This window comes from Diadema antillarum, unplaced genomic scaffold (genome assembly GCF_040938485.1).
Source record: "Diadema antillarum isolate AM-2024a unplaced genomic scaffold, OU_Dant_1.0 scf00000132, whole genome shotgun sequence".
Lineage (NCBI taxonomy): Eukaryota > Metazoa > Echinodermata > Echinoidea > Diadematoida > Diadematidae > Diadema > Diadema antillarum.
The window spans coordinates 667,316-811,494 of NW_027271021.1; the positions used below are offsets into that span (position 1 = coordinate 667,316).

Sequence of the window (144,179 nt, forward strand, 5' to 3'; positions counted from 1 at the left end):
AAGATATTTCCTATACATAAATGGAATTAAAAATGTTCATTTTTTCCCATATAACAACTACAATGAGAATTCTAGAAAAACCACATTGGATGTTAGGAGCTACAAAGCTTTCATCAGTCTCACACTTTACCTTTTTGATAGCAAATTGAGTTATGTGAGTCATATGAAAAGAAACCCCTTCCTTCCCACTCCGTCCATTGTATGTCTTCTTCTATTTCGAAGAAAAAAAATGGGTGTCTTGTAGACAAAAAATTTGCATTTTTTCCGTTTCAGAAAGTCAATATTTTTATATCTGCTCCTCACAAATGCTAACACAGATGCTAAAAGTCGTGTTCATTACAGAATTATTCATTCATCTCGCGCGTATGACAGCGAGGAGAGAAATGAAATTCGTGTGTACATTTTTTTTTTACACAAACACATCAAACACAAAACTACAGTAAGTAAACTATGTACATGAACATTAAATGCGTAATAGTAAACTAGACAGACAACACTAAAAAATACAATTTTGTTTCCATTTCAAAATTCAACACAGTATCCATGGTGGATAACTTCTCTGTAAGAGCATTCTCAGCTATCTGTGGAAGTTTGCAAATTGCATGCTCCTTTTCTTAAGCACTTGTTGGTTTGTTCATAAACAGAGCAATCCTTTTCTTTGCCATGTCTTCCACATCCTCGTCCTGTTTTTTTTTTTAAGTTGATGAAAAATCGCAGTATCAGAACAGAACGTAGTAAAACGGACTTTCGACTTTAATAGCTGTATCTGATAATGTTACACAAAATTGTTTGCAGGAAAAATAAATGAAATTGAACTCTTGTTAACGAATGCAAATGATTCTTAATCAGGTTGTAGGGACAACCTATGGCATGCTGCGATAGAGCATTTCCTGACAGTACTCATCAAAACAAGTAAACACTAACAAATACAGACAGAGGCATATTCAAATAACATGTAGTCGACACCAACAAGTGTACTGCATTATAATCTTTATACAGTGCCTCATGAAACAACAGAAATACCATACAAACAGCTTCCTTTAGAGACCATGGTAGCAAGTCTTGTATTACTGTTACTTGGTGTAGAAGAAGAACGGAAAGTCAGTCATTGACCCTTGATGATACTGGTGCACGTCACGAGACCGACATCAAAAATACAGCCCACGAGTCATACAGCTCCTGAGTTTGACACAAAGATAACAAGGCCCATGAGACCGACACATTAAGACCCGTGTTGTATCTGTCGAACTCGTGTGCTGCTGTGACGTTGTTACCTCGTGTCGAGGTCATGGGTTGTATGACTCATGGAGCTTATATTTCGATGTCAAACTCGTGGGCTGTATGAAATTCTGGTTTTCACTCTCGCAGGATGACCCCGATAATACTACACGTACATAAAGCAAGTTCTCCATAGGTTTATCAGGTCCAGAGAACGGGTTCACCCACGAGTCGTACGGTCCACGAGACCGACATCAAAAATAGGTCCCTGAGTCATACAGCTTACGAGTTATAAGGCTCACGAGTCATACAGCCAATGAGTTCGACACCACGCAGAAAAGGCTCACGAGACCGACACTACGCAAAGAAAGCCCATGAGACCGACACTACGCTTAAAAGGTTCACGAGACCGACAGTACGCAAAAGAGGCTCACGAGACCGACATTAGGCAAAGAAAGCCCACGAGACCAACACCAGGCAAAGAAGGCTCAAGAGACCGACACGAGGAAAGAAAGCCCACGAGACTGACACAACACAAAGAAAGCTCACGAGACCGACAGGATGAACAGCGCCATCTACATGTCAATTACAAGTATGTACCTTGTGCAGGGTGTTCCATGAAAGGGAAAATTACATACTGGCGGGTGCAATTTCGTCACGCTATCGAGCGAGAGATTGCAACTGATATTGAAGGGCACCATCTACATATCAACGACATCAAGTATGTATTTATACACGTACGGCTTATAGGGGCAGTTCTGTCACGCTACGGGGAGCGACATTGCTACCGATTTTTTAAAATAAAATTGTACTCTTCATGGACCCCCCCTAAAAAAATTGAATAAATAAAAGAGGACAAGAACGATGTATTGTTTGATTTTAGATTTTTGATAACGCCACTGTGCTATTTAACAGGGTTTCTAAATTTCTAGCTAGAAGATGGACAGGATGTAAATTTTCCCCTTTTCTTTCTCGCTCCACTAGTTAAGTAGGCCTTATCAGATATCCTACCCACCTGCTCAGACGTATTAGAGTTCAATTTTTATTTTTTTCTCTGTAACTATAATGTATGACATTCAACAGAAGATATATCGCAGCGATTCACCTCGATTTGCAGCTTATGTTTGTAAAATTATTCTCCTGAAAACAGTGTATTTTTCATGAAATAGAATATCTGCTTTTATGGATGCATCTTCTTATTCCGAATCCTTAAGCTACCTTGATAGACGATTACGTTATTTTCTGTGAATTTATATTAAATCAACACCTTCGCAGATGACGCCCCCTTCAGATCAGGTACAGAAGGTGTGCACTGCAACATTGACTATTTTGTGCAATATTTCCTTGTAAACTTCGTTTCACAGCTGGATATTTTTCTAGTTGGATGATCTGAATGTCCACATCATTTGATTTTTTAAAGTAAATGTACAATGTATAAGTGTCTTGCGGAAAGGGAAACGAGGGTTTTTGGCATTTTTAAGTTAATGTGGAAAGATCTGATGCACTCTTTTACTGAATTCTGTTTATTTTTTCACAAACACTCACACACGTAAACACAATTAAAGATCTTGAACATTTCAGGAGGTGAGGGAGGGCAACTGACGGGTAACACCCTAGCAACTCTCCTTTTCCATCTCTCACATTTTATCTTCTTTATGCCATTATCTGGACATTCTATACAATTAATTGGTCTATAAGTGGCACTGTTCATCCTGTCGGTCTCGTGGGCCTTCTTTGCTATCGACGGTCTCGTGAGCCTTTTAAGCGTAGTGTCGGTCTCGTGAGCCTTTTAAGCATGAGTGTCGAACTCATGGGCTGTATAACTCGTGGGCTTATCTTACTTGATGTCGAACTCGTGGGCTTTATTTACTTAGTGTCGAACTCGTGGGCTGTATAACTAGTGGGCTGTATGACTCGTGGGCTGTATGACTTGTGGGCTGTATAACTCGTGGGCTGTATGACTCGTGGGTGTCGGTCTCGTGACGTGCACCCCCAGAGAACGCCCTCATGGGAGAACCAACATCACACCGAGACTCATCGTTACTTTCTTCTGCTAATTTCCATGAAGATTTCCCCTCCCTCGGGGTTTAGGACAATCATGTCTGTTGGCTTCACATCGTCCATAGTCTGGGTCGACTTGAACGAAAACCGCCGCAGAAGGTTGACCAAGGTAACCTTTGTTTCCATCATTGCATACCGCTGTCCTGTAGGTAAACACATAAATGATTCTGACGTCATGTGTTGCATTATGTACGAAGAGAGTGAAACAGGCTGACAGGGGTCTTGAATTCGTAGAAACAAGTATTTCTGTTTCATATCTTATAATGTAAATAAATCACGTGATGTGGCGTACCTTTAATCCACCAAGGATGAGATCATCAATGTCTAATACGGATATGCATGGCTTTCAATATCAAATAAAACAAGTTTTGAATTACAGTAGAATGTTGTCTGTGTATTTCAAGAGCAACGTTCAACGTGCAACTGGTGGGATACAATGGTTACTATCAAAGCTGATGATACGACACGGATTCTTCACTATATACGCAACATCCAAAACACGCATTCACTGAGCTGATCTGTGAAAATGAATGCTGTCAACCCTCTCCTACACACACACACTCACAAACAAAATAAAAGATCGAACAAAAACATGTTCACTTTAACGGCTGTGTTGTTCACCTTTAGTTGTGTTAGATATTGCTCTGATAACAATTATGTGAATTATTCAAGTGTACAGTATTTGCTATATTTAAGTAATTATACATAATAAATCTCAGTCCAGTTTCACAGAGCAAATTCACAAGGCCTTAACGTTAATGGTGAATTTAAGGTTATTGAATATCAAAATTGTTTTAATCTTTCTCATTAAAAAATCTCATCCTTCACAACATTTCTAAATCAAATATTCATGAAAAAGAAGTAATCACGATTAGCATAGAGGAACTGCATCATAAGTGAAATGATGTGGTTACCAATACAATTTCGTGGTCCAGCCGCAAACGGAATGTAGGCGTACGGGTGTCGCTTGCTACTGTTTTCCGGAAGAAACCGGTCTGGGTCAAATATTTCCGGGTCTGGAAACTGTTCCGGGTCGCGGTGTAAGGCGTAAATTGCGAATGAGATTGACGTTCCCTTCGGTACGACCTTGCCATCTTGAAGTTTGAGTATGATTAAGATTAGCACACGTTTAAAAAGTTAGATGATTTAAAAATGTACAAGCAAAACGTTCAAATTTGTAAATTGCGAATGAGGACATTCCCCTCGTACGACCTTGCCATCTGGAAGCGTGAGTAGAATTAAAGTTAGATTGAATATGCACAACCACAATGTTCCAATTTTAGACATAAAAACACCAGTATAATGAAGGGAAATGCATCGTATTCCAACAACAGTCCCCTTTCTGTTACTATTCGTCTTCTTTTCTCCCATTGCGATGGAGCTTCCCTTCAGTTCTGATGTATTGTCATACCGTATCTGCAAACGTCTTTCGCTTTACGTTTCTACATTGTATTCTATTGGAGAGTATACACCCAGTCTTTCTCGCACAGGTGAAATCTTGCGAGGAACGGAACTTCTCTAACGTGTCAAATATTTTTGACACAAACAATCTTCGGCGCAGGCCGTTACCGGCGCGACAGGCAGTGCTGCATGGTTCTAGTCCTTGTAGCATGTAGCGGTACTGCGTATTTCTTCGAATGAATGGATTCGTCCTTTGAGTTGTTTTTATTGCAATTGAATGACAATTAATTACCCTATACGGGTTAAATACGCAGCGATTACCCAGTGATTTTATTCTTATAGCAATGATTTAAAAAATGGACGTAGACGTACTCGGGCTAGATTCATTCATATTCACATTGATCCTCGCGACGTGGTCCTTTGTTGAATTGCTACTGATTGATTACTGTTTTTAAATACAAAAGCCGTGATAAAAATCTTCAGCTGCCATAAAAAAAAAAGAATCCTCGACGTAAGAATACTTAATTTGAATAAATCTAACGTGCAGTACCCGCTTCTATAAGGGCTCATCACTGGCTATTGGGCGGAAGCTAGGGAGTCTAATAGATATGACGCCTGTCTAGCAATCAGAAGGTTGCGAATTCGAGTCCCACAGAGTATGTCTGCCCATGAATACCATGGCTTTTACTGAAAACAACAATAACAATAACACTGACTAATCGATGTGTATTGGCGTCGATGAAAGCTATGTATCAATCAGTTGCGATACAAAAATCCAAGCATTATATGCATAACACTATAATAGCCAGAGTCACTTTCACTCACCAAGGACGATGTCACTGTCGAGAGTCCTGCTCATGCCAGGTACAGGCGGTAGGACTCGAAGGGATTCCTTCACTACGCAGGTCAAATACGAGAGCTTGGCCAAGTCATCTGTCGTTACGTGACGGTCTGAGTCCCCTATGGAAGTTAGATTTGATGTTCTTGTTGTTGTTGTTTTTTTTTTGTCAAGACACACATTTACACACACAGACACAGAAGACGGATGAATTACCATAATATCATAACGGCTGAAGCCCACAGGGACTATCGTACGCTTAATCTTTTTGATACGGTGTACAAATTTGATATGCCCTATATTGTTTGAAATCAAAACAACAACAACAACAACAAAAGAATAGTTAGGGTGGAACAAAATGGATCAATTTCATTTGAACATCTTCAGGGATGCCTTTGACACTTAACAGGCCATATCCCCATTTCTTTGCGAGGGGCGAGATACAATATTTTGTATGCGCGATTTATGGTTATGTCCTAGTGAAAGAGTCCCTTCATTTTTAACCCTGTCAAAGGAATGGAAGGTTTGCCCATGGACAATTTGCGACGACATGACACACTATACTTCCTTCCTGTTTAAAACTGCAGCTCAAACCTGCAGAAAGTTGTTCCTTCCATCTATCATATAAGTCTTTTAATCTTCCACAAAGTTGCAGCCTACCTAGGACTTCGGAAATTTCCTCCAGAAGACGTGCCTGAATACCTGGATGTAGACCTATGAGGTAAAGGCTCCAGGAGACAGCCGCTGCAGTTGTGTCATGACCCTGTGTCAGGTAGGTATAGGAGAGACTGTCAACATTTTTCAAAAATATAATGATCTTTAGCTACTATGTACAATGCTGTAGCTAGCCTGGGACTTTTTGATCAGAGGCGAGCTGGAGTAGCCTATGGACATCTGCAACCATGATTATCTTTGATATGTAGACGTATGCAGTATGTACACAGTCATTCAGGTAATACTCTAAAGACTTAATTGATTATTATCACCTATATTGTTATCTAACTGACCCCGTGATGATGTCTGGCAAAACTTACAAGATTTATTGAATACAGCAATGTTAATCAGATAATATACCCATCGTCTATGCAACGCATTGCTTTCTCGGCATTTCAGTCATCAATGCCTTAAATAATTTATATCCATTCTAGCCTTGTTCTACGCAAGGTCGATCAAGTGTAATTCCTAACTGAAATCTTTGGCATACAGAAGCCTATAACAAGAGAGTGAAAAACGATCTTTTTATTTGTTAATATTCGTTACAAAACCGTAATTCCAGTTAGAGAGGTCATAAAATGGCATTGTCCTACTGAATGACAAAAATCTGGGGGACGAAAGCAAAAAAGGATCCTGATCCCGCATGACTGCTGATTGCCACTTTGGTGCCCGAGTGTCGTTGAACTAATGTCTACTGGAAGGATCATATCCCTCCTCATTTACTTTCTTTCTTTCTTCCTACTTGATGACACCTCTAGAGACAAAATGTGGAACAACAGGTAAGAATGAGAAGGCTTCCATCGTTAGCATACCGCGAACATAACATCATCCACTTCCTCCTGTACGTCTGCCAGAGTGAAGCTAGGGTCCTCTCTGTGCATCTGGATGAGGAGATCCAGGAATGCGATTTGTTTGCGTTGTTCCGCAACTGCGCCCACATTCTGAGTACTGACATCAGGAGACTCCGATGATTGAAGCAGCTTTTGTTGAATCATCTACCAAAACAATGTAAACAACCTATGTAGCAGACATTCTGCATTCGATCATAACATGTCAATGGACTTTGCTGAATAAAAAGCCAAACCTACAACGTCATTGAAACTCAGTATATCATAACGTTTTATTCTTATAGGACTACTCGGTCAACTTTAAACTCTTTCTAATCAAGTTCGTAGTGTGGTCAGTCAAATAAATCGATACTAATTGCACTATGCCTACATCAATCAGTCAAAATAACACAAACGCCCAGCAATTTCCTTTTAGAGTTTGCAATTTCGTTTTTGCTCTTCAAAGAATACTTATAATAGGAAATGGTTTCGTTTTAGAGCGAGCATTTTTCTGTTTTTTCCAGCAATCCCAATTCACGTTGGTGACTATATGTGTTTCCCCTGTGGGGGATTAAATTGGGAGCCCATTTTTACATTTTCGTTTTCTTCAAAACGCATGATGAACATTGGCAGGTATGGACACTCTGTGGCTAGAATGTACAAATAGACACCATTTTCCCTCCCCGTAGCCCCTCCAAATTTAGATTTTTCTTCATTAATAATCTGCAATAATGAGTTAATGATTATGTACAGATATTCTAGATATCCCTGCATGGACCAACTCGGTATTTTGTCCTTTTTCCTTTTCTTTGAAATGTTTTGTATGTTTCATTTTTTTTTTTCATTTCATTCTTGTATGTTTCTTGAATGTTTCTTATCATCTGCCAAATGAGCAGAAGAGCACCGTGGCTAAATATTGACATAGATTATCATTTCCAAAGCCCTCCCCATTTAGACTTTCTATACTTAGTACTAACTCGCACGTTCTTAATTCGATTGAGAGTCTGCAGGTAACGAATTTGAATTATTTCTAATTGCTATTGATGAATACCATTGCTCATTCGAAGACGAACGTGAATTATATTTTTTGGTTTAAACCGAAGCTGCATTTGGGGGAAACAGATTGAAGAAATTAAAAAAAGAAATAACCAGGACATCCTTTCCTTATTATCTGTCAATAAACAATTATTACTGCGTGTAGAAGGATTGAAAGACCGTATTGTTAAGGGTTGCGACGAAATTGACTTTGGTACATGACTTGTAGTTCAAATTCATTTTTTTTGTCTTTCAACTTCTATTTATTTCTGCAAGTTTTTTTTTTTCCAAGAATGCACTTTACAAAGGAAAATACTAAAATTACACATTTTTTTAGTATGTTTCTCTAAGGAAAAACAATACATCATTAGAACAAAAAATACAGTACATTGTTGAATCTTCTATTTCATGACATAAAAAGCATATAGGAAAACGTTTCAGGACATCTGCCCAATAAGGCTAAGAGCACTTTTCCCACGATTTAAATCTTATTTCTGCATTTTTTCCCTAAAGACTACAATGTACAAAGGTAGAGTTGGGTAAAGCAAGATTTTCTGTCAAAAGGTGGACAGTATAAAGCTCATCCTTTGAATATGTTTGAATGTTTACCGATTGTGTAACGCCATGGAGAATTCTTAGATATTTTCTTTGCCTTTCACCAGCCTCTGTCCGATAGAAGAAGGCATCCACCCACATGAGAGGCGATCTGAACCTCATGAATGCTATCGCAATCATGCTGTACGTATATGTCAACAGAAAAAAAAATCAGCGAACAAAATAAACGAAGAAGGGAAATGTTATAAACATTCTTGACACTGATCATCTCTTCGACACAGTAAAGAATAGAATTAATTCTTCCAGTGGGTTGTATTAAAACACACACATACACACACAACTACGCTGGAAATAGAAAAACGCTTTAGATTAGCTTTCAGAACAACATCACATTATCTCACTGCTTCGTAAATGACTGCATTTCTTATACACATTAAACTCATGCAGCACATGTAACAACATGCATGTAATTTATATTGCTCCAAATACACTCTGTGTGGTGATCATGGCGCATACATACTATTATTACCCCGGTCAATTGATACATTTTGATTTCCAACCAGCACTCTCCACTCCCTTAGCCAGGAGCATTCCAGCCTGTCGCCATCTTACAAAATACGCAAGTTTTCACAGAAAATAATAAACAATTTTCTTCTTGCCCTGAAAGCGAAAATGAATTGATGACAAAGTGCAGTGACTTTGCCTCTGCCGGGTTAAATAAAAAGAAACAAAACAGAAAAAAACTGACGTTGATGAAAGCTTTAAATCATCTAAAACCGAAAATGTCTTAAACATTGCATTCCATTCAATATTAAAAAGGACTTAGTATCAATTCATTCAGCTTGATTTTTCAGATTTATAAATTGTTTCTTTCAAATTGACAATCTGTCATGATTCAACAATCATTCTTATCTAAATAAATTGGTCAAGAGCAATAGATATTCCGATTCAGAATACTCAAGGAAGATAGAGGAGTCTGGTTCAAATTCTTTACTCAGAATAAACCATTCCTTCCAATCACTATATGATTAGTTAGTGTTTCATTTTACCCTTTGAGGGCGCGCACAAACTCGCTGTCTGTTTCACCCTGAGCGTTCATGTGTTTCCCCATGGCCGTGCCTGTATGGTGAAGAAGGGTTATATGTATATGTATATATATATATATATATATATATATATGTATCATATATGTATATATATATATATGTATGTATATATATATATATATATATATATACATCATATCATATTTACAAATTACCACAAATTACAATCTAACAAGCTGCAATTGTTGTAAGTTATCTAAGACCAACTTTAATGTTATAATGATAGAGCCTCACAATCGACCAGCTCAATTTTTACAAGACATATTACAAACATGACTTTACTGCCGAACTCTGTGAATGCGGTTTGTGTAGTTGCCTTACAATGTGGAGAGTTACTGAAGGCATAAGACGTGACGATGGCTTTCGACCTTGTTTGAATTTTAGGTTAATGATGATGGGGCAATTACTATTAATGAAGATTATGATATCCGACAAGTATTCACAGGTCGATAATGATCACGCTAGATAATATTAGTGCACGTCAACAAGCCAGGCACGTGGGCACGGCTGTGTAACGTATGAGCCAAAATATAATGTCAGGCGGTGAACACACAAACTACATTGTGGCACATGCAGGAATAGACAGATGAAATTTACTAGCTTAGTGTCTAGCTCATTGGCTGTATAATTCGTGAGCTGTAAACCTCTTAAAGGGGAATCCAGTCCAAACATAAGTTAGTTGAATAAGAAAGAGTAAAATATTACGAGTTCAACGGTAAAATTTTGATCGAAATCGGATGAAAAATAAGAAAGTTATGACATTTTGAAGTTTCGCTATCTTTTTAGGAAACACTGTTCTTGAACAGTCAATATGAATACGCAAATGGCAAAGTGCGTATGTCATCCCCTCCCAACTTGCCATATGGTTTGTGCATAAAATTATGAAATTTCTAGTTTTTCATTCGAACGCAATTATGCCCGAGGCTCAAATCCTGATATATCTAACTGATTACTATTCTCAAGTTCTTCAACCAGGAATAATATCATGTTTCAGACTTCAATGACAGAAACATTGAGTTGTCGTCATTTTTGTACACGGTCAATGGAAAATTGTGAGGTTATGACATGGTCAGCTCACTCATTTGCTTATTCATATCCATTGTACAATAACAATTTTTTGCAGACACTAACAAAACTTCAAAATTTCATAACTTCCTTATTTATTCATCCGATTTCAATCTAATTTTACCGTTGAACTCGTAAGATTTTACTTTTTTTTTATCAGACTAACTTAGTTTTGGACTGGATTTCCCCTTTAAACAGTGTGAATCGTGAGCAGTATGAATTGTGGACTATAAAAGTCATGGATGTTGAGCTTGTGCCATGCACCTAAAAGTAATGGGTAAAGTACCATATCTTGGGGGGTTTTTTTTGTTTTTTTTTTACTGATGCCACATCATAGAAGGAATAACTTTTCATTGAGGATAGTTGAAATCAATGTGCCTACATGTCTAAGTCGCTTTTCGCGGTATATGGCTGTCTACCTTTTGAAGCCAACAGGAATGAATTACCGCATATGACGTCAAGGGCACAGAGGGTTGCGAGTGGGAAGATATTGACAGGATCGCGTCTGTTTGCAAAGGCATCCAACTTCTCAGCCAAGATGTTGCTCTGCTCGTTGAAAACACCCATGAAGTTTTGGAGGATGGAGAAGTGGAAGGTTGGTGTCAGCATCCTTCGACGCTGGAACCACTTTTTACCTGTACTGTGAATGAAAATCACCGACAAAGGAACAACAAGAGACCCATGAGTCTCCTGATCACCTGAGCACATGGCACATTCTTGCGGATTCTCTTGTGACCATTGTAAACTTGGGGGCGGGGCAGCTTTGAAAGCTTATATTGGGGACTTGATGTCCATTTGCATATTCCATCACACTGGTAAAGAATACCTGCCAAGTACACTGTATTTTGAAAATTTGACAATGCGGTTTAAAAAAAAAGGGGGTGCATTTTGCTCCCATATGCACAGATGCTTATCCCTCTTGCGATAATCACTGCCAAATTTGGTAAAAAAATCAGACCATGCTTGTGCAAAATGATGAAAAAGATTTTCCTACCTTTGGCCTCCCCCGCTTATCCCCCAGATCTACCACAAACAAAGTCGAAATTATACGACAGACACTAATCTAAATTACACAAAGCACTTCCTTAGCTTATCATTTACTGTATATTTGAGAGACGAAGATTTGTAAGACCAGGGAGGTTCCCACCTCCCTGGTAAGATTCCTCAACTTGGGGGTTGTGTCTGTCTCATCCCCCTCGACCATTGTGCTCCAGGCCTCCACCCCACCCCCCCCCCCCCTCCATGGGGAATGGTGTGGCCTCTTGAACAAAATGAGAGCTTATCTCAATGGGGATGCTTCCTGCTAAGGTTGGTAAAAATCCATCATAGGGACTTTTAAGACGAAAATGAAAAAACAATTTAGGCCCCCAATTGGACGACGCACGCCGGACAATGATTGATCGCAATAGTATACAAATGATGCACAGGATAGAGTGTGTTAGTGTAGGCGTGGTGCACTCGAGGGTATTTACAATTGTGAAACATGCACTACATTGTAAATACCCGAGAGTGAGCTACGCCTCCACTAACGCCACGAAATAATCCTGTGCATCATTTGTTTTATAAAATGGGTCGAAAATTCGAAAACTAACATCATTTTTCAGCGTTTTTCACGTACCTTTGTGGGTCAAGACGTCCGAAGATGTTCGTCCCAAACATTTACGCACGTCGCACTCGCGGAAGTCCCGCACATACAGTATAAGTATAATGGGGGGTTGGGTTTCCGGACATGGTTCCCGCATGAAAACTTACTTATTTTACATAGAATATGCACCCTTTACCTTAAAGACTTGATATAGACTCCTCATATAGGCCTACTAGACAACATACTCTGAAAACGGCGTGAGAATTAACCTGCTAAATCGTTGGATTTGCTCTTCAAAGTGACTCCATGTACGCGTCCGGTCCCATAACGCTTGGTCTACTGTACCAGTGTACAAAGTGTACGTATAGTAGAATATACGTACGTACGCCACACATGTTATGCATGCACAAGGGAAGACAGGCCGGCCGGCCGGCAGCCCGAACTAGAAGTTGTTTACAGGATTGACAGCGCGTATGCATGCAATTCATCAAAGGAGCCGCCGCGCGCACAGACGATCGGCAATCTACCATAGGATTACAGGCAGTGCAATTGTACTGAAGTAAAGGAAGGAGGTGTGTCTCATTTCAGCGCTTCCTATTGGCTACATTCTTGAACCCATTTTATAACTCACTTTAGTCTTTGGCCCAGGTCAGTTGAAAATAATATGGTATATAATGATACGATAATCGACGAAAGAAATACACGCCCTCCGTGCAACTTCTGAAAAAGTGAAGGACACTGAAATACAATATCGTTGGATAAATGACAGCGTTTTACACTTGTGTTTCTTAACCCCGGACTTTCTCTGACCCACGACTATCGTTAGTCCCGTACCAATTTTTCAGCTTTTTACACTGGTCAATTAGTCCCGTACTATCTCTTGTCCGGGGCTAAGGAGAAAACTGACCTTTTCACACTCGTATTTCTTAGTCCCGGACTTTCCAAACCACATGAATATTCATGATTACGCTGTGTACTGTACACGTACACGCACGCACCGGCAGCACTTGATTACCTCGTTTCTGATTGGTCAGTGAGGGTCGGACTTCGTCTCCGTCGCTTAGCCCAGGATTATTTTTTCGTTCTGTTTACACTCACTTGCTTGGCACCGCAATTGCGGTGCTAACCCTGCTATTTTGCAGGGCCAGATAGTACCGGACTATCGGTGGGGCTAGCCCACTTTGGCAAAAACGAGTGTAAACAGAAAGTGGGCTAAGGATAGTCCCGTAACAACGGTGGGGCTAAGCCCCCCCCCCCCCCATAGCCCCACCGTTGGTACGGGACTAAGCAAAAATTTGCAAGCGTAAAAAGCCCTTTTACGTCACACTATCTATAGGCCAATGTCAGCGAGCAATAACCGGGAGAGGGTCGATAAGAGTTGTCTGTCACCACGAGACTCAAGTCAGTGGTTATGAGCGTTCCCAAATGTCTCGTCTAATCAAATTGTATATCACTGAGAATAAGGCCGAGGTTGCAATTAACATAGATACAGCAAGTCTGAATGAAATAAAACGAATGTAGAGCATTGATGTTCCCGATGTTGCAGATATATTTGCTAACATTATATTTTCAGTGGTTTGGTCTTGCAATTCTTATACACGTTTTCCTCGGCTTGCATGGTCTATCAACGAGAATTAGTGATTGTAAGTTGAAGCCCACGCACAAATTGTGAAGAGGGAGATTATTGGCAAATAAAGCTCGATACTTTACCATTCAGTCCCGCAAAATATGCGTAAATTTTATTACAGCATCTTCAATTCAATTCAGTTAAATTCAATTAAATTTATTTCACACTTCTCGTATATCAATAATATTACATCAAAATATAACAGCACAAGTTCTTTTACCTTGTCAACAATCACAAAAAATACATACATAATAACAGTAATCATAATGATAACTAGTCAAAAATCGAAATGAGGTTGTACAAAGAGAGGTATGTTGGGACCTGACAGATAGATCTGATGCTTTCAATATTTTGTATTTTTAAGAATAAGTTGTTCGTAAGTGACAAATATCCGACATGGTTGATATTTCTAATGGCACGTTTTTGAATACGGAACAGTACATTAAGAAGATTTCTACTTGCATTCCCCCATAAAACAATACCACAATTAAGATACAGAATAATCAAAGTAGAATAAAGATTATGCAAAGTTTGACTTTCTAAAATACTCTTAAGTTTATTAAGAACACCCGTGTTTCCAGAGAGAATATTACTTACATAACTAACGTGGGATTTCCAAGATAAGTCACTATCAATAAAGAGCCCTATTTTTTTTTTTTTCACAATTCACTTGGTGTAATTCAATTCCATTAAACTTGATATGAAGGGGAAGCGTTTTAAGACTGTTGCTAAAAAGCATACAGTGAGTTTTATCTATACGAAGTGATAGTTTGTTGGCAGAAGTAGTATATACATAGTAGCCTGTGAATGGGTGTGACTATAGCAATAGTGAATTGTGGAGCAGTGGAGCTCCAAGATGACCTAGATATGAATATTAATGAGATTAATTTATGAATATGTACGGTTATGCAATTATGTAAATATGAATGAATTATGTTTGAACGTGTGGAGCTGTGGATTCATCCGATGATTCATTGTGTAATCATTTCGTCGTTTCATCATTTCATTACTTCATCATGTTCATCGTTTCATCGTAATAAATTGTTAAAGAGATTTAAGTCAGTTCACGCGTTTTACACGATGAAATGATCAAACGATGAAGTGATCGAACGATGAAATGGTCAAACTATGACATGATGAAAAGAGGAATATTAAAGTCCTAATTCATTGTCACCTTTTGTCATTTATTCACACCATGTTGAGATTACGTCATGCAAATTCATATAAGATTTCCATGATACACTAGAAACGCGCACAGCTCTATCACACCATAAACTCCTCATAAACCCTCAAGTTCATGCGATGTCAACTCATGAATATTCATGCAATCATGCAACATCTTGGAACTCCACTGCTTCACGACTCACGACTTCACGACTCCGCTGCTCAGCGGGTACGTGATCATAGGCCTATCCACAATTCGCTCTTGATGATGCTTAATCCTACATACGTTACTGTCATACGCATTTACATAGTTATCTAGTCATATCATCCTTTCGTATCATCGTGCAAAATCATACGACTCCACAGCATACACTCCACACCAGCCATACAATCGGTTGCAAAAGTCGAGTCACTCTCCACAGCTCCACACGCTCTAGCTTAATTCACATATTTACATGAATACATACACATATTCATGAAGCTTATCAATATTCATAAGTTAGTCATCTTGGAGCTCCACTACTCCACAATTCACTACTAATGATGCTTAATCCTTACCGTCATACGCATTTGCATAATCATATTCGTATCAACCTTTCATATCATCGTGCAAAAAAGAAGAAATAACAATGATACACGACTCCACAACATACACTCCACACCAGCCATACAATCGGTTGCAAAAGAGACACTCTCCACAGCTCCACACGCTCAAACATAATTATTATATATTTACATTATTGCATAATCATACATTTTCATAAATTAAGCTCATTAATATTCATATGCTAGGTCATCTTGGAGCTCCACTGCTCCACAATTCACTATTGCTATTGTCACACCCATTCACAGGCTATCATATCTCACACTCATATAATTCATGCATATTTACATAAATACATATTCATGCATATTCATGAATTCAGCTCATTAATGTTCATGAGCTGTGGAACTCCGCCGATCCACAGCTCCACTGCTCCACGAGGTGCGAACGGGTACATATAATACTGTATACTGGCATATATCCGCGACTGCACAGATTTGAGTTCCTTATTCATTGTGTCAATGAGAGTATAAGGATATTTGTGTGTAAAAATCAGATTGGAGTCATCAGCAAAACATATAAAAGAAAGAAATGGCGAGGAACTAGGAAGATCGTTGATATACACAATAAATAGTAGTGGGCCTAATAAGGAACCCAGTGGAACACTAGACGAAATTAACTTCAACTGAGAATCACGGCTATCTATAGTCACAAATTGTTTTCCGTTTCATAAATAATCTCGGAACCAGTCCAAAGCCCTCCCATGTAACTTGTAAATCAAAATATCATCCATGGTCAATTGTGTCGAATGCCTTCGAATAATCAAGAAAAACTCCATTAGTGCGGGAGACATCATCGATGGCGTGAGCAACTTTATTGATAAAAGTGAGTAAGGCATGGGTCGTGCTGTGATTTTTCCTACAACCAAATTGGGAGTTACAAAAAAAACTTCACACATAAGACATTTGTGGGTGCGCGTATATACCAGCCTTTCAAGAATTTTTGAGAATGAAGTCAGCAGAGATATAGGGCAATGATTAGTCACATATTCTTTTTGTCCTCTTTTAAAAATGGGTACTACTTTGGCAATTTTCATTCTTTGAGGAACTATGGCAGTAGATAATGATGAATCAAAAATGCGTGTTAATGGTGAAACTACTTCATTAATGGTATTCTTAAGGAGAAAAAATTATAATTCCATCGCATCCTGACCTTTTCTTTGTATTCAAAGTTTGCACAATATCTTTAATTTCTTCATCACTGGTTCGAAAAAAAGAGGCTGTTGATTCTGATCTTTTAAAAAGTAATGAAAATCAGTGCTTGAATGCGGGATACTGCTGGCAAGATTTGGTCCATGCTTACAAAATATTCCTTGAATACTAAACCTTCTGCCATATCAGACTGATCATCAATGTGCTTATCATTCTTAATAATATGCCTATTAAAGGGGTTCGCTGTTACTTTTGGTGTTCAGCGCGTCATTTACCACCTTCCACGTAATCTTGATGTCATATTTATGCTTAATAAACTGCTTTGAAAAATACATTCGTTTGGCTAAACGTATTAATGTTGTGAGAGTGTTGCGACAACGCACATACCGAGACCGAGTTCGACTATAGGATCTCTCCTATATTTATAGAATAGAATATTTTTACGATTAATAGACCTGAGGAGAGACTTTGAGATCCAGGGATTTTTAGCAACCTTTTTGCGGTTTGAGCAAAAAAAAAAAAAAAAAATGGCTTGACGGGTATTATGAAATTTTATGTGGATGATAATATTTGTGAAAAATGTTCAAAAGTTAAGTTTGCATCGCTTTGATTATCAACATTCGACCAATTGACCGAGCTCAATCTCTCCCAAGTCTTCTAAGATTAGTTTCGGACATTTCTCGAAAACCAGAATTGGGTAAATAAGAGGGGATTATTACCTGTGTTAAACTTGGGCATAAGAGCGAAAATCGGAAAGTGATCGGATACGTCAGACACATACACCAAACGTGATATTCAATATTGGAAAAATTTTGTCAATTAAAGTCGCTGTGATATCAGAAATTCGAGTGGGCTTCTTTATAAGAGGTGAAAAACACTCGGATAACATTACGTTGAGAAAGTCTTGGTATGTGAGGTTGTTATGATAATCTAAAAGGTTAAAGTTCAAGTCACCCACAATAAAAACATCTCTTATTCTCAAAATATTTACCAGCTTAGAATATGGATAATGATTCAATAAATTCAATGGGGTTTGAATTCGGAGGCCTATATATTTCATCTATATCAATACTTTTTTCTATTTGGTACCTTGATTTCAATGAAAATACTCTCAGTAATTTCTGACATTAAATTAAATTCATCTAAGAGATTATAATTCAGATTCTGAGTGACGTGAAGCGCAACTACATCGCTTTTTACCTGCTCTTTTGTTAGTTAATAGTGTGAAACCATTAATGGTAAATAGAGAACTTCAGAAGGTAATGTTTCCTTTAACCAGGTCTCACTGATTCCGATGACTTGAGTGCCAAACTTGATTTGATTCACGAACATATTGAATTAATCAAAATTTTTGTTTGAACTCCTAATTTAAAGTGTGAAACAAAAATTGGTTTCAATTCAAATGAGACGATGAAATCACGTCGTATTTTTAATGGTATTCTGTGGGTGGCATTTGAGGACTGGCGTCATTTACGTCAGAATCAAGTATCAGTTCGTGAGTTTGTGAGCTCAAATAAGAAATGATGTCGGGGTTTAATCACCTTCATCGCTATAAAGTGGTATGTACGAGTACATCCTCTTTGTCTGGTGCGTAGGTAGATGTAACTGTAATTTCATTATTCATATTATTCACACTATTTGACTTAGCCATGGTGTAAAACTCTCCTAACAGTGGGTATTACAAAAGCTTGTTGACACAAAACTCTGCTCTGGAACTCGTTTGCTGCTTGCTGTCTAAAGAGAAGGAAACTTTCGTCTGGTTGACTTATATATGCTTGGATAGCTGGCAAAGGAATGTCTGTCCACAAAGGATGAGCAAACACTATGCGCAGACCAAACTTTGAGTACGAGCATAAATTTTGTCTTGAGCTAAGAATTTCACGGAACGTTATACAGATAAGAACATCTGCGTTTGTAAGTACAAGCAGCAAGAAAAATGCACCAAGAGCAGGCAGAGATACTGGAATGATTATTTTTCCTTTGGAAATAATGAGACACATATGAGTGACTAGGTACGTACAGTCATTGACATAAAAACATGTCGGTTGAATTGTTACAACCAGAAAATACTTGAGATGTGTCAACAACATGTGTTCACTGGATGTGGAATAATGACAGGGGATTTGCATCTGGCTACAGGAATATCTGCATAGCAGAAAGGGAAGATCGAGTCAAGTTCATCTGGTCGCAAGTATGAATTGTGTAGATACAGTAAATGCTATTATAGGCGTTTAAAAGTACACGCTTGGCACAGATATGAGAGAAATGAAGAAGCTTTATGGAGCTTAGTTTTGACATTTCAACAAAAGTGCACCTTCTATGCAGAAGGAATAAGTGACGATGAGCACAATGTACATGAATCAAAACTTACGATATCAGACAAATTATACTCAACTGTCTCAGCCTTTGAGAACAGAAGCAATAATGTTATTAACATGAGAACGGAATTTTGCATTTCTTTAACCGATTTCAATCGAGACAATTTGTGACCACCCGCTCCCCAATACATGTAGACAGAATGGCTAGCGGAGGTGACTATATTTTTTCCTCTTGCCAACCCTTTTCACGATCATAAACAACAAAAAAAGAAAAAAATATCAATTTGGTATAACAAAACCCCGTAGATCATACCTGAGCAACAGTCCGAGACCGAGCCATGGCTGGAGAAAGGAGTAGGCGAATGATCTCTTCATGTTCCCACCGCACTTCAGTACGGCCTGTTGGAGCGAAACAAATTAAAGGGGCATTCCAGACGATTTTCATAATTTCACATCATGTAGTACATAAATCGACAGCTCCATGTATAGATTTGTGGAATTTAGTGTGGTCCTTGAGCAGAGACACAATACTCTGAAAAATCTTAAACAAATTACACTGAACAGTGTTGATGACATAAATATCTAGGAGCCTCACATATTTCAGAAATGTAGCAGTGTAATTCCATTACAATACTACTTGCTTAACAAGTTCACCTGTGTAGAATGTATGCATGCCATATTCTTTTGTTCTGCTTCCTTGAGCCCCAACTCATGCATTCTTATGGTGAGGCTACCATGTCATCATCCTTGTTCATTGCAATTTGTTGTATTTTGTTACATTCAAATACAAACTCAGAAAATATTTACTTTTTACTTTCTACTTATAATCATAGATAATTTAAATTGTTTTGATTCATGCTTGAGCCTTCACCTGTCCTGATGTCGCAGCACTTGGCGTGTTCTGTGTGCAGACTTCTCTTCTTTCTTCTCTCCTCTTCCTCTCCTGTCTTTTGTTCTTCGTAGACTTGTATTGTTACCGTCTTCTCTCCTCTCGGTACTGTCTCGCGTCTTACAGTGTATATACGTGTGGGTAATCGAATGTGTGTACGAACGTGTTGTCCTTGTCATATTTTCCCGGTACACGTAGTTCAGTGAGCAGTGTCCGGGCACTAGCATTGGTATTCTATATTTTTTTCCCAACCGGTGTATCTCAAAATAATTACATGTATATTATTATAGAATAGTATATAATTTACTCATTATTTAGCTAGCGATCCACGTCCGACAAGCTTTGCTTTTTAGTGGATCACTATTTTCCATAATCGAATTTATTTTCCGCTCGCCCACGAAGAATTTATACAGTGTTTTTTCCTAAATATTGTACATGTTATATGTTGTTCTATAATTTGTCTCGTATATATATATTACATGAATCTTTTGCAAACGTTTGAACCTTATTTCAACACATGTATACTTTGTACTATGTTTTTTTTTTTTATTTTCGATGATTGGAAATAAACTATGATTGAATTGAATTGAATTGAAATTTTGAAAACACTCTTATTCCTCAGCCCAATCACTATAAATTCTGAATCTCTGTACTCGGTCTAATAACTGATTTATAATTGTTTAACTGTAATAGTCTGAAAATCGTCCGGAGGTCTCCTTTAACTGTAGGGCCTACTGTCAGGATTTATTAGCATGATTGTTCAAGATCTTCCCCAGGCAGCTCATAGGCATAAAGAGATATGCAAAGGCAAGCAAGAACGAGAGGAAAATAAGTGATGAACTTTGGTTCCTGCTGGCAGATATTTTCACAGCAATAGTATTTCTGACACCGATGATATCATTAATGATGAATGTAGTCAAGACATATTGGGCATTTTTGTACTGAAGGTAACACTATTATTGTTTCATGCTTCCATATTAGCAGCTTATACTGTAAATCTATGTCGACATTAATGTACACATACTAGAAATAATATGTGACCCAATACGACAGAAGAGTCCAGAGTCGAAAGCAAGTAAGCCGAAAACCTAATGTTTGAAATCACATTGTCAAAATGACACCCATTAAATGATTTACTGTTTTAGGCATGATTTTGTAGTTAGATTTTTCCCTAGATGTACTGTCTAACGAAATTATGAAAGAATATGCACCAACGAGTGAAACTCCTATGTTTTCCGTGGCATAATTTCTTGGGTTTCGTAAAGTTCGAAACGAGTCCGAAGCTTGAGCGTCCTAAAAATAGACTCTGCCCATAAGGACATTATCATTAGTTTGCGCTTATCGAAGTTACTGGTTTGCGCTTACCAAAGCGGGGAGAAGCTTGCACATTGCCCCGATACTAGATTCTCCGTGATACTCGCTAGGGTTATTTGATGATCTCTTTCGTTGAAAAAAATAAGTCATGTTTTCCCAAATGCTGTGTGTGTTTGTTTGTTTGTGTGTGTGTGGGGGGGGGGGGGGGGAGGGAGGTTAACAACAAAGATCAAATAACGGCAACATCCCAACACATACTGATATCTGCCAGCTCATCGTCAATGCCATTCTCCTCTCAGCCCTCTCATTCTTTATGATATCGAAGAGATAGATATGTCTCCCCAAAATAAGACACTCTTTTTTTATGCTCTCCCACCTCCACTACACTTCTGAAATCGACATTCCACACCACAGTCTCATGACCAGAAGCCATTTTGGAAACATGAATCAAGACATTGGTTAAACATAACTTGTATCGTTGCACAAGCAGCATTCCATTTACTACCTATACAGTGACTGTATAAGGTAATTGTAGCACATGTAGCATTCCATAATCTGCCTAATTATGGCGAAAGTGACATTCTAGACACCACTTGATCAACATGTAATCACCATGTGTTTGTGATGATACTGCATGTACACTGATTGAGTAATGTGCTGCAGATGGTAATGGACTGCACAATAGAATGAAAACAAATAAACCACAACCTGCGAAATAAGTCAATGAATAAGGCTGGTTGATGATATTAATAAGGGAGTTGACGGTTAGTGCATGTCTCATTTGACCCCTTCACCACAGACTTTGAAATAACATGGACATGTGTTGTGATCAAGAATTCCTTCTTGAAGCATGCCATCTTGTATTAAATCATGTTGAGAAAGTGCATGGAGAGATTATGCTAAACAGTGTTGATGAATGACTTACACGTGTACATTCCAATTTAGTCTGAAACACATACATTGTACTGACATAATTCAGATTTTCATAGATGAGCGCTCGAGACTTCTTTACATTTTAAATTCAGTGGCAATTACACAGACATTCTCATTGGACCTTTGTTCTGAATATGCGCAAATCTTAACCGTGAACTCCCTTATAGAGAGTTCTTTAGACACATCCAAAAGTTGTATTCACCTGTGACAGTTTCGACGACGGGCTGTCATCTTTCTCAAACAATGGCTACTGGGTAACTGATGATCATCCTCACTATAAGGGCCACACTTATAGTGTGATCCTTACTGTCATCAAATACAGACTAGACAAGGATACAACTCTCCGTGAAATAACAAATCTCACTCCTGAGGACATCATCGACCTACTATGATTGGTTCTCACGTCAATCTACTTCTCCTCTCGGGGACCCATAGTTCCAAAAATGTATGGAACACTTTAGAACAAAGAGCACTAGCTACGGCTCCCTCTGAATGCATACCACGCGTATCGGTATGGAGACGTTACGTTGATGACATTCTAGATAGAGATTGTAAACAAAGACTCGGTGTCTCTCATCACAGATCACCTGAATCAAGTAGACCCAGCAGACAGCATAAAGTTCACTTTTGAACTTGAAAAAGAAGGATCAATCCCCTTTCCAGAAGCACAAATCACCAGAAAGCGAGATGGACACATAAAGTTCACGGTGTATCTCAATTTCAAATCCCACCACCCCCTTCATCAAAAGTAAGGCGTGGTTTACACTATCATCCACCGCTGCAAAACAGTAGTATCTGACCCCAAAGACAAGGAAGAAGAGGGTACCACAATCTCTCCTGCTTTGTCACAATGTGGCTATCCCCAATGAACGTTAAAACGAAGGATAAAAAACTCCCAGAACAACTTCCAAACAACAAAAGAAAGACGAAACCACCCCTGTATCCTGCAGTCCAGTAGTCCTGCACCAAAGGCTTATCAGAAGCAATTAGTAGGATTTTCAAGAAACGTGGTATCTCTACAACAATGAAACCATGCAACAAGCTTAGACATACTGGTTCACCCAAAGGAGAAAATCAAAGAAATGGACAAAGCACAAAGAGTGAACATGGGTATTATAGTCCCTTGTCATTCTCTCCAAGAACAATTAATGTCAAATGTATCAGGGAAACCAGTCGAAAATTGAGTACCCGAATAGACGAACACAAAAAGGATTGCCAAAAGTTGGATGGACAATCATATACAAGATCGCAGAGGGCATCAGCAAGCCAAACATACAAGAAGTCTGCCATAACTGACCATGCTGGGAGGAAAAATCACGTCATCAACTGGGAGAGGTCGCGGTTAGTAGCGAGAGAGAGCCAGACCCTGAACAGACGAATCAGAGACGCCATCTGGATCAAGAGAACCCCCTACAACATGAACCGGGATTGGGGGGGGGGGGGGGGGGCATACCAGCTGTCTGACATTTACGATGGTGGTATCACTCGGATGTCACACCTGGGGGATTGCTGATTGGCGCCAGATCATCAGTGGCCAATTAGCCATCGCTTGAGAAAGATTGCATTTGGATGTCAATGAATGGAACATCAAGGAATCGTGTTATCATGGTGAAATGGCATTTGCTCCTTCGGCAATTGCACCGGTCTTATTTTCTCCAAGGACATAGCGTTAGGGTTGTGAGAGGGTGCGAGGTTTAGTTTGATGTGAGGATTAGAATTAGGGTTAGGGCCATGTTCATGGGTAGAATTTATGTTTGGCATGGTAAAAGCCTTGGCAGAGGAGGGATGAGATCTCAGCAGTCATGCTTTAATAGGTTCTTGATAGTCATTGTTAGTGCCATGGACGATATTCATGTTACAAAAAACATTTCCTACTTTTGATCCTTAAGAGTTCTAAAACTATACATCAAAAAACATTGTCATTGATACGAGTAATTGCTGAATAGTGTACAATCTAGTTGGAGGTGATTTGAATATGAGAGCATGAATCAGTTTCGTTAATTATATGATTAATTTTAAAGTTAACTTCTGGATTTTGATCAAAATTGATCCCTCAGTACAAAATTGAACTTTACACAAGAACCAATGAAGTGCGTGTGATTGTTTGCTTACAGTGACCCTGAACAATAGACATGAATACCACGAATACCAAGTACCTTTTCAGAGTTCTGCTGTCTAGGCTTCTGGTTTCTTGCTCCAAGGCACATGAATGCCTTGTCTCAATTGCGCTAATAGGATTTACTCTTTCTTTTGATGGTTGCAAAAAATAACTTAAAAGAAATACCTCTTTTGCTTCAATTGCTTTGCTATTTTTTCAATGCTAAAAGTCTCTTTTCGGTGTTGTCTGTAATAATATGACATTAAGAGGTCTTCTGTCTTTGCTGGCCCATGTTCGAACATCGGAGTATGGAAATAAGAAAAAAAATACTATCAGTACAGCGACAGCTTGAAGCAGAAGCAACAACAACGAAGTACGAGAAAGTCTGAACTAGACGTCAGCTGGCGTGCTTACCTCAACGTGTTTGGCACTGTAGATGGTTATGTGAGGCTTTGGTCCATTCCACCATCTAACTATTCCGCCTGTCCTTGCTCGATACTCCTCATAAACTGCTTGTCTGTACACGAAAAATTCTAGAAACCAAAAAAAAAAAGCATCACTCCCGAAGATCACTCCCGAAATCTGATTTTCACAAACATTTCTTTGTCTGTGTACCAAAACTTATGGTTATTAAAATCTTACTTCAGCAAATACACATGAAGTAGGGCTACCCAGTCCACAGTCCACAGTCCACTTCCACCCCCCCCCCCCCCGCTAGGTCGCTTTGCTCCCTCGAACATTTTCTCAGCGTTTTCCACCCACTCCTGAAAACGGAACGACTTGATTTGAAGCCACCAAAATGTTGATGGCGGCTTATGCCTGAGATATAAAGCTGATGGCTAAAAATCGCACCTTTAAAAATCGCCAACCGAATTAGAGGAAGACCTTTCAGTAACATACTGGATTGTATTCCGTCAAAATATTTGAGTGAAGCTAGCACCTCTGTGTCTACGAGAAACATGACAATTTGGCACAGATGAATTTAGTTTCTCAAATACCAGATTGTTACGTTGCCGAACAAAGAGCAGTGACTTAATTTTCTAACTTTATGATGTGAAATGCAGAAATAAAATAAAAGAAGCATAATCACACATAGTATGTAATGAATTATGGTAATGGAATTTTTCAGTATCGAGTAATGAAAGGAATCGCTCACATTGTACTGCAATTTTTTACAGCATATAACATGTTGCAACATTGACATTGTGTTTTCGTGCTTGATATTACTGACCTCTCAAATCCTTACTGAACTTGTGCAAATTGCCAACAATCGGAAGTGCCGGAGGCCCCTGAAATTTGCTGATAAGGATGAATACGCGAATGAGCTTCAACATGTGGTAACACATGGTTGAGGCCGCAACGAAGATGACCGCTGCGACTCCTACTCCGAAATTAACATCCATCGTTACACTTGAACCAAAAGACAGAATAACATGGATAAAAAAGTGTTGTAGCTGACGATGTCAATGGAATTGTGAGGACTGAAGACATATTGTAAGAGTATATGACTGGAAGAGGTTGCAATTGAAGTAGCATCGATAGTCCTGATTTGAAAAAAACAGAACTGAACTTGGAAGGAAGTGGAGTAAGTAGAAACAAACGGATAACGAGAAATTATAGTACATGTATTACATTAATCATTACCAAAGTTATGATTACCAGTTCGCTGGTAGCAGTAATTGTGGTAGTCATAGCGGATATATTATTAGTAGTTAGATATTCAGATTGATAGTGACTGAAACAAATTCTAGAGAACTGCAGATCTTGTATAACATATTTGGCTGTAGCAGATCGTCAGATGAATTTTGAAACTAGAACACTATGAAATCAATCATGCTAGTTTCAGCTAGTTCAGAAGCAGGGGCACACAAATCCTTGTACTGCTGGAGTGTGTTATACCCCTCTCCTAATAATTCTCGAAAAAGAGGTTTGGTACAAAACAACAACAACCACAGCAACAACAACAACAACAACAACAACAACAACAACAACTACTACTACTACTACTACTACTACTACTACAGCAACAGGGATTTGGGGAATCGCTTTTAGACTGCAAATGTAATTCTACAATTGGAAATGATTAACAAAATGCTCGAGGTGTAATGTTTTACTTCACGAGGAATACAGTGATAGGGACCTAATGCCTATTAAAGCTGTGTCGACTTAAGTAGTAAGAGAACAATGATGCACTCACCTTAATACAATAATGAAAAAGGATGAAACTCTGCTGTGAGATCTGCGTGACTGCCGTTACACTAGCATGAACACGTTCCTGTACTGGAGAATACGACAGAAATTACTGTGTTCATGATTTATATAATCTTCTACCTATAAAGAGGTTGCCGTATTTACTGCTACGTGAATTGTTTGGCGTTAACGGCGCATCAGCTATAATTGACCAATCAAAACACTCGAACATCAGTCATGTGACATGGGAAGAGAGGGAACGCAGATATTTTGTGGTATTTGATGCTAGATCTAAAAAAAAGCTTTAGGTCTGGTGTTTATTATGTGAGCTCTACCGTAACAATTCCCTATTCTTCTTTATTTTGCATCGAATCGAAAAGGTGCAGGTTTGGTGAATTTCTTTATGCATGCTTATGTGCATGACCTCATACGCAATCATATTAGTTCAGAAAAAAAAAATATCCAGGGCGCTACTTTGTTCGTTCCGTGGTATTTGTTTGTTTGCTATTATTTCTGCATTCAATCAGATGCAATTTGAATGCAAACTTTAAAAAGTACAAAGACAAAGAATAACAAGTGCAGTGAAATAAATCGATAACAGTACATAAATAGATACACGTAGGTGAGTGCATTGAGCAATGTAGATACACAGAAACATAAATAAGATATACAGTATTTTTCAGTAAACAACAGAGATCATTGAATGCAGGAGACCACCATCATAAGCGATTAAGCTTGAAATGGATGGAGGCCTCATAAAATGACTATCCAACGACATAACTCTCTTGGAGGAAGGTGATCAGGTGAGTGCAGTGCAGTTGCAGGTGAGAGCGCAAGATGCAGTTGAAGGAAGAAAATAGAGATTAACAATAAGATGACAATCTATACTATAAATATTTGGATGGAGGCCTCATAAAGATGACAATCCGGACCCGAATGTCTTATAGATTTATGTGTCACTAATAATTTGGGATTCAAAAGGTGGAAATTTCTACATATACGAGTAGGGTACGAATGGACAGAAGTATTGAACCTAAACATGTTATCAAACGATGATGGAAGTTGATCATGTATATATTTAAACATAATTACTCGTACTTGAATAATATTCAAATTAAAAAACCTTCAATGTTTTAAGCTCATGAAATAAAGAATCAGTATGAGCCAGAAAATGTGATCCTGTACAAATACGTATAACTTTCTTTTGTAATTTGAATATAGAATTCATTTTGGTAGAGTCCGCAAGTACCCCATACAACATTGCAATAACTTATAAGAAGAGTTCGGTTTCAAAAGGTACTACATCCATAATTTCAAGTTCTGAGAAAAACGTGATTTTTTAATTATCATATTTAGGAAGCTCGGACTGGAATGATATTTCCCCCTATTATACTGATAGATTATACAACACTAAAACCACTCTCTAAGAAAATCCAGGTCCTTTCATTTATTTTTCATGAATTAAACATTTTTATATTTTTGTGGATATAGTACCTTTTGCAAACGAAAGTGGATATAGTACCTTTTGAAACCGAAATTTCGCATGCCATAGATATATTCAGTGTGATGTTATGACATGTTTCGCGGATTTATATTTCTTCAGCAATGGTGTTGATGGGGATGAGATACAAGGTCAAGGGGGCCTAGGTAACTGACAATGCCCGGCCCTATTTAGCATCAAGAATAACAAACCAATGTGCATCGCTAATGCCCCACTTCTCCCTTGCCGACTAATATTTTGAATGAACAAAGCATGGGGGATCCATTATGCGTGAACGGTTATAGATGGGGAGGGGTCTCAATATCTTACCAGATGATTTCTCTCTTCCCTTTTCTCCTTTTGTTTTTCTCTCACCAGCTTTATTTCATGATTTCTTATCTTTTTCCTCTATGTATTACATTTTTTGCTATTTTTCTCTCTGTGAATTCTCCCTTCACGTGTCTCAAGAATAATGTATTCATTATCTTTTCTTCATTTTTTTCAATGTAACTTCTGAGGGAAAAGGTGGAAAAGCAGCATCTGAATGTTCTGTATTTTCATTCTTGTATGTTCTTTATGAAGTAAGAGAAATCTGATAATCTAATAGCTGATGAAAATGAAGACCGTCGATGAGTAATATGACCACCTGTACTAAACGCACATTTGGTATTACCTTTGTGACATTGTATATTAGTAAAAGGTGTCATTTACAAGAATGAATATAAATATAGTGTTCAAAGTTGTATGTCACTATGTACACATTTTGTACTTTTAAGACCTGGTACTTGACATCATGCACGTATAGAATAGCACAGCATACCCACAGGTAAAGCACTGTTGATAGGGATGTCAGAATTTCATGCCATTGTATACATAACAAAGTAACTTTGCTTTCAGACTAGTTGTCAAAAACTTATTTCTAATAGCTGTGAAGCTATTTATGTAAGAAATAGACCATACCTACACAGTGTCTGTACTTTATTCTGGGGACAATGGCTCAAACTCAACACCCTAGCAGTAACGCACGGTACCGGTAACTAACAGTAAATGCAATACATGGGGACTACATGAGAGTCGCGTAATTTCTCCAGTTTCCCCGCCGTTTCTCCTTAACTCTTGTCGACTGCTTTTAATTCACCTGGGATGGTTTGTTTTATCAATCAATTCTTCTTCAATTTCCTACATTGCTAGATCGAAATGTGATGAGATTTTCAAGATATTGGTCAGATTTGCGTGGTGATTTTAACAGAAAGCCAGAAAGCCAAAAGCCAACTTCTATTGTTTACAGATTAAAGTCAGTAGACAATGGAAGAGGGTCAAGCCAATGCTGCTCTCTGATTGGTCAATTTCTCGATGATGTCATTGGAGTGGATGTAGTACCTTTTGCAACCCAACTGAAATGGATGTAGTACCTTTTGCAACCGAATTGATTTTTAAATGTAATTTTTAAACACTTTCTGGTTGGAAATTCAGCTTTTTGTTAGTATAGATGTAAAGAGGTCCTAAAAATGAGTACATCAAGACCAAAAAGTGGATTTTGATGGAAAATGGATGTAGTACTTTTGCAACTGAGCTCTTCATATATGGGAGAATTAAGGAATTATATAATAGAAATAAAGTTGAACGAGGAAGAAAGAACGTCAGCTTGGAAATTATCCCTATATTTCTAGAAATACACGTTGTAACATAATGTAAATGCTCATTCCAAGTCAAACTTTCATCTATATATACTCCTAGAAATTTTGAATTCGTTTTCTTTTCTAATGGGATATCATCAATGTTAATATGTATCAACGTATCTTCATTATGAGAATGAAGTTTGAAATAAATGAAGTGAGTCTTTTTTATATTCAAAGAAAGTTTCTTAGACTTAAACCAATTTGATACTTTACTAATGTCAATATTTAAAGTACCATTAAAAATCTTAAGATCTTTATGAGAATAAGATATATTCGTATCATCAGCAAATAGAACAAAAGAGAGAAGAGAGGATGTATTTATGATATCATTAACATAAAAAAGGAATAATAGTGGGCCCAGAATTGAGCCTTGAGGAACACCACATTTAATTAAAAGGGGGTCAGATTCACAACCGTTAAAAGTAACATATTGTCTTCTATTAGTTAGATAATCTTTAAGCCATAAAAGTGCTTGTCCTCGAATACCATAATGACTAAGTTTGGTGAGTAAAATAGAATGATCAAGAGTATCGAATGCATCACTCAAATCACAAAATATACCTGCAACATGTTCTTTGTTTGCAAAAGCACTCGTAATTTTATCATAAATTCGTATTAGTGCTAAATCAGTTGAATAATTTTTTTCTGAAACCATATTGATTGGGAATAAGTAAATCATACTTATTGATAAATTTAAGAAGTCTATTATAAACAATTTTTTGTCTAAAATTTTGGATATACTAGGCAACAAAGAAATAAGACGATAATTACTAATTTCATGAGGATCATCTTTTTTATGAACAGGATTAACTTAAAGATTAAACTTAAAGATTTAGTGATACTAATGATTTCACTGGGACTTGTTGGATTAAAATAAATAGACTCTTGATTTTGGTCAAAAAGATAATGTGTAAAATGAGCAGAAGTATTGCTAATTTTAGTAGCAAGTTCCGGACCGATGTTAACGAAAAATGAGTTAAATGAATTAGCATACATATTGGGATCATTTATTTTAATGCCGTTTAGTGTGATATCATCCGTTGGCGGAGAATCAGGCTTTTTACCTAGGACCTCTTTAATAATTTTCCATGTTGCATTAATATTCGAAGAAACCTTTTTCATTCTATCAGGAAAATATAATCTGCGGGATAAACGAATCAATTTTGTCAATTCATTTCGATAAACTTTATACATATTCAAATTAAATTCAGTTGGGTTACGAATATGTAACTTATACAAAAAATTACGAGTGTTTGTGGATTTCAAAATACCTTTTGTAATCCAAGGATTTCTTGGTTTACTTCGGTTACTTTTTATTCTACATAAAGGAATATTATTTTCATAATAATACAATTTATCATTAAAACATTTATATGCAAAATTAACATTGTTAATACTATAAATATCTGTCCATTCCTCTAAAAATAAATTCTGTTTCAATAATTCCACATTACGTTTTGACTCTTTATAATACCATATTTTATCACGTAATTCATTACGACCCAATTTACATTCACAAATTGAAAATATTGGTAAATGATCAGAAACTTCAGAACATATTGTATTATTATACACATTCGAAAATATATTATTAATCTGAGTTGATGAGTGTGAATTTATCCTGGTGGGTTTATTGATAATCGACATAAAACCATATGAATACATTAAATGCAGGAAATTAAGGGAATTATTGTTATCTGATGTATCGGATGTTATCGGATGTATCGGATGATACTATACATACAATGTATACGCTTGAAAGAAGATATGTTTTTGTGTGTTTGTATGGATATCAAAAATATATATATATATATATAATTTATATTCACAGTTAAGGCAATCTAAGTGTACATGCATGTGCACATGTTTGTATGCACTTATGATGCAAGCAATGTAAAGCCCCTTTTTACACTTTCATGCATCGGAACACGGATCATCACGAATCGTCGTTCCGGGATCATTCGCGCTGTTTCTGGCATGACCATGTTGACTCCGTGAACACTGGTGAAGTCATCCCGCATGATCCTTGGCGTACCGACATGTCCGTGGAAAATGTTAAAGGGAACCAACCCAAAGAGCAATGTGGATTGAGTGAAAGCAGCAACATTAGTACAACACATCAGTGAAAGTTTGAGGAAAATCGGACGATCGATCCAAAAGTTATGATTTTTTTTTTTTAAGTTTTGGTGCTGGAACCGCTGGAGGAGGAGACTACTAGAGAATATGACGTATGTATGGACAACGATATAAAGAATATATAAAGAAAATTCCACAAAAATTCACTTTTCTAGCATTATGAAAGAGCACTTGACTAACCGCTTTCAGAAAGCAGGGAAATATATTGCCACCTTTAACATAATAATATTATGTCAGTATCAAGTTGATGGAATGTGTAATTTTCATGAAAATTGAATTTTTGTGGAATTTTCTGTATACTTTCTTTAATAACGGTTGTCCACACATAACTTGGCTCTGAATATATTTTGGAGATGGCGGTGAAAACAACGTAAATATCCGTGTAAAGACCGTGAAGGGACCCAGTTAAATTCGTGCTCTTCCTTGATGTCTTTTTTACCTCCTTATGATATGTCTCCTTTGTTATCCGCGTTGCTACCTTGTCCGCCCGTGTAGACGTCGTACTTGTCAGTGTAGACACCCTGTTGAGATTGTATCCACACCGGCATTGAGAAGAAAATCGTGATGTTGCACGCTGGAACACCTCGAATTTCGATCCATGATGATCCGTAAAGCGATCCGTGAAAGTGTAAAATGGAATTTAGAGACTCACCAGCTTCTTCTTCTTCTTTTTCTTCTTCTCTTTGCATGTACTTTTTATAGAATGTGTGTGAGTGTTTGTGTTTGTATGTGTGCATCTGTTTACGTTTGTAATTGTGAGGTCAGAGTGATATCTGCATTCATCTTCCTTCAAGCCTAACACCATCGCAGCTCTTTGCCTTTCTAAAGTCTTTTCATTTCATTTCATGTCATGTCATTCATTTCATTTCGAACAGAAATGGGCTTGTACAAATTTACGTATACATTGCACACTAAATCAGTGTAACATTGTAATAAGGGAACGCATCACTGTGAGCTGAAATAATATTTCAGTTCACAGTGCGTTCTTTATTACAATGTTACACTGATTTTTTTTAAAATTTCCTTGATCTTCTTTACATCACATAATATCATATTATGATACTATGTGATGTAAAGCCCCTGTTCCACTATGCCGTTCTCGCTACGATTTGACAATTTTCTCAGATCGGGAAGGATCGAGTAAAACCTGAGCCGATCTGGACACAGTACGATGTTAGAACGCTCTAAGCACGCTGCAGTTACGACATACACGTGCTTGCTACGCTCTTACTACGATGATCGGGAATGAGGCATTACGATCTCTGCCGCTGCAGCTACGCTTTAGAACGATGTAGCTACGCTGTCAGTGCGATGTTGCCGATGTTATCCGATTGATGCACGCTGTATCTACGCTCTGAACGATCTATACGATCTTATCACGCTGTCACCCGGTTCAGAGAGCTAAAAAGTGCCCGATGTGCCCCGATGTACCCCGATTTGAATGTCGATCTGCAGTCAGTCAACTTATTAGCATGCAGAACCGAAGAAATATACTATGGACCTCGAAAAGGCTCCTCAACTCCCGGTCCTTTTGCAGCAATGCATTGTTATAAACAAAGACGTGCTGACTTTTCGAAGGCATTTTCTTTATGTCCTTGCTTTTATAGTCCGTCTTCCTCCAGTTGTAGATGATTTCATATTCTTCAAAATTCTGCTAAGTCCTCTTCCTCCTCTTTAAGCATCACGTGCAGTCTCTCTTTGGGTAGCTGCTTTGCTGCTTTCTTCTCTTCTTTTTCTTCATCTCTTCTCCTTCTTCGAAAATTTGAGCTCCTTCTTCTTCATATTCTGCCCTGACAGGTGCAGCGACAATGCCATCCTCCTCCTCAACAGTTCTGCCTCTCGATCTCCTTGATCTTCTTCTGGCAGACATTTTTGTGTAAGTTTTCTTAACGTTCATGTGCCAATGTTACTACACTCAGAAAAAACCTTGTTACGCTCTCCCCGCTGCGTTTACGCTGTCACTACGCTCTCCCCGATTGCCGTACGATTAAAAATAGGTCAATTTTGATAGGGGAGATCGGGAAGAAATTTTGAACAGGTTCAAAATTTCTTCCCGATCTGAAAAAAATGCCCGCTCCAACCCCGACCTCCACACGCTGCTGCTACGATGCTTCCGATCCCCGTACGCTTTTGCCGCTCTCTCCCGATCTGCTAGATTGGGACAGATCGGGGTCCAGATCGTGATAGTGGAACGGGGCTTAAAAGGAGATCAAGGAAATGTTAACCACCTTTACAACCCGAGTAAACTGAAATTTGATTCTGAGGTGAATGAAATTGCTCAAATATGATGTAATTGTCACCAAACACATAAAGACCTTCTTGGATTTGGAAATTTGTCTGACCCACAATTCTGACCACCTAGACACGGTAGAGAAGGCCATTTTTCACCAGCTTCTTGACCCCATGGACTATACAAGAACGTACATTAAGTGAGATCTATGACAGATAGCAGAACCTGCTCATTTACGGAGTCCCAGTAAAATGAAAGCGTTCTTGCATGACACCAAAAAGATTCAAGAGATGGAACTACAACTCTCTACATTTGATTTGAACCCAAATTCAAGCCTCCATTCGAAAATATTTGAAGTATGTGCCAAATTCGATCTGCCTCGTGGAAGACAATTGATTCATGTCTCATTGCATAATGACCAGCCATTCTCTTTTACTTATAAAAGATGAGAGATGTATAATGTTGAAGACACGGGACTGGGCGAATAGAAATCCTGGTAGAAATCGAGCAAAGATAAACGGAAAAGAATGCTCCACTTGGCTATGACACATTGATTGTTCAATGAGAAATCAATTAGAAGTTTATATGAGAAGGTGTTTTCCCCCCTTAGGGAATTAAGTACAAAAGTGATAAAATCCGTTCTTTTTTCTTCAGAAGGGTACAGTTTCTAACACTTTCAAGTAAACATATATACAGCTCTGATTTTACACTTTTGCACATACTTCTGGACGGGATTGCTTTTTGTTTTGTTTTATAATAAGGAATAATGACAGTTAATTTGAGGATATCAGCGAGCAAAGTATTGCTGTCCATTCATAGAAATGTAACGGTTGTTTGAATAGAATCCAGTTGGAACGCCAGCTCTTGAACCTCCCTGATGAAACCGTCAATAAAGCTATACAGTACCGAATGACAACGTTCATTGCCTATTATTATATAATTCCCTGTTCAAATAGAACGAAGATATTCCTGGTAATTTTCTAACAGTCTAAAGAGAAAGAAATATGAAATGGAGTCATTTGATATAGCAACGTGATCCTTTGAGATTGCATTTGATGATTACTGTTTACACTCTTTCAATAAAAGCAAGCAATTAAAGCGAATTTTTGTCTACGTTTTTCAGTTTTTGGGAATATCCCGATACCGTATATGACCCGTCTGCTTAACAAATCATAAAGGGCCTTCAAATGTTCTCTCACTCATTCACGTTGAAAGGCTATTACCTCTCTCTCGCCCACTACATTTCCCTTTCTGATCTACCGCTCTCCTCTCTCTTTCTCTTTCTTTCTGTCATCCTTTCACTCTCCGTCCTTTTTTATTCTCGTTCCCCCTCATTGTTTAATGATAATTATTTAGCAAGTGACCAGGATTCACTCCTAAAGCAATTTCACTCTTTCTATTCCCCCCCCCCCTTCGCCCTTGTTGTTTTTCTCATGCAATGTTTTCAGATCTCTCTGCATCGATCGTGATGCCAGTTTACTCTCCCTTTCTAGAAATCAGGCCCGTAGCCAGGATTTTTCAAGGGGGGGGGGGGGGGGGTGCGGTCACTAAAAAAACGGACCTTCGGTACCAATACCAATGATGACACACACACACACACACAATTTATATATATATATATATATATATATATATATATTCTTTGGACGACCGAACTATAAAAGTTATGTAAGAATTTGCGCGCGAAGCGCGCCGCAAATTGTGAATTTTGACTGTTTTAATGACGTTTTAAAGTCTCGAGGAAATTTGTATTTTTGTCTGTTGCATGCAATCGCGTTACGGTATTTCATCTAGGAAATAGTAAAAACTCATTTTGCCAGGAAGTTGCAAAGTTTAATTGTGTTCGAGACTCTACGCGCGTAGCGCGCCGCAAAATTGAGAATAGTGATTTTCCTGGTGTTGTTTTAACTTTTATTTTTTCTATTGTATACCCGCGCTAGCAGGCCTGAAGCCTGGTATGCGAGTTTGTCAAAGACGAAAATGAATAAGAAAAATTTTAAAACAAAATGAATTGTAAATGTGAACCATTTATATTTTGCCTCCTTGTGGCAGGACAACTGCATTTCCGAACTTTCAAATAATCATTTTAGATTTAATAATATTAAAGGTAGTAGATCCGATTCGCAAACATCTCCAATATCAGTCAAATGTTATATTAACCATCATGCTAAGAAGGTTTTCTTTGTGAAATTTGGAGGTCAGTGAAATTCAAAAATTAAACATCCGTTAGCCATTGGAAGAAGTTGAGTGCAAATTCAGACCTCAGGCTTAATGCTCAGATGTTTTCGTATTTGATTTGATCTGTCTTACTGTGCACACTAAGATACATACTGGAATGGTTATTTCTTATTTATTAAATTATAGTAGCATATTTGGTTACTAGCTGTCTGTAGGCATTTTCGAATTTGGGCTGCAAAGAGATCCACTACCTTTAAGTTAGAAGAGAGATAAGTAAATAATGATAAAATAAACAAACAAAAAAGAATGAGTTTCTTTTGTAATACTATCTGACAAACTTTTTACTTTACCATTTTACTTCATAGCTCAGCACTTTCCATTCTCTCTCATACCCTCTTACCCATTACATTTAAATGAAATACAACTAAAATGAGTTTGCGTGCCTGCATAATACTCTTTGGAAATTATAAGTGAAAATGTTCTTAGGTTTTTGCTCACTTTAAAATGAGAACCAATAGAACTGTCACAACATGAGAAAATGTATAAGTAATAATCAACAGTACATTTCCGAATTTGGCCTGCAAAGAAATCCGCTACCTGTAAGTTAGAAAAGAGATTAGTAAATAATGATAAAATAAACAACAAAAAAGAATGAGTTTCTACCGCCGTATCCAGAACAGAGCCTGAAACGGTGCAGGCTCAAGAAATCGTTTGTACTATAATACGTCTTGAAGTACTGTGTGATACCGTTGACTCAGACTTCTACAAAGCTGTAAGTGAGAATTGTAATCCAATCCGACTCATTACCTGAGATCAAATTTATGAAAATATATCAATAAAGAATGTAAATTAAATAACGATGCGTCACAATGCAGTCTAACGCTCTCACAATGCTATCATACATAGGGTTTTTCACTGACTGTTTTTACTCCGGAGCTCTTGCAATATTCAGGCTTTTGTAATACTATCTGACAAACTTTTTACTTTACCATTTTACTTGATAGCTCAGCACTTTTAATTCTCTCTCATACCCTCTTACCCATTACATGTAAATGAAATACAACTAAAATGAGTTTGCGTGCCTGCATAATACTCTTTGGAAATTATAAGTGAGAATGTTCTTAGGTTTTTGCTCACTTTAAAATGAGAACCAATAGAACTGTCACAACATGAGAAAATGTATAAGTAATAATCAACAGTACATTTCCGAATTTGGCCTGCAAAGAAATCCGCTACCTGTAAGTTAGAAAAGAGATTAGTAAATAATGATAAAATAAACAACAAAAAAGAATGAGTTTCTATAACCGCCGTATCCAGAACAGAGCCTGAAACGGTGCAGGCTCAAGAAATCGTTTGTATATACTAATACGTCTTGAAGTACTGTGTGATACTGTTGACTCAGACTTCTACAAAGCTGTGAGAATTTTAACCCAATCCGGCTCAATACCTGTGTTTTTATGAAAAATATGAATAAAGAATGTAAATTAAATAACGACGCGTCACAATGCAGTCTAACGCTCTCACATTAATACGCATGATGATCCTTGAAATTGGCAATATTTAGCTCTGAAAGAAGTGGTAATACACTCTGCAGGATTGTCAGATTAGACTAATCTGTTATAATGTGGACGAAAGACGATTCAAAAGGCATGATATCCAGCGAAAATTGTGAATAACTTGAACTCTCCCGCCTTCGTTTCACAGCACAAACACAATTGTTTGTTTACGCACACTCGTCCGTTGTCCGTAAGCATTAGGGGAATTGTGTACAATGGACAGCACAAAAGCTCGCACGCTTTAGCAAAGTCACAAGCAGTTTTGTAAAACATTCTTTGATTTGACAAGAAAAGTGCCCTAATTTCTCTCTGACCAATCAAAGCAAGTTATACATCACTGAAGAGCCCAAACATTCTACTTCATTTTGAAGTGCGAGGGTAAACAATTCCACTAAGCTTCCGTGGTACAGCCTGTGATTTATATGGGCATGTCCGAAAATTATGGCTTATTTTGGGTACTCCGCCATAGACAAACTCAAGATTTGGTGATTTGAAGCAGAATTTCAGGGGAAAAGTGCCCTAATTTCCCCAAACCTATTTTTGGGGAAATACACGGAGTAGAAAGAGGGTACATTCTAGTTTCATTTGGAGGGCGAGGGTTTTGAATTCATAGCCATGTTTTTTGTGCAGAGCTATTTTTGTCCCAAAGGAGGGGGATATGACGCGTCTTTTCACGTGTTATAAGCACCGGTGCTCTCGCTCCGGAGCAAATGCGCGCAAGTTTTCCATATGCGTACTCGGGCGGCCAGTGGAAAAAAAAAACACAGGTCACACGCGCCAAGGGCCATGCATGGCATGCAGTGCCAATATAATAATAGCTCGCACAAATTGATACATAACATTTGTGTTTGTGTGCATGGGGACGATCCGATGGTTCATAAAACAAAAGGGTTTCGTACAATTATTTTTAACATTGTTAAACGTACTCTTCCACATTTACGTAGCATATAATGTGTCTTTATATTTATTTGGACTGTTATCTTGAGAATTGCTAAAAACCGTTATTATGAAAAAGTGGACCTTTCAGAATTTTGTGGGGGGGGGGGGGGTGCGTACGCACCCGACGCACCCCCCCCCCCCCCCCCCTCCCCTGGCTACGGGCCTGGAAATCACATAAAGTGTGAATGATATCTGTACATTTTTGGCAGTAATCAAATTTCTGCTTGTACATTAGTGCTGCTATCTTTATATTCATCAATGTCTTATTATTTATATCTCAGGGTTTTCAGTGTGTAATTATAACTCATTGTGAAGTAAGCAGCAACTCAGCCTGTTGGCTGCAATGTTTTTATTGTATATATACTTTCTTTATTGATAAATCACTTCAGTTCAATTCCAGTTCATTACAATATTCTCATTTTCCATTTGAAATTGCATTGCACTCGCAACATTTAAGTTTCTCCATTTTTCTGTTTGCTTCTGGTAACAAATTGCAGTCACAGCAGGTGATAGGAGTCGGGTAGAAATTTATCATACCAATGTTTTCATATGATATCATCGCTCATAGCTTCTCTCGCCTATAGATAAGCAAACCAGAAGCCATTATTATTTTGCATTTTGTATCTAACTGTTATTTGTTAATCCAAAATGTGGCCAGTTGATTCCTCCAATGAGTAGCTAGAATGTCGGAGTTGTGAAGAGCTGACGTTTACTCAATAAGGTGGTCGTTTGCCACGCGAGTGGAACAGGTAATTATCTGAAATGCGTTTTTTTTTTCTTCAAAACGCTCACTCAACGCAGCAGAAGCTGGTATTTGTTTTTCCATCATCAGTATTCAGCGTGAGGAACATAAATCAATGCTGTTACTAACAGCTCATGTCCCGAACGCATGGCTTTTCATTATTGTACTATACAAGTTTCATCATTCTTATAACTGCTCATACCTAGAAATATCTTACTATATCATAACCGATTATTACCTCAACTCTTTTCCTGAAGTTGAAGATTATTCCGAACAAATATACACAGCGTTTGTAATCTGTGATTTGCAAGGTCGATGGTATAGTTTTGGGTAACTATGAAAAATGGAAAAAATATCCGATTTTGTTTTACAGATGGAGTTTTATAGGATGTGATTTAGAGTAAATCTAGTATAAGCAACAGACTGCATCATTCCAACATCTAATCTCTGCTGACTTTAAACACTTCCTCTGACTTGATTTCAACTGTACCATTAACATCACTGAATTTTACAGAACAATTTTAGAATTGTGGGAAAATACCCGTTAAGATTTTAGTAAATAAATCTAAAAAAAACCCACATAAAAACATAAAAAACAAAAGAAGGAGGCAATCATGAGGTTTTTTTCAAAAAGAGAGCATGCAATCGGCCGATGGGTATTCATGGACCTACCGAAAGCAGCAGACACAGTAATTGATCACGACATATCAATGAATTCATTAAGATTGTATAGCATAAGAGGACAAGCATTATCTAGCTTGCTTTATAGACTGTCTGCACAACCACCGATGTCTTTGTATCCAATCATACAGCTTTAAATACAAAAATTAGACATTTAGTGTGGTGTCATACAACATGTTAGGCATGTAAGGTCTATTGCTGTTTAAATGGAATGATTTTTCTACACTTTTAATTTTTTTTTTTGCTAGTAACATACAAGTGTTTTTATTCGCATCTAAAACTTAGAAATTCTTCCACCTCGATTAAATTCTGAGTTAATTAAAGTTGTCATGTAGTGTTAATGCAACGAAGTATCACCTGATTTTAACAAAACACGTTATACTCATAATGATGACAGTCAACACCAGCAATTTTGTAATACATTCATTCATGGATATTTTTTGCGTGCTATAATGTAATAGTGAAAAAAATGCACATAAGTTCTCAGACTTACCATTCATTGCAATCTAAACTCAAATGAACATGTTGTTTGAATATTCATCGATCCGTATCCACAACACCAGAAATATACGGTAAACAATTGAAATGTTTTTTTCTTACTAAATACTTCTAAATAATTGTCATTAGTTGGGTTTTATCTCACATTTTCTATATTTCATTTTTAAAGTAAATTGTAGGATAACGAGATAAACTATGAATTACTTCAAAGTGAGCGATTTGTATAATAGCTAACGCCAATTATCTGTCCCATGGAGAATCTAATTTAGTCATTTACGTACATGAGGAATACAAGACATTCATACTTTACAAGTAGGAATATTATGAATCTTATTTAGTTATCTACGTACACGAGGTATACAAGACATTTATACTTCACACGTAGGAATATCATGAATCTTATTTAGTCATCTGCGTACATGAGGTATACAAGACATTCATACTTTACAAGTAGGAATATTATGAACCTTATTTAGTCATCTACGTACATGGGAGATATACTAGGTGTTTCAAAAAACATTTCCCACTTTTGATTCTTAATAATTCATAAACTATATATCAAATAACACTGTCAGTGATATGAGTAATAGCTGAATTGTGTACAATATGGTTGAAGGTGGTTTGAATATGAAAACATAAATCAGTTTCATGAAATCCATGATTAATTTCACAGTTAGGTTCCAGATTTTGCTCTATTTTCAACCCTCTGTACAAAATTTCACTTTGCGCAGGGGTCAATGGGTGTGTATGGGAGTGTGTGGTTAACACCCTGACAATGGTCCTAAACAATGGTTAGGCTTTGAATGCTTCATTATTTATTCATGAGAAATTCCACTGTCATAACTAGTCTTTATTCAGCCTCTGGCAGTATCTGTGTAAAGTCAAACGCCTGCCGATACTGTCGTTGGGTCTCGACAGTGCTCTCCCTACTTCTGAAAAACGAAATTACAATGAATACCTTCTGTTCTATCGTAAACATGGTGACAGGAAGCAAAGAAAATCAATTAGAGTATGCACTTCTGTAAATGGAGCCTTAAATAAATCTACTGTGAAACATATCGCCCCAATGATAAATGCTGCTGAACTCTTTACCAAAAATGATTTCTTTTTGTCAAAAAGTGAAAAATTTGTCAGACTATTTAATTAGTAGACAGTTGTATTAAAATGAGGAACTTTAGATCATTTATGCTTATTTATATCCCAAATTTAGTGATATGTGAAGCAAAAATTGAAAATGATTGCCAGCTGGAACGGAATGTGGTGTTTGCAAGCACATGGAAACGTGTGCTTCCTTTTTCCATGTGCATGCAGTTTACCCTTTACCGTGCATGAACCCAGACTAGCAGTGCCCAGGGCAATCTACATGAATTATTGATTAAGCATTCATGTGCCTGGGAGCACGAGACTGACGCCTAGTCAACAGGTGGTTCAGGCATGTCTATTGTTCAGGGCCATTGTCAGCACACACTCACATACACATCATTGGTTCCTGTGCAAAGTTCATTTTTGTACAGAGGGTTAAAATTTGACCAAAATCTGAAACCTTACTTCAAAATCAATCTTAGATTTAATGAAACTGATTTATGCTTTCACATTCAAATTACCTTCAACCAAATTGTACACTATTCAGCTATTATTTATATAAATGACAGTTTTATCGGATGAATAGTTTTTGAGTTATCAATGATCAAAAGTGGGAAATGTTTTTTGAAACACCTAGTACAAGACATTTATACTTTACAAGTAGAAATACTATGTTCAGGTATAAGTGAAATTAATTAATCATTAGCTATCATGCTATACTTTTCTTGATTCAAAGATCAGTCAGACATCGAAGCCTGACGTTTGAACGTCTTGCAAGTGTATCAGTAGACATAATGGGCAAATTGAAGACATTATACTTACAGCAAATATTTTGTGGAAAAGGTAAAATAATCATGATAATTATGTCAGTTTGTATTATTGTCCTGATGGAATAGCCGAGTAGAAGAAATTCAGTGTGACTTAATCACATAGAACTACTTATCAAATACTGATATTTTGATCCGACAGTTATACTGTTCAAATAAAATTACCGTATTAACTACTATTTCTGTAAGGTGTTCTCACCATGCTTCAATGATATTTTTACTGAAAATGAAGAACCGAATTCTTCTAACATTTCTTTACCATCATGTACAAAAGTATAAGCGCACAAAGACGATTAGGATTCCGCACAGGAGCGTCTTGCATCATTCAGCTTACAACCAGCTGTCAACCGATTGGAAAAGTCGGCACTGTCCTAGCACTGTCTCACGACATCTTCCACCGCCGCATTCCCCTCAAGACTCGCCTTTCCGACTATTTCCCGTAAAATCACCAGCTTTCGACACGACGTCATTTACAAAATTAATTACATTAACTTAAATCGACTTTGATAAGCATTTCTGATGATCAATGGAAAGCAGCGACGCCATGCTGGATTCTATTTTCCTTTTTGATAAGTTCCTCTTTTACGCTGTAATTATCCAAATTGCCCACAGCAACGTAGGCAACATAGTACATTGTACCATTATTCAACGGAAAGTAACACCGTAGAGGCACCGTTAAAGGAGAATCAGCTACAACACCATGAGTGTATGCTGTGTAAAACATATTCTCCATTCTTGTCTCCTATGAATACAATATCTTAGCTACTTAGCTATTTTCGCAGTTCATGAGGATTTCTTATTTTGGCAATAATATATAATGATAATGATAACATATGCACCACTTGATACGGGGGTTTCTAAGCTCATTTAATACAGAACTGAAAGCTTGAATTAAGACACAGAGTGCTACGAATGTCGATGCAGCAAACAAATCAAATTATTGTATGACCTTATGTCTCATCTTGATTGTTTCAGCGTGTGTGAATTTGATTCTGTTTGTCAGTAGGCCTATATGTAACAGCTGATGAAGTGAATAGTAGATGTGTTTTGCAGTTTGATTCGCGGCAAGCCGAAATTCTTCAACGTTCTGAGATATGAAGATGAAATATTCAGCAGCTATCATGCCTTCTGTCCCTGTACTTATCAATGATATTTGTTGTCAATTATTACTTGATCAGTTTTTATTGGCATAGTTACCAAAGGAATGTTATATTCGAATGAAAATGCATGTTGAGAGACCCTGAGGAATCACTGAGCATTTATCACATCCCGAGGTAAAACATTTCACTCCTACACCGATGTTTTTCAACATCAAGAGCTATGCGACGCATCAAATTTATCAGACAAATTTACATGATTCATGTGCAATATAAATTTTGTTCTCAAATCGCGTTTAGAGGGTTTTTAGCATTGAGACTTTAATCAACAAATTGCGCTTTCCTAGTAAAGAACAGTGCATGTGTCAGGAAGAGGTCGATATTAGTTGTTATGGGTGCTGGTAGATGTAAACTCTTTGGTAGAAGCAACCTTGTGTGTCTACTTCCTCCTACTGACTTTGAGGAGGATCTTGCCGGTCACTGGTCTGGTGATGAGCTCTCCAACTGGTTTGGTCTCTTCGATGGTCTCAGTCGACTGGAAGGAGAACCTTCTGAGAAGGTTGGCGAGGGTAACCCTGGCTTCCAGCATAGCGAACTTCTGACCTGTTTAATGGTCAAACCAAACTGAACTTTGTTATCTTGTACCCTTTCATCCTTGCCTCTTCCTTCGCCTATATATGCATTTAAGAATTAAAGATATCTTTCTTTTTTTATTCATTCTTTCATCCAATCATTCAGCTAGTCAGTCGATTTTTGCCATTCTTTTGCCTGCTAATACAGCTTAAATACAAATTAATCTATATTTGTGCAGTATACTAATAAAACCGGAATCCAGCAGTTCAATGAGAACTATCCCTTACATGATGAAATTACATTTCTAATGTCGATAAGTAAAACAGCAGTGGTAAAAAAGTTTGTCTCCCGATTCAACGTTCTGACCAGAATTTATTTAATGGAGGTTCCACAATACCCCCTGAATGCTTTATTTTCAGTAAACAATTGCAGAATGTATTACACGGGAAGTTCTACTAGTATGGACTGAAGAATTTGATGAATATGGAGAATCAAGGACACAAGCAAAGTTTAAATAGACTGGACAATTTGATTTTTTTAAAATCGATGGATGAGATGAGTACATAAGTTTGTGACGTTACAACCTACAATCATATAAAGATTATTTCACAAAATGTAATATTGCAACTGATTGACAAATTGTCCTGCATCGATGCAGGGCGATTCATCAATCAGTTGCAATGAAAACATCTCGACGGAAGAATTTCATGAATTTGAATAAATGTGATATTGTTAATGAAAAGTAGATATTCCCCAAACTTGCAAATGACACATACATTCCTTTCGTAATATTTTTCCTTCATACCTAATATAGGTATTAAGTAAAATGTTCTGTCATTATGCTAGATACATGCGAGTTAATACATGGTGATTTTCTTTATATTATCTTTTTCACGTCGCTCTGCTGTGGAGATTTTCTCACCCAGAGTTGGTGGCACCAAAATACCCCCCCCCCCCCCAAAAAAAAAAAAAAATGTGGACGAATTATACAATTTTTCTCAAAGATTAATGTGTTCTACCAATATTGATGCATTAACTCAATCCACCATATCAATACTCCGACAAACTTCCCCTTTTGTACTCCTTCCTCCAGACCCCTCTCACGATAGATTGAGAAAGAGAGAGAGAGAGAGAGAGAGAGATAGAGAGAGAGAGAGAGAGAGAGCGAGAAAGAGGGAGGAATGGACACATTTTTGGATCCTGCTGAAGATATTAATATCTAAAGTAGACCCACCAATGCAATTTCTTCCTCCGGCCGAGAACGGAACATAAGCGTACGGGTGTCGCTTGGCACTGTTTTCCGGAAGGAAACGATCTGGGTCAAATCTCTCCGGATCTGGGAATTGTTCCGGGTCACGATGAAGGGCGTAGATTTGTAAAGCGATGTCTGTTTCCTTCGGGACAAGCTTTCCATCTGAATGAAAGCAATTTTACGTAAACGCTGCATGTTCTCAACAATATAGTTCATTACATGATAATACTTCTGATGACAATGATAGCAATGAAAAGAAGAGATTTGAATTTCATTTACCAAACTAACTTAGCAATATTTCATAGGGGTACTGGCGATGCCCCTTAGAATTTTGTCTGAGTACCCAAAGGACACGAAAAATTCCTCACACAGCATAAAGAAAAAAAGGTAATACGTTAATGTTATGTAACAGCTGGTTTTGTGTTGTGCAGTTCATATGAAAAAAAAAACACCATAAAGATGCCAGATCCTAAATGTGTCGTTTACAACTGAGTATCATACGATTGTATTTTGAAATACAAATAACGACGGAAAATGAAAATGAATTCATATCAATTGTTTGCAGGGTAATTGAATAACAAAATGTTCTTTAAGAATTGTTGTCTCCCCCCCCCCCCAAAAAAAAAAAAGTACGGGATTTTGTTTTATGGATTTTCATAATAATAAAATGATGACAAAATGTGACAAGGGCAATAAAAACTAAAGTTAATGCAATAAACAAAAGCATACCGAGCATCATGTCACAGTCGAGTTTCCTCGCGATCGCTGGAACAGAAGGAAGGAGGCGCAGACTCTCCTTCATGACTGAGGACAGATACGACATCTTGCCCAAATCCTCAGAGGTAACATAGCGGTCGGTGTCCCCTGGTGTCCAAGACAGGGTTGGGGAGGATGGAGTAGGAAACGTGAGGGGTGAGGGAAGAAGCATAGAGGCACATGACAGGACCTATTCTGGTCGGAAAATCTTGTTATGTCATAAGCACGTCGACAACAAGTTGTTGCTTATAATACTATCGTCTGCAATAGTATGTAAGCAAGTAACCCCTGCCCAATACACATATTTTGGAGATTTCTGAGCAACATACAGAGCTCATGTGACAACCTGATGAAATTGAGAATTGAAATCACACTCATTTTCTTTTGCAATTAATGCAACAGTATCGGCATTTGACGATCAAATTTATATGAAATGAAAATCTCGTTATTGACATGTCACAAATTATTTGAAATGGAAACTGTGAAACTAAAATGTGAATAATATTGATGTATAGCCCGGCCATTTAAACAACCTCAACTCTGTTTTCATTTCCAGTAAACAAACACGGAAAATCATATACAATGTATTAACAGAACATATTTGTAACCCTGTAGTATTTTGTAAAATTATATTACTGTATTATTTGAACGATGTTTACGTATTTTTCAATGCAAGCCATCGTCTTTCAACTTTGCTACGATGTGCAGGCAATGGACTTGCTTTTACAAGGAGCTGTTGAGAGAAGGAGACTAACTCCAGAGTTAGGCTCGTTCGCAAAGATTTATCTCTGATTATTGAACCAGAGTCAAGCGCAAATGGCGATCAAAATCTAACATGCAAGTCTCTTCCTGTAACTGAAAGGACCATACAGAATGTGCCAAATTGCATTTTTTGTATCGATAATGAATGAACATATGTTTAATCGCAATTCGAAATTCTAGCGACGGTGTCCAAACGTGACAGATTTCTTAAGTAAGTGCAGTGCATCCAAAAGACATGATAAGAGATGAACGCAAGAGCAAGGTGATGATTAAGAGGAGTCAAATCAACCTTTAGCAGACATTATACCGTACCTAGCACTGTGTCGATCTCTTCATGAAGGCGGGCTTGCACTCCGGGATGGAGTCCAATGAGAAGCAAAGCCCAGCTCATGGCTGTAGCAGTTGTATCATGCCCCTGGATTGGATGCGAGTAGTGTTATTTATGAAGAACAGATCACCAAATCATAAAGTTTATCGTAGCCGCCATTTATTATGAATGCGTTAATTATTATGTTAGAGATAAGAGAATAGTTGGGGACTTAATGACACATGACGTGCACGCCAAGAAGTTTTTTCCGAAGCTCCTTTATTACGCAATGCGCACGCGCGCATATGTCATGTCAATGCGTGGCAAGTGATCTGTTCTTCATACATATCCAACTATTCTCTTATTTTGCACCCAAGTATTAACGCGTACATAACAAGCAGAATAGTACAAACTAACTCTAGGGAACATGGAAGTATTGGAAGAAAATTTATCGGAGGGAAAAATGTACGCGTTGGGAGCTAGTCATACATTATCTAACACCGCCTTTTATAGGAAACACTCATACTCGATAGTGCTGAATCAGTTTTTAGAAGTGCTTTCAGCAATTAATAAGTGGTATGAATAAAATGCTCATCTTCATTTTGGATCATCGTAGAATCATATCGCACACTTAAATTAATCACTTACCTTTACCTTTTGTTACATTCAAGCAATTTCTGTACTCATTTACTTTGTTCAATTTACTTTGTGTTACATTTGTGTGAGAGAAAGAAATGTAGAAATAAAAGCCAACAATTGTGACCCTGCACCACAAAACAAACAAAAAGTCGCCAGACATGAATTTTGAGTTCAGACCATATTCTGAAAGAAAAGACTTTAAGCTTAAAATGATGTATAACTCAAATCAAATGGACTCTCCTAACCTATCTACATATTGGAAAGAAAGCACAAACTCAGGAAAAGTGTGAACTGAGAAAAGAGGCTCTGAAGTACAGTATCTATTCAAGCGCTTAATCTTTACCGAACCGTGGTGGCTGTGCCATGAATGGGACAAAAAACAGGAAGTAAACCACCCGAGTAACAACAATGAAGGGATTATTAGATTAAACTGAAATTAAGAATGCCTTATTAACACATTCTGTTCATAATCAATGCCAACTTTCAAAGCAGAGGCCCTATCCTTTCAAAAGTTATTAGAGTTGAAGGTGAAGAGTGTGTACAAAGTTTTCAGAAATGAAAAAGGGACTCTAAAGACACACGTAATCACACTATTCTACCATAAATGTTCGAGATAAACTGCTAAAAAACCACAATTTCCCGCCCGTTTTATGACCCCAAATTTTAGCATAATGTCAAAGAAGACTTGCTCTTTCAGAAACTGTGAAAATGTCAAGAGCGGCTAGGTTGACCCATTTCACTTATTTTCAGTCCTCACGCAAAATCAGTGTGTGCGACTTTTTGTTCGTTTTGTGATGCACGGTCACAATTAGTCATCCATTTATCGATCAATCAATCAAGGGATCACCGAATCAACTAATAGAGTTTGATTAAAATTACTTTACAAAGAAGACAGATGGTCAGAAAAAACATGAAATCAGTGGTTAATATGGATTATCAGATTTTCTGAAATCTTAATCTTAATCTTTTTTTACAAAGGAAACAGATGGTCAGAAAAATATGAAATCATAATTTGTTTATATGGATTATCAGATTCCCTGAAATATTAAGCTGGTCTGAAAAACCTTGAATGATCGAGCTTAAAAATATAACAGAAATTGACGTGCAAATGATTGATTAAACGATATGTCTTTTGAATTGTTTGAAATTCACAGTTTGTGAGAGCTAATTCAATTATTTTCTTCTAAGGTATTTTTTCCGCCTTTTTAATTACCTCGAACATGAAGGTATCCACTTCCTCCTGGATGTCCTGCAGGGTAAAGTTAGGGTCATCCCTGTGCATCTGGATGAGAAGGTCCAGGAAAGCTAGTTGTTTCTTTTTGCCTGCAACAGCGCCCTCGTCACCATTACGGATGTCACTAGGTTTTGCCGCTTGATTTAGTCTCTGTTGAATCACCTGAAATACGGAGCAAACAGGCCTAGAGTTTCCAGAGCCATGTCCTTAAAATATAAAAATGGTCTGTGTTCAATAGTGGTTGGGGAAGCATTACTTTTTGATTATATTACTCTCTGAAACGTCATGAAATAAAGCAACAATCAAGAACACACACACACACACACACACACACACACACACAAAAGACAATGAATATTGTCTCTGCCACCTTAAAACCTAGTCAAGTAGGCCCTATGCCAGTCCGCAGTTAAGAATGGTTCGCATGTATGGCCTCGAAATTTAGATCGCTGGAAAAAACAACAACAAACAAACAATGTTAAGAGTGTTCTGCGACGGTCTCGTAAAAAAATAAAAAGTTCATGCATTGTCCATGACATTGCATATTACAGCTTACTGACCCTTATTAACAGCTATCTGGATATCTCATAGGCCTATCTCTTTGAAGTCACAGCTGAGGGCGCTCGAACGCACCCACAGACAGTGCCGTAAATCTTTGTGATACGGCACTGCCCACAGACTGTGCGCGTTAAGATAGCTGCGCGACGGCTTCACTTGTTTGTAGAGCGTGATTGGGCCAATGAGATAGCGATGTGTCTCATGACGTCGTTTTTTATTTCTCCAATGAACTTGGTCTCTTCATGGGAAGATCTTAAAGGGGCATTCCAGAAGATTGTTTAATAACTTCACATAAATGAACAGGTTTGTGGAATTTAATGTGGTCCTTGAGCAGAGAATACAATGCTATAAAAATCCCAAAACAAATTACACTGAACAATGATGATGACATAGGAGCTTCACATATTTCAGAAATGTAGCAATGTAATTTCATTATAATACCTAATGCTTAACAAGTTCACCTGTGTAGAATTCATGCATTCTTTTTTTCTTTTGTTTTGCTTCCGTGAGCCCCTACTCATGCATTTTCATGGTGAAGCTGCCATGCCATCCTCCTTGTGTTCACTCCGATTTATTACAAATTTTGAAAACATTCTTATTCCTCATCCCAATCACTCTAAATTCTGAAACCCTGTATTCAGTCTGTCAGTTGTTTATAATGTATGTAAAAGTGGTTTAGTCTGAAAAATCATCCGGAGTTCTTCTTTAACTACAAACTGGTTTATTTCCCATGCATTGCTCTTAATTCTTCTAGAGTCACTACACAAGTCCTGTCCAGTGCAGAGCGCAGGATCTGGCTTTGGTGTTGAAAGTCTCCAGATCATTGACAGTGCATGGCTCTGGTAGGAGAGGGCAGACCAAAAGATGTTGCATTGTCTGATCCTGCCCGCAGTCGCAAGCAGTTTCTCCATCCCTATTGTAGCCCCATTTCTGCATGAGGACTTTGCATCGTCCTGTTCCTGTCCGTAGGCGATTCAGGCATGACCAGGTGGGCCATGCCTCACTTGAACCCGGAGGGAGTGATTCACTTGGTTCATAGGAGAGCTGATGCGTCACAGACTGCAGGTGGTTGGACCATAGGGTAATCCTTCGACCGTGGACGGTGCCATCAAGGGATTCGGTTGAATGGAGAAAACTGCGTCTGGATTTGAGTCTCTTTTTAGCAGGTTCACGATTGTAGAGTGGGTGGCGAGGGTTAACTTCTTGCTTGGTTTTCTCCATCTGTGCTGAGACCTCTCGCCTGATGTGTGGTGGGGCAATACCACACAGTAAGTAAAGGTCATCTACTCTTGTTGGTCGCAGACATCCAGAGATGGCTCTGCAAGCTGCATTCAGGACTGGGTCGATCTTTGCTGCATGGGATGACCTACACCAGACAGGGGCTGCATACTCGGCAGTGGAGAAGCATAGAGCAAGAGCTGTGGTGCGGATAGTTTTGGCATCTGTTCCCCATCTTGTATTAGCAAGCTTCTTCAATATGCTGTTCCTTGCTCCAGCTTTCGCCTTTGTCTTGGCAATGTGCTCCTTGTAAGTAAGGGAACGATCCAGTGTGACACCTAGATAGATCGGCTTATTGGTGTGTTTAAGCCATTTTCCATACCATCTGACCCTCAGTTGTCGGTTAGCATCTCTGTTCTTAAGGTGGAAGACGCTAAGTTGAGTCTTCTCCGGGTTTGCACGTAGGTGATTTGCGGCATAGTAAGGAGTTAGACCTGCCAGAGCATCACTGAGTGCTTTTTCCACCTCTTCAAAGGATTGCTTCTGTGAGGCAATGCAGAGATCATCAGCATACAGGTAGCTCCTTGTATTTGGATGAATTGGTTGGTCATTCGTGTAGATGTTGAAAAGAAGCGGGGCAAGGACGCTTCCTTGCGGGAGACCGTTTTTCTGTCTCCGCCATCTGCTGCGGGTACCATTCAGATTCACATAGAACCGCCGGTTTGAAAGCAGGTTCTGGATCAATTGTGTCAGCTTGACATCCTTGGTCATCTCGAAGACTTTCCTTGTAAGAATCCTATGGTTCACTGTATCGTAGGCCGCAGAGAGGTCAACAAAAGCTGCTCCAGTTATCAGCCCTTCCTCAAACCCATCTTCGATGTACTGTGTGAGATTCGACAGTTGGCCAGTACAGGACTTTCCTGGCCTGAAGCCTGCCTGCTCGGGAATGAGGAGCTCATCTACAAAGGGGGCGATACGGTTGAGTAAGAGCCTTTCAAAGAGCTTGTACGTGTGGCAGAGCAGGGAGATAGGTCTGTAACTCTTTGAGCTGGCTGGGTCTTTGCCTGGTTTGAGTAAGGCGACTACTCTGGATTTCCTCCATAGCTCTGGCAAGGTGTTGTCACTCAGACATTTGTTCAGCATGTCAAGCAGCCACTGGAGTGCAACAGGTCCAAGATGTTTGATCTGCTCACAGAGGATATCATCTAATCCAGCTGCCTTATTACTCTTCATTGCTTTGGTAGCACCACAATGCGCGACTCTAAACGTTGGTCAGCCAATAGTGGCACATTGCATTGTAAAGACGTCGTAGAAACCCTTAATTAAAAAAAAAAAGTTATATCCAAAGGATTTTGCAGACCCCAAAAAGTAATTTTTGAGCTGCTATTCAGATGATCTTACCGATCTGGTTGTTCCGTGGAGTATTTCCAAGTACTTCTTCTGGCGTGCTCCAGTTTTCGTCAGTCGGAAGATTGGGTCATACCACAACAACGGGGATTTGAATCTCATTAAGATTATCTCTGACATTCTTAAGGAGCAACACACACATAAACAAACCCCAAAACGTTGCGGAAAGATAGAGGAAAAAAGAGAAGAAAAATTGTTAGGGGAAATGGAGAAAAGAATCAATGAAATAAATAATTTGCACCACTGTATTTTTTTTTACAGTGTAAGCTTTAGATCAGTACACTGTACTGAAAATAAATTTCCCCCTTGAAAGAAAAAGCAGTCATAATAATATGAGTCATTATGTTCGCAAATATAAGTATAGGCAGGTAAATTGTTTACTTTGCACAGAGTACCCCGAAAACAAAAGAGAACACAATGGAATGCATGGACCTTCTGGAGCAAAAATTGTCAGTGAGTTTTCTGTATTAAAGAACTGTTATGACCATCCTTATATTGTTAGTATCGTTTTTGTCAGCATTGGGTGAATTTACATTGTCTACATCATTTGTAGTCATTTTTGCTTTAAAAAAATCATAAATCAGACCGCACAGAGGCAACACTACATCGCTGCATCGTATTCAGTCAATCTCTTTGAACAATAATCTTATAGTGAATTGATTATTAGGTTCAATTCGATGTGAATAATTCAATGATAGTGACAGAATGATACTGGCATTTATAATTGTAATCAAATGAGTAGTGGGGATTTGTTTAAGTTCCAGAGGAGTGGAGAATGTGATTCCGTTTCAAATGAAAACTGAAGTAAATGATATGTCCTTCGGGCTCAAAACGCAATCAACAGGATAACAAGATACATTACATACTCAAGACAATGAAATTTTGATTAATTTGATTACCCTTGAACGGCACGGACGTATTCGTTGTTACTGTTTCCCTGTGCGTTAATGTGTTTCCCCATGGCCGTGTCTGCAATCATATGGACATTAAACATGAGCAAGATGAACACATTCTTGGTAGAGATTACTGGGTAATCTTACCGCAATGATTAAAATTCGTCTAAGCTCCTTTGCGCAGATATTTTATATGGGCTTCCTTGCGGAGACATCAATATGAGCTGCCTCGTAGCGACATTATAATTTATGGTAACATCTAATATTCATGTTTGATATTTGTAAGATTTATCATGATTTGACTTATGTCATTATTATCTGGGGCAAATTATTTGTTTTACAGAGCCCCATTTTTCTCTCTAGTTAAGGAGCTACCTCATGAACAGGAGCTACCTCATGAACAGGAAACAATATGTCTCTCTAAATGGTTGTAATTCACAAATGTTAAATATTAAATGTGGGGTGCCACAGGGAAGTTTATTAGGTCCATTGTTGTTTAATGTTTACATAAATGATTTTTGTAGATCATCAGATGTTCTTTCTTTTATTCTCTTTGCAGATGACTCAAATCTATTTTTTTCACGCAATAATCTTCTTACCCTTGTTAATACAATGAATTCAGAATCAGAAAATGTTGCCCAGTGGATAAAAGCAAATAAGTTATCTCTTAATCTTCAAAAAACAAAATATATGCTTTTTAGTAATTCTACTGAGGCATTACCTGTTGACATTGTTTTAGATGGTACTCCACTCGAAAATGTTTCCCATGTAAAATTTCTTGGAATAACAGTTGACAATAAGCTTTCATGGAAATTTCATATTGTCAGTATATGTAAAATTATTTCACGTAATATTGGTAAAATCAATAAGCTTGAGTTTTGTTTTCCTTTGTCGTCCCTGCTTGTACTATATTCATCCTTATATTGCCATATTTAAATTACGGTATTATCGCGTGGGGAAATACATATAAAACATTTTTAAATAAATTACTTTTATTGCAAAAGAAATCACTCCGTATCATATGTCATACTGCATTTTTGTTCCATACTGACCCACTATTTTATGAGTATAGAATATTGAAAATTAATGATTTGTATTTGTTTAAGTGAGGACAATTTATGCATAATTATAACAAAAATAATCTTCCAAATATATTCGAAACAATGTTTCAAAGAAATCAATCCGTTCACAATTATCCAACAAGGCGATCAAATGACTTCCATTTGCCATTTCTGAGAACTTTGTTGACTCAAAACACATTCATCTACGATGGGCCAAAGTATTGGAATTCACTTCACAACAATATTACAACAGCTCAATCTCTGAACTCCTTCAAGAATAAATTTAAATCATTTTTATTGAAATCTTACAACATCCAACCGAGTTAGTTTCCCTTTATCATCTCAGTCAAGTCATCATTCTTTTTTACATAAGTCCTCCTTATAATTATGTTCCTGTCTGTGTTCTGAATATAACGATGTGTCTATTCTCTCTTTCTCCTGCATTCTTACCAACATAATTAAGTATAAAAAAATGTTTTGCATTATATTTAATCCAGCTTGTATTTCATCACTTATTTTACATTATGGAATCTATATTGCTTGCGTCCACAATGGCACGTGCTGTAGTTCCCCCTTTTTTTCATTTTTTCCTTTTTTTTTTTCTCTCTTTTTTTTTCTCTTTTTTCCCCTTTTCTCTCTTTTTCTCTTCCCAATCATCCTGATGGCAGTTGACATCAGTTCGTTTTATTTTGTTTTATATTACTGTCTTGTGTATTTTCTGAGGGCCCCATATCGTACAAGCTCTGCTTCTTAGTGGGACCCTCCACTTCCATCCTCATCCTTAGTTGACTTGTATTATACGCTTTATGTATATATTAACAAAACTGTAATTGCATTTTTTTTTCATCTACTTCTCATTTTCATATGTACCTTGTCAGATTACATTCTGCAAGTATTACAAATATCCTGTACATATGCAATGTATATAATTTCTTTGTTTATTTGATGGAAGTGAAAATAAAGTTGAATCTTGAATCTTGAATCTTGAATCTTGAATCTTGAATCTTGAATCTCTCTTCTCCTCTTTAAAACACAACAACAACAACTACGGGCTCTTAATTTTAGGTGCCATTTCGAGCCTATCACAAAGTAGCGGCAACGATACCTACATACCAACACACGTTTTTACACTGAAAGAGCTAAACCGTTTTGAAATAATTTGCTTTAAAAAAAATCTAGTGACAGTCTTTTGACATTGATGGGCTTTGATCCCCACTTTAGGAATAGTTCGCAGTATAACATTATATTGTGCAATCCACCAAGAATTGATTTCATTTGTTAATTGTTTGTCAATGAAACTTTGTTTCTGAAAATGTATTATGTAACTGTCTTATATATGCCCTTCACGGGGATATCACACATATTTATATACTGTATATACGAACATACCCAACATGTGTGTTTGTGTGAGTGTATGCAAACATATATGTTGATACAAAAGTCACGTAAATTAGATTGAAATGTTCCGCAATATAAACACGGACTTTATTAGTGTATGGTTCCAAAGCGAATGGTGTCGTATTTCATTTCGACAGCATGCCCTTTCAGATCGTGCTACTTTCCTTAATTCTCCACAAAGCTGCACTGTAAAATTTGCAGATGTGATGAAATACAATTGACCTCTTTCTTCTGCTGTCAGAACTTACCACATATAACGTCGAGGGCGCTATAAGCTATTAGCGGGAAGATGTTGACAGGGTCACTTTTGTCTGCAAACGCGTCCAGCTTCTCGGCCAAGATGTTGCTCTGCTCGTTGAAAACATCCATGAAGTTTTGAAGGATGGAAAAGTGAAAAGCTGGTGTTAACATCTTACGGCGGTGGAACCACTTCTTTCCGGAACTGAGTGGGTATTTCATCATGAAAAGCAAACAAACAAACACAAAATGTTTAGATATCTGTGTTGCCTATCCTAGTTTCAAGTCATACACATCCACTTCGGAAATATGATCCAAACTTGTTGTTTTGATCTAGAAAATCCTAGTGTCATGTTTTAATGAACTAAACTGGAGTTCACATGAGTCTGTTCTACATCAGACTAAGAGACGAATACATCCAAGTCAGCAGCAATCTTCTCTACCAAAATTAAAAGTTTAACTTCGGTGTTTTTGTTTTCACATTCCATAAGTGTGCTTAAATTGTCTGCCGTCGTACCTGAGAAGTAATCCGAGACCGAGCCATGGTTTCATGAAATCGTAGCCGAATCCCTTGTCCATGTGACGGCTGTTGTTCAAGATTGCCTGTTTGGAAATGAGAATCGTTAAAAATTGCTTTTATTTATTAGCGCTAAACCACTGATATAAACTTTAATGAATTAATTTGATGAACACAACAATTGCCTGATGAACCATTCATTCACCAGGCATTCATTCTAACTTTTCTTTTGGCGCTTGTCCAAGACTTTTTGGAAAAAAGACAATGTGATAGCAAAACAAAATAGACAACAGAATGACAGCTAGCGCATTTTACACCAGAGATATCCATTTGCATTTTGTGTAGTAAACATATTTATACAGTGCTTGGTATGGGCAATACCTCATGCCAGATTATTTTCGTTTTGAGTATTGACCCTCGAGAGAACGTATACACACTCGCTAGGCTATTCTACCAGTATCTATCTATAGATATAAAATAGGGTATATTATATATATATATATATATATATATATGTATATATATATATTTATATATATATATATATATATTATATATATATATATATATTTATCTATTTATATTATGGCTACATTACACAGAATGTATATATGTTACCAATAATAAAAGAGAAACGCGAAAGCTGGAAGGTCATTTTATCATTATGTTAATTTACTGAAATCTTGTTGGGAATCCTCGTGTTTAACGACAAATAGATATCTAGGAATCAGTTTTGGGCACGGTGTACCAAGTCTTTTTTCACAAGATGTTCACAGAAAACCCATAGCATCTTTTAACTTTTATATAGATTATATATATATATATATATATATATATATGATAAGATTATGGCATTTTGGTCAGGGATCATGAAGTCTTTTATAATCATAGGCGACCTGTCTCTCCAATGTGTATATATATTCTGATTTTGGTTGTAAGAGGGAAACATGAAACCTTTTAAACTTACTTCCACGTGTTTTGCTGCGTATATGCTAAGAGATGGCTTGAGGCCGAGCCAAAATCTGACGATTCCTCCCGTTTTCTGGCGATATTCATTGAACACTGTGTTATTGTGCACGAAGAACTCTTTCGGAGGAAAAGAAAAGTCTTCGTGATGCACACTGAACAATGCTGAATAAACACACCTTTTCATTACAACGCATGTTTCATATACATGTATCTGGTACGTTTGAGGGTGAAATGGCACCAACTTCACAAGAGAATGAAACGAAAATGTATTTGTGGATGAAGTGAATGCAGAATAATCATTACAGCAGAAACATATAGCATAGATACTTTTATAGAACATCAGACAGTCCGTTGAAAAGTTATTAGTTTCTGTACGGCAATTGCTGAGTGAGAAATTTACAAAATGTCATGACGTCACGAATGGACACCGACATTAAGATGTAAACCAGAAAATTCATCGTTATACTTTCATTTTTGGCCTAATGACATTGCACTTGACTTACTTCTTTCAGAAAGTAGAGAGCAGGGAAAATAATATGAACCCTCAACGTACGTCAGTAACAAATCACTGGAATATGTCTCTTTTATAAAAGACGACATTTTATTGCATTCCCTTGAAGATTTTAGTAGTATATCGTTTTCCAAACGTGCCGTCATAATCAGTGTAATCTTCCAACTCAGCGATGGCTACACCAAACTTTAAAAATGAATCACTTTTGAACGGATTGTTTGATAGTGGTCACATTTTCACTAAAGTGTTGTAATATTGTTGCATTTACTCAATCCATCTATTATGGAGTTATGTTTCATTCCCCTTTGAGAAAAACACTGGGCTACAGGATATACTTAGTGACATTACTGCAGTGATGATCACGACAGTATCATCCACTGGAAATATGCTTACAAGAATGAAACGAAACTTTGCTAGAATAGATTAGGCGCTTGAGGGTTGGGGTTTCCTGTGTTTTTTCCCAACATGGTCTCCAGTATTTCATTATTGCAATTAATAAAGATATGTTTCAGTTTATGAGTTTTGCTTTGTTAATTTTCAGGAACACAGGAATACTTAGTAACGCTGAAAGAATAAAAAAGAGGAAAATTGATTTTGTTCCTGTACATACAGCGATGCCAATTCGATCCCGACTAGTCATACATACCTCTTGAATCTGTGCTGAACTGGTGAGTGTTGCCGATTATTGGCAGAGCTGGAGGTCCTTGAAATTTGCTGATCAGTAGGTAAATGCGAATGAACTTGGCCATATAGTAAACTATAATTGTCGTCACAACGAAAATAGCAGCAAGAATCCCTATGCCTAGTCCAGCTGCCATGGTTAGTAGTTTCGTAGCCTTTCGCGTCCCTCAAGTGTTTTGCTCTGAAAACAAATGGAAAACACACCAAAGTTTGAGAAGCAATGATAGCTCTCACGAAAGTGGTCATAGAAACAGAATAGTTAAGACTTTTTTGTGTTAATAGTTTGTGTTTTTGTTGTAGTAACAGTACTCATGGTAATAGGCATGAGATAATTTGTCTTGTTGGATTAGTGGCAGAAGAAGCGTCTCTTCATCACGTGTTCATGTAGCGGGGAATGATAATCCCGTTATGTCTTCCTTGTCTCTTTTTAGTTTCTTGGATGCGGCACGAGCTCTTAACTGTTACATTAAGCTAACAAAACTGGGGTTTCAACATGTTTTAATAAATTTTATATTAATCAAAAGAAATATTCATGCTAGTAGTTTGATCTATTCTCTGAATTCTTCAGATATTTTCATTTGGTAAAGTTAAAAAGACATCCATCTATTATATTGACAACTGATTTCTACAAACAGCCTGAACCAAATTGAAGGTTTTATGGAGTTTTTGTGTAAGTTGATTATATTCTCTAAATCATGCCTATGTATGAGCAGCTACATGCACGAAGTTCTATTTGAACGCCTTTCATATAAAATGCGTCATATATCCTTCAAATATACTGTACCCTCCTTTTCTGATTTTTTTTTAATAGAGGGAAATCAGCAAAGTCTCACAAGTATATCCCACAACCCTCAAGTACAGCACTAACCAGAGATTGCTCCCCCCCCCCCCCCACCCATGTATTGTATGTCATATTTTGCAGAGCCCCGGGTTGGAGCTAATTCATTACATTGCATTAGCGCCAATAGGGCACGAAATGTCAATATTGATTCAAAAGCCTTGTGATATTATTGTGCAAATTTATCGAAAAACGCACATCTACTTTGAACTTTATTCGCATATAACACCAGGCCACGGAAGCTTTTAATCTATACAAAATAGTCGAGACGTCTACGAGAGATGTAAAGCACATATCCCTCGGATAGGACATAAAATGGAGGTCCCATGTGTGAGAGAGTCACAACTCATGCACGTAAAAGATATCACTTCATTTATTCATCACAAAGAGCAGGGTGCTTAACCCGGTGAAGTGGTCCCACCTTACGCCGAGGTGGATCCCATGGAAGACCAGATCAATTGGCTATACCTTAATGGTTTACTTTTGCTGGACTGTATATGTGAGATTATTGTGTGTCAGTTTGTCTTTAAATTGATGCATTGCCATAAATGTGGTTAGTGTTGAGGAGTTGTCGGCATGCAGTATCATCAAGAAATATGATTGGATTGTCGTGTTGTTTGGATGCACTGCTGATTAGATCTTGCAATTTAAAATTCATTGAGATGAAAAAAAGAATACATGAACAGATAACAATGTAGAACCTTTAAACAATCTTCTGCTTATGCATTGTATATAATTGTCCTGTTTATTTGATGGAAATGAAAATAAATTTTGACACTGAACCTTGAACCTCCAAAAATCATAATTACACTAGGACCTATATGTAAGCCTTCATTGGTTGTGTATGCCCTTTTTCCTTTCTTAAAAAAGTCTACTCCGTTTTCCTCGTGAAATGGATTGCACAAAGTAGGCACCTGATCGCCTGAAAATGAAATTGAATGCTCCAAACAAGCTCATCGGGACTATCACATGACTATCGCGTGATTTTCAATGCACGAGTAGGATATGCAATGCTCGCATTTTGAAATTGAACACACAAGCGTGAATTTGATTTGACGGAAATAAAACAGAACTCCCATGAATTGAATTGATCGCTCGGATGCTGAATTTAAACGCCGAAATATTTTCGCATGCGTGCGCTGTGTGTATTTGAATTTTTACATTTATGAATTGGAATGACAAAAATACGAAATTGACCGGCAAATCCTATATTAGGCCCTACATGTATTCAGACATACTGCGCTGCAATAATGCCATTTCATTGTAGTAATGCAAGGGTTTTTGTGTGTTTGTTTGTTTGTTTGTGGTTTTTTGTTTGTTTGTGGTTTTTTTCTTTTTTGGATAAATGCCGTGTAGACAGAAGACTGCATATGAGATGAAATGATAAGAATATGGGAATCTTATGAAATTGAGATTCTATGCATAATGTTTATAAAATCATCAAAATGCAGGGACAAAGCTCGATACGTATATGCTGTTGTTGCGGGGACTCTTGTTATTGTGAGATCAGTCGCGGTTATTCCTCTTATACTACATGGTTAAATACCGGCATGATTATAATGTATGTGTGCAGCTAATGTATACTTACCAATAAACAGCTCGGTATAAGAAGTCACAAGACGAAGTATTGTCATGAGTCGCTCACGGATCTAACAGTGGTTCTCATCCAGTCAAACAATCTCTACTTCAGGAAAACTAGTAATATCTGTCTCTCAGTATATACCATATACCCGCCGCTATTCTTCCGATAAGTCGCCAATGCAAACTTTTTTCTTTCACTGGATGTAACCAGCACAATACTTTTGTCGTTTCTCGTATCAGAGAAAAATCATATGAATGAAAATAAAGTCTATTTTCGCAGATGGATATGAGCAACAAATAAAAGAAGAAAACTGGTACTTTATTCTTAGAATCCTGGCAGCCTCTCGAGGCGGAGCATATCACCCTCGATGGACATTGTACCTCTGAGCTCTTTTTCGTCTTCGCAGGCATTAGGAAAAAAATATCTTACACATTAATCATATACTTATAACTTATAAAGGCTGGCATTTTTATTGTGGATTAAAGTCCACCAATGACTGAGCATTTTTCAAGTGCAAATATACTATAAATGTAAGTTTTGGTTTTTTTTCCCCTAAAGTAACCCACTTCGTCTTTACGTTTTTTTTTAATCTTAAGAAATGCCAATTCTCTGTAAGCATATCGAAGACTTTTAAGGGAAAGTTTTTTTCTTTAATACTTAAAAGTTTTTGGTCGTTATACTATTCAGTGACTAGTTATATACTGGACAGTTATAATTATGATATACTAGTGATCATTCTTGCAAACGCCAGGAAACTGATATGTGAACAGTAGCTGATATCGGATAGATAGAATTACAATATGCCAGTTAAAAAGTGTATTGAAATTTAAAGATTATTTCCCGCTATCGAAGGACCTAGCAAAAGTTGGTGAGAGATCGAGGCCCCTCCCCCCTAAAAAAAAATCCTTGGACAAATTAATGCAACTTTCACGTGACCAGTGACGTTCACCATATTACCGGCAGCCCTGTTTGTCCAAGTCGTGCAGCTGCACTATGGGGGTTTTGGCCATTTCTGTTCTTATTGTATTCAGATTTTTCAATAGGTCTTGCAAAGATTTTTTCACGGTCTCTCATGGTACCTGTGACGGATTGTAGGGGGAAGGAGACTCCCGAGGCACGGAGTGCTAAAAGGCGCGCAATACGATTCGACCTGAGGCCTACTTATAGGCCTACCAAAGTCAGTATACCTGCACTCCATGTCAGTGTGCCACGTTCTGATGCGGTCCCTCACGTTTTTCACCTTCTGATCGAGGTCTGACAAGGGTTGTATGGTCTTGAAAGCCTTTCTAGCATAAAACGTGTGCACTTAACACTTTTGGCACGCGTTGTTTCCATGCAAGCATAAGATGTCTTCCAAGCATGAATAACACCACTTTGTATATTCTTATTTGCTTCGTGTGTCAGGGCTTTTCTGAAGCATAGCTTTCCCTATAGTCCATGGGCCAAGACCCGAAAAATGGGTTGTTGGTACCACCTGAGGTGGCAAAACCTTTTTGGTGTCAGTTTGTTTGTCGGGCATAGATATGATTGTCAAGCTATGATAGCATTTACAAATGAGTAGCTTAGTCATAATAAATGATTTTTTTTAACCAATTTGGTCTCGTTTTTATATCCCTATACTTCTGAATCGAAACTAACCGCTATACAAAGAAGAGCAGTCTTCCGTATGTCCACAGGTGTTCTGTTGTAAACGCGGTACGCTTAGTCTTTATTCAAGGCAGCGAAGGGGATATCCAAAGGGTTATGATGTCCACAGCTGTCACGCGGTGCGCTTAGTCTTTATCTAGACCAATGTACCGTTATCATATCTAAAGTACCTCATAAAAGGGATTATCTATACTGTTTTTATACTACCCTCTCAACAAATGCATCAGTTTTAAACAAAAATCACTTTGTTCATTTACAATATTATTCATTATAATGTTTTGTAGTGTACCGGTAAATTGTTTTTGCATTATCTTGTATTGTTGGATGGAAATAAAGCGACATTGGCGTGGTATTGGCGTTTTTACCGTAACGTTTTTGCCGGAAAATGATAAATAATTGAAAAATACGGTAAAATTCACGAGGAATTGCTTTTGTTGTTGTTTTTGTTGTTTTTAGATAGAAGGATATACACTGTATCATAAGCTTTGAATGTTCCCTTCGCCGTCTAGAATAAAGACTAAGCGCTGTGGACATCATAACCTTTGGATATTCCCTTCGCTGCCTTGAATAAAGACTAAGCGCACCGCGTTTACAACAGAACACCTGTGAACATACCATAGAACTGCATTTTACAGCTCTATGGAACATATAGAAGACAGTGCTCTTCTTTGTATAGCGGTTAGTTTCGATTCAGAAGTATAGGGATATAACACCGAGACCAAATTGGTTAAAAAAACATTTATTATGACTAAGCTACTCATTTGGAAATGCGATCATAGCTTGATAAGCATATCTATGCCCGACAAACAAAATGACACCAAAAAGGTTTTGCCACCTCAGGTGGTACCAATATCTGGCCTGGCCCATGGACTATTTCCCCTTAAAGCTTGGTATCTTTCTTCGCAATGATCTCCCGCTATAAACTGTCGTATGATTTGGGGAAACGCGGGGAAAATACGTATTGATAAAATTCAGAAATTATCAAAATAGAGCACTAAGAGTTGCTATGAATGTTAAATAGAGATTTTCAAGTGAAGCATTTATTTGATTTGCTACAGAAAAAAAATAAAGTTAAAGATAAAGAAAGAAAGAAGTGATAAACAGTTATTGTATGTAATGTATAGAATTGTAAATAAGACCATGCCACAAATTCTATGCAATTTATTTCCATTCAAGCACTGTACGCCTACTTATCTACTGAGAAAAGGAATACTGAAACTAGACGTATCTCACCCGAGAACTAATTTCAAGAAACGTAGTATAGCATATCGAGCAATGTGTCGAGGTGTCAAATTATGGAATAATTCATCAAGTGATGTAAAGCAAACTGTATCCCTTTTGATATCTAAAAATAAGGTAGAAAAGCTATATAGCAATTCTTTGCGTTGAATGAATTGTAACATTGTGCATCAATCATTTTCGTTTTTTCTGTACGTATCTTAATTCCCATTTTCTTTATGTAATACGCATGCTTTTGTATGTTTTGCTTTTGCTTGTTTGCTTGTTTTGGTTTTTTGTTTCGTTTCCTATGCCATGTATAAAATGTTGTATTTTGTAATTGTGTGGTTTCTAAATTACACGGACTCAGAGAAGAACAGCTATTTGCTGAAGTGAGTGGCCCGTATTAAAATAAAATAAACTCAAACGCACACGCCAATCTCGAGCTGTACCAAATCGCTAAATTTCAGGTCTAAAAATACAAAATCCGACTCCCACCCACACCCTCCTCCTCCGCTCCGCTCCCTTGCACATATTTTTCCAAGTTTCACCCCCTCCCCCAAGTGAAAACAAATGGACACCCCTAAATTGCTATGTGCACATAACCGATGCCAATGATTACCAAAGTTCTGTGGAATGAGTCGCCACTTTCTTTCTTTTTTTGCAAGCGAAATGCCTGGTTTGTATCCCCCATATTATAAACAATTAACTATTAATCATCGTAATATCAATATTAATATCATATTTGGCGGTCTTGTGTGTTTTTCATACGTCAAGGGAAATATCTTGTTAATAAATATGGCCCACCAATAATCAATGATGCCAAACATCAATATCATGATACTTTGAGGTCATTTACCTCTCAAGGTCATCGAGGTCAAAGATAGAATCCTGTCTTCGGAATATACGAAGACAATTTCACTATTCAAATTCATGGAATTTTTCCATCGAGATGTTTTCATTGCAGCTGATTGACAAAGTTGCCCTACATCGACGTAAATAAGGACTGAATTGCACTATTTTAGTAGTTGCCATGTTATTCTATCATGGCTACTACTAAAACACTGATCAATTCAGTGCTTATTTACGTCGATGTAGGGCAATCTGTCAATCAGTTAATATTTCATTATTGTAAAACAGATATGCCTGTTATGTATACATCTTCACCATGTTTATCATTAAAGAATGACATCACAGATCAATATTATGATAATTTAAGGTCATTTTACCTCTAAAGGTCACCAGAGGTCAAAGGTAGAACCTGCCTGTGCTCTCTGGAATATGAAGACAATTTCATTATAAAAAAGATATGCTTGTTTTGTACAACTTAACCATGTTCATCATTAACTTATGACATCGCAGATCAATATTATTTGGTCATTGACCTCTTAGGGTCATCAGAGGTCAAAGGTAGAAACATGTCAATGCACTCAGTAAGACCGCAGCACCTATGCTAATGAGCCGATCCGGCAAGATTTATTCAGCGTTTCGTTGACGATCTTTGCGTTCCGAAGGTGTCTCGTGAGTGCGAGATTTTGCGAGAGTTTGACAGGGCTGTGGTTTTCACAGTGCAGCGACTTGTACATACATGTACATTCACCATGGCTACCAGTCACAATAAGTTGTTCCCCAGACTTTGATCTTTATTTTGTTACCAAATTTGCGTATAATATCTGTTCTGATCATGACGTTATAATCAGTTGAATTTAGGTAAATTTCACCTGCTTTTCGGGGAAGATTTTGCTATCTACAGTTCGTTTTTGGTCCCTAGCTGACCCGATGAAGAAACTGTTGTTTCTGATTTTGGCTTTTTCGTAGAGAAGAAACTTAGATGCTCATCATATATTGGAGCCAAGGAGACGCAAGCATGTTTTATACTAGTTTTTCCGTTATGAAGTGTCTATAAAATTCACTCCTAAACCGGAAGAATGTTCCACACAAAGTGTACAGTGGCGCGAAAGGGTGTAATTTCGGCGACTGGCGCGCGCTGGACCAAACTTCTAGTCTGTAGTTCACGCGTACCACGTGTAGAAAATCGTGTATTGTTACGGCTGCTAGTCTGTGAATTGTCTGTGCTGTGGAGGCTAGACTGTGCTCGTCAGCGTAAAACACAATCACACGTTACCGTAATATATCGTTTTAACAATGTTACTACAAATTGTAGTAATAATGATTGTGAAGATAAAGCCTACTAGTAATTAGAACTACGTTTTACTAGCAAAACGGCGATCAGACGGTGTGATTGACATAACATTTTGATATATTTAGGCCAGCTTAGCGCAGGCCAGGTACAATTTCTGCATTACGGCATTCAAGTCAAAACTAACTACTCTACTACTTTTTTTTTCTTTACAGCTGTAATGGCAATTATGTCAAATTTTAAGCCATGCACAACAGTAGTAGTGCAGTGATGCCATGACAATATCAAATGCATGATTATGGTCCTTGAAAATCAAACCGATCATCCAATACTGGGATAGAAAAATACGTATGTTTTTGTATGCTACATATGAATATGTTTATATTTGTATCTGCATTTTGATTTTTGCTGTTTGTTCGACCCCATGTGTGTGCTGAACCCCCTAGATTGGAGTAAACATGGTATAACAAAAAAAAATATAAATGTAGCTGTGCTAGTCAAGGACAAGGGTTGGATTCCATGTTGGCCAAGTACATCAGTATGTTGTAATTGTGTTGTACAATGTAGGCCCTACTTGTATACACCATTTACTCCAAATGACATTTGCTCTCCCACAAGCAGCTCAGAGTAAAATGAGAGTTATGGGCAGATTATTTCAATCTGTATATGGAAAAAAAGAGAGAGAAAATAAAGATCTGAAACTTAGTATCAAGAAGAGCATTGAAAGACAATGTCTGAATGCTATTTGTTATTCCACAATCAACATACACAATGTATATCCCTGTCGCTGATTTTTTTTTTCCTCTCTCTGTTTCTTCTCTTTTCCGGCATGCTTACAACATACCATCTGTCTCTGGATGTGAGGGCATTCTTGAACAGAAAGGAGACTACCTGGTTAGGCACCACAGAGTCAATAATCATCCGTCACATTGTGGTTCCCTAGTACAAAAGTTTGCAGCTTTAGCAGCACTTTGTTTCATTAATTTGTTTGTGGATTTTATTTTTGTGGATAATTTGTTCTTTGACATGTTCGAAGAGATAATGCTCCAAGAAACTTTTATGCGATAGACAGAAGACCATCATTTGCTTTGGTATTACTGTGTAATTTTTTGTTCGTGCAAATTTTATGCTTCTTCAACATTGTGTCATTGATTATTCAAGCATTTTTTTGTAATATTTCCAACAACGCAACGTGTGGATGAAATGTAATAAATGTATAAACCATAGATCCCTGATTTTCATTTTTTTTTTAATAATCTCTAGGTGTTCATTCAATATCAAGAGCGGAGAATGAACGAGCAGCTGTTGTGCACATGTGATCTGATTTTTTTCCTTTGATCTGATGTGATTCTAATATGTCATTGTTCAAAAGAAATAGAGGTGAAGTTTTGTGTATCAGTGTGTATGTCTATGTTTGTATGTAGGCCTATGTATGTATATGATTATTTATCTGTGCAAAGTGAACACAGTGAAATTGTCTGGCTGGACAAAGATGTGCATGCATGGTGAATTGATGTGGCGTGTTTATGGCCTTTTGCGTAAGGGGGGGGGGGGGAGGGCGGCTTGCAACACTGCTTCTTCTTTGGTGTAATTTCGGTTTATTCTATATATACAAAATCACACAGATCCAATACCTTAATACATGTGCGTAAATAACTTCATGAAACATTGAAAACATACGGACAGTAAGGAAAGAAAAAGAATACTGAATGTGTCCATGTAATTTGGATTTGCAGAAGTTTGTTTGATAGTGATCATTATGGCAATGGGTATTGTAAGTAATGTACAGGGCCGGCGCAGCCGTGGGGGCCGTGGGGGCTCGGGCCCCCACACTTTTTGTGCACCGTACAAAGGAATACATAAGGTGTCATCACTTTGGGCCCCCACACTTTTTTCAACCCGGAAGTACGTAAGCACTAAAATAGAAATAGACAGAGATCTTGAAGTATGGCGGCGGTAAGGTTATGTGTTTTTCCTGAAGACCTGTTTTTGTACAACACCTGGAAATGGGAGGGGAGAGATGAGCTGAGGACATTTTTTTTTTTTTTTTTTGCTTGTTAGCTCATGAAACCCGGAAGTGGGCCTCCACACTTTTGAAAACACTGCGCCGGCCCTGATGTAGTACAGCAATAGCATGTTTGTCGTTTCTGAATTTCACATTTTTACATGTTAGACCAGTAGGGCCTATGAGTTACAACTTGTAGTACCTCATTGTGTTTTTACGATCAGTACGCCGCATTTAAAACGGCAACGCGCCATCCCGCAAGATTTTAGCGCAGCAGAAAGCATCTTGCGTGCAAAATACATGTCTATCACGTGTAGAACGGAGATAAGCGCTTGGTGATGTGTGAAGCTGTGAGAGCTGCCAATTTGGGGGCATCCCACGAGACCGACACCCACGAGTCATACGGTCCACGAGACCGACATCAATAATAGGTCCATGAGTCATACAGCCCACGAGTTATACGGCTCAGGAGTCATGAGTCATGAGTTCGACACTACGCACAAAAGGCTCATGAGACCGATACTAAGCAAACATAGCCCACGAGACCGACACTAAGCAATAAAGGCTCATGAGACCGACACTAAGCAAAGAAAGCCCACGAGACCGACAGTAGGCCAAAAAAGGCCCACGAGACCGACACTAAGCTAAAAAGGCTCACGAGACCGACACTAAACAAAGAAAGCTCACGAGACCGACAGTAGGCAAAGAAGGCCCACGAGACCGACAGGATAAACAGCGCCATCTACATGTCAATCACCTGTACAAGGTGTTCCATGAACGGAAAAATAACATACTGGCGGTTGTAATTTGTAAATCTTAATGAACGACATCAAACATGTATTTCTACATACTTCTGGTGGGGGGGGGGGGGGGCAAGTGTGGGAGCGGCATTGTTATCAGGTAGAAAAATAGAATTGTATTCTTCATGCCCCCCCCCCAAAAAAAATAGAAGAATTAGTATTCTTCATCCCCCCCCAAAAAAAAAAAAAACACCCCACAAATGAATTAAAAAGAGGGCAAGAACGATGTACGGATTAATTTTAAAGTTTTGATAATGCCATCGTGCTATTTTAATAGGCTTTCCCAGTTTTTAGCTAGAAGATGGACAGGATATAATTTTTACCTCTTCTCTTTCCTTATTCACTCTTATTCACTAGTTACTTATTCTATTTTAGATTTTCTACCCTCCTGCATGTAAGTTTTGCAGTAAGATCTATTTGTAATTTTCTCTGTAACTGTAATGTAATGGTACTGATTAAAACGTTTTATATCGCAGGGATTCATTTCAATTTGTGGCTTGTGTTATTCTCCTCCAAACAGTACATGTTTCGTGAAATACAATAGCTGTTTTCATGGATGCATCTAATTTTTACCGAATCCCTTACACTTTCTTAATAGACGATTACGTTATTTTTATTTCTAAGTAATACTAATTCAACACCCTCGCAGGTTTACTGTGGAAAGATCTGTTACACACTTTTACTGTACTTTGTTCATTTTTTTCACAAACAAACACCCATGCAAACACAATTAAAGATCCTGATCATTTCAGGGGGGGGGGGGGGAGGGGGGCAACTGATGGGGTTACACCCTGACGGAGACGGCAACTCTTCTTTTCCATCTCTCATATCTTCCTATGCTAAGTATCAGGACACCCTATACAATTTATTCTTCTATAGGTGGCGCTGTTCATCCTGTCGGTCTCGTGGGCCTTCTTTGCTTAGTGTCGGTCTCGTGAACCTCTTTTGCGTAATGTCGGTCTCGTGAGCCTTGTATGCGTAGCGTCGGTCTCGTGGACCTTTTAAGTGTAGTGTCGGTCTCGTGGGCTTTGTTTGCTTACTGTCGTTCTCGTGAGCCTTTTGTGCGTAGTGTCGGTCTCGTGAGCCGTATAACTCCTGGGCTTATTTTACTTGATGTCGAACTCGTGGGCTTTATTTACTCAGTGTTGAACTCGTGGGCTGTATAACTGGTGGGCTGTATGACTTGTGAGCTGTATGACTCGTGGGCTGTATGACTTGTGAGCTGTATAACTTGTGGGCTGTATGACTCGTGGGTGTCGGTCTCGTGACGTGCACCCGCCAATTTTGCTCTGGTGTCTTCAGGTCTTGACGAAGCAAACAATATCATTATGCTGTTCAATTGTTTATTAGCTGACACAAAATAAACACAGATTTGAATAAAACGTTTTTTTTTTTAAGGTAATCATGAGATATATACTCTCTAATGCTCCACGCGTTGCCCGAAAATTCGGCTAATTTCAGGCTCTCGTCCCACGCAAGTCCGAAGCACAGAACTACACGCGTGCATGTATTAAGTATACAGCCAGTGCCCTATGCACCCACCACGTGGCATGTGAACCGTCGGCGTAATGACGTAGTGCAAGCGCTGAATGCAAGCGCTGTCCAATGAGAGAGCTTACTATTGAGATTGCACGATTTCAAGCTGACCAGCACTGGCATCGATGTATATTTTACTGGTTCCTGATCCGATCAAGCAACAAATTGTCAAGCTAAACTACCAAATAATGCATTTTCATGGAGACGCAAGGTGAATTCGGTATTCTTTTGACGTCGTGAACGTGTACTACAAGAATGGAGGTTTTTCATCATTTTCTAAGCTCAAATTATGCTATGATATTCTTCATTTACAATAATTTGAGTAAAATGTGACGATAGCTTACATAGTTTCCTTCAATTTGATACCGAATTTTTGAATATAAGGTGTATTTTTGTTGCCGTATACCCAAGGACAAAACCCCCTTCCGCAGCTCATTACGCATGCAAGCTTCGAACGGGCTTGCATACGACTTGAATAAATACGAGCGAATTATCGGGTGCTGCGGACTGACTGCCCTGTGGAATCGGAAGATTTGAAGTACAAATGCATATTTAGTGCACAGTAACCATATCTATCATTCACAAATGCCTCCAGACATCAATATTCTGATATCCAAAGTTCATTGACCTCTGGAGTTCATCAGATGTCAAATCAGACTCACCTCCCGATCTTTCTGGTACGTACAAACACTAATGAACGTTTCATGCTTTAGTCAAAATTTGCTCAATTCTCAAAATTCTGAGGGCTTAAAGAAGAAATTCATAGGAAATAATATCATATGAATTGACTGTTTTCCATCATTTAATGTTATTTTGATTAATTTCTGACATAAATCATGCAATAAAGTTGTCTCTGCTTTGAATATAAGAATCTTTATTTTTACTAAATTTGAGCACTGGAAAGAGTTCGATACCGCTACGAAAAGTGCCAAATCTGAGACGTCACCAAATGTGTATGCAACCCAGTGGGATTTGCGTATCTGTAGGCAAACTGTGTGCACTTTTCAGGAAATTGGTGTGTAATTTGTTGTCAATCTAGAATAAATCGTCCGCCAAAACTATATATTTACGTCGTGAAATTGTTTGTGTTCATTGGAATCATTTTTCACACCCATAAATTTACGGAAAAACAAATTCTTAAAAGCACAAAACCTATCGTCAGCTCATGATTCACGATCGCCGTGATCAGCTGTTCCTTCGTACAGCCACAATGTGCTGTTATTATTGACACAACAAATCTGTCATTGTGGGGGAATTGCGTATAGCTGAGGTAATCTTTCATACTCATGAAGGATGATAAATAAGTCAAAGAGCTGTAATTGATTGGAAATCATTTTTACACCCATAAATTTACGGAAATACGACGTTTGAAAAGCACAAAACCTACCGTAATCAGCTCAAGATTCGCGATCGCCGTGATCAAGTGTACGCACAACAGTACCAGCAGAATCGGCAGTGAAGAGGTATTCCTTGATGCCGTGATTTCAGCTTGATTCTTCTTCGAAATGGCATGATGAAGGTTTATTAGATAAATGTGACCTTCTTTTTCTCTTGTGTGTTGGTTTAAATTCTAATTTCTATCTCAACTTTCTATAAAAAAAACTAGTCTAACAAAGCGGGAAACTGCAACATTTCCGTGCTGAACAACAGTCACAATACACGTGTTGCATGCAAGCATGCACCGCTGCTGCAGCGATCCCCATAGTATAACACGTATTGACCGATTCTGTGACGCGCTATGTGTATTTTTGGCATGGGCGCAGCCATAGTGGGTGTCTCAGCCGACCCCCCCCCCCCCCCTTCCCACTCCCCACCCCTTTCCCTACACTAGCACGCGCGCAGAATGAAAAACTGCTTTAGCCAATGGGCGTCTCGTACTGAGTGTGCGAATGGTTGCTTAGTGCGCGAACCTCTGTTACAAGTGCGCGATAAACATGTTGCCCGGGGTGGGGGAGAGCAGGGAGGGGGGGGGGGGGGGTCGGCTGAGACACCCACTTTGGCTGCGCCCAGTGCCATGAAATGTCTGCTGCCCTCAACGAACCCGAATCGGTCAATAGGTTGCACGTATTTCGATCAAGTGTCTTGGTAACAAGACTGTTTACGCGTCTGGGAGACGATTTGCATAAACTTACGCATGTTTCAGACGAATTTATGAATAAAAGTGAGTAGCATGACATCATGCCATGACCATTATGGAATAAGCAGAGTTAGAGCTTTCTGTAGGTACCAAATGTGTCAGGGTTCAATGCAGAATATCTAAGACACGATCGCCAAAAGAACAGTCATTTTCACCGTAAGCGAAGGCGATTTGGTCTTTAGACGTAAGATTTAGGCCAACTTTTGAGATTGACATCCCACTTTTCTCTTCAAAATTCCACATTTTGTAGGTTGTATTTCGAAATGTAGTTGATATCAATCAGAAACTAGAAAATTTCCCCTATAACGTGATACCAAAATGTCAATTTGGTCTCTGAGGTCATTTTTTGACCTTTTTTTTTCCGGGCTGTAGCACGAAATCACCCGAAGTTTCGGGTTTTGCCAGAGCAGGTCTCATATAGCCGTACGGCAAATCAGCTCATACACATTTGGTGACGTCGCTCAAATCCGATGTTTCTTGTAGCGAACGGAGCCACGTGGTCATGGAAATTGGGTGTTTTTTCAATCTCAAAAACAGTTTGGGGGTAAAGTTACATCGTCTAAAAGATATCCAATTTTGTTAACTAGCTTCTTAGCTTTCCGTAGATATCAAACTTGTCATATTTCTAGATTCTCTATAAATTTCTGCTTTAACCTCTCTACTATATAGTATGAATCATATCTGAATATTTTTGGTAGTAATTGTATCCCCCGAACAGAGTTCAGAGGATACTATGGATTTGGCCTCGTTGCGCCGCGTCCACCGCAGAGATTTTATTATTTTTTTCTTTGTGAGCGCTCTACTGGCTGCAGTTCTACTTCGATATCTTCAAATTTGGCATGAAGGTGTATTATGGTAAAACGAAGACGCCTATTGTTTTTGGTGATGGCGCCCTCGCTTGTTCCGTCTTTACACATGAAAAGGTAAATTTAAAAGGGTCTGCTTGTGTGTGCGACGCTGGCCTTGTTTCTTGAACTATTTTTTTTTCTTCAAAGTTGGTATGTATATGTATCAAAGAGTCACATCTATACACCTAAACCCATTGATAATGCTGCCCTCGCTGTTCTACCTTTTACAGGATCAAAGGTCACCCTGATCATATTAAAATTTGCAAAAGTGCTTATTTATGCAACAACTTGATTGTTACGAAATGAATTTTATTCAGACTTGCTAAGGAGGTGTATGGGTGGTCATTCCACATGAAGGACACAACAGGTTGTGGTGACGGCGCCCTCAGTGTTCCGACTTGGATGCCAATGCACATTTCTTGTGTGTGCTCTATCAGCCGCATTTCTCATCAGATTTTCTTCAAATTTGGCAGAATGGTGCATTATGGTGAAATGAAGATGCCTATATTGTTTTTGGTGGTGGCGCCCTCGCTTGTTCCGTCCTTATACATGAAAAGGTAAATTTAACAGGACTGCTTGTGTGTGCGACACTGGCCCTGTTTCTTGACTGATTCTTTTTTTTTTCAAGTTTGGTATGTAAATGTATCATAGTCAAATCTATACACGTACACCTATTGATAATGCTGCCCTCACTATTTCACCTTTTAAAGGGTCAAAGGTCACCCTGATCATAATTTGCAGCAATGCATGTTTATTTAGGCAATATTAAAAGTTGATTGTTACTGGATTTTACTCATACTTGCTAGAGAGGTGTATTGGTGGTGATTCTACATGAAGGACACAGCAGTTTGTGGTGACGGCGCCCTCAGTGTTCCAACTTGATGGCCATGTCACATTTCTTGCATATGCTCAATAAGCCACATTTCTTGACGGATTTTATTCAAACTTGCTATGAAAGTTTATGGGGAGTTATTCTAGGTAACAAAAGTTTTCATTGCCAGCGCTCTCATTGTTCAAACTTTATGATTTATTGTATTCTGCGACAGTTGCCATATTATACAACATTCTGGCATAAAAAAAGTAATGCAGATGGGGTATGGGAGATGGGTTCGGGGGATACATATGCTCGATTGCGGGTGCTCTAGTTAAATTTCTGCTTGTACATGCTGTTTATGCTAATATTCATCAACGTATTTATATCCCAGGGTTTTCAGTGTGTAATTTCAACTCATCGTGGTGAAAGCAGCTATTCAGCCTGTTGGCAGCTATGTTTTTAGTGTGTGTGGTTTTTTTTATTGATAAATCACCTTAATTCAATCACAGTTCATTACAATATTCTCATTTTCCATTTGAAATTGCATTGAACTCGCAACATGTATTCAAATTTCCCTTTTTCTGTTTGCTTCTGGTAGCAATCCATGAAAATATTTTCATATGCTAGCATTGCTCATGGCTTCTCTCGCCTATAGATAAGCAAACTAGAAGCCATTATTATTTTGCATGTTGTATGTAAATGTTATTTGTTGATCCAAAATATGGCCAGTTGATTCCTCCTATGAGTAGCAAGAATGACGGGGTTTTGCATTTGTGAAGAGCTGAGGTTTACTCAATAAGATGGTCGGTTGCCACGCGAGTGGAACAGGTAACTGTCTGAAATCTTTTTTTTTTATTCAAAACGCTCACTCCACGCAGCAGAAGCTGGTATTTGTTTTTCCATTACAAGTTTTCAGTGTGAGTAACATAAACCAGTGTTGTTATTTACTACATGGGAAGTCACAGCTCCTGTCCCGAACGCCTGGCTTTTCATTATTTATACTTTACAAGGTTCATCATTATCTGCACGCCTTAAGTAGAAAGTTAAATAAATTCTCATCACTGCCCTTACCTAGAAATGGTCGATTATTACCTCAACTCTTTTCCAGAATATGATACTGTATTCCGAACAAATATACACAGCGCTTGTTATCTGTGATTTCCAAAGGACATGGTATAGTTTGGGGTAGCCTTTGGAAATGAAAAGATATCCGATATTGTTTTACAGTTGGAGCTGAATGGGATCTGATTTAGAGTAACATTGGTATAGGCAACAGACTGCATGATTTCAACATCTAATCTCTGCAGACTTTAAACAATTCCTCTTACTTGATTTCAACTTTACCAAGATCACTGAATTTTACAAAACAATTTTAGAATTGTGGGAAATACCCGTACAGATTTAGTAGATTGACTTAAAACAAAACAAAACAAAGCACGTAATGGAGTGATTCTTCTACACTTTTTTTTTGTGTGTGCTAGTAATACACAAGTATTTTCATTCGTATCTAAACTTCCACCTCGATTAAATTCTGAGTTAGTTAAAGTAGCCGAGTAGTTTGCAACAAATCATCACTTAAAATATAGTGTATTAACAAAACACGTTATATTCATGTTAGGACAGTAAACACCAGGAATTTTGTAATATACCCATTCACTGCAATCTAAACTCAAACGAACATGTTATTTTGAATATGCAGCTATCCGTATTCAGGACACCAGATTTATATGGTATACAACTGGAATATTTTTCTTAATTAATACTTCTTACTAATTTTCATTAGTTGGGTTTTATCTCACATTTTTATATTGCAATTTTGTTGGGGTAAATTGCAGCTTAACAAAGATAAAATCTTTCAATTACTTCTAAATGAGTGATTCGTATAATAACTAACGCCAATTATCTATCCCATACACATAGAATCTAATCTAGTCATCTACGTACATGAAGTATACAAAACATACATACTTGACAAATAGGAATATTATGAATCTCATTTTAGTCATCTACGTACATGGTGTACACAGGACATTTATACATTACAAAAAGGAATAGTATGGGTCTTATTCAGTCATCTACGTACATGAGGTATGCAAAACATCTACACTTTGTAAGTAGGAATATTATGAATCTTATTTAGTTATCTCGTACCTGAGGTATACAAGACATTTGTACTTTTAAAATAGGAATACTATGTTCAGGTATAAATCAAACCAATGAATCACTAGCTAATGCTATACTTACCTTAATTCTAAGATCAATAAAGCATCGAGGCCTGACGTTTGAAAGTCTTGCAAGTGTTCACCTAATGGGCAAATGCAAGACATTACACTTAAGTTTATAGCAAATATTCTTTGGAAGAGTTGAAATAATTATGATAATCATATCAGTTTCTGTTATTTTCCTGATGCAATAGCCAAGTAGAAGAAATTTAATGTAGCTTAATCATATAGAACTACTTACCAAATACTGATATTTTTATCCTACAGTTATACTGTTTTAATAAAATTACAGTAAACTACTATTTCTGAAAGGAGTTCTCACCATGCTTCAATGATATTTCTGCTGAAATCGAAGAACCGAATTCTTCAAACATTTTTATACAATCATGTACAAAGAAATGCGTACAATGACGACAAGGATTCCACACAGGAGCGTCTTGCATCATTCAGGTTACAACCAGCTGTCAACCGGTTGGAAAAGTCGGCACTGTCCTAACACTGTCTCACGACATCTTCCTCGCCGTATTTGCCTCAAGACTCTAAATACTTCCCGTTAAATCACAGCTTTCGACACTACGTGATATACAAACATTAAATTTGATCAGCTTGTTATTAATGTACAATTGAAAGCACCGACGCAATGCTCTTTTACGCTGTATTTATCCAAATTGCCCACAGCAACGTAGGTAACACAGTACATTGTACCAAATTCAATGGAAAGTAACACCATAGAGGCACCGTTAAAGGAGAATCAGCTACAACACCATGAGTGTATGCTGTGTGAAACATATTCTCCATTCTTGTCTCCAATTAATTCAATATCTTAGCTACTTCGCTATTTACTTCGCTTTTTTTGAATGTCATGAATGTATAGTTACCAAATGAATGTTATATTGGAATGAAAATGAATATTGAGAGATACTGAGAAATCACTGAGCATTTATCACATCCCGAGGTAAAACATTTCACTCCTACACCAATGTTTTTCCACATCAAGAGCTATGCGAAGCATCGAATTTATCAGACAAATATACATGATTCATGTGCAGTATAAATTTTATTCTCAAATTGCGTCTAAAAGGTTTTTAGCATTGAGACTTTAATCAACAAATTTCCTGCTAAAGAACAGTGCATGTGTCAGGAAGAGGTCGATATTAATTGTTATGGGTGCTGGTAGAGGCAACTCCTTATGGTAGAGGCAACCTTGTGTGTCTACTTCCTCCTGCTGACTTTGAGGAGGATCTTGCCGGTCGCTGGTTTGGTGATGACCTCTCCAACTGGTTTGGTCTCTTCAATGGTCTGAGTCGACTGGACGGAGAACCTTCTGAGAAGGTTGGCGAGGGTAACCCTGGCTTCCAGCATAGCGAACTTCTGACCTGTTCAATGGTCAAACCAAAATAAATTTGTTATCTTGTACCCTTTCATCCTTGCCTCTTCCTTCGCCTGTATATGCATTTAAGAATTAAACATATTTTTATTTTTTATTCATTCTTTCATCCAATCATTCAGCTAGTCAGTCGATTTTTGCCATTCTTTTGCCTGCTAATACAGCTTACATACAAATTAATCTATATTTGTGCAGTATACTAATAAAACCGGAATCTAGTAGTTCAATAAGAACTATCCCTTACGTGATGAAATTACATTTCTAAAGTCGAAAAGTAAAACAGCAGTGGTAAAAAAAATGTGTCCTGATCCAACGTTCTGATCAGAATTCATTTAATGGAGGTTCCACAATATCCCCTGAATGTTTTATCTTCAGTAAACAATTGCAAAATGTATTGCACGGGAAGTTCTACTCATATGGACTGAAGAATTTGATGTATTATGGAGAATCAAGGACACAAGCAAAGTTTAAATAGACTGGACAATTTGATTTAAAAAAAATCGATGGATGAGATGAGTGCATAAGTTTGTGACGTTACAACTTACAATCATATAAAGAATATTTCAAAAAATGTAATATTGCTACTGATTGACAAATTGCCCTGCATCGATGCAGGGCAATTTGTCAATCAGTTGCAATGAATACATCTGGACGGAAGAATTTCATGAATTTGAATAAATGTAATATTGTTAATGAAAAGTATATATTCCCCAAACTTGCAAATGACACATACATTCCGTTCGTAATATTTGTCCCTCATACCTAATATAGGTATTAAGTAAAATGTTCTGTCATTATGCTAGATACATGCGAGTTAATACATGGTGATTTTCTTTATATTTTCTTTTTCGCGTCGCTCTGCTGTTGAGATTTTCTCACCCAAAGATGGTGGCACCAAAATACCCCCCCCCCACCCCGCCCCCCCCCCCCCCCAAAAAAAAAAAAAAAATGGACGAATGATCCAATTTTCCTCAAAGATTAATGATGTGTTCTACCAATATTGATGCATTAACTAAATCCACCATATTAATACTCCGACAAACTTCTCCTTTTGTACTCCTTCCTCCAGACCCCTCTCAAGATAGATGGAGAGAGAGAGAGAGAGAGAGAGAGATAGAGAGAGCGAGAAAGAGGGAGGAATGGACACATTTTTGGATCCTGCTGAAGATATTAATATCTGAAGTAGACCCATCAATGCAATTTCTTCCTCCGGCCGAGAACGGAACATAAGCGTACGGGTGTCGCTTGACACTGTTTTCCGGAAGGAAACGATCTGGGTCAAATCTCTCCGGATCTGGGAATTGTTCCGGGTCACGATGAAGGGCGTAGATTTGTAACGCGATGTCTGTTTCCTTCGGGACAAGCTTTCCATCTGAATGAAGGCAATTTTACGTAAACGCTGCATGTTCTCAACTATATAGTTCATTACATGATAATACTTGTGATGATAATGATAGCAATGATAAGAAGATATTTTAATTTCATTTACCAAACTAACTTAGAATATTTCATAGGGCTATTGGCGATGCCCCTTACAATTTTGTCCGAGTATCCAAAAGGCACGAAAAATTCCTCACACAGCATAAAGAAAAAAGGCCATACATTAATGTTATGTAACAGCTGGTTTTGTGTTTTGCAGTTCATATTAAAAAAACAACAACATATGTTACGATGCTAGATCTTAAATGTGTCGTTGACAACTGAGTATCATACGATTGTATCTTGAAATACAAATAACGACGGAAAAATGAAAAAGAATTCATATCAATTGGTTGCAGGGTAATTGAATAACAATATGTTCTTTAAGAATTTTTGTCTCCCTCCCCCCCCAAAAAAACAAACAAACAAACAAACAAACAAACAAAACAAAACAGAATTTTGTTTGATGGATTTTCATAATAATAAAATGATAACAAAATGTGATAAGGGCAATAAAAACTAAAGTTAATGCATTTAAAAAAAAAGCATACCGAGCATCATGTCACAGTCGAGTTTCCTCGTGATCGCTGGAACAGAAGGAAGGAGGCGCAGACTCTCCTTCATGACTAAGGACAGATACGACATGTTGCCCAAATCCTCAGAAGTAACATAGCGGTTGGTGTCCCCTGGTGTCCAACCAAGACAGAGTTGGGGAGAAAGGAGTAGGAAACGTGAGGGGTGAGGGAAGAAGCATAGAGGCACATGATAGGATCTATTCTGGTCGGAAAATTTTGTTATGTCATAAGCACGTCGTCAACTCAAAGTTGTTGCTTATATACTATTGTTTGCAATAGTATGCAACCGATTAAACCCTACCCAATGATCATTGTCGCACGAAGAGAGCGCACTGCAGACTACGCATATATATTTTGGAGATAACAAAAGTCCATATCAATGTGTAAATGCTGTGATCTGAGCAACATACAGAGCTCATGTGACAACCTTCATAAATTGAAATTGCAATCACACTCATTTTTTTTTGCAATTAATGGAACAGTATCGGCATTTGACGATCAAATTTATATGAAATGAAAATCTCGTAATTGACATGTCAGAAATTATTTGAAATGGAGACTCTGAAACTAAAATGTGAATGATATTGATGTATAGCCCGGTCATTTAAACAACCTCAACTCTGTTTTCATTTCCATTAAATAAACACGGAAAATCATATACAATGTATTAACAGAACATACAGTGTATTTGTAACCCTGTAGTATTTTGTAAAATTATATTACTGTATTATTTGAACGATGTTTACGTATTTTTCAATACAAGCCATCGTCTTTCAACTTTGCTGCGATGTGCAGGCAATTGACTTGCTTTTGCAGGGAGCTGTTGAGTGAAGGAGACTAACTTCAGAGTTAGGCTAGTCTGCAATGAATTACAGTATCTCTGAATATTGATCCAGAGTCAAGCGCAAATCGTGATCAAATACAAGTCTCTTCCTGTAATGGAAAGGACGATACAGAATTTGCCGCGGTGGTGTTTTCGTTCGATATTGAATGAAAATAATATGTTTAATCGCAATTCGAATTTCTAGCGACGGTGTCCAAACGTATATAAAAGATTTCTAAAATAAGTATAGTGCATCCAAAATACATGATAAAAGTTGAACGCAAGAGCAAGGTGATGATTAAGAGGAGTCAAATCAACCTTCAGCAGACATGATACCGTACCTAGCACTCTGTCAATCTCTTCATGAAGGCGGGCTTGTACTCCGGGATGGAGTGCAATGAGAAGCAGAGCCCAGCACATGGCCGTAGCAGTTGTATCATGCCCCTGGATTGGATGCGAGTAGTGTTATTTATGAAGAACAGATCACCAAATCATTAAGCTTATCCTAATCGTCAGATTAAATTATGTACGCGTTAATACTTAAGTACGAAATTGGAGACTTAAAGGGGCATTCCAGATGATTTTCATAATTTCATTGCATGTAGTACATAAATCGACAGCTCCATGTATAGATTTGTGGAATTTATTGTGGTCTTTGAGCAGAGAAATCAACAATCTGAAAATCTTAAAGGAATTACACTGACCATGTGTTGATGACATAGGAGCCTCACGTATTTCAGAAATGTAGCAGTGCAATTCCATTACAATACTACTTGATTGACAAATTCACCTGTGTAGAATGTATGCATACCTTCTTCTTTTGTTCTGTTTCCTTGAGCCCCAACTCATGCATTCTTAAGGTGAGGCTGCCATGTCATCATACTTGTTCATTGCAATTTGTTATAAATCTTTAATACGTTCTTATTTCTTATCCCAGTCGCTACAAATTCTGAAACTCTGTACTCAGTATAAGTAATTTATCGATGTTCAAATGTAAAAATCTGAAAATCATCCGGAGGTCTCCTTTTAGACACATATGCACGCCCAGAAGTACCTTTCCGAATCTCCTTCATTACGCAATGCGCACGCGCATATGTGCATGTCGTGTCAATGCGTGGCACGTGATCTGTTCTTCGTACATGTCCAACTACTGTATTCTCTTATTTTGCACCTAAGTATTAACGCGTACATAACAAGTAGAATAGTGCTAACTTACTCCAGCAACTGTCTAGGGAACATCGAAGTACGTGTATTAGAAGAAAAATTCTCGGAGCCGGGGGAAAATGTACTTGTTGGGAACTAGTCATACATTATCTGACACCGCGTTGAAACAAATATTAGTATTTGATAGTGCTGAATCAGTTTTGGGAAGTGCTTTCAGCGATTAATAAGGGGTATACATAAAATCGTCATCTTCAGTTTGGATCATCGTGGAATTAATGTCGCACACTAAAATTAATTACTTACCTTTAGCTTTTGTTAAATTCCAGCAATTTTGTACTTAGTTACTTTGTTCAATTGACTTTGTGTTACATATATTTGTGTATGAGAAAGAAATGCAGAAATAAAGACAATCAATTAGTCATCCTTTTATTAATCAATTAATCAATCAGTCAATCAATCAATCAATCAATTAATCAATCAATCAATCAATCAACCAATTAACCAATAAACCAGTAGAGTTTTGGTACAAATCGTTGATAACACCCGCAGTTACGTAGCCTAACAGAATTACTCAGTTTGATTTTTTACTACAAAGGAGACAGATAGTCAGAAAAATATGAAATCCTACAGTGTTTTATGTTTTATGATAGATTAGCAGATTCACTGAAATCTCAAGCTGGTCTTAAAAACCTTGAATGATAGAGCTTAAGAAATTAACAGAATTCAACCTACTAATAATCAATTTAACAATATGTCAATTACATTGTTTTAAACGCACAGGTTCTTGAGAGGTAATGCAGTTATATTCTTCTAAAGGTTTTTTTTTTTCGCCTTTACAATTACCGCGAACATGAAGGTATCCACTTCCTCCTGGATGTCCTGCAGGGTAAAGTTAGGGTCTTCCCTGTGCATCTGGATGAGAAGGTCCAGGAATGTCAATCGCTTCTTTTTGCCTGCAACAGCACCCTCGTCACCATAACGAATGTCACTCGGTTTTGCCGATTGAGTAAGCCTCTGCTGAATCACCTTAAATATAGAACAAAGAGGCCATAGAGTTTCCAGAGCCATGTCCTTAGAATAAAAATGGTCTGTGTTCAATAGTGGTTGGGGAAGCAACTGATTATATTACTCTCTGCAACGTCATGAAATGAAGTAACAGTCAAGAACACACACACACACACACACACACACACACACACACAAGACAATGTAGTGAAGTATGCCAGTTCGCAGTTAGGAATGGTTTGCATGTCTGGCCTCTAAATTTAGACCGCTGAAAAAAGCAAGTGTTAAGAATGTTCTGCGATGGTCACAAAAGAAAAAAGGTTTATGCGTTGTCCATGACATTGCCTATCACAGCTTTCTGACCTCTATAGTCAAGGCGCTAATTCCTGTTAGGGGCTTAATTAAGGAGTTTGTTCAACCCACCCCGCAGAAAAGGTTTGACCACACAGGGTGATAGATGGGACCTCCATGAACACCCCTAGGTTGTATGTGATTCCAAATAGTGGTATCAATACAATTTTACTGGCCACTTTTCATCACTATTTGTTGGAACAAACGTTAAAAAGTCTGCATACGCCAAGACTACTACACGCACCATGGGGCACTCTTGCAGGAAGCTCTATGGGATGCACAGGCCAGTGGGCGCGGCGCGTGTAGTAGTCTTGACGCAGACTTTTTTTTCGACCAAAAAAAAGGTTTGTGCCTGCAAACTAACGGAGCTGTCACACCTTTCTGGGTAAGGGTGGGATTTCACGGAGCACGCGAACGATTTGGGTGGGATTTCACGGAGCACGCGAACGATTTGCGAAGGACGCGAATGACAAAATCCAACATTCGGAAAAGTTTCTCTCCGAATGTGTTCCGACAATGAAGCCGAAAACTATTCTTGCGCAGTTTGTGCGAAGTTTCCACGACGTATGTGCGAATGTCGTGTGTATATCATTGCTAAAGTACAGCATATTACGTACACGAAGAAAACGCGACGGAGATGCGAACAACGAAAAGTTTTCAATAATCATGAGAGAAAATGTGCCCAAGGAGAGGTGGAAGCTGTCTTGAGTTAGTTCAAATGAAATTTTACATGCTTTAGATTAATTCTAAGTGTATTCTGCGATTTTTTTGTTTGTATATCAAACATTTCTTTCTCTTTGCTAGTCTTTAATTTCTTTTGTTACTATACAGTTGTTAATAATTGTTTGATGTTTAGATGTATGCTACGATTTGTATTTGTAGAAAACGTATAGATCATACATCCCCCAAACGTGCGCTAAACGTTCGCGAGAATGTCTCAAAAGGTACGCGAACAGTTTGCGATTACGTCGTAAAATGATCGGAAAAACTTCGCAGATTTCGCGTAACATACGTGAGACATTCTCCAAAGTTTCGGAGTCTGTTTGGGGTTTCACGAACATTTTGCGAACATCGCGCGTGTCTTGCGAAGATCTTGCGCATATGACGAGGCTTTAAAGACACTTTCGAGAACAATTCACGAGCAAATCACTACCAAATGTGCGGAAAAGGTTCGCAAAAAATTTCAAACTTTTTTGAAATTCTCGCCGAAGTAAAAACGACATTCGCGAACAATTGACGACGCTTCCGAACCCTCACGTTCGTTTGGCGATCTTTCGTAGACTAAAATACGAATGCTAGATTTTGCCATTCGCGTCCTTCGCAAATCGTTCGCGTGCTCCGTGAAATCCCACCCTAAAGGCCGTGTCACACCAGCCTTGCGTGCGACTTGCAAAGAACAATTTTGACTACCCGCAGGTCCCCGTAGATGATCCACACATGACAGTACCTAAGCATGTATCTCAAAAGTAATCGCCCGGAGGTGCGTACGCATATTTTTTTTTTTTACCCGCAACCGTGTTTCGGCCCTGTCACACCTTTCCGGGCAAGCTACTCGGGCCTGTTACGTGTAGGGATTTTCTAGCATACCGGACATTCCTGAGGGCGGAAAATGATTTGTGCGAGTCAGCGCATGTGTCTTACTTGCTGGACGCGTTATACTTGCGAGTATACTGTGTGACCTTTATACCAGTCGCGTGGGGGCTGACAACTCAGTGAAGGAATTCCTCTAATGGAATGGCTGCGTGGGAACTGCCTGGGAAGTACCGCCGCTAAGGGTCTCCTACTGGCGTTCTGCGTGGACCTCTACGGGCATTATCGCGACTCACCCGGAAAAAGTTTTGGTCATGCTCAAAACTTGGCTGCGGTTAAATCGGACTTGCGTGAGCACCTCCGGGCAACTACGCGCTAGATACTGTCAGGTGCGGATGAACTGCGGAGAGCTCCGGGGAGTAAATTTGTTTCCCCGCAAGTCAAGCCGCAGAAGTTCCCCCGTACGGTATGACAAGGCATGAATGAAAATTGCAAACATTCTTGTTCGCCCGCTGAAATCTTCTACGTGCTGGAAACTACCTGCTCGCCACAAGCCCGCGTAGCTTGCCCGGACTGGTGTGACACGGCCTTTAGCTACGCCGGCTTGTAGGGATTTTTCAGCAAGCAGGAGAATTTTCTGCGGGCGGACAAGGGTGTTGGCGAGTTCCGTGCTTGCGTCTTACCTACTAGACGCGTGCTACTTACCTGTTATTTGAGTGTATTCCCTGTGACCTGCGTCAAAGCTGCGAAACCGACCCGTTTTCAGTTACGAGCGACATACAGGGACTGCGAAGTACCTGCGTGGGAGTCGCCAGCGAGGTCTGCCACTAAGGACCTCTTACTTGTGTTCTGCGTGTCCCTCTTCGGGCGAACCCCCGCGACTCACCCGGAACAAGTTTTGAGCATGCTCAATTAGGTCTTGTCAAACCGTGCCTGGGAAGCCTTGCGGGTTGACTTGCGGAAAAAAAAATAGCAACCCGGAGCTCCTGGCAGTTGGCCCGCACCTGGCAGTACTTATCTGGTATCTCGCCCGTAGTTGCCCGGAGGTGCGGACGCTGATCCGATACATTTACCCGCAGCCAAGTTTTGAGCATTACCAAAACATTTTCCGAGTTGCGGAGATTGCCTGCAGAGGTCCACGCAGAACACCAGTAGGAGGCCCGTACTGTAGCTGCCGCAAGGCGCAAGCAGTTGATCCGCTTGAAGTACGTAAGTTGCCCGTGAATCTATGCAAATCGAATTCCTTTAGGATTCCTTTACCAAGTTGTCAGCCCTAATTCACCACCCATGCGCCTGACACGCAGGTCACATGGAATGCACTTAAGACGAACGTAAGTAGCACGGGTCCAGCATGTAGGACACACGTGAAATTCGCCCAAAGCCTTGTCCGCCCGCAAAAATTGTCCTGCGTGCAGGAAATCCCACACGTAACAAGCCCGCGTAGCTTGCCCGGAAAGGTGACAGGGCCTAAACTTGACTGCGGGTAAATGGGACTTTCGTGCGCAACTCCGGGTAACTACGGGCGAGATTCATACTAGGTACTGTCATGTGCGGTTTATCTGCGGGACCTTTCCTCTGCGCTTTTCCAAGGTTGTTTCGAATAACCATCGCTCTGTAAATACTCAAAAGAGCTAACAGAATACCATTGGCGTAGTTGCTCTCTATATTCACATATATTTTTAAGGGAAATTTGTGTCCATACATTGCTAAAAACTACATTTACGTGTACTTTGAAGTAAAATTTGTGCTGAAAGTACGACGAATGCAACTTTTTCATGCATTTTACTAGTCGAAAATATTATTTTCCTTTCAATGGCCGTTTACTCAAAATGTGTTTTTATATGCCTTTGTTTACACATTTCGCTGTAACTTGAGAATGCTTCAATATTTTCTTCCCATTTGCGGTACACTTATGCAGAAGGACATGCTTATCGAGCTTTCTGAAATTATGGGCTTTAGTTTTTAAGTTATTGACAGCTGAATCCTGATTGGATAATACTGGTTGCCATGGCAACAGGAGAACTTTTTTTGACAATAATCAATACAAATGTTTGCTTTTTTTCATTGCATCTATCCAAAAATATGAACAAAAATACAAAAGTTTGCAGCAGTAGGAATTTTGGGGTTACCAATCACTTTTAGGCATCTGGTTACCATGGTAATCATGCGCAATATTACCTTACAATGTATCCCATTGTATTGCTGACATCTCTAGCAACATGTATGGTTTAATGGAGTTTTGATGAATTCTTCATGAAGTAAATGCAAAAACTGTGATTATTTTGTCATTTTAAAGCGACAAGCGTCACTGGCCCTAGTCTAGTTTCTAGCCGTTTTTATTTCGTCTTTATTTCTCTGTTGCAGCTTGTGTATGTGCAGAAGCCCTCTGGCCTATACCCAGTAAATGCGACGCCCCAAAAAAACAAAAAACAAAACAAAACAAAACAGTTCGGGCGTCTCAATCACTGGGTGCGCCCTCTTACTCAGCTTGCTGCAACTCGGAAAAAATTAAGACGAATTAAAAACGTCTAGAAACTACTAGTATACTACAGCGACCCCAGCTTGGCATGAAAAGTTAGGTTGCAGGCAAAAACCCTTGTTTGTCGAAGAAAAGTCTGCGTGCACTAAGACTACTACACGCACCACTGGCACTGGCGCCTGTAGCAGTGCTAGTGGTGCGTGTAGTAGTCATGGCGTGCGCAGACTCTTTTTTCGAACAATAATGTCTTGTCGCAACTAAAGTTGCCTGTAAAATTATATTGATACCACGATTTGGAGTCACATACTACCTAGGGGTGTTCCAGATGGTCCAACCGACCACCCCATGCAGTCAAACCTTTTCTGCGGGGTGGGTTGAACGAAGTCATTTTTTCTGGGTCCCTACGCCTTGACTACTATCAGCTATCTGGATATCTCATAGGCCTATCTCTTTGAAGCCACAGCTGAGGGCGCTCTAACGCACCCATATGACTGTGCGTGGTAAGATGGCTGTGCGGCGGCTTCACTTGTATGTAGAGCATGATTGGGCCAATGAGATAACGCAGTGTCTCATTATGCCATTTTTTATTTCTCCAAAGAACTTGGTCTCTGCATGGGCAGATTTTAAAGGGGCATTCCAGACGATTTTCATAATTTCACATCATGGAATACATAAATCAACAGATCCATGTATAGGTTTGTGGAATTTAATGTGGTCCTTGATGAGCAGAGAAACTATTACTATAAAATCCCAAAACAAATTACACTCAACAATGATGACGACAGAGGAGCCTCACATATTCAGAAATGTAGCAATGTAATTCCGTTGTAATACAACATGCTCAACAAGTTAACCTATGTAGAATTTATGCATTTTTTCTTCTTTTGTTTTGTTTCCCTGAGCCCCTACTTGTGGCTACTCAAGCATTTTCATAGTGAAGCTGCCATGCCATCATCCTTGTCCGCCCTGTTGTGATTTATTATAAATTTTGAAAACATTCTTATTCCTCACCCCAATCACTATAAACTCTGAAACCCTGTATTCAGTATAACGAATTTATAGTTGTTCATATGTAAAAGTCTGAAAATCATTAGGAGTTTTACGTCAACTTCAAATTGGTTAATTTCGAAGGCATTGCTGAAAATGCGCCACTCCTTGATAGTCAATTAATGTTGACACATTGCAGTGTACTTACTTTGCAGAAGCCCTGATATAATTAGTGTTATTTCCCATAGATTTTGCAGACCAAGAGAGTCATTTCTGAGCAGCTATTCAGATGGTCTTACCGATCTGGTTGTTCCGTGGAGTATTTCCAAGTACTTCTTGTGGCGTGCTCCTGTTTTTGTCAGTCGGAAGATTGGGTCATACCACAACAACGGGGATTTGAGTCTCATTAAGATTATCTCTGACATTCTTAAGGAACAACACACACACATACACAAACCCCGAAACGTTGCGGAAAGATAGAGGAGAAAAGAGAAGAAAACAGTTGTTAGGGGAAATGGAGATAAAGAATCAATGAAATAATTTGCATTACTGTATTTTTAACAGTGTAAGCTTTAGATGAGTACACTGTACTGAAAATAAATTTCCCCCTTCAAAGAAAAAGCAATCATATGAATCATCATGTTTGCAAATGTAAGTATAAGCAGGTAAATTGTTTACTTTGCACAGAGTACCCCGAAAACATATGAGAATGAGGATGATCGCAGGGCCCGACTCAACAGAAAAAGACAACAGAGGAAAAACCCAACACCCAACATCAACCAACCGACTTTCCCGTGCAACCGCTGCAACCGTGCCTGCCTGTCCCGCATCGGACTCATCAGTCACTTTCGAGCCTGCAGCAGACGTGGACTTCCTTAAATCTTCGTTCGCGAAGCAAAGCCATACATACATACAATGAGACGCATGGACCTTCTCGAGCAAAAATTGTCAGTGAATTTTCCTTAGTAAAGAACTGTTATGACCATCCTTATATCGTTAATATCATTTTTGTCATCATTAGGTGAATTTACGTTGTCTAAATCATTGACAGCCATTTTTTGCTGAAAAACATAAATCAGACCGCATAGAGGCTACACTACATTACTGCATCGTATTCAGTCAATCTCCTTGAACAATAATCACATAGTAAAGTGATTCTTAGGTTCAGTTTGATGTGAATAAAATGACGGTGACGGAATGATATTGCATATATGATTGTAATCAAATGAGTAGTGAGAATTCGTTAATCTCCAGAAAAGTGGAGAATGTGATTCCGTTTCCAGTGAAAACTAAAGTAAATTATATGTCCTTAAGGCTCAAAACGCAATCAATAGGATAAAAAGATACATTACATACTAAAGACAATGAAATTTTGATTAATTTGATTATTTCAGTTCAGAACAAGTGATTACCCTTGAACGGCACGGACGTATTCGTTGTCACTGTCTCCTTGTGCATTAATGTGTTTCCCCATGGCCGTGTCTGTACTCAAATGGACATTAAACATGAACAAGATTCAGCATGTTATTCTTTGTAGAAGCTACGGGCTAACATAACCGTAATAATTAAAATTCGTATACATTCCTTTGTAGAGAAATTTGGTATGAGCTCCATTGCAGAGACTTCCAATATGAGCTCCCTCGTAGTGACATTATGGTATATCTAATATTCATGTTTGATATCTTTAAAATCTATTATGATTTGATTTATGTCAGTATGATCTGGGGCAAATTATTTGTTTTACAAGGTCCCATTTTCTCTCTCTCTTCTTTTCTTTAAAACACAACAACAAAAACAACAACTATGGTCTCTTAATTCTGAGGTCCCATTTCGAGCTTATCACTAGGTAGCGGCAGCGATTATCTGTATACTAACACACGTTTTTACACGGAAAGAGCTAAACCGTTTTGAAATAATTTGCCTTAAAAAATCTAATGGCAAATTTTGTTGACGTTAATTGCCTTTGATCCCCACTTTAGAAATAGTTCGCAGTATAACATTGTATTGTGCAATCCATCAAGAATTAATTTGTATTTGTTAATTATTTATCGACGAAACTTTGTTTCTGAAATCAGATTATGTAATTGTGCTATATAATCATACCCTTCACGGGGATATCATAAATAAATGTGTATACTTTATATACGAACATACCCAATATGTGTGTTTGTGTGAGTGTATGCAAACATATGTTGATACAAAATGCATGTATATTACATTTGTTAACTCTTTGAGTGCTACATTCATTTCCTGTCCTTATAGGTTTGTGTGTGGAATTTGCGCACATTTGACTCACTGGCACAGAAAGGGTTAATTTGTTATGAAATGTAAATATGAACTTCATAGTGTATGGTTCCAAAGCGAATGGTATCCTATTTCATTTGGACAGCACACCGTTTCAGATCGTGTTTCTTTTCATCAATTCTCCACAAAGTTACACCTTGTAAAATATGCAGATGTGATGAAATACAATCAATGGACCACTTCCTCCTGCTGTCAGAGCTTACCATATATAACGTCGAGAGCGCTGTAAGTTATTAGCGGGAAGATGTTGACAGGGCCACTTTTGTCTACAAACGCGTCCAGCTTCTCGGCCAAGATGTTGCTCTGCTCGTTGTATACGTCCATGAAGTTTTGAAGGATGGAAAAGTGAAAAGCTGGTGTCAACATCTTACGGCGGTGGAACCACTTCTTTCCGGAACTGAGTGAAGTTATTTTCATCATGAAAAAGCAAGCAAACAAACAAACAAACAAACACGAAATGTTGAAATATCTGTGTTGCCTATCTCTGTTTCAAGTCATACACATCCACTGCGGAAATATAGTCCAAACTTGTTGTTTTGACCTAGAAAATCCTAGTGTCGTGTTTTAATGACCTGTCGTAGAACTAAACTGAAGTTCACCTGACTCTGTTCTACATCAGACTAAGAGACTAATACATACAGGTCAGTAGCAATCTTCTCTACCCAAATTATAAGTTTAACTTCTTTGTTTTCGTTTTCACTTTCCGTAAGTACGCTTAAATTGTCTGCCGTCGTACCTGAGAGCTAATCCGAGACCGAGCCATGGTTTCATGAAATCGTAGACGAATCCCTTGTCCATGTGACGGCTGTTGTTTAAGATCGCCTGTTTGGAAATGAGAATCGTTAAAGATTACTTGTATTTATTAGCGCTAAACCACTGATGTCAACTTGAATGAATTGATTTGATGCACATAACAATTGCCTCATGAACCATTCATTCACTAGGCATGCATTTTAGCTTTCTTATTGGCGCTTGTCCAAGACTTTTGGGGAAAAGACAACATGATAGCAAAACAAAATAGACAAACAGAATGACAGCTTGCGCATTTTACACCAGAGAAATCCATTTGCATTTTACGTAATAAATATCTTTATGTAGTGCCTGGTATGGGCAATTCCTCATGCCAGATTATTTTCGTTTTGAGTACAATGTATTGATCCTCGAGAGAATGTGTAAACACTCGCTAGGCTATAGGACCAGAATATATCTATAAATATATGATAGGGTATACTATATATTAGTCGGGGGCCTAATAAGGGCATATTATAGGGTGTTTGGTTCAAATTCTTCCAATGGCACCAAATTTGGCCTACATGTCACTTATAGCATACTTTTTTGATTTTTGATAGGTGCCAAGACTGGCGCCTCCTGGGACGGCCATATTGGTTAAATGTTAAAGGTTATGTGTTGTATCAGTGTACGCTGGCAGCGAGTAATATCACCTGCATGATCCGGTGAAAACTCTGCCAGCAAGTGATGATTCAGTGTTGCCTCCTGCTGAAATTGGTCTATAGATCTATACCCTTGATCTCTTTTAAGACAGGGCAACATCTGATTCTTCAGTGAAGCACGCGATGGAGCTTACATTGCAGGGATCGGCACACAGATCTCCATGACTTAACTGGATAGACGTCCTGAGGTCAGACCAGCGTTCTTATAGGTGCACAGCCACTGTATGCGATCATCAGAGTCTTCCAATGGCAATATTGTCACGGGGTCTCTCTCCGGAACATAGTCGTATGGTCGTATGTGGTATAGTTATTAGGAGATTGTGAGTGTGATGTATTGGGTCGGAGAAGTGTGAGAAGACATGTATTGTTCCTTTGAGATTCTGTGATAGATGAGGCTGGTAGCGGGCCTCACGGACTGTAGAATGGATGTTGAAGCATGACAGACTGCACTAAGACTCATAATTCCGGTTCACAATGACTTTATCAAGGCGACATGACACTCGCCTGCTCCACATGACGTTCGGTACATGAATAGCATATAGCAACTCTCCAAGACGAATACATGTTTACAGTGCAAGAACTTCTCACAAAACTGGCCTAATCCGCTCCGCTTGCTCTCTACATCCTAACTCTCTAACCCTCAATCTCTAAATCTCCAATCTGAATCCAATCTCAGAAGACAGAACTCCATCTCCAATCTTAGTAATCTCAATCTGCCTAACAAAGAGAAACCCTGCTCTATTTATAGTGGACATGACAGTGACCGTCAGTGTGGCTAGCTGTCAATCACGTTTACAAAGCAGACGGTCAAATTAGACACACCAGACCCAGCGTAAACAAGAAACAAAGAACAAGAAGGGAGAAGAGGAGAGAGAGACACTAGACGGGGAACAAAGAACAACATAGGAGAGGGGAAGAGAGGAGGACCGGATTACAAACAAAGAACAACATAGGAGAGGGGAAGAGAGAGGGACTGGACGAGAACAAAGAACAACATAAGCGAGGGAGAGAGGGAGACGAAACGACAGACAAAGAACAACATAAGAGACAATAGACGAGCTAATTAAGACGAAGAGAAGAGAAGAGACAGAGAAGACGCTAAGCTGGCAGTTTACCTCGCTTAGACCAGGCGTCCACTAGGGCGCGGACAAGACGCGGACAAGACCCGGAATGCAAATTTGGTATTCCGCACTCCTTCGGGAACCTGTCCGCACGTTCCTGAACGTGTCCGCTCACTGTCCTAAACATGTCCGGGCGTTTCCGCACCTTCGGGAGAGAAAAAAATTTCCGCGTCCAAATTTTGATCGAGACCAAAATTTGGACGCGGAAATGAACTTCCTGACACCTTCGGCGACTTGTCCTGACGATGTCCTGAGGATGTCCCGCTTGTCCGGAACCCTTCCGCTCCTTCCGCACATGCTCCGGAAAGAATCTCGCGGTGTGGGGAAGCTTCCCGAATGAAAGCGGAAGACACCAGGAATGTTTTAGGACAGCGCGGAGCCGATGCGGATCTATATATGCAAGTGTCCGGAACCGATGCGGAAATTTTGTGATCCAGACACGAAAATGTCGACACTTTCCGCGAGCGTCATGCCAATGAAACGCAAAATGAGCAAGAAGGGAGGCGAGGCCCCCATGCAAATATCCCCATCACAGGCACACCTTTCGTCTAGTGATGAAGAACAGGTAAATCTAAGGAATTTCCGGTCCCAGAAGGCAAAGAATAAGGTAGTAGAGACTGTGCCAAACGTGAAGTGAAATCAGCCCCCTAACTTCCTAGTAAGTTTGTTTTGATTTGATCTTTTCAGAAATTATTTCTCATCTGAGTGACTTTCCTGGTTCCTATTACTTACTATAGTACATTTTCCTTTATGTTGTTTTCGTATTTTATTTGCAAACAAACTAGGTTGTCCCATGTGACAGCCCAGCTGAAAAATCACAAAAGTAAGTGGAAGTACACTCAGAAAAAAAAAGCATAGAATTTTTGGCTAAATGTTAATGTATTATAATAAACATGAACAAGTTGTTATTCATACGTAAATGCTTTCTAATGATACAACATATTAGAACAAAAGACAAATTCATCACACTAAAAAGCATGAATTCAATTGCAAAGATATACCTGTGGTCTCATTACAATGTAATATCTTTGAAGCCCAAAATAACAATGAAAGCTAAAGATGATGGAGGAAAATGAAGAATTTTCTGTCACTTCAAAATTCAAGTGAAATGAGAGAAAAAGCAATAAATCATGAACTCGAACAAGTGTTAAATTTCTGTCTTTCTTTTGTTTTGTTTTTTGTTTTTTGCTGAGTGTATATATTAAAGTACACATTAAGCATCACAAATCATTTCAGAAATATTCTTTACCTGAATGATTTTCGTAGTTGTTATTACCTAATAATTTTTTCTTCTCTTTTTGTTTTAGTTGCAAATAAACTCGATTGTCCAATTTGACAGCCCAGCTGAACCCCCCCCCCCAAAAAAAAAAGTAAATTAAAGTAGGTTAAAAATATTTCCCCATTTTTACACTTCATTGACAATAGGCTGGTAAGCTCTAAGCATGAAAAAAAAATTCTCGGACTTGAAAATGTTCAAAAGTGATCAAAGCAAGAGAGGGTTAGAGATGCACAAGGGTAAAAATGAGAGAAAGAAAAACAAATTTAATGATTAGGATCATTTTGGCATGCTCTACAGAAGTATCAGACAAAACATGTATATACTTCACGATGGATAAAGCACAGGTCTAAAAAAAGGGAATAAAGAATATATATGTATATATATATATATATATATATATATATAAGTAACAAAACTGCAACAAAGTTCATGCTGTATTCACCAACGATTTATTTCTTGTGAAGAAATAAATCGTTGGTGAATACAGCATGAACTTTGTTGCAGTTTTGTTACTTATCTTTTTATCTTGCCCACACGTGGACTACCTTATCAACATGATTATATATAAATATATATATATATATATATATATATATATATGTATATACATTTACATTTTTATGTATATTGTGTATATATATATATGGTTCAAAAAGTTTGCGAATATCATCCATGTGACTGTAGGTAGAGAAAAAAATTGTTCTCCCAGATGAGACAAATAAAAAAAAAATGAGTCATCAGCCGACATGCAGACAATCCTATTCTTCGACTGTTGGTGGTCACATTTATCAAATAATATTGACCAATCATATTAATATAATATCAGCCGCTACTGCGGAAGCACAACAAGGAGCATCAATGACGGTTAGCAGTCAAATGAGGAAAAGTCAAAGTCAGCGCCAAATTTATACCTTTCCATTTTCCTGGTATTGTCCGCAGTTTGTCCGCATGCTTAACTTGTGTTGTCCGGAAGGCATCATGATTGTCCGCGTTCATTCCGGGTGTAATCCTAGATGTTTCCGCGCTGCCCGGCTACGATTAACATATTCCGAGGTATTTCGCGCTCTTCCGGAGTGATTCCTAGGGATGTCCGCAGTCAGTCCGCGGACAGTCCGCGGACAGTCCGCGGACAGTCCTAGGAATGTCAAAGGACAGTCCTAGGAATGTCCAAGGACAAGCCGATTCACAAAGTTATTCGGCGTCTGTCGCGGACAGGATGCCGAAATAACAAAATTTGCTTCCGCAACCCTTCCGGGGCTTGTCCGCGCCCAAGTGGACGTCCGCCCTTAAATGATTAAAGTCAGATTGATTGTATTTAGTAGAGATCTCTATATATTGTACTGCCAAATTTACCTCCCTCAATTTTGAAAATCTATACCAAACTAGATAAATTGAACACACATAAATTCAACAAAACAAAAATTCGACATGCAATTAATTTCCAAACTTTCTTTAATCCCAGTATACTGCAAGAGATTGACAGTTTATATCAGGGTAATTTTTAGCATTTCCCACATTTTGCACAGCATGACACTGCTTTGTGTGTCATGATAATAATGGGGGGAAATGCATGGAAAAATCAAAATACATGTTTATGAATTTTACATGGAATCAGTTTCGGTCTGTTGTCTTGGCAGAAATGCAACAATCTTGCAATGTTGTTGTTTACTATTTTCCCTCTCCATAAATATGGAATGTGTTGATCAAAGTTGGTGTGATGTCGGAAAATGTGAGGCTGTATTGCAGGTGGCCTTCAATTTTTTTTTTTCTCATTATATTGACATGTTTAGCAGACTGTAACTCATGATTTGCCCCTTAACAAATCAGACTATACATCTCTTGAAATGTCTTCAAACGTAAATTAAAGTCATTCCTTTTAAATGATTACTCTTTTCTATGTAATTGTATATAGGCCTATATCTTGTATATATATCTTGTATATATATATATATATATATATATATATATATGTATCCAATCAACCAAAAAAGCAGAGACCAGCCTGAGATATTGATACACAGAGTGGTGCTCCTCTGAAAATCACAAGAAATCACACGGATGGACATGCCATCGTTGTGCCTCTGCCTCATATTCTGAATTTTACACGGAATCAGTTTCGGTCTGTTGTCTTGGCAGAAATGCAACAATCTTGCAATGTTGTTGTTTACTATTTTCAGGGGCGGATCCAGGAATTCTGCAAAGGGGGGGGGGGGGGGCGTGACTAATATTTCTGGAGCCACTTCCGGGTTTCATTTCATTTTTTCTTTTTATTTTTTTTATTTTTTTTGTTTTTAACGAGAAATAAAGGAGGGGGCGTGCGCCGCTTGCGCCCCCCTCTGGATCCGCCACTGATTTTCCCTCTCCATAAATATGGAATGTGTTGATCAAAGTTGGTGTGATGTCGGAAAATGTGAGGCTGTATTGCAGGTGGCCTTCAATTTTTTTTCACATTATATTGACATGTTTAGCAGACTGTAACTCACCAAGATGCCTCTCGAAATTTTTTGGAAAACTTCTGCTTGATTTCACATGAGCGGATGATTATCCAGTGTCTTTCTGCTATCATCTCGTGCCAAACAAAGTATTGTTTCTCTTCAAAAGATACCATGCCAATTAATCTGCACTTACGGTTGGTGCTCTATACAAGACATTCTAACCCACCTCCACCTTGAGACATCCGTAGGCGTTGTGGTGTAGAGCGGGATCTTAACATCTGTCGTGAAGCGAGAACTCTTTTGTTTTCTTTTCCGCACTAACAAATAAGTTTAGCAGGATATACAGAAGCATTCGCACATACTATTTACATTTCTCTGTCACATGTTTTGAACACTGGAAATTTCATGTACACATTTTGCCTGCAAAAGAATTACCAAGAACTTTTCAACACATATACATGTTCAAAAGAAACCATTTGGTTCATATATAATTTACTCGACAGAGTGATTTATACATATCACCGTCCACGTACTCGAATAGTTTTCGCTAGAGATATAAGTATGTTTAAAAGACTGCAAACAGTAGAATGATTTGCCCCTTAACAAATCAGACTACATCTCTTGAAATGTCTTCAAACGTAAATGAAAGTCATTCCTTTTAAATGATTATTCTTTTCTATAATGTATTATATCTTGTATATATACACTCAACCAAAAAAGCAGAGACCAGCCGGAGATATTGATACACAGAGTGGTGCTCCTCTGAAAATCACAAGAAATCACACGGATGGACATGCCATCGTTGTGCCTCTACCTCATATTCTGAGAGCTAAAGACATATTTTAGCCGATTTATCAGTGATTTTTATGCACATAATGGACCTGCTAAATATGAATTTTGTGGATCTGTCCTTGCTTCACACACCTGAGGAAAATGGATCTTCTGTGCTGTAGTCCCACCCATTCATTTTAGAACTGTGGACCATCGGTTCTTCATGCAGAACTTGCAGTTACAACGACGATGTACTGTAAGTTTTTTTTTTTTTTTTTTTTTTTGATATAGCATGCACCACTGGACCAATATTTATTTGCCTTTTTGCTTCGGTGACCTGTATTTCTCAGCCTTATATCCGTGGAAAGTCTCCTATTAACTCTGAATATACACAATGTCAATGCACATTGCATTGCTGTACTGAATGCTAGTAGTGTGGATCTTGTACGTACTCGCTACTGCTTGACTCTATCTCATCTGAAGTTAAGCTACATCTTCTTTTGGCTTGTGGGTTATCACCAAATGACTATCACAAGTGTTCCTCACGAGACAGTAAGACCTCAAAGTGAAGATGAATTGACCTCTGCCCCGTAATCGTCTCTCAGAGTGCCAATGTTGGTTACAGCTACAGTCCACTGGCTGCTTCTGTGCAGTCAGTATGCCTTACCTTTCCATGCCTAGCGCCTGTTCATTACTGAGCATAACACCGAGTAGTCAACACTTCAGGTTCCAGTACTACTGTCTGTTGCATTTGATACCTCAATATGGAGACCCGCAAAGGGAAAGCTACAACAAGTACAAGTACTGAAGCAATCATTCAGGCTTTTGTAGAGTATATCCAGAGTCCTGTTTTCCTTAAAGCCATCGAAGAAGCTGTCGAGAAAGCCATGACCAAACAAATGACAAAGCTTGTTCAACGCCGTGACCTAGTTGAGCAAAAGTGCACCAGTCTCAAGGAAAAGTCGGATCAACAAGATAGCTGCATCCTTGACCTGGAAGCATCCCTCCAAGCTAAAGATGCTGAAATCAAACGTCTCACCACCGCTCTTGATGATCAAGCAACAGCCGTCAACAATCTCAAACTGACGATGAATGAAGCTGAGCAATATGAGCAACTCCCTGATGTTCCATGGTGTCAAAGAGAGCAGACTAGAAGACACAGACCAACTCATCCGCCAGCTCTGTTCCAACCAGCTCGGTGTGCCCATCACTCCCAATGATCTTGACAGATCGCATCGTGTTGACATATCAGCGACATCCCAGTCGTCAAATTCCAACAGCAACAGCAACAAGCCACGCACCATCGTAGTGAAATTTAGCTCTTACCGTATTCGCAACGCGGTTATCCGTGCCCGCAGGAAACTCAAAGGCAGTGGTAAGTCTATCACGGAAGCTCTCTCTCCCATGAATCAGGAACTCCTCTGGTCAACAACAAAAAAAAAAAATCCCAAGGTCAAGGATGCTTGGTCAGTGGATGGACGAATCATTGTACTCTTGCCAGCAACAAACAGAAAGGCAATAAAAAGGACCATCCGTAGTAAATGTGACGTGGAAAAGCATGTGCTCAATTGATCCCACATAGGCACTCATTTTATTGGGTAATTTGTTGAACTTGTATACTACCGTAGATGTATATGTGATAATTTGTTGTTTTGTTTTGTTTTGTTTTTCATCTTTTCTTTTTGTTTTGTTTTCTTTTTCTTTTCTTTTTTTCTTGAATCATATGTATCACTGATTTTCTGTATAATTTCGCTTTTTTTTAATGTTCGAGCCTTGCAATAGTTTGATTACTCAAGTGGTCAAAGATAACGGAACCTCAGATATTTCTCATACAGATACTCCATTAATTGCGCATAATGTGAGAGTTTCTCCCTCATCTGTTTCTCAGGAAGAATTAATTACATTTTTCAATCTCTCTAGTGCACAGAATGAAAATGTTGTTTATGATGAAGAAATCCACTCAGGTGTAGTTAAGTATTACCAGGCTAATGAGTTTGATGAAATAGTTCAGAAATTAATGTTAACAGATAATTTTTAGTATGATACATTTTAATGCAAGGAGTCTGTCCCGAAATTGTGATCAAATTCACAGTTATATTTCAAGTATCCAATTCTCGTTCTCAGTGATAGGAATATCAGTGACATGGATAAATTCATCTTTGACTTTACCATTTGTGATTGATGGCTACAAATTTGTCCATGTGAATAGACCCAGTGGCCGTGGTGGTGGAGCAGGTTTGTTCATACAGGAAGGTTTGAATTTTACGTTAAAAAATGATTATGAGGAGTGTGAAGGTGTTGATTATTTGATTGTAGAAATTGAACGTAAATCCAGAAATAATATAATTGTAGGAGTTGTGTATCGACAGCCCAAATCATCAGTGTCTGCACTTACATCTTTCTTGATAATTTGTTGAATTCAGAGGATTGGAAGACTAAAAGAGTGTATTTCATTGGAGACACTAACATTGATTTGATGAAAAAAAAAAGAAGATAATTCCCAAGCGTGTGATTTCGTTAATACAGTTGTTTCATCCGGGTTTACCCAATCATAGACAAACCCACACGGGTGAATTCATTATCGGCCACTCTTATTGACAACATTTATACTAATGATATCGGATACTGTAATCTGCGTGGTATTTTACTGACAGAAATATCAGATCATTTTCCTATAGTTTATTTATCCAATGAAGCTGTCTGTGATAATTATGTTGAGCAGGTATCTTTTTGCTGCAGGAATGTAACAAGGGCAAATATTGCTGAGCTAACTGATGGATTGAAAACCACAGAGTGGACAGATGTATACAATGAAGATGATCCTGACGTAGCATAATGTATTTTGTACAAAATTTACAGGAATATATAACACATATTTGCCGAAAATGACTAAGCATGTGAGGAAATGTAAGCAAAGTATGAATCCATGGGTAACCTCTGATATTTCAAAACTCATCAATAAGAAGAATAAAATTTATAGAGAATATATTCAATGTCCATCAGAATATAGGTATGGAAAATAAAAGAAATTACGCAATCATGTCACAGCTTGTCTGCGAAGAGCAAAAAGGAGGTATTATCTTAGTAAATTTGACTCAGTGTAAAATAATTCAAAAAAGATGTGGTTTCATATAAATTCTGTTCTTGGTAAGAAAAATAATGTGCAAGGTGAAGGTATTGTATTTGAGGGTAAACATTGTAGTGATCCTGATGAAATTTCTGACTGTTTTAATGATTTTTTTATTCAAATAGGATCTAAAGATTGTGAGATTGACAGTGAAAGAATTCATGATATTTATGGATATCTGCAAGAACCACTTTCTCATTCTTTATTTTTTAAACCAGTGACAGAGGAAGAAATAATCAGAATTGTAATTAATGCCGATGTTCACACTCATTATACTAGATCATGTTACCAGTTTCACCGATGGTCTTTTTTAGATGATAAGTCTAAATATTCATTACGATATACTGGACCTGTGTTGTGAAATGATTTGAACGTGAAAATTGTTTTTAATCCACAATTTAATAATATTTAAAAAAAAACAGTATAAAAAGATTCCTTTGAGTTCATACTCTGTGTGAAAGTATAGGCTTTAGATTTTGTGTGATATACACGTATTTATTTTGACTATTTGTCAATTTGTTTGTTTGTTTGTTTCATTGCCTCTGTTTTGTTTGTTTTTTCAGTTCAAATCTGTTTCTATGCACTATTAGGTATGAGTACAGTTTTACCAGCCATTTAAAGGCTTTTTCATGTACATTCCATTTTTCATCATTACAGATATGTACAAATGTGTACTTCGTGCTGATTTGTATAGTACATGTATATATCAATACCTGTGTTATCGTTGTTTGATTTGTATGTTATCTATGTGTTTTTTTATCCTTGTTGAATGATGGAAATTAATGAAATGAAATGAACTGAATGTTCCCACCTAGCATTTTTGGATATATCTCAAAAAGTGTTTTACCGATTTTCATAATTCAAACGGGAATGGATAGGGAATTGTATTACTCATAACATGAATGGCAGATCATTGCCACCAGATATCATTATTGGTGTGAAAAGTGCATTTTCTGTCAAAATGCATGGGGAAAAAAAGTTGCACTTAAAGTTATACGAAGCATATTGTGTACATTCCCTGTGCAAGTTAGCAAATGACCTTTTCAAATTATGTACTTCTCAGGAATTTCTTCAGGTACAATTAGCTTCCCTATTAAAACGGATGTTATGTATACTTTTTAAACAATAGGCCTTTTCAATATGAAAATGTTGGTCGAAGCCATGTGCTTTTTCATTCCAATTTGGGTTTATCACATTAATGTGCTTATGGCCATTTTGCATCATGCCTCGTCTGCAAATTTGTGAAAGAGGGAGAGCTGCAGCTTTCCTTGAACCTGGGGTTCCGGTTAAGGAGGTGGCCAGGAGACTATAGGTTTCGCCCAATGTCATAAGGAAACTTAGAGCAAAGTTTCAGGAAACTGGAGAGGTCAAAGATCTGCCAAGAAATGGCCGACCAAGGGCGACACCTGTCAGGCAAGATATGTCCATAATCAATAAGGCTTAAGTGCAACTTAATCCTTTGGGCAAGGGTCAATGGTCGATTTTTTAATTATGGTTTGTTTATTTCCGTTTTCCGGTTCCCATGCTTGGGCATCCAGTGTATCACTTTGGAAACACAATCATTGCTCCTGCAGCAGTGGCCGGGAAAGCGAAGCCTCCTTAATCTTCTGGCTTATTTTGGGTAGATCCCTATACAGTTCTGTGTTGGTCATATGTCGCCTCCAGCTGACATTTTGAACGACTCTTAGCATGCGTGTGCAGCAGCCATCAAGTTCTTTAGCAATTTTTGGTGTGACTATCCATGCCTCAGAGCCATACAGTAGTACTGTCTACACTGCTGCTGCAAATAGTTGGAGTTTAAATTCTCTTGAGAGAGATGACTCCCAAAGCTTATTGAATTTGTGACAGGCACGCCATGTATCTTAACCTGACAGGCATGGTGTGTCTGTAAGGTTAAGATACAGGTGTTTTTTTTTTTCACCTGAAAAATGCCCTTTTCAGCCCTAAGCAACTGCAATGCTATTTCCAAGGTTGCCTTCCCTTCTACAGTCGCTGTAGGCAAGCCATTTTTAAATCACCCCTTACGAATATAATGGGTTAACCCCAAAATGACATTTCGAGTGACTTTATGAGACAAAGTTGATCTCAGATCACAAAAATAACTTAAGAATCGGCTTCTTTGACCCGGAAAAGCTGTTAAACTGATTTGTTAATGATTGTAACCCTTTTTATTATTTCTTTTAACTGCTATTACCTTTAAAGCAATATGGCGGCCATATCGGATTTTGCCAATTTGGCCGCCCCAGAGGGTGCCCTTCTTGGCGCCCATCAAAAATCGAAATACAGCTGTAGTATGGTTTGGGCTACATGTGTGCCAAATGTGGTGCTTCAGGAAGAATTTGAACCAAAAGTCTCTTGCGTCCTCCACTATAGATATATTTATATGTTTGTATATGACGTATTATACAGGACGTATATGATAGCAATAATAAAAGAGAAACGCGAAATCTGGAAGGTCATTCGTAATACACAATATGATTATTCACTGAAATCTTGTTGAGAATCCTCGTGTTTAACGGGAAATAGATAACCAAGAATGAGTTTGGGCCACGGTGTACCAAGTCTTTTTTCATTAGATGTTCACAGAAAACCCACAGCATCTTTAATCCTTTTGTTATATATATGAAAAGATTATTGCATTTTGGTCAGGGATCATGAAGTCTTTTATAGTCACAGGCAGCCTGTCTCTCTAATGTGTATATATTCTGGTTTTTGTTTGTAAGAAGGAATAATGACAACTTTAAACTTACTTCCATGTGTTTTGCTGCGTATATGTTTAGAGATGGCTTTAGGCCAAGCCAATATCTGACGATTCCACCCGTCTTTTGGCGATATTCATTGAACACTGTGTTATTGTGCACGAAGAACTCTTTGGGAGGAAAAGAAAAGTCTGCGTATGCATACTGAATATACACATCTTTTCATTACAACGCCTGTTTCATATTTAGTACGTTTCAGGGTTAAATGGCACCAACTTTACAAGACAATGAAACGAAAATATATTTGTGGATGAAGTGAATGCAAAATAGTTATTATAGCAGAAACATCAGCATAAATACTTTGTAGAACATCAAACAGTCCGTTGAAAAGTTATGAGTTTCTGCACGGCCATTGCTGAGTGAGAAATCTACAAAATGTCATGACTTCACGAACGGACACCGACATTAAGATGTGAACCAGAAAATTCAACATACTTTCATTTTCGTAATAATGACATTGCACTTGACTTACTTATTTCAGAAAGTAGAGAGCACGGGGAATAATATAACCCTCAACGTGCGTCACTAACAAATCATTGGAATGTGTCGCTTTCATTAAAGACGACATTCTGTGGAATTCCCTTGAAGGTTTTAGTAGTATATCGTTTTCAAACATGGCGTCATAATCAGGGTAATCTTCCAATCTAGCGATGGTTACACCAAACTTTAAAAAATGTATTACTTTTGAACGGATTGTTTGATATTGGTCACACTTTAAGTGTTCTAATATTGTTGCATTTACTTAATCCATATGGAGTTATGTTTCATTCCCCTTTGAGAAAAACACTGGGCTACAGAATACTAGTGAAATTACTGCTGTGATTATCACGACAGTATCATCCATTGGAAATATGCATACAACAATGAAACAAAACTTTGCTAGAATATAATTAGGCGCTTGAGGGTCGGGTTTTCCTCTGTATTTTTTTCCCCAGCAAGGTCTCCAGTTTTTTATTATTGCAATTAATAAAGATATGTTTCAGTTTAAGAGTTTTGTTTCGTAAATTTTCGAGAACACAGGAATAATGTTAAAGAATAAAAAAGAGGAAAGTTGATTTTGTTCCTGTATGTACAGCAATGTCAATTCGATCCCGTATAGTCATACAAACCTCTTAAATCTGTGCCGAACTGGTGAGTGTTGCCGACTATTGGAAGGGCTGGAGGTCCCTGAAATTTGCTGATCAGTAAGTAGATGCGAATGAACCTGGCCATATAGTAGACTATTATTGACGTCACGACGAAAATAGCAGCCAAAATCCCTATGCCTAGTCCAGCTGCCATGGTTAGTAGTTTCGCAGTCTTTCTCGTCCCTCAAATGGTTTGCTCTGAAAACAAATGGAAAAGTCTGAGGAGCAGTGACAACTCTCATGAGAGCGGTCACCGGAAACAGAATGATTAAGACTTTTTTGTGTAAATAGTTTTTGTTTTTGTTGTAGTAACAGTAATCATGGTAATAGGCATGAGATAATTTGTCTTGTTGGATTAGTGGCAGAAGAAGCGTCTCTTCATGTAGCTGGGAATGATAATCCCATCATGTCTTCCTTGTCTCTTTAGTTTCTTGGATGCGGCACGAGCTGTTAATTGTTACACCAAACAAAACTGAGTTTTCAACATGTTGTCATAAATTTCATCTTAATCAAAAGAAATATTCATGCTATAGAGTTTGATCTGATGTATTTTATATGTTTCTCTTGCTCTTTGGCTTTCTTTTCCTTTACGTCCCTTTCCTTCCTTTCATAGTTTTTGTTACCACTGGCGTAGCCAGGGGGGGGGGGGGGGGGGCGATGGGGGCGATCGCCCCCCCCCCCCCCCCCCCTAAGATTTGGACCGGGGATTTGGGAGGCGGAAAAAAAAATGCGTGTATACTGTATGCATGCACATGAAGCGGGTCTCCTTTGCAACCTTTCATCAAATAAGATATTTTTTTTGAATATTTCACTCAAAGTGTGCACCAGATCGTTGAATTTCAATTCAAAATATGCAAAATCTCTCGTGCTTGGGAGGGGGATACCCCCTCCCAAACCCTCCCCCTCTGTGCCTCTTTCCCTAGCTTAGTACACTTTTTAGATTTACAAAAAATTATGAATAATTCTGAGTGCACAAGACTCATCACTTATATTCCGAAAACTCAAGGTTCCCTCATGTATAAGGGGAATTTCCCCTTTTAATCGACCCTTTCCTCCCTCAGCCCCCCCATCAGTTTTGTGTGTGTGTGTGTGTGTGTGTGTGTGTGATTTCCCAAATGTTGATTCCATCAAATATGCGTAGACGAGATATCTCAATTTCAACCTTAAAAAGGCAAAAGCTCCAAGGGTTGGGAAGGGTGGGGATAACACTCGCCCACGCCTTCTCCCTGCTCGCCCGCCCCTCCCCCCCCCCCTTCCGCCATGCATAGAAGTAGACTGTGGCTATACCCAGATCGCTGTATTTCAATTCTAAAAAGGCAAAAGCTCCGCGAGCGGGAGGAGGAATCCCCCTTCCCCCAAGCTCTATATCTCACTAGACTTTATACATACACACAGATGGTGCACATTCGGAATAAGAGCTAAATTCCGTGATTTTATCACTTCGATGAAAAAGTATTGCACCAAAAATTTGCAACAGATCGCTGAATTTCAGGTCTGAAAACGCAAATCACCTTGGTGTGGGAGGGGATATGCCCCCATCTACACCCTCGTGTGCATGCTTTTTCTGTTTGACTGCTGAACAGACAGTGTTCATGATATTCAGTGTAAGAATTAATACAAGAAGATTATTTAGATGATACCATTTTATAGGCAAATTGTTCAATAATAATCTACACTAAAATATACTGCAACTTTAATCAAGTGGGACTGTTCCAACTCGTTAAAACACGCAAAAACATGCATCAAATTGCACCATTTGCAACATCAAAATGCAAACAGTTCTCACCGTGGGAGGGGAGACACCCCCTCCCCTCCCCCTTCGCTCTCTCCGCTCTCTCGGGTTCAGTCGCGTTCATGATATTCAGTGAAAAGAATTAATACAAGAAGCGTATTTAAATTATAGCATTTTATAGGCAAATTGTTCAATGATAATCTACATCAAAATATACTGCTACCTTAAACAAGTGGGACTGTTTCACGTCGATAAAACGCGCAAAAACATGCATCAAATTGCACCATTTGCAACATCAAAATGCAAAAAGTTCTCACCGTGGGAGGGGGGACACCCCCTCCCCTCCCCCCTCGCTCGCTCCGCTCGCCCGGGTTCAGTCGCGTTCATGATATTCAGTGAAAAGAATTAATACAAGAAGTGTATTTAAATTATACCATTATATAGGCAAATTGTTCAATGATAATCTACATCAAAATATACTGCAACCTTAAACAAGTGGGACTGTTTCAACTCGTTAAAACACGCAAAAACATGCATCAAATTGCACCATTTGCAACATCAAAATGCAAAAAGTTCTCACCGTGGGAGGGGGGACACCCCCCTCCCACACCCTCCCCTCCCCCTTCACTCGCTCCGCTCGCTCGGGTTCAGTCGCGTTCATGTTATTCAGTGAAAAGAATTAATACAAAAAGTGTGTTTAACTTATACCATTTTACAGGCAAATTGTTCAATAATAATCTACACTAAAATATACTGCTACCTTAAACAAGTGGGACTGTTTCACGTCGATAAAACGCGCAAAAACATGCATCTAACTGCACCATTTGCAACATTAATATGCAAAAAGTTCTCACCGTGGGAGGGGGACACCCCCTCCCACACCCTCCCCTCCCCCCTCGCTCTCTCCGCTCGCTCGGGTTCAGTCGCGTTCATAATATTCAGTGAAAAGAATTAATACAAGAAGTGTATTTAACTTATACCATTTTAAAGGCAAATTGTTCAATAATAATCTACATCAAAATAAACTGCTACCTTAAACAAGTGGGACTGTTTCACGTCGATAAAACGCGCAAAAACATGCATCAAATTGCACCATTTGCAACATCAAAATGCAAAAAGTTCTCACCGTGGGAGGAGGGACACCCCCTCCCACACCCTCCCCTCCCCCTTCGCTCGCTCCGCTCTCTCGGGTTCAGTCGCGTTCATGATATTCAGTGAAAAGAATTAATACAAGAAGCATATTTAAATTGTAGCATTTTATAGGCAAATTGTTCAATGATAATCTACATCAAAATATACTGCTACCTTACACAAGTGGGACTGTTTCACGTCGATAAAACGCGCAAAAACATGCATCAAATTGCACCATTTACAACATCAAAATGCAAAAAGTTCTCACCGTGGGAGGGGGGACACCCCCCTCCCACACCCTCCCCCCCCCCCCCCCCCTCCCTCGCTCCGCTCGCTCGGGCTCGGTCGCTTCGCTCCCTCGCAGACTAACCGCCCCCCCTAAGATGAAATCCTGGCTACGCCGTTCTTTGTTACTAAGTTGTTTGTTTAATAAGACCAACATGTTCATCTATACATCGGCTTGCCGTAGATCCAGTAGCGTTCACAATGTGTACAATGTGGTTGTCATTGTCCGTTACCATTGTGAATGAGACGACCTGACGACAATAACACCGTCCGCCCAACATTCCGCACATTGTGAACGCTACTGGTAGTATGACAAGCCGAATTCTCGCTGGTTTCGATATCTCTGAGAGCGCAAAATCATCACATTTTGAAAATTGCAAGGGTTGACAATAATGGTTCTAAGATCATAACGCACTAACCAAAATTAAAGAACTTGGTGTGATTATATGGGAAAAGGTATGGCCTTTCCAACAGTATGCAAAATAGTGACATATTAGCAACAATATAGCTAAAATTAAAGATCTTAGGCGTTCCGTTCTTTTTGGGCCACCCTGTATAACGTCCTATATTCTTCGGGAAACCCCCCCCCCCCCCCCCAATTCCACTACATTGAAACTGATAACATGAACATTGTATACGTCTTGTTTGTTGTTTATTACTACCTTAATGGTTTACTTTTGCGGGACTACTAGTATGTGAGATCATTGTGTGTAAGTTTGTCTTTAAATTGATGCATTGCCATTATGTGGTTAGTGTCGAGTTGTCAGCATGCAGTATCATCAAGAAATATGATTGGATTGTCGTTGTGTTGTTTGGATGCACTGCTGATTGGACCTTGCAATGTAAAGTTTATTGAGATGAAAAAGCAGAATGCATGAACAGAGAACAGTGTAGAACCTTTATACAATTATCTGCTTATGCATTGTACATACTTTTTCCTGTTTATTTGATGAAAATGGAAATAAATTTGAACCTTGAACCTTGAACAATCATAATTACACTACATGCAAGCCTCCATTTGTTGTGTATGCCCTTTCTCCTTTCTTAAAAAAAGTCTAGAGCTAGTCCATTTTCTTCGTAAAATGGATTGCACGAAGTAGGCACCTGATCGCAAGAAAATAAAATTGAACCCTTCAAACAAGCTCATCGGGACTATCACATGACTATCGCGTGATTTTGAATGCACGAGTAGGAAATGCAATGCTCGCATTTGGAAATTGAACGCACAAACGTGAATTTGATTTGACGGAAACGAAACAGGACTCAAATGCAGAGACAAAGTTCGATACGTATATGCTGTTGTTGCGTGGACTCACGTTATTGTGAGATCAGTCGTGGTTATTCCTCTTGTACTACAGGGTTAAAGATAATAAAAAGTTTTGGTACCTCAAAAGTTACCTTGAATTTCCTTGTCTTAGTTTGTGTTTCAGGTTAAAGTACCTTTCATATAACTAACACTGTGAGACTTACTCGCCCCAAAGTGCTCTCATGTCTATTAGTAATCATGCAATTAACTGCGACCAGGAGCCCCATACGCATAGCGACCAGCAGTCCCATACGCATAGCGTAATCGGGCTTCGCATTGTAGCATTCAGGATCATGACAGATTTAGTATCGCAGGATAAATGTCAACTTAAAATCCCAAAAATTCTTCAATTTGAAGACTTACCAATTAAGGTGAAGTATTGAAAACAGGCTTCGGGCTACATTTGGTTCTGCCTATAGTCCCTTTCTGTTCGAATTGATGACTGAATGTGACTCGGTCGAGAGGACCTTGGGAGAGCTACACACCATACACTGAATACTACAGCCAGTGCGTGCGAACACATCACATGCACACAAATTTCAAATCCATCAACGGATAAGATGTTTGTGTGCGCATGCGCTGGCCGTAGTAGTCAGTGTATGTAGCTCTCCCAAGGTCCTCTCGACCGAGTCACATTCAGTCATCAATTCGAAAAGAAAGGGACTATTGGCAGAACCAAACGTTGTTCGAAGCCTGTTTTCAATACTTCAACTTAATTGGTAAGTCTTCAAATCGAAGAAATTTTTGGATTTTAAGTTGCCATTTACCCGCGATACTAATTCTGTCATAAATCCTGAATGCTACAATGCGAAGCCCCATTACGCTATGCGTATGGGGCTGCTGGTCGCAGTTAGCTATGCGTACAATGGGCTGCACGCTACTGGTCGCAGTCAATGGTTTCGTACAATATTGATCGTCGCCGGACGGCGACGGCTCTGGTACGAAACCATTATTGCATGATTACGAAGACATGAGAGCAATTTGGGGCGAGTAATTCTCACAGACAACGTACTTTAACGTGAAACACAAACCAAGACAAGGAAATTCAGGGAAACTTTTGAGGTACCAAAACTTTTTATTATCTTTAAATACAGACATGATTATAATGTATGTGTTCAGCTAATGTACTTACCGATGAACAGCTCGGTACAAAGTCACAAGACGAAGTTCTGTCATGAGTCGCGCACGGATACAACAGTGGTTCTCATCCAGTCAAACAATCGACTTGACGCTTGAGGGAAACTGATAATAGGGAGCTTTAGATTTTCGCGACGGGGACGTTCAGAGGAAAAAAATGTTCTGAGCATGCGCAAAAACGCGCATCAAGTCGATCTATTTATAGTTCGCGTCGTCTGAGTTTTTCACTACTATTCCTTAAGACCATAAGAAGGACTGTGCTTTTCAGGTAAAAGTAGTCGGGGAATGCCCTGTATCAGGTACTGTATTTTTTTTTTCATTTCAAGCCACGAACATATTCAATGGCGGATTACGTTTCAGACAAAAAACTGGTGTTTAAAAAGCACTCTGTAAAAGTCGCCGACCGAATTAGACTATTCAAAGTTCATAATGTGCAGCATGCTTGTTACATGTTCAATATTGCATTAAAGCTAACAACTTCATACGTCCCAAATGAATTATTCTAAAATGCTAGACTGGTATTGTGAAAAAATTACTTACCTTCCACATGTACTATGTTAAACAGGAAAATACAGACAGCATAAACAATAACAGCTGATGCACGATTTTTCTGAACATCGTAAAGCAGTAGAAACGTAACTATAGGTTTTCCCGGTCAATTTCATACTTTGGTCATTCAAATTCATATAACGTACATTCAAATTCACACAGTGCACGCACACGGAAATATTCGGGCATTCAAATTCAGATTCCGAGCGATCAATTTCATTTATGGGCGTTCTATATATATTTCGTTTTTGTGAAATCAAATTCACGATTGGGCGTTCAATTTCGAAATGCGAGCATTGCATTTCTTACTCGTGCATTCAAATTCACGCGAAAGTCATGATAGTCCCGATGAGCTTGTTTGGTGCGTTCAATTTCATTTTTAGGCGATCAAGTTCCTACTTCGTGCGATCAATTTAACGAGGAAAATGGAGTAGACCTTTTTTTTTTTTAAGAAAGGAGAAATGGCATACACAACCGATGAATGTTTGCATATACTGTAATTATTAGTGTTTAAAGGTTCTACATTGTTATCTGTTCATATATTCTTTGTTTTTATCTTAAACATTCTAAATTGCAAGGTCCAATCAGCAGTGAATATAGAAACAACACAACGACAATCTTATCATATTTCTTGATGATACTACACTTTACATGCATGCTGACAACGCCCAAACATTAACCACATAATGGTAATGCATAAATTTAAAGACAAACTGACACACAATGACATCACATAGTCAAGCAAAAGTAAACCAATAAGATAGCAATAAACAACAAATTAGACGTATACAATGTTCATGTTATCAGTTTCAATGTAGGCCTAGTCGAAATTGGGTTTTTTTTCTGAAGGTGTCAACCAACCTTCCGTATCATGCTCGTCTGTAGGCATATGCAGTGCCTAATGTTTGTTTGTTTGTTTCATTTTCCATCTAAGAAGATGGCTGCAATAGCTGGTCTTCTATGGGGTCCAGTTGGATATCAGGTGGGACCACTTTACCTGGTTAGATACTCTGCTCTTTGCGATGATTTGCGATGTCACACATGGGACCTCCATTTACGTCCTATCAGAGGGACATGTGCCTGTATATTCCCTTTCGTGAAACCCGAGTTCATATTTGTCATTGAACAGGTGGACCTCTACTGCAAAATAAATAATACTAAAATTTTGATATATTCAACGCTGAATAAAAAAGACCCACATACACGGTCCTTAACTAACTAAATTCCGGCCTTCTTTTAGATTGAATGCAGCTGTTTGGAACATGGTTGCCTATTCACGAATTTGAATGACCGACGAGATTCCGTCGCCAGCTTGACATGAATTTGAATGCCTATTACTGAAATGCATGCTCCTCTCTTAGATTTGAATGCTCCGAAAGTGAATTTGATTGCTCCGACAGTGAATTCGAATGCTCCGATAGTGAATTCGAATGACCGGATTTTGAGTTTGATTGCTGATCCAGTGCTGTGAGCATGGGATGCGTGAAATTGAATGCTCGGAATAGGAACTTGAATGAAAAAAGTATGGAATTGACCGGGAAAACCTATATTACAACAACATGTTGTAACATTTTCTTTTCTCCTTGACATTACTGACCTGTCGGGTACTTGCCAAACTTGTGCACGTTACCAATAATCGGAAGTGCCGGAGGCCCCTGAAATTTGCTGATAAGGAAGAATACGCAAATGAGCTCCACCATGTGATAGCACATGATCAAGTTCAGGACAAAGATGGTCGCTGAGACTCTTACTCCAAAATTGACATCCACTGTTACACTTGAACTGAAAGACAGAAGGATAAAAAAAAAAAAAACCGAACAAGAACTTTGAGGGCTGAGAATACAGCGGTACTTCTCGTTTTGCTAGACCCTCCCTGCTGGAAAGAACACAGTGTCCCACAGTGTGAGAAACAGTGTGATTTCTCTTCACACGGTTAAATTCGAGCGTTTTAACAGTGTGAACACAATGTGAGTCATCAATTCACAGTGTGAAACAAAGCATTACTGTTTGAACACTCTGTGAAAACCATCAGTGTGAAATCATCTTCACACTGTTAAATTTGAGCGTTTTCACATAGCCGACTACGTGAAAACACAGTGGGACACTGTGTTTTCCAGTGGGGCTGCTGGAAAGACCTCAGTGTCCCACAGTGTGAGAAACACAGTGTGAGCACAATGTGAACACAGTGTCAAATTATCTCCACACTGTTAAATTCGAGCGTTTTAATAGTGTGAACACATTGTGAATCATCAATTCACAGTGTGACACAGAACATTACCATGTAAACATTCTGTGAAAACCTAACCACAGTGTGAAATCCTCTCCACACTGTTAAATTCGAGCATTTTCACATAGTCGAATACGTGACCACACTGTGTGCACACTGTGAGACACTGTATTTTTCCAATGTTATTGCCTTCAACCTTATCAAAGATATTTAGACCAGTGCACGATTAGTGGCTATGGGAGTCTTCAAAGAAGCAAAAGTAGTATCATGGTAGCAGTAGCAAGTAGTGACAACACAGGCAGCACTTAAGGCTGCCAAGGCAGATTACCAACCCCTCCATACCAAGATGCATGCTGCCCTCCCTGGACAGCGTCTGAAAAGCAGGAAACCCTTCGTTAGGACTGCGCAAGCGCAGTCGGAACATTTACCAGTGCTAGTGTACAGTGCAATAATCCTCCAGGAAAAGTTCCAGCATTTTTCATCATTTTGCCAGCATGGATTTTAGTAGCAAGATTTTGACCTGGTTTACCCTGTCTATGCTCTATATGTCTACATGTTCCAGCACAGGCCTATGGACACTCAGTGGAAGCCAGATTACATGGAACACTATCATGCAAATGGAGGGTAGTGATATGCAGTCAATAGACTGCTGCAACAATGGAGCTATTCAGCCAAGACTTTCTACCTCTTTCAAGTACACCAGATTACAGCTGTTTTCTCTAAGAGGTCATGCAAGCAGGACAATTCCTGTAGAAGCTTACAATGTCTTGAAAGAAAATGGCATATTCCATGCGGGAGGCAAGCGGGCTGGCTGTCACATGCATAGACGTGAATTCAAAAATGTCAGCCCATCCAGTCAAGCTTGTAAAACTGTTGATGTAGATATTCTCAAGGTAGTATATTGGAATGCTCACTCTGTTTGTAAACTGAGACGTGGCTCCCTGCCGAGGATACAGTCGTCACAGGAGAATTGACTCCACCTGGGTACACTTTCATCAAAGTATCTCGTTCAGCAACCATCGATCCAGGGCATCATGGTGGTATCGGTATCCTTGCAAAGAAGGAACTCAAACTTGTACACAATAAGGATGTTTTACATGCACTTAATGTTTCTACGTTTGAATATGCTATTGTTTCTAACATTTCCCGAACATTGCACTATGTGATCATTTACAGGCCTCCACCCTCAGCAAAGAACGCATTTAAAACTTCCACATTCATTGCAGAGTTTGAGGATTTTGTCCAGGAACTGAATCTGCTTCGAGGAAAGTTGGTAATAGGTGGGGATCTAAATGTTCATTTTGATCGTCCAAGTCAGGCTGACGTGAGTAGAATCAACTCTGCTTTGGAGTCATGTGATCTTGTCCAGCACATTAATCAACCCACTCATAGACTCGGTCACACTTTGGACCCCTTGATCACCAGATCAGATGAGTCAATTCTGAATGATATTGAGGTCTGTAACAACCGTGAATCTGATCACTATGTTATTTGTCTTCATCTAAACATACCACAGCCACAGGTATCTTGTCAAACTCTCTCTTTCAGAGAGTACAAGGATATGAACCATGAGAATTTTTTCAAATCATCTTGGTACATTGCTCAATGAGGGTGCTTCTCTTGGTGACTGTAGAGATGTTGATAAACTTGTTGACTTCTTTAACTCTGCTGTGACGATTGTGCTTGATCATCATGCTCCAGTTACAGTGCGGACATTCAGACACAGACGTCATTCTCAGTGGTACAATGAGGATATATCCTCTGCCCGTCGGGAACGTCGTAGGGCGGAAAGGAGATGGCGCAAAGTGAAATCCCCCGAGAATTTCAGGTCTTACCACGACGCAAAGGACAAGGTCAAGAAGGCTCTCTTCACTGCTAAATCTGAATACTTTAAGGAAAAGCTTTCAGACTGTACTCCTAAGTCTGCTTTTGGAATCATTAATTCTATCCTCAACCGCAAGGACACTGTTTTACCAGCTCATGATTCACCAGTAGATTTGAGCAACCAGTTTGCATTCTTCTTGCTGATAAGGTCAAAGATATTAGCTGTGACCAGAGTAACCAGTGCAGCAACTTGGTCTTGAACCCCGGTACGCAGATCAGCAAACTCAACATGAATTAGATTTTTCTGAGGTAACTGCTATTGAACTTACACGGATAATCATGAAGAGTCCTTCTAAGACTTGCTGTCTTGATCCTCTACCTACATGGTTGCTGAAGAGGCATCTTCCGATTCTTGCTCCTTCGCTCACTGCCTTGGTAAATGTCTCTCTATCAACAGGAACCTTCCCAGACTCACTGAAGCAAGCTATTGTGATTCCAGTGATAAAGAAATCCTCATGTGACAAGGACATTCTCAAGAACTACAGACCAGTTTCCGATATCGAGTTCAGATCCAAGATCATCGAACGTGTAGTCACATCTCAGCTTGTTCAGTACATGGACGAGTCTCATCTCTCCGAGTCCTTTCAGTCGGCCTATAAGAGTAACCATAGCCCTCCTCAAAGTCCAAGATGATATCCTTCGCGGCATTGACAAAAGGAAAGGGGTTATGCTGGTAATGCTTGACCTGTCAGCTGCGTTCGATACAATCGATCATGAAATTCTGCTCGATCGCTTATACAACACATTTGGTATCAAAGGTTCAGCTCTACAGTGGATGGCTTCTTACCTCACAAACCGAAGGAGTCGTGTCTGCGTGTCTGGTCACTTGTCTAGGGAGTGTACTTCAGTAGTTGGCATTCCGCAAGGATCTGTAATTGGGCCCCTGTTGTTCACCATGTATACCAGTTCTCTTGGAAATCTTCTTCGTGCTGAAAATGTTAAGTATCATATGTATGCAGATGACGTGCAAATCTATCTTGAGTTTGACCCCAGTGACCCTTCCAGTTTTAAACTCACTCTGAATGCACTGTCCAGATGTGTGGGTAAAGTGCAGGAATGGATGACTCTGAACAAGCTGAAACTCAATGAAGAGAAAACAGAGTTTCTTGTTCTTACCTCCCAACGCCATCTTAAGCTTGTAAAGGACATCAAACTTGCTCTTGGTACAACTCTCATCTCTCCATCTGATCATGTGCGCAATCTTGGAGGTAGCTTTTCCTCTGATGCAAAGATGAGCATGCAGGTTTCACAGATCTGTAAGTTAGCTAACTACTACATCAGAAATCTGTGGAAGATCAGAAAATTTATTGATGCTTCTACTTGTCACGCAGCAGTCTTTGCATTGGTCTTATCGCGACTTGACTACTGTAATGCTCTTCTTGGCGGAATCAGTCAGGCTGATGCGGATCGCTTACAGAGAGTTCAGAATGCTGCCTCTAGACTAGTGTACCATGTTCGTTCACGTTCTCATGCCACTCCTCTTATACGTCAACTCCACTGGCTGCCAGTCAAAGCAAGAATATCCTTCAAGCTTCTCCTACTGGTCTACAAAGTAGTCAACAAAAGAGCTCCAGAGTACATTGGGGAGTGTTTGGTACGACACTCTCACTCTAGGCGCACTCGTCTTTCATCATCCGTTACCTTTACACAACCACACACGAAAAAACTAGCCGGAGATGCAGCTTTCTCTTCTTGTGCTCCTAGGCTGTGGAATAAGCTCCCTCCTCTTCTCAAATCTTCACCCACACTTGATCATTTCAAACAAAACTTGAAGACTTATTTATTTTGATGTCCCTCTATGTGCACTGGACTTATACTGTCACTGCCTGGTATTTTGTATATATTTTATCTCCTATGGCGACCAGGGATGACATGTCATAGCGCTTTGCATCCAGTGGAAAAGGCGCTCTATAAAATAATGTCTGTTATTATTATTATCATTATTATTATTATTATTATCATTATAATTATCATTATTATTATTATTATTATTATTAAAAGGTATGGTAGGAACAAGAGTTCTCTTGCTCGTTATACATGCCTCTAGTGATCATGATGCGGACAATTTGCCAGCACTATAGTAGACCCAAAAGCATTTTCTACAACCCGTCTGGCTCGTGAAAGCTTATAGATGTAGACTCGCTACTGGTGAGTCATGTCACAAAGTGATAGAGGCTTCATCAGCAATGCCCTCCGTGTCAATCCGCTTCGACCTGTACCAACCCGTATGTAAACTTGTTATCATCCGTTGCATGAAGGCAATGCGGGTTAATTTCGGATGTCAATACGGAATCGAAATCACTGAGAAAATTTTGAACATGACAAAAAAATTTTCACCGCCGTATCGTAGCCCCTGGAATCCATTAGGAATTCACAAGGGTTACGAAGCGGGTCAATGCGGGTCACTACGGCTCGAACCGGGTCGATACAGTTTTTATTCCTTATGGACCCGGTTCGAAATCCGTAGTATTAGATATGGAGGACAAGGGTTCCAAATTCACTAAATCCACTAAACAAGTGCGTTAGTCTATAGAATAGGAATTGTTCGTTTCAGTTCTTAGAACGAGAGCAATATTCATTGACATAGAACAAGTGGAGAAGGACTATAATACCGTGCTAAACACTGTGTTTGTAAATAGTTTCTACATGTATACATATAACATCTCTGCCACAGAGGTAAAAGAAGACTGATTTTGAAACTGCTACAGATTCCTGTGACAAAAGGTACGTATACTCAGTACCAGACAAAAGACAAACTGACTACAATCAAAGGGGAGAAACAGATGATGCACTACTACTACTACTACTATAGGGAGCCAATTTGGACGCATGTACCGTTATTGCTAACGTTAGATCTACGAAACAAATGATGAAAATTGCCCAGTATAACGTTAGACCTAACGTTAAAGTTGTTTAGGGCCTAGATCTATAGCACCTATGTCCCACTTATTGAAGCTTACTGAGTTCAAAGACAAAAAGACAAAGGCAAAAAGACAAACAGGCGTAGGCCAACAACTAGAACTAGAAATTCCAAGGTCTGGTCCAGCACGCATACTAAAGCTCGCCAAGCAGACCCCTGGCCTAAGTCCGCCGGTAGGCCTATCCCGACACGTCTCGTAGAGTCGTATACGTAACTAGTGTTAGATCTACTGGTAGCTCTATGTTGATCTTTTGGCCCTGAACCTAACTTAACTAGCGTCGTTATCAATAAAGAAAATATTAAGGGAATTCCATAAAAACTCATTTCTCATGAAAATTACAGATTCCATCAACTTGATACTAACATGTTATTATGTTAAGGGTAGGAATTATTCCCCCAGATTTCTAAAAGTGGTTAGTCAAGTGCTCTTTCATTATGCTAGAAAAATGAATTTTTGTAGAATTTTCTTCATATTTTCTTTATATTGTTGTCCACACATACGTCATAACCTCTAGTATAATTATAGTCTCCTCATCCAGCTTTTCCAACACCAAGAATTCATCGATTGTCCGATTTTCCTCATACTTTCACTGATGTGTTCTACTAATGTTGCTGCTTTCACTCAATCCACATTGTTCTTTGGGTTTGGGTTCCCTTTAAGTGTATTTGTCATATCTAATTGCTTTAGCCGTGTTTATGTTCTACTCTTGAATCTAAATTTGTTCCATGTTTCTTGAATCAATTTACATGTATTGCTGTGTATACATGGCATTTGTTTGCATTTTATTGTTATATAAGTATGATATGGCCCCCTATGGAAACCATATCACGAAGTGGCAATTCAATAGCATTACTGTAGGATTAAATTTGCATGTCTTTTTTTTATTTAGTCAAACGGGTATTTTTTTTTGATAGTCGCCCACTAAAATGCAAAGCAGTGCAGCGCATAATATACGTTTTCGAGTTAAAACACAATTTTCATGATAAAACACTTTTCTAGCTGAATGATGCTATTTACGCAGGGTCAAATGCCTTGTCAATCTATGTTTAAGATTTCAAAGGACAAAAATGTTCACTAAGGCTATTATGGTTTGTTTAAGTGGTCGGTCCTCTGCATAATATTACCATCTATGCCTTATGTCAATGTCAATGTCAATTATAATGAATGTTGCACTTTGTATACACTGATAATTGCATAGTAACCACGACAAACATGTTAGAATAGTAGATAAAACACTTAAAAACAACGATTTTTTTATAGCCAGCTAGCATTTTCGATCCCACACCTTTATTTACTTTTAATACAAATTTGTATAGGTAAAAAAAAAATCGATCAGAGAATCATAAGTCTCAGAAAGGTTCTAACAATGCTACAACAATGTTTTTGGGATTACATTTAAAAAGCTATCCATAATGAATCATGGCCACAACAACACAGACTACGTAACGACCAAAGGGAACATGAGGAACAAAAGGAAATATAAACAAAACGACGAAATACAAGTACGTCTTTGAAATGTACTGTGTAATATAGTAACACCGGGAAATTAAAGATGTAATATAAAAGTAACACATATAAGTGAAATACGTCTTGAAGTGACTTGATTATGGCATTGAAATTAAATGAAAAAAAAGGAGTCATCATTGATTCTGTTTCTCTTGGTCTGCACTTCATAATTATCATAATTATCAGGTACCGTCGGGAAAACACTCGCACATACATACATTACGATGATCTTGCTAAGACAATAAGATATGAAATTGCTATGCATCATTACGAAAAACGTGAACTGAGATCATAAAAATATCACTAAAAAAAACATTAAATATTTCTGAGACTCTTTTTTTAATGAGGATGAAAGTAATTGTAATCATTAATGTAATCAATATGGTATGAAGTATAAAGCAGGACTGATCCTTCCAGGAAAAACCTATTTATTACAATGGCAGTTGGTCAATTTTTCATAAATCCTAAAAATTCTCTACGAAAAGTAGGTTCCACTTTGCCCTTTAACCAGTGTCACACTAGGAGCACTTTTATATGTGCACATTTACATATTTAAACCAGTGTAATAATGGGAGCACCGTTAAAGGTGCACTTGCGCGTCTTTCTGGTTCGAACAACGCATGCTGCAAGGTACAAGGTTGCACCCGTAAAGGTGTTCCCAGTGTGACACTGGGAAAGGTGCAAAGTTGTTATTTTATGTTATCTTATTTCATTTTATTTTATTTCATTTCATTTCATTTATTGGTTTCCTCCATTATCATGCACGTACGTGTACATGTTACATGTGTGCACACATGTTGGTACCATACACATCCACACGCATTTATGTATGTATATATATATATATATATATATATATATATATATATATATAAATGGGTACAAAAAGATGTTATTATTATTATTTTTTTTTTGCCATGGGTACAAAATTTGCGCCAGCATATGCCAGTATTTTTATGGCCGTACTCGAGGAAGAATTCCTCTCGAAAGAAACTCTAAAACCTAGCATGTTCGTCCGCTATATTGACGACATTTTTCTCATTTGGCCCCATACTGACGAACAGCTGTCGGAGTTCCACTCCAAACTCAACATGGTTCACCCCGACATCAAATTTACTATGGACAGCTCTAGGTCAGAAGTACACTTTCTTGATGTGACTATCCGCAAAGAAGGAGGGAAGCTGAACACGTCTGTTTACCACAAACCTACAGACAGACAGACGTATCTTAAGTACAACAGCTTCCATCCTAATCATATTAAGAGGTCAATTGTGTACAGTCAAATGCTCCGCTACAGACGAATCATTTCTGATCACAAGGAATTTCTGGATGCGTCTTTGAAGCTGGGGCAAAAATTCGTTGCAGCGGGGTACCCGTTAGACATTGTGCAAGCAGGTAGGGACCGCGCGATAGCAAAAAGACGCTCATCCTTACTACATCATGATAATCTCAAACCCAAAGACTCACACACACGCAAAGTCTTTGTAACAACATATCATCCCACATCACAACAGTTCATGAAGGAAGTGAGGAAAGAATGGCCTACTCTCAAACAAGTCCAATCGGTAGCTCCCGAGTTAACAGCATATCCCCTACATGCACAACGACAGCCACGCAACCTGAAAAGTTTGCTTACACGATCTCGAGTCAACAGAACAATCAATCCTACTGGAAATCATAAATGTGGAAACAAACGATGTCAAATATGCGCTCACCTAATCACAGATACAGATATCAAACTTGGCTCCGGCCACACCCTCCATCCGACGTCAGGGGACTGCAACAGCAAGAATGTAGTATACAGCCTTACATGCAAGCAATGTCCCCTGGCTGTCTACATCGGAGAAACAACAAACTTCATACAACGATTCAACAATCACAAAAGCACAATAATTAGAAGTCAAACACAACATCCAGTCACACAACACTTCAACAAAACAAATCATACACTAACAGATTTGCAATGTTGCATTTTATACAAGGACATGGAAGCATTTGAAGAAAGACACGTGAAAGAACTAAAAACAATCATCCGCACACGGAGCTACCAGGGACAGGGCATGAACGTAGATCTATCATGGCTCACGAACTACACTTTTTACAAGTAGGTGCGCCGCTTACTGTTGTATGTTCTTCCGTTTACCCCGCTGCAATAGATCTTATCATTATATTGCTTGAGTGATATAATGCTGACGCTCCTTTTAACCATTTCTTGGAACCAGTCTTTTTTCCACTCCGAGACGTATTGTGGCGTATCTATTTAATCAAAAGAAGAAAAATATGATTTTTCACGTATTTCATATTCATGCTATAGTCTCAGATTAGTTAAAGACTATCTACTCAACAGACTTTGGAAGTTAATGTATGTGTACGCTGAAGTTTGAAAGGAATAGTAAACTGCTTGCACATATTTTGCATAACCATCAGTGTGACGATTCAGTTTGATTTTAAAAAATCGAATGTTTATATTCATCATGATAATTTCAGATTATGTAAAGATTATCTATACACTAGAATTAAAGTTAATTTATGTGTATGTTGAATTTTGAAAGAAATAATGCACTGCTTTTACATTACCACCGCAGCTGCGTATTCAGAGGAATAAAGCGCGCATCCTTGGTAACACGGTTGCAATATATTGTTATGGCTTAATTTTGTTATTGTTCTCTCAGTATCAACACTTGAGAAAGGGCGGCGAGACGCTCGAAAATTTGTGTGAAGAAATAAACCGTTGGTGAATACAGCATGAACTTTGTTGCAGCTTTGTTACTTATCTTTTTATCTTGCCAACACGTGGACTACCTTATCAACATATATATATATATATATATATATATATATATATATATATACTATATATATATATGTATATATACTATATATATATATACTATATATATATATATATATATATATATATGATAAGCATCAATATTTTTCTTTCCGCGTATTCTCTTTTTCCTGCTTGTGTTATTTACATACAATAATTTGAAACGAGATATGTTTGCATACCAATCGTTGAAATCATTTATATGATTACCAAAAAAGAACATTTTTCTTTCTAATAGAGTGTACTATAAACAATGGCATCGAGATAATATTTTTGTTCCCTATCAGAACAAATATAGCTTCACAGTATACACTTGTCTAAATGCAGTAATAATGTATCAAAATGGAATGCAGACACCTATGCTATTGTATCACTGAATAACATAAGGTGAGGCATATAATTGATATAATGATGGCAACACTTGTCTAAATGCAGTAATAATGTATTAAAATGGAATGCAGACACCTATGCTATTGTATCACTGAATAACATAAGGTGAGGCATAAAATTGATATAATGATGGCAACACTTGTCTAAATGCAGTAATAATGTATTAAAATGGAATGCAGACACAAAACACTAGACAGAATGGGCAAAAAAAGAACTTAGAATAATACAAGCGCTATTCCTCACCATTTCCAGTTTTAGTTTTACTAATAACTAGAAAATCGGCTGTCGAACAAACAAAATCAATTTGTTTCCTTCGTAATATGCACATTGGGAGATAACTATGATTCTTGATATAATCCCATAACTCTGCGATTGGTTACAATTGAGACATTATTTCAATTCTGTGTTGAATATCTTTGTGTGTCGATTTTTTTTTCATTTTTTAGACTACATTTTCCCCTTGAAGCCATTGTTAGTAACTTATTACATCAGGAATAACTTGTTCCTAAGGACAGATGAGATGCGAAAATCATTTACAATAACTTTATGTCAAAAAAGAAAGGAAATATAGTCAATATTTTTTACAGCTCACTGGAAGACCTTAAGGAAGAGAGATCGCCACCTCTGTTAATTTGAAGATGTACTTGCATATAACTTAATATCACTGATTAGTTGTGACTATAAATGTCATACTCTCTTATCAACAAAGGCCAATTATCTGTTTTTACTCGTTCTATTAAAGCAAACATGGTTAGACGTATGATATAATACATATGATTGAAAATACACAATAAACATTTTCCGTGACGCTCAGAGCGCTTGCAATAAACATAATATCAGAGATTATTCATGACAAGCATAAAATGAGTCGATACAGTGTTCAAGAGAAGCATCGAGTAACACTCTTTAAGACATTCATGCAATGATCACAATTTCACTGAAACACACATAGGGAAAATTTCGTTGTCAGGGTAGTAACATACAACAAATATTTCGTTGTTAACATTTCTCAAATCGACAAGTCTCACCCTTATAAAAACCTTCGCTTTTCTTTACACCAAATGATAGAAAACGTTAATTGAATGTTAAACATCTTCTGAACGATGTTATATGTAACCGACTGATTTCAGTCAAGGAGAATTGACCACTTATAAGAGGATTACAGATATAAGTGAAACAAAATGTAACCTTTACGAGAAGACCACCAGATAACCTCAAAACTTTAAAAAAATCAGACATCCTCCCGATATACCTGTAGGAAGGGGAAATAAAATACTGATCAATAATTCACCTTCACCATCTCTGCTGATATACATAGTCAATCATAAAATTTAAGATGTATAGTAAAACGGCTTACATTACTGGTATTCATGCATCGTAAGACATGCATTTTTGTGATAACTTACAATTCTGTCCCAGCTTTGAAGTTAACTGGATATTCGGAAATCTTTTCGAAAGTACTTTCGTAAGTAGCTAGAAACCAATGCTAACTATTCCAGTATTTCGACAACATTTCATCCAGAACTCATATCATGCTGAGTTGGAACAGCATTCAAATAAAAGCAATCTACTTTTTGTTTTAAGATTTGCTAGTCATGACAAGTTAAGAACGGTAAAGATATTTTCACATTGTTTCTAGTAAACTGGCAGGATCATACTGATCTATAAAAGAACTCTGTGTGTGTCTATTTCTCGGTCATCGCTCAATATACGTGTACCACGCACGTTCACCCTGTATCACCCCTAAATGTAATATCAACGCTAAATGTAATATCGACCCTAAATGTAATACTCCTTAACCCTTAATGTCATAACCCTAAATGTAATACATTTTAACGCTAAATGTAATAATCGAGTCAACCCTATAAAATGTAATACATTCTAACCCTAAATGTAATACGTGTCAACCCTAAATGTAATAACAACCCTACATGTAATACATGTCAACCCTAAATGTAATATCGACCCTAAATGAATTACATCTTAACCCTAAATGTAATATCGACCCTAAATGTAATGCACCTTAACCCTAAATGTATTAACAACCCTAAATGTAATACATTTCAACCCTAAATGTAATAACAACCCTAATGTAATAAATTGTAATGCTAAATGTAATCACGACACTAAATTTAATACACCTCATTAGAGTGTAACGAACGCAGAATATCGGGCAAGAGGTCAGGGGGTAGGGGATATGACGAAACTTTTTTTAGCAGTCAAGAGCAGCAATGATTACTTAGATTTGTTTTTGTTGTTTACCTGGGTACAAATCACACAGTCTTGTTAATTCCTTTGTTTGCTGCAAAGTTGATAAGGTCCATGATACTTAGTCATTAAATCTATTACCTTTATCATACAATTACACAAACATTTTGTATTCCAATCTTCATTCAGTGTTCATGATTGTTTACAGTTTTGTTGAAAAAAAGTGGGCAAAAATTCTTTGCAAGGAAATTCGGAATATGAATAACATTCAAATTCATGAAATTCTTCCGTCGAAATGTTTTCATTGCAAGTGATTGACAAATTGCCCTACATCGACATAAATAAGCACTGAATTTATCAGTGTTTTAGTAGTAGCCATGATAAAAAAATCATGGGCGTACATACTCGAGCAGGATTCGAACCTACGACCTCCTGATCACCGAATAGGCGTCATCTCCACTAGACCACCGAGCTTTCGCCCGACATCAAGTTTTTGTTCTAATCCTTATAGCATGCAGCGGGTACTGCTTTGTAATTTAAATTCATAAAATTCTTCCGTCGAGATGTTTTCATTGCAACTGATTGACAAATTGCCCTACATCGACGGTGATCAGGAAGGAAGTTGTAGGTTCAAATCCTGCTCGAGTATGTACGCCCATGATTTTTTATCATGGCTACTACTAAAACACTGATCAATTCAGTGCTTATTTACGTCGATGTATATATTGTAGGGCAATTTGTCAATCAGTTGCAATGAGTAACATTGCAAGAAAAAACACATATGCCTACTGATGAAACGAGGTGATAGAGCGAGTAAATTAAGAAAATTAAAAGATTACAGGTGTAGAAAGATTTCGCAAAATTTTGATGAACCATCATTATCTATATAGTGTTTCAATGACGAAATATATATATGTCACACACTGACAAGGCAGCAAATCACTGTCCGAAATATCAGCCTCATGACATTGTTCACTACTCCTGAGTTCTGGCAATCATTACCACGTAGTGACACGAAACTGGGGCATTTTGTCGTTGGGAGGGTACACGAAATATTATTTTTTGGGTTTTTTCTTGCAATATTATTAATATTCAGAATTTCCTTGCAAAGAATATTTGCCCATATTTTTGCTTTTTCAACAAAACTGTAAACAATCATGAACACTGAATGAAGATTGGTATACAAAATGTTTGTGTGATTGTATAATAAAGGTAATAGATTTAAAGACTATGTCACATGGACCTGATTAACTTTGGAGCAAACAAAAGAATTAATATGACTGTGTGATTTTTACCTGGGTAAACGACAAAAACAAATCTAAGCCACTATTGCTGCTCTTGACTGCCTGCTATAGAAAGTTGCGTCATATCTCCTTATACCCCCCGACCTTTTGCCCGATATTCTGCGTTGGATGCACTCTCTATAAAGAGGTTTATTAAATGTAAGGTCGTAATGACATTAAACGTTAAAATGTATTACATTTATTAGGGTTGACATGAATTACATTTAGGACTGTTATTACATTTAACGTTAAAATGTATTACATTTAGGGTTGTTATTACATTTAGCGTTAAGATGTATTACATTTAGTGTCGATATTACATTTAGGGTTGAAATGTATTACATTTAGGGTCGATATTCCATTTTACCGGTAGATCGGTTTGGTTATCGTAAAAAACGCCCTCTTTGAGGTTTCACTTGCTGTGATCACAAGCTACCTTCAGTCATTCCCTTTTGCTCACTTTCATGAGAATTTGGCTTTCTGCTGGGCTGAGGATCAGTTGACCTGCTGGTTTCACTTCTTCCTCCGTCTGCATTGATCGGAATGAGAACCGCCGCAGAAGATTGGCCAGGGTGACTTTTATTTCCATCATGGCAAATTTCTGTCCTGTATAGGATGATCAAACATAATGTTGATGCCGTGTGGTATTCCGACATCTTGAGCATGACTGAGACAAATATGGCTGAATACAAATTGCACGATATAGATGTGATGCCGTGTGGTATTCCGACGATTTGAAAATAAGTGAAACAGCAATGCTTGAGTACTTGTAAGTTGCACGATTTACAATAAATGTCGGCGATATTGGCAGACCGCGCATCGTGTTCACATTCATATCCTCGGCAGTCAGAAATCGGGCATCGACTTCATTTATTTTTACTGCGTGTTGTTTTAGCCTTAAATTCCTATACAATAATGAGACACGTCATTACGGTCCAGATCCGAACATACATCACCATTACCTATTTGAACTGTGAATCGCTTTCTTTCAATTTGGAAGGAATTTGCAGGAAGACGAAATTCATTGCTGAGGGTTCACTAACGATATTCTATATAATCATATTATTCTCGATGAGTTTTTTTTTTCACACGGACTATATGAAATATACTGAAATAAATAGCGTTTTGTGTATCAGACAACAAACTGAAGAAAACAAAGATTATTTGGAATTTAGTAAAATGTATAGCTACCTATGCAGTTTCTTGGTCCAGCTGAAAATGGGACGTAGGCGAAGGGATGTCGCTTGAAAGTGTTGTCCGCAAGAAACCGATCAGGGTCAAACTTATCGGGATCAGGAAATTGTCCGGGGTCGCGATGGAGGGCGTAGATTCCCAAAATGATACTTGTTTCCTTCGGCACGAGCTTGCCATCTGTAAGTTGGAGAAAGATGTCAACATCCACAACTGTAACTGTTTTGCGAGTAGGATGAGTGAGAGCAAATCAAAATGATATACATTCTACGAATTGCGACATCGGCAATATTTCACATAGCATCGTACTTATTTCATTTATTACCATTTAGCGTTTTCGTGGCACATTTTTCCATATTACGGCGCGCCATTTCATTAGCAAATCAAGTGCAATGTCAGGGATATTCTGATTTTGATATTCTGAAATTGTGATCTCGGTCTGTCATATAAATTAATCATCATTAATGGTGTTACTTTTGTAGTTGCGTTCAGAATTGATTACATTTCTTAATTTCTATTTGATGGTACCCGGACAAATTTACATTGTGTATCTGTAGTATTTCTTGATTCCAACTTTTGACACGAACCCTGTTTCACATTAACAAACATTGGTCGGTGGTTCGCGGATCCCCAACGCAATCCCAACACCTATCCTTTGATGCGACTGGCTTCGTCGCTGGTATTTGCAACGATCACAAAATTTAAGAATCGCACGTTGTTGTTTTTTTTTGCTCGAAAAACTTTTCAGTTGAAAAAAGCATATGTAATAAGGAAAGGATTCTTTGTTGGATTAAGAACAGACATTTACGTCATCTATTCTTTGTTGAATTAAGAAAAGATATTTACGTCATTTTAACTGTCACAAACGTTGTGGGTTTTTTTCGGGGATTAGGAGAGGGACAGTACATGCACATGCAATTCATCAAAGCCCTTTCAAATTTTACTCACCAAGGATAATGTCACTGTCAAGGGTTCTGCCAATGACTGGTACCGACGGCAGGACTCGAAGAGTTTCCTTTACTACGCAAGTCAAATACGTAAGCTTTTGCAGGTCATCTGTAGTCACGTGACGGTCTGTGTCCCCTGTAGAAGCATAATATGTAGTCGTCAGTTTGTTGACACACACGCATGTAAACACACATGCACACGAACATACGCACACATACACACTAATCAAGGCACACCCATGTGCGTACTTCATGCTCTGCGCACGGGAAATACATGGCTCGTATTTTCCCATCGCGTGAAAAAAGCAACTGGGCTCTGTTTTATGAAGAGTTATAATTAATTGTATAGTTGATTTCTTTGGTAAGTCTATTGCAGCCCGTGTGGATAGGAAATTTATAATCGATTATATCTTTTGATAAAACGGTCCAAGGTTTGAATCATTAGCTGACTGCTATAAGAAAGTACCAAAGATGTGTGTGTGTGTTTTTTTTTGTTGTTGTATAAAGCATAATATTAAAACGATTAATATTAACAAAAATTACACTGACTATAAATTACACTATTCATTCATGTGACATTATAATATTAAAATGACGACTAGGGGAATAAACATTCATAATTTTCCATCTTAAGATTTGAAATGCTGATAAGGGCGACCTTAACTAAGTCCCGAAATACGCAAAAACGTCAACTATCATATTTACGCAAAGGTTAGAATGACAATTCTTTCCGCGATACCAAAAGTCAGCATTTTCTATTTTATATCGATTAGTCCGATTAGTCTGACGCTTTGACGTAATCTTCGCAAATCAGCGGTCGTCAGCTTACGATCATTGCATAGAATGCACATCTTTAGCAACAGATTAAAATTCGATTGCGTTACGTTAATCATTGTTTACTAGTTGATTAATATCCTTATGTCGCTTATTCGCACAATATTGAGAAAGCATTTTTTTTCTTTTTATGTGATCACATGTGATCGCATTTTTCTGGTTGCTGAAGCAATCAAGTGACAACTGCGTTATACTGAGTCCACCTTTGTTCCCCCGTCTTTTGGCTGTTTGTGCAACAGATCAGATCACATGGATTTTTACCCTCATGCTCTTCGCGGGGATCTACGAAATTTCTTTAGACATTCACTTTTTGTTTATATAGATGCCGACTCTTGATTCTTTGTGTTATCCCGAATACAGAGGGTTTTGCATGAAGTGACTTCCCTATATACAGCACAACCTTGTCTTGGCTGAACTCAATGGACATACAGACTGGGAACCTGGTAGCTCTGACGGAGATCATGCGTTGACAAAACTAAAATCGTACCTAGGACTGAGACAACTTCCTCGTGTAGACGCTCCTGAACATCTGGATGAAGACCCAATAGGTAAAGGCTCCAGGAGATAGCTGCAGCGGTCGTATCGTGGCCCTGTATTACAGATGCAATGGATCGTATCCATTTATTCAGATATGATTTGTAGGTATCTCGCAAAGTATGATGTATATCGTTGTATTAGGTATTCATCCATATCAGATTTATCTCCGTTTTGTTGGGGATTCTGGTGTCTCCGTTTCACCACAATCGTACTCATATGCCGTTCTATTTCTAGATTAGTTCTATCACCATCATGCTTTTTTGTAATCATTATACCTACCTCTGATTTGAATAGAAAAATTATAACAGAATTTAAAGCAAAAAGATGTTTTCTCTTTGTGTTTGGCGTTCATTCATAGACTCTGGTGATTTTATTCATATTAAAGGTATTGTTTACCATGGGGATCAGGGGTTTAGAAAATGTTTGAGTTATCACATTTGATGCATAATGTGTGGGTAAGTTGCATCACAAAACATTCTTCCATAGGAATATTTTGCTATAAAGCTTCAAATATCAGGAGATGTCACTATTTTTCTCAATAAACCATACTGTAGACGTTTCATTCCAGAAACAATATCATAACCATTTTTTTAACATTTTGTATATTCAACAATACTTCACATTATACTGATTATTATTTTTACATTGGATCTTTCCATTCCTAATAAACTCACGTGTTACATCATAGAACTATTTTGAAGCACTAAAGCTTAGTTTTCGTTCCATCTGCAAATGGTAAATAATGCCTTTAAGAATTTTAGGTACAGAAAACTCCGTCAGCCATGAAGCATAATCTGATCGTAACTGTATCAAACCAGGCGACATATTTTTAGGGATGGTCGAAAAAAACAATCACTGTGAGAGACCAGGAGCACATATTGACGAACGCACATCGGGGGAGGGGGGGGGGGGCATTTCTTTAAGCGTTTCGTCAGATTTTTTTCTGACAGTTTAAACTGAAATTCTTGTATCTGGTTGGCTGAGAGCAAATTTGGCCAAAAAAAAAAAAAAATCCAACAAAAGACTTGATGAAATGCCCCCAGATACAACAACGGGATGAAGGCAGAGACAAATTACGATCCTGTCAACGTAATCCCTCGATATTGTTGAAAAGTCGATGGGGATCTATTGGTCATTGAAACACACTTGAGTTTGTCGGTGAGAAAACTCTTCTTCTCTTCACACCTCGAACATGAAGGTATCCACTTCTTCCTGGATGTCTGCCAGAGTAAAGCTGGGGTCCTCTCTGTGCATCTGGATAAGGAGATCCAAGAAAGCCACTCTCTTTCGTTTCCCTGCTATAGCGCCATCGTCACTGCTGTGGATGTCGGCATGCTTATTTGGTTCACGTAGTCTTTGTTGAATCATCTAACGGTACAACCGTACAAGGAAAAAATTCATCATGAGTTCACATAACACACACACACACACACACACACATATATATATATATATATATATATATATATATATATATATGTAATATGTTATATGTTATAATACAACTCTATGTATATGAATGGTTGTGGTATATTAGTATTATTTACCTCATTATACGATAGCCAGAAGATGACGCGTGGCTGTTGTACTGTATTATATAGCCACTTACGTCTTGCAATGCTGCCACATGCTGTATTATCGTCGACAACATAAAAATGTCTAGTTTGATATTATTACAGTCGTCTGTCGCACAACACATAAGATGAGGATACTGAATTGGTGTTTTTTGTTATATACCCTCAATTAATAACACGAGTTTGATATGAAATGTATTCAATAATATGCAATTGATTATGTTTATAATTATTGGAATATGTTATATACAGCTGTAATTACGGATTGATTGATTACACAGTCATTATAGACTCACGCCAGTTAGATGTATATTAGTATATATATATATATATATATATATATATATATATATGAATAGGCCTATATATTTATTAGTCTAGCCATACGAGTGAGTCATTTTTGTATCGTTACAGCCCTGATGAAGGTCCGTTTGGGACCGAAAGCTCGGCGGCAATAAACAGGCACGTTGACCCTAGCTACGTCCACCTTGCTCTTCTTTTCACACTATATATGTAATATATATACATAAGTCTACTACTACATAAATTGCGTGTAAAATACAATATAATACGTAAAGGGTTCACTTATTTGTTTAGTCATTCAAATGTATTGACATCCTTTTTATAATAAGTAAAATTTCCGTGTTTGAGGATAGCAAGATAACACGAATTATTATTATCATCTTATCATCTACATTCCTAGCGCAAAACACCGCTAATATAGACATATTGTGTGGGATTCATTACCGGATTACACGGTTTTCATGCTGCCTTTTCTTTGTTTTGTTCCGGGTTTTTTTATAGGCCAAAATAAGGAAGCTGTTATCACTGACATACAAAAATAAGTGATTGATTTGAACGTCTAAACCCGATTATGCGTTCGTTCCGTTTGTTTGTTTGTTAAACCAAACAAAGCCCCCCCCCCCCCCCACTGAACAAAAGTAATACTGCTTTTCAAAGTCAGAATCCCAGCAAAGTGCATATTGCATCAGTACATTTTGCACTGACAGCACAAATTTCATTCAAAACTACACAAAGTGGGAAATTATGGCATAGTGACATTTGTTTCCTGAATCCTCTCTACCCAAAGGTGGGCTATGTGTTTTGGAGCTATACTATCTCTAAAAGCAATTGTTAAGATAATCTCTCCCTATCAAACAAGGTTTGTAACGAAGATATTTATACGCACTGTATCATATATTTCTATTTGTTTTCAACTTGACTTTGTTAGTCATACTTTGTTACTGTTGCTGACATTTATTTTAGAGCAAATGCAGAAAAGCATCTGCAAACAAACAAGCAAGTATATGTATATATATATATATATATATATATATATATATATATATATGATATCAACAACTTGATTGATTGCTTACCGATTTGGTAAAACCGTGAAGAACTTCAAGGTATTTCTTCTGTCGAGAACCGGCTTCGGTCCGGCTGAATATTTCGTCCATCCACAGATGTGGGTGTTTACCTCTGAAGACGGCCAATGCAGCCATGCTGGGTTCGTAGATAGTTTATGCATGATTGTAAAATGGATGGTTGGATAAATGAATAAATAAATAAACAGAAAAAAGATAAATACATAAAAAGTAAATTCAAAAATGCAATCATTCCGCTGTTAACATGGCCCATATATCCTGTTACAAAATATGGATCAGTAAAAGAACACAGCAATGAACTCATCCCCTTTCTTTTTTTTTCTCGTTCCTTTCTATCGAACGCATCCCTTTTCCATTCTTATTCAAGAAATGCAAAAACATTTGCGCAATTAGTTTGCATGACTGTAGCTTCCATTTGGAACATAGATATTACACTTCTGCGCTCGATACTAATAGATACTTGGTGATTTGAAGAATTCTTGATGTTATGAGTCCCTATCTTAAAACATAAAACAAAAAGAAACATAACCGTTCATTTACATTCTTACCATACCGGTTGTACGAATGATACAGGAGGGGTGTTTAATTACCCTTTCACTGCACGCACGTATTCGCTGTCACCTTCACCTTGAGCGTTGGTGTGTTTCCCCATAGCGGTGTCTGTGTGAGGAAGAGCAGCTAATTTGGTAACAGAGCTATACATTCTTTCTCTTTCTTCCTCACTTCCCCTCCCTCCCTCGCCCTCTCCCTCTCTCACAAGAATGCTTACTATAGTGCACTTAGTAGGGTAACAACCATGATAAGTTTAAGAATTCTTCAAGACGGCCAACAGATCTTTGATATTTCAAACCCTCAAGGTTTTAAGTGTTGAATCAGCCATATTCGGATCTAACACTCTCAAACTATTAAAGGCAAAACCATCAATCAACTTTCAATTTTTCACCGTTTGTATATACGGAAACAAATTATCAAATTATCAAATTTCTCAAAACCGGATGCAGGAGCCTGTTCACCCAGATTTGGATTCAGAAACCTCGAAATAGAGTAAAGTCAACCATTCATTCTCAATTTTTTTCCATACACTCATATCAAAATTTCATTTTTGGGATTCAGCTCCCTCAAAATATGATAGAAACAGTCACTTTCTTTCCCATTTGTTATCATTTATTAGGAAATGTCTCTCTAAAACAGGTAGAGTGAAAATCTTCACACTTGAAGTGAATAACAGAAAAGAGTGAGTTTCAAGTGAAATTGGAGTGAATTTTGACTGTATTCCTTTCCACTAATTTTGGAATGACCTCAGGGATCACTCGAAGTTTTGGAGTTAAATATAGAGAGAGTTTTGGGTCGTGAGATCAAGGGTCATGTGAAAACGTTAAAATTTCACTTTTTTGTCCATATCTCGCAAACGGTTCAAGGTATCTTCATGAAACTTAGTACTGTAGTAAATAATGCATGTACTGACTGGCAGTGATTATCTAGGAAATTTTTGGGTCAGGGGTTCAACTCCTCAAAATTTAACAATTTCCCCCATATTTATGCAATGAATGCAGGATTTTTTTTTCTTGAAACTAGATATACACATGTATTACCCCATAGAGATTCTCTATTCAAAGAAGTTTCTCGCCAAACGATCAAAAGTCGAAAGGTTAAAGATCAAATGAAATTACTGAATTTCACTTCTTCCACCATATCTCGAAAGTGACTAAAGGTATCATCATGAAACTTAGCACATATTTATGCATGTTCCATACCTGACAGTGATTCTCTTGGGAATTTTAGGGTCATAACGTCAAGGGTCAAAGGCCCGGTTAAAATGCTAATATTTTGATATGTAATATTGAAATTACACTTACTCTCCATACCTTGAAAATTATTCAATGCATAAACTTGTAAAAGAGTCAAAAGTCAAGTAAGAATCCTCACATCTCCAAATACCTGCACTCTTAGACAATTACAGCCATTCATCCGATTAACCTAATTCAAGGAAAGTAAACATTCAACACATTTGTCACAAACCTGTCATTTTAATATTTTGCCAACTATGTGAAACTGTCATCACACATGTCAAGACATTGTGCTATAGACCTACATGTATTAGGAGAACCATGCATTATGGCGGAGGCATACCAGTCGCATAGTGACATTTCTAGTTTTGTTTTGGAGTGGAAGGTGATGTTCCATTCTGCAGCACGGAAATTACCGCATATGATGTCGAGAGTGCAGTGTGTCACAAGCGGTAGTATATTGACAGGCCCATGTTGGTCCTTAACAGCGTCCAACTTCTCAGCCAAGATGTTGCTCTGCTCGTTGAAAACACCCACGAAGTTTTGGAGGATGGAGAAGTGGAAGGTTGGCGTCAGCATCTTGCGGCGTTGGAACCACTTCTTGCCGTAACTGGGGATTGGCATTGCAAACAACGGGATTTTACGGAAAATTACATACGTGCGACATTATTGAAAAGGAAGAGTGTGTCTCCTCCACAGATACCATTTGCAAATGAAGTGACCTTGCCTCTTACACAAGGTTTTACAGTTCACTATGTTTATGTTCATTGTAATACAGTACTACCACAGATGATTAGTGATAATAGTATGCACACGATCTTTAAAATACAATAGATAAAGAAAAGAATCAACCGAATATGTACTCAAGAGAAAAAAAAAGTCATTTCCTCGTGGGTGACCATAGTTAAGCTCTGAAAGAAGTTAGGAAACTGTATAAACGAAGAGTATTGTGGCATAGTTATAATACTTATAAAACAAAACTTCCTCAGTGTAATTCAACACGGAGTGTATATCCATGGACGAAATATTCTTTGCACCAACATGAAAGGGACATGCCAATAAAGGGTTTAATCCCCGATCCCTCCCCTCCCCTTGCTCTTCTAATGTTGCGCAAAAAAAGAGAAGAAAACATTGTCACTACAAATATACCTGAGCAAGAGCCCAAGACCAAGCCATGGTTTGGTGAAGAAATAGGCGAACGATTTCTTGGTGTTCCGACTGCTGTTTAGTAGAGCCTGTTGTCATGAAAGCCTCTTAGATTAGTCTGATACTTTTAGGACATAAAAGCGCTCAAAATTGTACCAGATAGCAATAAGAAAGCAAATGTAATCACACTGAAAATAAGGTAAAGGTTTAAATGTTAAACGGGCTGTAAATATTCATGTCTTTTTTTGCCATCTATTATCATTATACAATACGTGAAATTTCACACACACACACACACACACACACACACATTCTAACCGACACAGACAAACATACACACATATATAAGATTGCACCAGATAGCTGCTTGCAATAAGAGAGCAAATGTAATCACACTGACAATAAGGTAAAGGTTTAACCTGTTAAACGGGCTGTAAATATTCATGTCTTTTTTGCCATCGATCATATTATCATACAATACGTGAAATTTCACACACACACACGCACACATTCTAACTGACACAGACAAACATACACACAAGATATGCATATAATTACCTCCGCCAAGGGAGGAGGTTATGTTTTCGTTACCGTTGGTTTGTTCATTAGTTCGTTCGTTCGTTAGTTAGTCTTCTTCTTCTTCTGATTAAGTCTGCCTCCTTCAATAGACTGAAGATTCTTGCAGACTGGTGCTATTTACATTATAATACAATTTATTTACAGATATTTACAAGCACATAGTAAATATGACGAAAATAACTAGCCACTGTGATCAACCGTTAGACGGTTTCGAAATGATCCTACAGATGGCGCTGAAACAATTTCTGACGACAGGGAATTCCAGTTCCTTACAGTTCTTGGGAAGAACGAATGGCGATGCGATTCAGTTCTCGAATATGGTACCTGATAGGAGTGTGGTTGCGAGGCTCTCGTCAACTGAGTAGCCTGTTTGATAATATAGTCCTGTGCTGAAAGAGGTGCAAGATTATTGTGTATTTTGTACATCATAATTAGCCTGTCATTTTCTCTGCGCTGTTCCAGAGTGGTCCAATTAAGTTCTTGTAGCATTTTGGTGACACTAGAGGTGTTATGATAGCGATTTAAAGTGAATCGCGCAGCTCTTCTCTGGACCATTTCCACTTGGTGGATTAGGTTCTTGGTAGATGGATCCCAAACTGTGGAAGCATACTCAACAATTGGTCGAACCAACGTTTTGTAAGCTGTGGCTTTAACATCAGAAGATTTTATGCGAAGATTGCGTCTTAGAAATGCAAGCACGTTATTTGCTTTATTGACAGTATTGTTGATGTGTTGGGTCCACTTCAAATCAGAAGTGATGGTTACACCCAAGTACTTCACGTATTCAACAGATTCAAGAGGGGCGTTATTTAGATGATACACGTGTTGCACCTTTCTTCTTTTCCTGGATATTGTCAAAACCTTACACTTATCTGTGTTCAAATCCATCATCCATTTTTTCGCCCAGTCATCAATTTTGATTAAGTCCTCTTGAAGATTTTGCGTATGATGTTGATTGTCGATGGTCATGTAGGAAATTGCATCATCGGCAAAAAGGCGAACCTTTGACACGAGACCATCAGGCAAGTCATTGATGTAAAGCAGTTTGTCCGTGTGCAAAATAACTCAAAAAGTAGTGAACGGATTGGGATGAAACTTGCAGGAAAGATTGAGAATGACACAAGTAACAAACGATTAACTTTTGGTAATGATCCGAGAATTTTGGGGGAATTTATGAAGGATTTTTGATGTTTTGGCAGGTAGGGTCAATGAACTTGGGAGTTCAGGCTGCGCGTATTTGAGGTTTGCCTGCGCGCACTAAAGTGCGTGCTCTAGTTTCTGCTGGGGTGAGGCGCGCCGTGCAGTTGAAGGCTTATGACGTAACAAAGGCTTCTATATTTGGAAATCTGGCGACTTTAAGCACCGATGTTGTGTGATATCTGATGGAAGAACAAGATCAGTGTAGTGGTGGAAATAATCCTCATGCTTGGCGGAGGTCTGCGCTCTCGGAGTGCTTTTCTAGTTGATATATTCAATTTGTCATTACTTTCAGTCTAAAAAAAGTTGAAGCAAAATACAAAGCATGCATTAGATAAATTTCCTTTATCATTTTGTAAGAAAAACAAGGATCATATATGATAAAATATATATGCAATTACGCAGAAAAACCAAGAATAATTATGCACACCTAGCAGGGTTAACAAAAACAAAAAAGTATAGTGCACTATTGTATAACAGTACCAAAATAGTGGTCCATCGAAAAGGAAAGCTTGTAAAACGCAGATCATTTTAATACGTATGTCAATGTCATCCAGAATTAATTCATGCACAATATTGCATGCCATGTAAAGGATATCATCATTAGTAATAAACAGCAAACAGGAAATACTGAGTGTTACAACCTAGCATACAGACACTAATGCATACAGAGACACACACACATAAAAACGCATATAAATAATAATTATATGCATATAATGTACCTTCATACGTGTATGTATATGCAGGGCTCGATGTGACATCAACTTTTCTTTTTGATGGCAGCCGCTTCCTGTCACTAACACATTAACCCTCAGCATGCCATATTAATTCCCTGTCCATAGATTTGTGTGTGATATTCGTGCACATTTTACTCATTGGCACATAAAGGGTTAAACTTTTTTTGTTGTTTATAAAATCTGAAATTTTGGTGGCCCGAAATAAAAGCATAAGTAACAATACATTTTGAATCTTAGTTGCCCGATCAGGCCATCAAAAGATGAATTTGGTGCCCCGGTAGCAATTCTTATTGGCCTCAGGCCACCGGGTCAGCTCTTATCTCGAACCCTGACACTGGGAGCACATTTTATGGGCGTAACTTTGCATCTTTCAGACCAGACCTCTAAAGGTGTTCCCACGGTGACACTGGTAAAATTTGAACTTATTTTTCTGGGGTGCATAATGTATAAAAAAAAACCATACATGTCACATTAAGTCAGGGTAATATCAAAACTCATCTCCTCCCCCCACCCCATTTCCTGCATGAGCATTCGTCTTTGTTTCTGCATTCTGCATGTGTATGATGTAACGTGTTTCATGGTGGACATTGATAATGTTTGTAAAATGAAATGTATTTCAGGGTTTTGTTTCCTTCTCGTTTGTTTCATTATTGATTTGTCAGACAATATTCCGTGTCTTGTTCATTCTAAATACTCTACAGCAATACTCACTGATATATACAAATTGCTTCATTGTTATTTCATTTTATGTATGTATTTGTGATAGATGTTGTGTTTTGCTGTTGTTTGCATACCTCTGCCGAAGTCATCTCTATAACGGTATCAAAGCGTTTTTACTGCTTACAAAGCGATGATAATACTAGCAGATAAATGACATCATTAAATACCATTCTATTCGCAACACTAACGGAAATTGCACAGGTTCATTGGAATACTTACCTCCACGTGTTTGGCTCCGTAGATGGTCAGAGATGGCCTTGGTCCCAACCACCATCTCACAATTCCGCCTGATCTTTCTCGATATTCATCAAGAACGCCATTAATGTACAGGAAATGTTCTATCAAGAAGATGAAGCAAATCATCTACAAAATCTGTACATACATGTGTTTACATGTTCAAGCGTATAATAGAAATATGATATTATGTATTCGATAGATGAATATCTTTATATACACTTACGTGTTTGTATACTTCCTTTGATTTTATTCTTGTAAATGTAAAGTACAACGGGCATGGAAATTGTACGTACAATACACAGGGGTCCGTTTCAATAATCGGGCACCGCTTTATCGGGTATTCCGCTTTTAATAATTGACTTACAAACTAAACAAACTGTTCCGATGCGTGTTATGATGATTACCAGATGTTTAAACGGGTAGAAACTTTCCAAGCTAACCCCATTTATTCTTACTGTATCCCGCAGAAAGTCCTGAAAATTGGTATTTAATACAGTAAGGGTTTGCGTTTTAGTGTTAAATGTGCAGTGTACAGTCGATTAGCCGTATACCGGTACAAATACAGTTGACACAACAATGCATGCCTTGTAAAAACAATTACACCAGCGCAACATTTACAGTGACACACTTATCTCTAAAAGTGCATATACCCTACTCTGAGAAGAGGTGCTAGACTCTAACGTTTTTTGTTTTGTTTTGTTTTTTTTTTTTGTTTTTTCAGCATGTTTGTGGAAAAGTACACATAAGATGGTAGTAATTTGCGGGTATATGCGAAGCACAGAGTCTAGAATACGCACTTGTGTGACTGATGAGGGCTTGAGTGACACGTTGCTGGGACTACCTGCAAAATTTCGCTTGACACACTAACTCTTGCACATTGATTAAAGAGAAAAATATAAGAGCGTGGGAGAATAAAGAAATAAATCTTTTCGTCAAGGCATACGTCCACGTCTCCGATGTATAAAACTTACAACCAAATGAAAAATCGAATTGGGGGAAAGAAAACGTCTTCTCAACTTCTCTGCACCACAATACAAGTGGCATACAGTAATAATTAATTTTTATTCCTTGTGATTTGCAACATCATGTCCATTCAACTTGCCCGAAGATATTGTACATTCATTATTGGCGAGTCTGCACTCGTGTTAACAGGGTCTCAGCATTGATACCTATTATTCTTATGTATCTATTATGTATTATCATAATCATTATCATATTATTATTGTTATCATCATCATTATTATTATTACTATTATCATTATTATTACTATCATTATTTGCAGTTGGTCATCAACAAGGAACGAATTCATAAGGAATGCTGGTAATACAGTTGGGTTTGTATGCTGTTGTACGATTTAAAACCATTGCGAAAGAAATTGGAGTTGTGGCGAAGGCGACTGTTCAATCGTAGACCGTGCACTCTATTTGGTACAGATAGGTGCATGATTATCATGTGTTAGATGTGACGTAAATGAAACATGCTTTCAGGCTAGTCGGGTACTCCGATTAATAGGGTAAGAAATGCTCATTCAACACTGCTCAATTATTAACGCTGAACTAACCAACACCTTACAATATTACCAGCTTATGAAAGAAAACTTATTTACAGAGTTGCAAATTGGACACACGAACTTTAAATCTGCCACCACACTACATCATATGCCTTAAGTGAATACTAGTTATGATTTGAAAAAAAAATAAGACCACGTGATAATATGCCATGGTGTTATACAATATATTGGATAATATTTTCGGATACACAAGACAACCAAAAGAAATGTATCCAAAACAGAATGATAAAACATTTAGCGCTATAGCACTCACCAAAAACGAACAAAGAAACAAACAGACAAGGTAAGCGACCAATATTTTTTTTTTCATGCGTACAGAAATAGGATTCAGACAACGTGCGCGCAATAGAATTGGTCAGGAAAAACAAAATCAAAAGGTAAGTTGAATTGCACACTAAAAAAAAATGACTCTATCCATCTTCACTGTACATGTATTTACCATTTCAGAACGAAAATAACATCAATTTAAAAAAAACCACACACACATTAATCATTGCCATTAACTTTAACGCTGAAATTTCACTGGACGGTGACTGACCTCTTGGATCATTACGGAACTTGTGAAGATTGCCGACAATCGGGAGTGCAGGGGGCCCATGGAACTTGCTGATAAGAACAAATATGCGGATACACCTTGCCAAGTAGTACATCATGATTGATGTCACGGCAAAGATGATCGCTGTGGTCCCCAGTCCAAAATTAATCGCCATGGTTACTTTTGCATAAATTAAAAGAAGACTAAAGTGAAATACCTGTACAGGTTATACACAGAAGTAGTACTAGCAGTAGTTACGTATATTAGAAATTGTTATTAAAAGAACAATTCATAGCAACTGCCAACCTTGCATAATGAAACCATAACAGGACTCATTGCGGATACATCAGGAAGAGCAATGATATATGTATGCGGTGATAAAGACTCCTACACGTCATAAAGAACTCACGAGTGGTTGTTACACCAATATCGATAACATTTATAGTATACTAAAGAGGCACACAGGTGGAACGGTTGCGCTATGATATAATTTATGTAGCCATATGCAGAAATGGAAGCACTATTACACTGTACCTCCAAAGTCTGTACTACTCTATGCCTTACAAACATTGTTGATCGATCTGAAAAAAAACCCACTAAACGTGCTTCATTACGCCATTCAAAGTATATCCTGTCTTAATTGAAATTGCTTTCCGTTGAATTATCCCTCACAATCAAAATATAAATTCAGCACTATTCAGTTTCAGTATGAAGTTGGTTAATCCTAATGTGACAATATATATATATATATATATATATATATATATATATTATAATCATACTCTCCGCAGCAAGAACTTACCTCTTGATGCACTTGTCGTGAAAAGATTAATGTTTGAGCAGGAGAGATTTTGAAGAGAATGTGAGATCACAGTAGAAGAATACCCAAAGTAGCGATTGCGAAATCGGTGCCTGATCTATGAATTATGCGCAGCTGACATCGACCACGTAGGAATCATTCACTTAAAATATGCAACCTTTGATCTCAATTTCGAGAGTTTTGAATGAACACAAGAAGAAATTGAACTCTTTTCACTCCTTTTGGTTTTAACAGGAATAAAACAATTGATTATGCCTTTGCACGTATAGATGCCGGGCATTAACCCAAAGCCAATTACTGGTTCACTTAAAAAAAAAAAAAAAAAAAAAAAAAAAAAAACTATATACGAGCACCATGGCAAATAGTATCGATGAATCACAGTGGGTAAGGCCTATATGCATGGATTTCGTGTTCAAAGTATATTTGTATAGAGATATTCACAATCAAATGCATCGAAGTTATGAAAGTTATAAAATAAAATAACAAAGTCAATTATCTGAAAACAATTTTGATGGCACTTTACTGTAATATGCCTTTTTTAACAGGGGGCGGTTGTTTCTTTTTTTCCTATGTGGGGCGAGGTAAATATGCAATGACCCCTAAACGATACGTGCATCCTGTCAGGAAGACCCCCCCCCCCCACACACACACACACGTACACACTGTTACGACCAAAATCACTCCGAGAATGATCGCACAAAAGAAACAATCAACTGATGTTCAGGCGGTTTATTAACAGTGATATTGTGGGTACAGACTGGTAATCAGCGTCATATCAGTACAACAATGATCAATAAAAACAATTACAAATCGGTAATGGAATCACTTACATGCATCCAAACTATCACAAAGTCGCTACAGTTCCCTGGTAGTGTCCAGATACGATGTTCGATGCACAAATGAATGATCCGCAATGCACCGATGAATGATTCCTTCGACGTAAATCCAGAGGCACAGGTTACAATAGTCCGCGTTATAAATCCAGGGTATATGTCCACAATAGATCCACGGTATAATGTTCACAGCGAAATGTGCAGAATCCAACGACCACGTCCAGTCGATGCGTTGAATGATGATTCACTTTATATTGTCCAGCTTAGGAATCCAGCCCGTCACAGCTTTGCCGTAGCAATGTCCGTTGACATTAAAATATGGAGTCCAATGAAGGCACATTAATTCTCTGCAGGCAAAATGTCTCCCAGGCCTTATCTCCAGAAACATGACAGGTCAGCAGGTAACACAGGACTGACTATAACAAGTCGCTTCAGAGCCAGAAGTGACGTAACTCTCAGAGCAGAGGTGTTGGGTACTCTGCCTACTGTAGAATTTCTCTGGCTTATATACTATCCATTCAACCCCTTCTAGCACATTCTATAACTCTCTCCAACCTACTAGCCAGTCCAAGTTCCAGGAAACCTGCATGACTCACTGCCTAACTATGTACAAAACATCATTACCAAGAATAACTACCAATCACATTGGGCTACAGGGACAGTGCCTCACTCAGCCAAACATGTAAGCACTTCCCAGAACATTCTGGAATGGGTGAAATCATTCTAGATTGAGTGAGTTATAATGTATTTCCTGTTACATGCATGTACTGTGTAGTTACATTGTATACCACCTAGAAAATTCTCCACTGATCTGGTCAGCCTGTATGTACTATATCTATATCACATAGAATGTTCTCCATTAATCTGGTCAACCTGTGTACATACACATTAAAACAACCATGCATACAGTACATCATACATGAACGTAACTACTAGTGTGTACATTTGTGACACCATCCCCCATGGGAAAAAGAAAGCCTTGCTGTAGCAAGGGTTTCTTTTACCTTCACAATTTCTCATTATTATTTATAATGAATGTGAGGTAAAATCCAAGTTAAGCTACAATAATCACATACTATCACATGCCTTTTGGATAGCTGTATTAATTCCATGTTCTCTTTTCATGGATACCATGTACAATGATATTGCTTGTATTCTCAGAGCTTATAAAATCATGTCAAACTGTTTTGCATACATTAATGGATATGCTAAACACATACACTGTAAGTGATATGCCGGTGAAAACTTTTCACCCTTAACTTCTACTGTGCTATCCACTATCTATGTCACACCAACTGACTTTCTGTCATAGCACTCTTTCAGCACATTGACATGACACATTCTTTGATCAATGCCTCTGTCTGGCGTACTGATCACATAGTTCACATCACTGAGTTTCTTTTTGACACAGTATGGGCCACTGAACTTGGCTTTCAGTGGTTCACCTTGTATGGGCAGCAGTACAAGAACTTTCTCACCTG

The 144,179-nt window shown here is 38.2% G+C and overlaps 3 protein-coding genes across 4 annotated transcripts; all 3 read right to left on the reverse strand.

Annotated features, from left to right (window-relative positions):
* Positions 1 to 3,258: 3,258 nt before the first annotated feature.
* On the reverse strand, positions 3,259 to 25,837 carry LOC139720731 (cytochrome P450 4V2-like). Its single transcript, XM_071632087.1, has 11 exons — positions 25,735 to 25,837; positions 24,918 to 25,036; positions 19,583 to 19,668; positions 11,267 to 11,460; positions 9,699 to 9,768; positions 8,758 to 8,830; positions 7,045 to 7,227; positions 6,179 to 6,281; positions 5,506 to 5,640; positions 4,194 to 4,373; positions 3,259 to 3,422 (listed from the first exon to the last, which is right to left on the reverse strand). Exons 1-11 carry the CDS (start codon positions 25,835 to 25,837, stop codon positions 3,259 to 3,261), a joined length of 1,410 nt encoding a protein of 469 aa, XP_071488188.1.
* A 16,639-nt stretch (positions 25,838 to 42,476) lies between these two features.
* LOC139720724 (cytochrome P450 4V2-like) lies at positions 42,477 to 103,568 on the reverse strand. 2 transcript variants are annotated; one of them, XM_071632078.1, is made up of 12 exons: positions 61,219 to 61,535; positions 58,758 to 58,973; positions 57,599 to 57,717; positions 56,632 to 56,717; positions 56,126 to 56,319; positions 53,425 to 53,494; positions 52,520 to 52,646; positions 49,322 to 49,504; positions 47,475 to 47,577; positions 46,374 to 46,508; positions 45,627 to 45,806; positions 42,477 to 44,422 (listed from the first exon to the last, which is right to left on the reverse strand). In XM_071632078.1, exons 2-12 carry the CDS (start codon positions 58,927 to 58,929, stop codon positions 44,259 to 44,261), a joined length of 1,533 nt encoding a protein of 510 aa, XP_071488179.1. In that variant the 5' UTR covers positions 58,930 to 58,973; positions 61,219 to 61,535; the 3' UTR covers positions 42,477 to 44,258. The 2 variants fall into 2 exon arrangements, with proteins under 2 accessions (XP_071488179.1, XP_071488180.1); XM_071632079.1 differs by lacking the exons at positions 57,599 to 57,717; positions 58,758 to 58,973; positions 61,219 to 61,535 and adding an exon at positions 103,538 to 103,568.
* Positions 103,569 to 126,504: 22,936 nt separating this feature from the next.
* On the reverse strand, positions 126,505 to 141,220 carry LOC139720732 (cytochrome P450 4V2-like). The gene is made up of 11 exons (XM_071632088.1): positions 141,049 to 141,220; positions 138,922 to 139,040; positions 135,470 to 135,555; positions 134,737 to 134,930; positions 133,124 to 133,193; positions 132,525 to 132,651; positions 130,757 to 130,939; positions 129,522 to 129,624; positions 128,202 to 128,336; positions 127,254 to 127,433; positions 126,505 to 126,668 (listed from the first exon to the last, which is right to left on the reverse strand). Exons 1-11 carry the CDS (start codon positions 141,218 to 141,220, stop codon positions 126,505 to 126,507), a joined length of 1,533 nt encoding a protein of 510 aa, XP_071488189.1.
* Between the last annotated feature and the right edge of the window lie 2,959 nt (positions 141,221 to 144,179).

Bases quoted from the DNA above. Each gene is read 5' to 3' on its own strand.
- LOC139720731 (XM_071632087.1), bottom strand. From the start codon at position 25,837: ATGTTGAAGCTCATTCGCGTATTCATCCTTATCAGCAAATTTCAGGGG. The intron at 25,037-25,734 runs GTCAGTAATATC...TTTGGTTTCTAG, and splicing joins GTTCAGTAAGGATTTGAGAG to AATTTTTCGTGTACAGACAA. The intron at 11,461-19,582 runs GTATGATCTACG...TTTCATTCACAG, and splicing joins GGTCTCGGACTGTTGCTCAG to TACAGGTAAAAAGTGGTTCC.
- LOC139720724 (XM_071632078.1), bottom strand. From the start codon at position 58,929: ATGGCAGCTGGACTAGGCATAGGGATTCTTGCTGCTATTTTCGTTGTG. The intron at 52,647-53,424 runs GTAATCAAATTA...TTGCTCCTTAAG, and splicing joins TACGTCCGTGCCGTTCAAGG to AATGTCAGAGATAATCTTAA. The intron at 47,578-49,321 runs GTAATTAAAAAG...CATCCAATCCAG, and splicing joins TGGATACCTTCATGTTCGAG to GGGCATGATACAACTGCTAC.
- LOC139720732 (XM_071632088.1), bottom strand. From the start codon at position 141,220: ATGGCGATTAATTTTGGACTGGGGACCACAGCGATCATCTTTGCCGTG. The intron at 134,931-135,469 runs GTATATTTGTAG...GCCAATCCCCAG, and splicing joins GGTCTTGGGCTCTTGCTCAG to TTACGGCAAGAAGTGGTTCC. The intron at 130,940-132,524 runs GTAAGCAATCAA...TTGTACCGTTAG, and splicing joins TTCACGGTTTTACCAAATCG to ATGATTCAACAAAGACTACG.